Here is a 118,255-nt window from a genome sequence, read left to right on the forward strand (position 1 = left end):
CTCTCTTCCCCCCCGTCTCTCTCAGTTCAGTTCAGTTCAGTTCAGTTCAAATGCTTTATTGGCATGAAAGTTTACAGAGAACCATATTGCCAAAGCTTACATAGCAAAAAGGTACAGTTTTCCAACATTCTGTAGGTGTCAATCGATTTGACATTTGTTGGGTACATACAATATTACTTTTAAACAATATTAATTTTAAACAGTCTTTCTACTTCATTTGGTACGTTCAATATTAATTTTAAACAGTCTTAATTTTAAACAGTCCTCAGGTTGTGACATGTTGTTACATATTTGGCCCCAAGGTATGGTCTGTCTCCTTCTCCTAGGACTAATCTCAATTTTGACAGATCATCCAATTCCTTGAAATCTGGGGTTGTTTGGCTTAGCTTGTTGAATAATATGTTTCTTGATGTGTTGAATTTTTCGCATTTTAGGAGGAAATGCATCTCTGTTTCAACCTCGCCAGCCAGACATTGATCGCATATTCTATTCTCTCTAGGCTGCCAGGATTTCTTGTATCTGCCTTTTTCAATTTCCAGTTGGTGGTCGCTTAGCCTGTACCTGGTGAGGGTCTGTCTCTGTTTTGTGTCTCTGATGGTCGTGAGGTAGTCTGCCAGTTTATATTCTCTTTTTAGGGCCCGGTAACATTCTAATCTGCTTTGGCTTTCGGTTATTTTGTTCCAATGTTCCAGGTAGGTTTCTTTGCATTTTTTAATGATTTGGTTCACTCGGATTGGTGTTTGGACAGCTGTGTTGGTCTGGGGCTGGTCAGGGTCCGGCTGAGTAATTAGTTTCAGTAGCAGCTGACTCAGGGGACTCTTTTCTGGGTTTAGCTCTTGGGTCTGAAAGGCTTTGAAATGAAGGGTGTCTGGGGAGCTAGATTTGAGGTGATTTAGGAAGTTTAGTGCTCGTTTTTGGATGTTTATTATCAGTGGGTATCTGCCTAGTTCGGCTCTGCATGCATTTGTTGGCGTTTTTCTTTGGGTGCGAAGGATGCTTCGGCAGAATTCTGCATGTAGGGCTTCTATTGTGTGTTTTTCCCATTTAGTGTAGCTTTGGTGATTTAGCGGGCCCCATACTTCACTACCGTACAGTGCAATGGGCAGGATTATGCTGTCAAATATTTTGAGCCAGATTTTGATTGGGATTTGGATGTTGTAGAATTTTCTTTTTATTGCATATAGGGCTCTTCGGGCTTTTTCTTTTAGTGCATTCACTGCTATGCTGAAGCTCCCTGATGCTGTAATAGTTAGACCAAGGTAGGTGTAGCTCATAGTGTGTCCTATAGTGGTATCACTGAGGGTAAACTGGTATTTGTTTTCCTGACATCTGGGTCTTTTCTGAAAAATCATGATGTTGGTTTTCTTTAGATTTACTGTTAGAGCCCAATTTTGGCAGTATTTGTCGAGTAGGTCTAGTTGTTGCTGTAATCCCTGTTCTGTGGGAGACAGCAGAACCAGGTCGTCCGCATAGAACAGGGACTTCACTTCTCCATCCAGGAGACGGAGACCTGGTGACTCGCTTTGCTCCAGCATGTCTGCGAATTCATTTATGTATATGTTGAACAGGGTCGGGCTCAAATTGCAGCCCTGCCGGACGCCTCTTCTCTGGGTGAAGAAATCAGTGCGTTTGTCTCCAATTTTGACGCCCCAGTCTCTCTCTCTCCCCCCGTCTCTCTCTCTCTCCCCCCCAGTCTCTCTCTCTCTCTTTCCCCCCAGTCTCTCTCTCTCTCCCCCCGTCTCTCTCTCTCTCTCCCCCCCAGTCTCTCTCTCTCCCCCCCCAGTCTCTCTCTCTCCCCCCAGTCTCTCTCTCTCCCCCCAGTCTCTCTCTCTCCCCCCCAGTCTCTCTCTCTCCCCCCCAGTCTCTCTCCCCCTCTCTCTCTCCCCCCAGTCTCTCTCTCTCCCCCCAGTCTCTCTCTCTCCCGTCTCTCTCTCTCCCCCAGTCTCTCTCTCTCTCTCTCCCCCCGTCTCTCTCTCCCCCCGTCTCGCTCTCTCTCCCCCCCAGTCTCTCTCTCTCCCCCCCAGTCTCTCTCTCTCCCCCCCAGTCTCTCTCTCTCTCCCCCCAGTCTCTCTCTCCCCCCCCAGTCTCTCTCTCTCTCTCCCCCCCAGTCTCTCTCCCCCCCAGTCTCTCTCCCCCCCAGTCTCTCTCCCCCCCAGTCTCTCTCTCTCCCCCCCAGTCTCTCTCTCTCCCCCCCCGTCTCTCTCTCTCTCCCCCCCAGTCTCTCTCTCTCCCCCCCAGTCTCTCTCTCCCCCCCAGTCTCTCTCTCTCTCCCCCCCAGTCTCTCTCTCTCTCCCCCCCAGTCTCTCTCTCTCTCTCCCCCCCCGTCTCTCTCTCTCTCCCCCCCAGTCTCTCTCTCTCCCCCCAGTCTCTCTCTCTCCCCCCCCCGTCTCTCTCTCTCCCCCAGTCTCTCTCTCCCCCCGTCTCTCTCTCTCCCCCCCCCCCAGTCTCTCTCTCTCCCCCCCAGTCTCTCTCTCTCCCCCCAGTCTCTCTCTCTCCCCCCCAGTCTCTCTCTCTCCCCCGTCTCTCCCCCAGTCTCTCTCTCCCCCGTCTCTCTCTCTCTCCCCCCCCAGTCTCTCTCTCTCCCCCCAGTCTCTCTCTCTCCCCCCAGTCTCTCTCTCTCCCCCCAGTCTCTCTCTCTCCCCCCAGTCTCTCTCTCTCTCCCCCCCAGTCTCTCTCTCCCCCGTCTCTCCCCCAGTCTCTCTCTCCCCCCGTCTCTCTCTCTCTCCCCCCCCCAGTCTCTCTCTCTCCCCCCCAGTCTCTCTCTCTCTCCCCCCCAGTCTCTCTCTCTCCCCCCCAGTCTCTCTCCCCCCCAGTCTCTCTCTCTCTCCCCCCCCCAGTCTCTCTCTCTCCCCCCCCAGGTCTCTCTCTCTCCCCCCCCAGGTCTCTCTCTCTCCCCCCCCCAGTCTCACTCTCTCCCCCCCCCAGTCTCTCTCTCCCCCCCCCCAGTCTCTCTCTCTCCCCCCCCAGTCTCTCTCTCTCCCCCCCCCAGTCTCTCTCTCTCCCCCCCCCAGTCTCTCTCTCTCCCCCCCCAGTCTCTCTCTCTCCCCCCCCAGTCTCTCTCTCTCCCCCCCCAGTCTCTCTCTCTCCCCCCCCAGTCTCTCTCTCCCCCCCCCCAGTCTCTCTCTCTCCCCCCCCCAGTCTCTCTCTCTCCCCCCCCAGTCTCTCTCTCTCCCCCCCCAGTCTCTCTCTCTCCCCCCCCAGTCTCTCTCTCTCCCCCCCCAGTCTCTCTCTCTCTCCCCCCCAGTCTCTCTCTCTCTCCCCCCCCAGTCTCTCTCTCTCCCCCCCCAGTCTCTCTCTCTCTCCCCCCCCCAGTCTCTCTCTCCCCCCCAGTCTCTCTCTCTCCCCCCCAGTCTCTCTCTCTCTCTCTCTCTCTCCCCCCCCAGTCTCTCTCTCTCTCCCCCCCCAGTCTCTCTCTCTCCCCCCCCAGTCTCTCTTTCTCTCCCCCCCAGTCTCTCTCTCTCTCCCCCCCAGTCTCTCTCTCTCCCCCCCCAGGTCTCTCTCTCTCCCCCCCCAGGTCTCTCTCTCTCCCCCCCCCAGTCTCTCTCTCCCCCCCAGTCTCTCTCTCTCCCCCCCAGTCTCTCTCTCTCTCTCTCTCTCTCCCCCCCCAGTCTCTCTCTCTCTCCCCCCCCAGTCTCTCTCTCTCCCCCCCCAGTCTCTCTTTCTCTCCCCCCCAGTCTCTCTCTCTCTCCCCCCCAGTCTCTCTCTCTCCCCCCCCAGGTCTCTCTCTCTCCCCCCCCAGGTCTCTCTCTCTCCCCCCCCCAGTCTCACTCTCTCCCCCCCCCAGTCTCTCTCTCCCCCCCCCCAGTCTCTCTCTCTCCCCCCCCAGTCTCTCTCTCTCCCCCCCCCAGTCTCTCTCTCTCCCCCCCCCAGTCTCTCTCTCTCCCCCCCCCCCAGTCTCTCTCTCTCCCCCCCCAGTCTCTCTCTCTCCCCCCCCAGTCTCTCTCTCTCCCCCCCCAGTCTCTCTCTCCCCCCCCCCAGTCTCTCTCTCTCCCCCCCCCAGTCTCTCTCTCTCCCCCCCCAGTCTCTCTCTCTCCCCCCCCAGTCTCTCTCTCTCCCCCCCCAGTCTCTCTCTCTCTCCCCCCCAGTCTCTCTCTCTCTCCCCCCCCAGTCTCTCTCTCTCCCCCCCAGTCTCTCTCTCTCTCCCCCCCCCAGTCTCTCTCTCCCCCCCAGTCTCTCTCTCTCCCCCCCAGTCTCTCTCTCTCTCTCTCTCTCTCCCCCCCCAGTCTCTCTCTCTCTCCCCCCCCAGTCTCTCTCTCTCCCCCCCCAGTCTCTCTTTCTCTCCCCCCCAGTCTCTCTCTCTCTCCCCCCCAGTCTCTCTCTCTCTCTCTCTCTCTCTCTCTCCCCCCCAGTCTCTCTCTCTCTCCCCCCCCCCAGTCTCTCTCTCTCCCCCCCCAGTCTCTCTCTCTCCCCCCCCAGTCTCTCTCTCTCCCCCCCCGTCTCTCTCTCTCCCCCCCCGTCTCTCTCTCTCCCCCCCCCCAGTCTCTCTCTCTCCCCCCCCAGTCTCTCTCTCTCCCCCCCAGTCTCTCTCTCTCTCTCCCCCCCAGTCTCTCTCTCTCTCCCCCCCAGTCTCTCTCTCCCCCCCAGTCTCTCTCTCCCCCCCAGTCTCTCTCTCCCCCCCAGTCTCTCTCTCCCCCCAGTCTCTCTCTCCCCCCCCAGTCTCTCTCTCTCTCTCTCCCCCCCAGTCTCTCTCTCTCTCCCCCCCAGTCTCTCTCTCTCCCCCCCAGTCTCTCTCTCTCTCTCTCTCTCTCTCTCCCCCCCAGTCTCTCTCTCCCTCTCTCTCTCTCCCCCCGTCTCTCTCTCCCCCCCCAGTCTCTCTCTCTCCCCCCCCAGTCTCTCTCTATCCCCCCCCAGTCTCTCTCTCTCTCCCCCCCCCAGTCTCTCTCCCCCCCCAGTCTCTCTCTCTCTCCCCCCAGTCTCTCTCTCTCTCTCCCCCCAGTCTCTCTCTCTCTCTCCCCCCCCCAGTCTCTCTCTCTCTCTCTCCGCCCCCCCCAGTCTCTCTCTCTCTCTCTCTCCGCCCCCCCCAGTCTCTCTCTCTCTCTCTCTCCGCCCCCCCCCAGTCTCTCTCTCTCCCCCCCAGTCTCTCTTTACCCCAGTCTCGCTCTCTCTCTTCCAACAACATGCCCTCAAAAAACCCTCGGCACCACCGGGCACTTCAGCTAGTCTTTTATAATGGACTCTAGCATTTTCCCCACTACCAATGTCAGGCTTACCGGTCTATAATTCCTCATTTTTTCTCTGCCACCTTTTTTTAAATAGTGGGGTTACATTAGCTACCCTCCAATCCATGTGAACTGTTCCAGAGTCTATAGAATTTTGGAATATGACCAGCAATGCATCTACTACTTCTAGGGCCACTTCCTTAAGTACCCTAGGATGTAGATTATCAGGCCCTGGGGATTTATCGGCCTTCAATCCCGTCAATTTCCCCAACACCATTTCCCAACAAATACTGATTTCATTCCGTTCCTCCCTCTCATTAGACCCTATGTTCCCCGACATCTCTGGAATTTATTTGTGTCCTCCTTTGTGAAGACAGAACCAAAGTAAGTATTTAATTGGTCTGCCATGTCTTTTTTCCCCCCATTATTCATTCCCCTGATTCTGACTGCAAGGGACCTACACTTGACTTCACCAATCTTTTTCTCTTAACATATCTATAGAAGCTTTTACAGTCAGTTTTTATGTTCCCTGAAAGCTTACTCTCATACTCTATTTCCCCCCTCTTAATTAATCTCTTTGTCCTCCTTTGCTGAATCCGAAACTGCTCCCAATCTTCAGGTTTGCTGCTTTTTCTGACCAATTTATATGTCCTCTCTTTGGATCTTATGCTATCCCTAATTTCTCTTGTTAGCCAATGTTGAGTCACCTTTTTTGTTTTACTTTTATGCCAAACTGGGATGAACAAATTCTATAGTTCATCCATGCGATCTTTAAATGTTTGCCATTGCCTATCCACCGTCAACCCTTTGAGTGACATTCCCCAATCCATCCTACCCAACTCGCACCTCATATCATCGTAGTTTTCTTCATTTAAATTCAGTACCCAAGTCTCTGAATCAACTACTTCACTCTCCAGCTTAATGGAGAATTCTATCATATTATGATCGCTCTGACCCGTCAGAACTGCTTGTTCTTTAGTATCAGCCAGTGGCTCAGTTGGTGGCACTCTCGCCTCTGAGTCAGAAAGTTGTGGGTTCAAGTCCCACTCCAGAGACTCGAGCACAAAAATCTAGGCTGACACTCCAGTGCAGTGCTGAGGGAGTGCGGCACTGTCAGAGGTGCCGATTTTTGGAGTAGAGATTAAACCGAGGCCCCGTCTGCTCTCTCAGGTGGACATCAAAGATCCTATGGCACTATTTCAAAGAAGAAAAGCAAAGAGAGGGCATGAAAAAATATTGGCAAGGAAAACAAGCGGAGCCTATTAGGGACTATAAAGGTAACCTGTGCGTGGAAGTTGAAGACATGAATATGGTGTGATAAAGACCATACTTTGCAGTAATAATCTTTTTCTAAGTTGCTGAATTGGCAGTGGAGATAACATAGCCAGACATGTAACCAACAGAGGTCAGAGGTTTTACACACTGCTTGACATATACTTTTCCGATAATAAAGGCAGTACTTTAATGTAACGCGGCATAGGCAACCAATCAGTGAAGATGCATGCGGGCCACGGTCCAATTGGGTGGCAGGAATGAATTGTGCATGAGATGGCCATGTGTATTGTAATGTATAAAAATGTAGTGTTTGCTGTGGCAATTTGGAAAGGTCTGGCTAAGACAGAGCAGACTGTTTCCCCACCGGTGCAATAAAGACAACTTGACGATCGATCTAAAACCTTGTGTCGAGTGTTGGTTTAAAATACTCCACAACAATTGGCGTCACAAACAGGATTCGAACCTGTGCGGGGATAGACAGTACACATGGACCAGGGTCCCGCAGGGGTTCCACAACAGTCCAAATATATTCCACCGTGTACCGAGTCAAGCCTTAGACAGGTTAGACCTATCAAAGTACCAGAGCGCCCTACTCCAATATGTCGATGACATAATGATTGCATCAGAGGATGCCAAACGACACATGGGAGCATTACTAGCCACCCTCCAGACACTTCAGAAAGCTGGCTTTAAACTGAACCCCCCAAAAAAAGGCACAGGTTGGACTGTCCAAAGTAAAGTATCTGGGGCACGAAATGAGCCAGGGGTATAAGGCCCTCCCGCAGGAAGGAAAGGCAGCCATAAAAGACATGCCAAGGCCAGTGACCGTCCGGGGAGTGAGGAAAGTGTTGGGACTGTTTAACTACTGCAGGAATTTTATATCAGACTTTGCAGGGAAAGCAGAGCCGATTCAATGTTTAGTTAAAGGGGGAGACCCGCCACTGATAAGATAGAATGGGAATCGGAGCAGGACGAGGCTTATGCAAAATTAAAAGCAGCCCTGACGTCCGCACCCGCACTAGGATTGCCAAATATAGTCAAACCATTCCATATATATAATATATATAGACGGTAACTCCTATAATGCTGTAGTCACCCAAGAGTACGGGGGAGATATGAGGCCAATTGCCTATTACTCCACCCAACAAACCCCCGTGGCTAAAGGAATGGCGAGATGCGTGGCGGCCCTCGACTGCGCCGCATGGGCGGTGCGGATATGTGAGCCCGTCACTATGTCAGGACAGCTGATGCTACACACACAACACACAGTGTGGACCTGCTAAACACAGGCAAAGTGAAGGCTGTATCAGACAGAAGGAGGGCGGCTTGGGAAGCAGTGTTGATACCCAAGGACAGATCAGTCCAGATTATAAGGGAACATAGCATTCCCTCTGCGGGGTTGACTCTATCAGAGGGTGAGGCACACGTGTCAGTTAGTAATCGAAGAAGAGGTCAGAGGAACCGTATCAGAATCGCCCCTTGAAAATCCCGAAAACACCTTTTATGTAGACGGATCTCGCCGATACATAAATGGGGAGCCACACACGGTTGGGCAGTAGTATCTGAGAACGGAGAAACAGTCGCAAAGGGAGGGCTTGAAGGAGGAACCTCAGTGCAGGTAGCAGAACCAGTGGCTCTCACAGAAGCATTGAAATTGGCAAAGGGAAAACGAGTAAATATATACACAGATAGTGGGTATGCGTTTGGGTTAGTACATGATTATATGATAGCGTGGAATAGGAGAGGATATGTAACCTCCGGAGGAGGACAAATACAGCATGAGGAGGTAGTGAGAGACCTAGTAGAAGCGGTAAAAGGAGCAGAAGAGGTAGCAGTGATTAAAATAAAGGCACACCGCAAGATAGTGAGCGAGCAACAAAAAGGAAATATGCTAGCTGATCAGGCAGCAAGAGCAGCAGGTAGAATAACAGCAGAGGAAGTGAACATTAAAAGAATCCAAGAGGAGACCGAAATGGAGGAGCAGGAGCAGTGGACAAAAAGAGGCGCAGCCAAAGGTAGAGATGGAATATGGAAAAAGGATCACAGGGTGACCGGACTGACACCATATGAACTCAGGACTGGACGAGCAATGTGTCTGCTGGAAGGAGTAGCATCTGGTAGTGAGGGACTAGGACCCTTAAAAGATAAAGTGAGGAAATACATACAAACATTGGATAATCAATTGAAGGAGCTCAAACAAGAAGTTAAAGAACAACAAGACATCAGGGATAAAAATACACAAAAGCAGGGGTCCTCGGAACCCCTACCCAAGGTGGGCGAGCAGGTATTTGTTAAAATATTGCCAGAGAGATCGGGATTCTCACCTAGATGGACCGGACCATTTGAGGTTATCATGACCAGCGATACGTGCGCATGTATAGATATGAGGGGAAAGGGTAGATGGAAACATTGGACTCAACTAAAACGATAAAGCAATAACCCATCTGATCTTAAATCCCACAGGAACAATGGAATAAACACCGGAGATAAACTAACCTCTGGTGACGACCAGGCTTCTGCTTAATTTACAGGGAAACTTCACCATGAAGGTGGGATTACTGCTGGGACATGAAATATGCAAAAGGACATCCCACATTACACGACAAGTACATGATGAAGAAGCACCATGTTTTAATGGAACAATCACATTCGGAGTCTCATCCACGGCTCCCAATACACAGAAAGAGGAGACAAGCGAACCAAGGATGCTACAATGTCCAGATATGAAACCTGGACCCATGAATGGACTAGTATTATTTACCGAGGGAGAACAATTGTATGGTAACGTGAGACACAAAATTGTACCGGTGCTAATGAACTTAACCATGTTACAATGGCCAGGATATTGTGAAAGGTTTACTAAAACTAGAGAATTGTACACATATATGATAAAGAATGTAATTAACCAAGCTGCTGATCCGACAGGTGCGACTAATTTTAGGGGATATGCTGCATTCCACCAAAGGATTAAGAGGAGCTCAGGAACCGATATACTCACGGGAATAAACACGGGGACATCATTCATTAATGCCCTAGATATACAAGGAGTCCAGAGTCATGTGGAACGACTACAAAGGGTAATACAGCAGATTTTAGAGAAGGAAACTGGTTTGGTTCGACAAGGATCAGAGTTGGGAGGACACACAATAAGGAAATTACTTGAGGGAATCAAGGTTATAGAGGACCATGCCAGCATTATCAACAAACTAAACCACAGAGATGAGGAACAGGCAAAAGACATGGTAGGGAGAGGCTTGTGTCATGCCTATGGCCAATGGATCACCGGACAGTTAAAACATAATCTGGCACAAATACCGCGAGGCGAGGTACCAGACTGGATTAACAGCACACAGCTCTATGGCCTGAGCCAGAATCCAGGCCCTCTGAGTGCTTGTACCCTCAAAGGGATGACCAGAGTATATCCAGTGATACAAAAATGTAAAGCAGAAGTGACAGCAATGATAGGCATGGTACTCCTGATACCAGTGGTGGGACTAGACATGACTCCATACCCACAGTACCAGGTAACAAACATAGGCATAGTGAGGGGTGAGACATACCTCCAATACTTTCCAATTGATACCTATGCCAGCAGGAAGAATGGTACTATGAGAGGAGTCTCCCTAAATGGATGGCATGGGAAAGGCACGCTTACGATATGCCCACATCCGGTCGGAGAAGGCCGTAAGGATGAGTGCGGCTATAATAAGACAGAGGGGTGTGTGTTGGAATTATCACATGTTGATCACCATCACACCTACTCGGGATACAGAGGCGAAGGGGAGTATTGTATAGCCACCACAGAGACTGAGTACCAATATAGTAACCTTGTATGTGCAATCACAATGCCTAACTTCTGCTTTACGCCAAAGATCCCTGCGACAATTGGACACACCAGATTGGTGTATGTACATTCAAGGGAGGAGATAAAACTAAATGTGCCAGATAGTCTAAAGGATGAGTTGGTTAATTATGAAGATCCGGTCGGGGCCCCAATACACCGCCTGCAAGAGGATCTGCAAGAAATGAAAGAGGATTTAAGTAAGATGGTGAAACAATACATAGTGTTGCAAAGGAATCTTGGGGAATTAGAAAGGGACATAGAGGTAGAGCTACAGGAAGTCCCGTGGTATGAGAAGCTGTGGGATTGGGGAGTGAATGTCAACATACACCCATGGATCTGCATCATTTCTCATATATTAGTGATAGTACAGTTAGTCATGGCTATAGAATGAGGAATAGCAGCATGCACCACTTGTAAAAAGAAACGGACCAAACAAAGAGCTAAAGTGAGACGGAAAGAGTTGGAAAACACAAGTTTGCTCTAAACATGATGGGTATGCAGGGCCTCCCGAACCAGCGCCTGATCACCGCATGGGGCAGGAGGCACAGCGATGCTTATACATGTGGTTTAACTTGGGCAAGGGCCAAGTACCAAAAGGGGGGCTTGCAGTGGGGAAAGAGTTAAACTGACATCGCTGGCAGTTTCACTGAATGGTGTAATAAAGACAATAATCTAATGGGCTTTTTGCAGTAGTAAGCTTTTTCTAAGTGGATAACATAGTCAGATGTGGAAACCATAAGAGACCCAAGAGGATGTAAGTTCTGTTCTGGCAGGAAAGTAAAACAATGAAAGAGGCCGAGAGAGGCAGGAAAGGAGGACAATGAGTCAGAAGTACAATGTTGATGAGACCCATCTGGCATAAACAGAGGTCAGAGGTGCAACAACAGCTTGTGGGATAATGGCCGATAATAAAGGCGGTACTTTAATGTAACGCAGCACAGGCAACCAATCAGTGAAGATGCATGCGGGGCAAGGTCCAATCGGGTGGCAGGAATGAATTTTGACATGTGTATTGTAATGTATAAAAATGTAGTGTTTGCTGTACCAATTTGGAAAGTTCTGGCTAAGACAGAGCAGACTGTTTCCCCACCGGTGCAATAAAGACAACTTGACTATCGATCTAAAACCTTGTGTCGAGTGTTGGTTTAAAATACTCCACAACAGTGTAGTCACAGACAAATTATTCTAAAGAGCTTTTAAAAGCTACAAGATACGGGACTGAAGACGTTCCTCAAACGGAGGGGGAACAAATCCCAGGGACATGATGGTTTCCATCCGAGGGTTCTGAGGGAAGCCAGGGGAAGGAATAACGGAGGGACCCCGAGTATAAACTGGCTGGCGCCTTTCCCTACATTACAACAGCGACAGCAACTCAAAATCAATGAATTGGCCGTGAAGCGCTTTGGGCATCCTGGGGTCGTGAAGGGCGGTGAATAAATGCACCCTCGCCTCTGAGTCAGAGGTTGTGGGTTCAAGTCTCACTCCAGAGACTTGAGCCCAAAAATCCAGGCCGACACTCCAGTGCAGTGCTGAGGGACTGCTGTACGGTCGGAGGTGCCGTCTTTCAGATGAGACGTTAAACCGACCCCTCGTCTGCTCTCTCGGGTGGACGTAAATTATCCCACAGCACTATTTCGAAAAAGATTAGGGGAATTATCCCCGGTGTCCTGGTCAATATCTATCCCTCAAATCAACATCACAAAAAAAGAGATTATCTAGTCATCATCACATTGCATAGAAACATAGAAAAATAGGAGCAGGAGTAGGCCATTCGGCCCTTCGAGCCTGCTCCGCCATTCAGTATGATCATGGCTGATCCTCTATCTCAATACCATATTCCCGCTCTCTCCCCATACCCCTTGATGCCTTTTGTGTCTAGAAATCTATCTATCTCCTTCTTAAATATATTCAGTGACTTGGCCTCCACAGCCTGCTGTGGTAGAGAATTCCACAGGTTCACCACCTTCTGAGTGAAGACATTTCTTCTCATCTCAATCCTAAATGTCCTAAATATCCTGGGACTGTGACCCCTCGTTCTAGACCCCCAGCCAGGGGAAACATCCTCCAGTCTGTCTGCCCTGTCAGAATGTTATATGTTTCAATGAGATCCCCTCTCATTCTTCTAAACTCTAGTGAATACAGGCCAAGTCGACCCAATCTCTCCTCATACGACAGTCCTGCCATCCCAGGAATCAGTCTGGTGAACCTTCGCTGCACTCCCTCTATGGCAAGTACATCCTTTCTTAGGTAACGAGACCAAAACTGCACACAGTACTCCAGGTGTGGTCTCACCAAGGCCCTGTATAACTGCAGTAAGACATCCTTGCTCCTGTACTCAAATCCTCTTGTAATGAAGGCCAACATGCCATTTGCCTTCCTAACTGCTTGCTGCACCTGCATGTTTGCTTTCAGTGACTGGTGTACAAGGACACCCAGGTCCCTTTGTACATCAACATTTCCCAATCTATCACCATTTAAATAATACTCTGCCTTTCTGTTTTTTCTACTGAAGTGGATAACTTCACATTTATCCACGTTATACTGCATCTGCCATGTATTTGCCCACTCACTCAACTTGTCTAAATCGCCTTGAAGCCTCTTTGCATCCTCCTCACAACTCCCACCTAGTTTTGTCTCGTCAGCAAACTTGGAAATATTACATTTGGTTCTCTCATCCAAATCTTTAATCTATATTGTGAATAGCTGGGTCCCAAGCACTGATCCCTGCGGTATCCCACTAGTCACCGCCTGCCACCCCAAAAAAGACCCATTTATTCCTACTCTCTGTTTCCTGTCTGTTAACTATTTTTAATCCATGCCAGTATATTACCCCCAATCCCATGTGCTTTAATTTTGCACACTAACCTCTGATGTGGGACCTTATCAAAGGCCTTCTGAAAGTCCAAATACACCACATCCACTGGTTCTCCCTTATCTATTCTACCAGTTACATCCTCAAAAAACTCCAGTAGGTTTGTCAAACACAATTTCCCTTTCATAAATCCATGCTGACTTTGTCTAATCCCGCTGATATTTTCTAAGTGTCGTGTTATCACATCCTTTATAATAGACTCTAGCATTTTCCTACTACTGATGTTAGGCTAACCGGTCTGTAGTTCCCTGTTTTCTCTCTCCCTCCTTTTTTAAATAGCAGGGTTACATCTGCCACCCTCCAATCTGCAGGAACTGTTCCATAATCTATAGAAGTTTGGAATTGCCGTTTGTGGGAGCTTGCTGAGCACAAATTGGCTGCCGGTTTTCCTACATTACAACAGTGACTACACTTCATTGGCTGTAAAGCGCTTTGGGACGTCCGATGGTCGTGAAAGGCGCTATATAAATGCAAGTCTTTCTTTAAGTTCTTTGTTTCTCTTTTTCACTCCATTTTGACCCAGACTGTCTAGCAATGGTGGGGTTATCATAGAATCATAAAAATTTAGGGCACAGAAGGAAGCCATTCGGCCCATCGTGCCTGAGCCGGCCGAAAAACAGCTTTCCAGCCTAATCTCACTTTCCAGCTCTTGGTCCGTAGCCCTGCAGGTTACCGCACTTCATGTGCATATCCAAGTACTTTTCATCTGAGATGAGGGTTTCTGCCTCTACCACCCTTTCAGGCAGAAAGTTCCAGACCCCGACCACCCTCTGAGTGAAAAAAATTCTCCTCACCTCCCCTGTAATCCCTCTACCAATTACTTTAAATCAATGGCCCCTGGTTATTGACCTCGCTGCGAAGGAAAATAGGTCCCTCCTACCCACTCTCTCCAGGCCCCTCATAAGTTTATACACCAAAGAGCAGTTAGTAACAGAGATTGGAGAAGTTTGGGGCTTTTTTTTTTGCACTGAAGCAGCGAAGGATGAGGGTAGGCTTATGGAGGTCGTCATGACCATGAGGGTTATTGATCAAAGGCAAATGACAGATTCCTCTCCGGGCACCTCAAAGTCCGCATGCGCCGCTCTTGTTGAGGTTTACAACACGCATGCTCGGGGGCAGCGGAGTCCCAGGACCAGCTGCTAGTGGGCATGCTCAGGGGCAGAGTCCCAGGACCAGCTGCTAGTGGGCATGCTCAGGGGCAGAGTCCCAGGACCAGCTGCTAGTGGGCATGCACAGGGGCAGCAGAGTCCCAGGACCAGCTGCTAGTGGGCATGCACAGGGGCAGAGTCCCAGGACCAGCTGTTAGTGGGCATGCTCGGGGGCAGAGTCCCAGGACCGGCTGCTAGTGGGCATGCTCAGGGGCAGAGTCCCAGGACCAACTGCTAGTGGGCATGCTCAGGGGCAGAGTCCCAGGACCAGCTGCTAGTGCGCATGCTCAGGGGCAGCAGAGTCCCAGGACCAGCTTCTAGTGCGCATGCTCAGGGGCACAGTCACAGGACCAGGGGCTAGTGGGCATGCTCAGGGGCAGAGTCCCAGGACCAGCTGCTAGTGGGCATGCTCAGGGCAGAGTCCCAGGACCAGCTGCTAGTGCGCATGTTCAGGGGCAGAGTCCCAGGACCAGCTGCTAGTGCGCATGCTCAGGGGCAGAGGCCCAGGACCAGCTGCTAGTGCGCATGCTCGGGGGCGACATACTGCGTAAAAGGTCGTTAACAGTTGAAGAGTCGAAATTACCGGCAGAAACCGAGTTTTCTCAGCTGGACGGACGAGCTGAGAGAGACGGGGAAATAAATGACGGTAAACACAAACCTGGGAGTCCGAAGGTCCCGGCAACCGAACGGACCGCATTCAGCCTCGCAGAGCGGATCAGAATTCCTCAGCGACACATGACCCGAGCCGCAGTGACGCTTTCACCTCATGAACACGTGACCCCGGCCCACTGCCTGATTGACGTGAACTTCTGACCAATAGGGAGCGGGCCGGCGGCGGGCCCTCCAACCAACCGGGGAGCCCGAGGGGCGGGACTAGCTCCGGCTGATTGTCTGATCCGCAGCGCAGCGAGTTTCGCCAGTCCCTTGTTCATATGTATCCACGTCATATTGCATCGAGAGCAACCCAGCGCGCATGCGCGCGGGGCTTACATTGAGCATGCGCAGTACGATATTGGAGACCGACAGGCGGAGGAACTGTCGCGCGATTCCGCAGCGGGTAAGAATCAGAGCCGCACGGGAGTAATGGACCGATGGTTGGTTGCGGAGGCTTCATAAACAACTGGTGTGGGCCGCAAGCTCCGAATAATAACCTGAAGAACCCTTGTTTGCAGCTGCGGGGATTTCTTCCGCGAGCAGGCCCAGGTTAACGGTCGCCATCTTTGTAAAGGAGTGCGAAACGTTCCAGTGCGACGCCATTTTGAATCTGTGTAACCGAGCGCATGCGCGGCCATCTTTGTACAGGACAATAGAGTGGACGGGGGCTTCAGTGTCTACTTCCAACCGGTTCCCAGTGCCCGGGAGAGACAATCAATGTCTCAGTTATTGTATTCTCACTCTCCACACAGGGGATTTCTCACCGTCTCTCCTGAAGGCGCTGGTAAGTGGCAAGCATAGAGTTTACTTGTCATAGAATTGTAAGAGAAGAGCCCCAGAAGGTTGTGGGTTCAAGTCCCACTCCAGAGATTTGAGTGCAAAAATCTAGGCTGACTCTCCAATGCAGTACTGAGGGAGTGCTGCAGTGTCAGAGGTGCTGTTTTTTGAGATACGACGTTAAACCGAGGCCCCATCTGCTCTCTCAGGTGGGCGTAAAAGATCCCATGGCACTATTTTAAAGAAGAGCAGGGGAGTTATCCATGGTGTCCTGGTCAATATTTATCCCTCAATCAGCATCATTAAAAAAAAAACAGATTATCTGGTCATTATCACATTCCTGTTTGCGGGAGCTTGCTCTACACAAACTGGCTGCCCCCTGTCCTACACTGCAACAGTGACTACACTTCAAAAAGCACTTCATTGGCTGTAAATCGCTTTCAGACGTCCAAGGTCGTTAAAGGTGCTATAGAAATGCAAATCTTTCATTCTTTCACAGCTGCGCCCTCATGTACAGTCCCAGGGTTGGAATCCTCATGTACAGTCCCAGGGTTGGAATCCTCATGTACAGTCCCAGGGTTGGAATCCTCATGTACAGTCCCAGGGTTGGAATCCTCATGTACAGTCTCAGGGTTAGAATCCCCATGTACAGTCCCAGGGTTAGAATCCCCATGCGCAGTCCCAGGGTTAGAATCCCCATGTGCAGTCCCAGGGTTAGAATCCCCATGTACATTCCCAGTGTTAGAATCCCTATGTACAGTCCTGGGGTTAGAATCCCCATGTATAGTCCCAGGGTTAGAATCCCCATGTACATTCCCAGTGTCAGAATCCCCATGTACAGTCCCAGGGTTAGAATCCCCATGTACAGTCCCAGTGTCAGAATCCCCATGTACAGTCCCAGGGTTAGAATCCCCATGTACAGTCCCAGGGTTAGAATCCCCATGTACAGTCCCAGGGTTAGAATCCCCATGTACAGTCCCAGTGTCAGAATCCCCATGTGCAGTCCCAGGGTCAGAATCCCCATGTACAGTCCCAGGGTCAGAATCCCCATGTACAGTCCCAGGGTTAGAAACCCCATGTACAGTCCTAGAGTTGGATCCCCATGTACAGTCCCAGGGTTAGAATCCCCATGTACAGTCCCAGGGTTAGAATCCCCATGTACAGTCCCAGGGTTAGAATCCCCATGTACAGTCCCAGGGTTAGAATCCCCATGTACAGTCCCAGGGTTAGAATCCCCATGTACAGTCCCAGGGTTAGAATCCCCATGTACAGTCCCAGGGTTAGAATCCCCATGTACAGTCCCAGGGTTAGAATCCCCATGTACAGTCCCAGGGTTAGAATCCCCATGTACAGTCCCAGGGTTAGAATCCCCATGTACAGTCCCAGGGTTAGAATCCCCATGTACAGTCCCAGGGTTAGAATCCCCATGTACAGTCCCAGGGTTAGAATCCCCATGTACAGTCCCAGGGTTAGAATCCCCATGTACAGTCCCAGGGTTAGAATCCCCATGTACAGTCCCAGGATTGGAATCCCCATGTACAGTCCCAGGGATAGAATCCCCATGGACAGTCCCAGGGTTGGAATCCCCATGTACAGTCACAGGGTTGGAATCCCCATGTACAGTCCCAGGATTGGAATCCCCATGTACACTCCCAGGGTCGGAATCCCCATGTACAGTCCCAGGGTCAGAATCCCCATGTACAGTCCCAGGGTCAGAATCCCCATTTACAGTCCCAGGGTCAGAATCCCCATCTACAGTCCCAGGGTCGGAATCACCATGTACAGTCCCTGGGTTAGAATCCCCATGTACAGTTCCCAGGGTCAGAATCCCCATGTACAGTCCCAGGGTTAGAATCTCCATGTACAGTCCCAGGGTCAGAATCCCCATGTACAGTCCCAGTGTTAGAATCCCCATGTACAGTCCCAGGGTTAGAATCCCCATGTACAGTCCCCAGGGTTAGAATCCCCATGTACAGTCCCAGGGTTAGAGTCCCCATGTGCAGTCCCAGGGTTAGAATCCCCATGTACAGCCCCAGGGTTAGAATCCCCAAGTACAGTCCCAGGGTTAGAATCCCCATGTACAGTCCCAGGGTTAGAATCCCCATGTACAGTCCCAGGGTTAGAATCCCCATATACAGGCCCAGGTTTAGAATCCCCATGTACAGTCCCAGGGTTAGAATCCCCAAGTACAGTCCCAGGGTTAGAATCCCCATGTACAGTCCCAGGGTTAGAATCCCCATGTACAGTCCCAGGGTTAGAATCCCCATGTACAGTCCCAGGGTTAGAATCCTCATGTACAGTCCCAGGGTTAGAATCCCCATGTACAGTCCCAGGGTTAGAATCCCCATGTACAGTCCCAGGGTTAGAATCCCCATGTACAGCCCCAGGGTTGGAATCCCCATGTACAGTCCCAGGGTTAGAATCCCCATGTACAGCCCCAGGGTTGGAATCCCCATGTACAGTCCCAGGGTTTGAATCCCCATGTACAGTCTCAGGGTTAGAATCCCCATGTACAGTCCCAGGGTTAGAATCCCCATGTACAGTCCCAGGGTTAGAATCCCCATGTACAGCCCCAGGGTTGGAATCCCCATGTACAGTCCCAGGGTTTGAATCCCCATGTACAGTCCCAGGGTTAGAATCCCCATGTACAGTCCCAGGGTTAGAATCCCCATGTACAGTCCCAGGGTTAGAATCCCCATGTACAATCCCAGGGTTGGAATCCCCATGTACAGTCCCAGGGTTAGAATCCCCATGTACATTCCCAGGGTTAGAATCCCCATGTACAGTCCCAGGGTTAGAATCCCCATGTACATTCCCAGGGTTAGAATCCCCATGTACAGTCCCAGGATTAGAATCCCCATGTACAGTCCCAGGGTTAGAATCCCCATGTACAATCCCAGGGTTAGAATCCCCATGTACAGTCCCAGGGTTAGAATCCCCATGTACAGTCCCAGGGTTAGAATCCCCATGTACATTCCCAGGGTTAGAATCCCCATGTACAGTCCCAGGGTTAGAATGCTCATGTACATTCCCAGGGTTAGAATCCCCATGTACAGTCCCAGGGTTAGAATCCCCATGTACAATCCCAGGGTTAGAATCCCCATGTACATTCCCAGGGTTAGAATCCCCATGTACAGTCCCAGGGTTAGAATCCCCATGTACAGTCCCAGGGTTAGAATCCCCATGTACAGTCCCAGGGTTAGAATCCCCATGTACAGTCCCAGGGTTAGAATCCCCATGTACAGTCCCAGGGTTAGAATCCCCATGTACAGTCCCAGGGTTAGAATCCCCATGTGCAGTCCCAGGGTTAGAATCCCCATGTACAGTCCCAGGGTCAGAATCCCCATGTACAATCCCAGGGTTAGAATCCCCATGTGCAGTCCCAGGGTTAGAATCCCCATGTACAGTCCCAGGGTTAGAATCCCCATGTACAGTCCCAGGGTTAGAATCCCCATGTACAGTCCCAGGGTTAGAATCCCCATGTACAGGCCCAGGGTTAGAATCCCCATGTACAGTCCCAGGGTTAGAATCCCCATGTACAGTCCCAGGGTTAGAATCCCCATGTACAGTCAAAGGGTTAGAATCCCCATGTACAGTCCTAGGGTCAGAATCCCCATGTACAGTCCCAGGGTTAGAATCCCCACGTACAGTCCCAGGGTTAGAATCCCCATGTACAGTCCCAGGGTTAGAATCCCCATGTACATTCCCAGGGTTAGAATCCCCATGTACATTCCCAGGGTTAGAATCCCCATGTACAGTCCCAGGGTTAGAATCCCCATGTACAGTCCCAGGATTAGAATCCCCATGTACAGTCCCAGGGTTAGAATCCCCATGTACAGTCCCAGGGTTAGAATCCCCATGTACAATCCCAGGGTTAGAATCCCCATGTACAGTCCCAGGGTTAGAATCCCCGTGTACAGTCCCAGGGTTAGAATGCTCATGTACATTCCCAGGGTTAGAATCCCCATGTACAGTCCCAGGGTTAGAATCCCCATGTACAGTCCCAGGGTTAGAATGCTCATGTACAGTCCCAGGGTTAGAATCCCCATGTACAGTCCCAGGATTAGAATCCCCATGTACAGTCCCAGGGTTAGAATCCCCATGTACAGTCCCAGGGTTAGAATCCCCATGTACAATCCCAGGGTTAGAATCCCCATGTACAGTCCCAGGATTAGAATCCCCATGTACAGTCCCAGGGTTAGAATGCTCATGTACAATCCCAGGGTTAGAATCCCCATGTACAGTCCCAGGGTTAGAATGCTCATGTACATTCCCAGGGTTAGAATCCCCATGTACAGTCCCAGGGTTAGAATCCCCACGTACAGTCCCAGGGTTAGAATCCCCATGTACAGTCCCAGGGTTAGAATCCCCATATACAGTCCCAGGGTTAGAATCCCCATGTACAGTCCCAGGGTTAGAATCCCCATGTACAATCCCAGGGTTAGAATCCCCATGTACAGTCCCAGGGTTAGAATCCCCATTTACAGTCCCAGGGTTAGAATCCCCATGTACAGTCCCAGGGTTAGAATCCCCATGTACAGTCCCAGGGTTAGAATCCCCATGTACAGTCCCAGGGTTAGAATCCCCATGTACAGTCCCAGGGTTAGAATCCCCATGTACAGTCCCAGGGTTAGAATCCCCATGTACAGTCCTAGGGTCAGAATCCCCGTGTACAGTCCCAGGGTTAGAATCCCCATGTACAGTCCTAGGGTCAGAATCCCCATGTACAGTCCCAGGGTTAGAATCCCCATGTACATTCCCAGGGTTAGAATCCCCATGTACAGTCCTAGGGTCAGAATCCTCATGTACAGTCCCAGGGTTAGAATCCCCATGTACAGTCCTAGGGTCAGAATCCCCATGTACAGTCCCAGGGTTAGAATCCCCATGTACAGTCCTAGGGTCAGAATCCCCATGTACAGTCCCAGGGTTAGAATCCCCATGTACAGTCCTAGGGTCAGAATCCCCATGTACAGTCCCAGGGTTAGAATCCCCATGTACAGTCCTAGGGTCAGAATCCCCATGTACAGTCCCAGGGTTAGAATCCCCATGTACAGTCCTAGGGTCAGAATCCCCATGTACAGTCCCAGGGTTAGAATCCCCATGTACAGTCCCAGGGTCAGAATCCCCATGTACAGTCCCAGGGTTAGAATCCCCATGTACAGTCCCAGGGTCAGAATCCACATGTACAGTCCCAGGGTTAGAATCCCCATGTACAGTCCCAGGGTTAGAATCCCCATGTACAGTCCCAGGGTTAGAATCCCCGTGTACAGTCCCAGGGTTAGAATCCCCATGTACAGTCCCAGGGTTAGAATCCCCATGTACAGTCCCAGGGTTACAATCCCCATGTACAGTCCCAGGGTTAGAATCCCCATGTACAGTCCCAGGGTTACAATCCCCGTGTACAGTCCCAGGGTTACAATCCCCATGTACAGTCCCAGGGTTAGAATCCCCATGTACAGTCCCAGGGTTACAATCCCCGTGTACAGTCCCAGGGTTACAATCCCCGTGTACAGTCCCAGGGTTTGAATCCCCATGTACAGTCCCAGGGTTACAATCCCCGTGTACAGTCCCAGGGTTTGAATCCCCATGTACAGTCCCAGGACTGGAACCCGGCACCCGGAATTTCAGCCTCAGAGTTAAAAGTTTCATCGGTTGCAGGCTGGAGAGAGGAATAATTCAAACTGACAGAGCTGTGTGATTGGTTCAGTCTGTATATCACGGGCCCTTTTAAATTTGAGTGGTCAGGTATTCAAATTCCCGGTCACTAATCCTGGATATAAAAGTGGGGAGAACTGTGTTTAAATCAAAGCGTCTCCTTGGAGATTCTCTGAGTGAAGGACCTGGTCAGCTTGAAACAGCTGAAAAATCGGTAAAAAATGTCCAATTAGCAGTTTTTGACTAATATCGACTCCCACAGGGATGGGGAATTCTAGAATAAGGAAGGAACCTGTTAAGTCTGTGTGTTCTAGTTATGGTTAATAGGAATCACTGCACACAGACCACAAGAGTAAATTCAACAGGTCTTTACTAGTCGGAGGTCAGGCTGAACTAAAAGATACAAGACGCTATACAGGCTTATATACCCGAGTGGTCACTACCGGTATTACAGTACACAGGGGCTCTTAAAGGTACATACACTACAATTCCTCCCCTTTTAGATAATTAGCACATAACATTTTAAGTAATCATTAATTAACATGTTACAAGAACAATAATCTACACATTTGCTGCAGTTAATCAATTATAAGTCAGTCTCTCTGGAGGCTTCCTGACTCGGTCCGGATAACGCCTCGGTGGTATAGTAGTTTTCGGTGGTGTAGTAGGTTCTTTTGGCAAGGTCGATTCGGCTTGAATGCCAGTGTCGGGTTCATCTGGTTCCAGTATCACCGGATCGGAGGTAGATACTATGGGTATCTCTGCTTCATCATTAGGCGTATAGAGTTGTGGTGTAGGTCGTCCCTTTTCGGATGACTCTATGATCTGGTCAGCATGGCGCCTTATTATGCTTTCACCAATGTCCACGGTATACATCAGCGGTCCTAGTCATGTGCAAATAGTTCCAGGCTGCCATTTCTCGGTACGGTAGTCCCGGGCCAAAACTTGTTGACCTATCTGGAAGGTTCGAGTTGGCCTTTCATTCATGCCTTGAAATTGCCGGTTCTCTACGTCCCTTCTGATGTTTGGCTTGATCAAATCCAGCCGGCATCTTCGTCTTCTATTGAAAAACATCATGGCGGGAGTTTGGTTTGTAACCACATGTGTTGCATTCCTGTACGCAAACAAGAAGTTATCTACCTTATGTTGTAGATTTATGTCTTCATTACCCATGGCCTTTATGGCCTTCTTGAAGGTCTGGACAAACCTTCCAGCCAATCCATTGGTGGCGGGATGGTATGGGGCGGACGTGTAGTGCGTAACCCCATTGTTTTTTAAGAACTTCCTGAATTCTTCGGACACAAATTGCGGTCCATTATCAGAACAGATCTGTTCCGGCAGCCCATTCCTGGCAAATATGGTCCTTAATACTGTGATGTTTTTTTCCGTGGTGGTGGAGGACATCTTTATTACCTCCGGCCACTTGGAGTGTGCATCCACCGCTATTAGACACATTGAGTCCATAAATGGACCAGCAAAGTCGATGTGCACCCTTTGCCATGGAGATGAGGGCCACTCCCATGGATGTAGAGGGGCTTGTGGTGGGGCGTTTTGGACCTTCTGGCATCCTAGACAGCTCTTGGTCATTTCTTCGATGTCTCCATCGATACCTGGCCACCACACAAACGCTCTGGCTAGGTTCTTCATTTTCACTCCACCCAGATGCCCCTCGTGAAGCTCCTTTAGCACTTTATACTGGAGTTTGGGTGGAATCACCACTCTGGATCCACACATCAAGGTTCCTCGGCACACTGACAGCTGTTCTCTTCTTTGCGAGAATGCTGGCAACAGTGGTTCGCCATGTGCTGGCCATCCCTTCACCGTTAAATCGTAGACTCGTGAGAGAGTCAGGTCATTTCTCGTTTCCTTTTCAATGGTAGAATTTGTTACTGGTAGACATTCCACTATGGCTGAGTGGAACATCTCCACTGGGTCCACTGTAGGCGCCTCTCCTACCGTTGGCAACGGTAGGCGCGATAAACTGTCAGCATTCCCATGCTGTTTTGATCCTTTGTATTCTATGTCATATTGGTGTGCCCCTAGGAAAAGGGACCACCTCTAGCCTTTGCGCTGTCATAATGGGAACGCCCTTTTTAGGGTTGAATATGGATACCAACGGCTGGTGGTCTGTCAGCAGTGTAAACTTCTGGCCCTGCAGGTAATGATTAAACTTCTTTACTCCCCACACAAGGCTGAGAGCCTCCCTATCTATCTGAGCATAGTTGCGCTCAGCGGAGGTCAATGATCTGGATGCAAATGCGACTGGCCTTTCCAAGCCATTTGGCAACTTGTGTGAGAGTACTGCTCCAATACCATAAGGAGAAGCATCACAAGCTAAACGAATAGGTAGCGTTGGGTTGAAGTGAGCCAACGCTTCCTCTGAGGTGATCAATGCCTTGCTTTTGCGAAAGGCCTTCTTACAGTCCTCGCTCCACTTCCATGGTACTTCTTTCTGCAAAAGAGCATTCAGCGGGTGCAGCACCGTGGATAAATTTGGCAGAAACTTATGGTAATAGTTAATCAACCCTAGGAACGACCTCAACTGGGATACATTTTCCGGAGCGGGAGCCTTCACAACAGCTTCGATCTTGTCAGGTGACTTGTGCAGCCCCTCCTGGTCAATGACATGACCACAGTACGAGATCCGTTTCTGAAAGAACTCACATTTCTGGCGATTAACTTGAAGTCCATATTCCTTCAATCTGGTGAGCACCAGTTTCAAATTTGCAAGGTGTTCCTCATCGTCATCTCCTGTAATCAGGATATCATCCAAGTAACATTGAGTGCTTGGAATTCCCTGTAATACCTGCTCCATGGCCCTCTGCCAAATTGCTGGAGCCGAAGCCACTCCAAAAACCAGTCTATTATATCGATACAAGCCTCTGTGCGTGTTGATTGTGAGATACTGGCGCGACTCTTCCTCAACTTCCATCTGTAAGTACGCTTGCGCCAGGTCTATCTTGGTGAAGTGTTTCCCGCCAGACAATGAAGCAAAGATATCCTCAATCCGCAGAAGCGGATATTGCACCGTGTGAAGCACTGGATTAACTGTGATCTTGAAGTCTCCACAGATGCGGACCTTCCCCGGTTCCCCTGGCTTGTTACTCGATGAACGCTTCATGACGGGAACAATGGGCGTGGCCCACTCACTCCAGTCCACCTTCGACAGTACCCCTGCACGTTCTAGCCCTTCCAGCTCAGCTTCCACAGCAGGTCATATCGCATAAGGTACCGGTCTGGCTTTGAAAAATTTTGGGTTTGCATGTTCTGCAATCTTGATTTTTGCCGTAATTCCTCTCAGTGTTCCCAGTCCCTGTTGGAACACCTCTTTAGCCTCATCCAATATTCTGGACAATCGTTCAGGTTTGACATCTTTTTTTCCGGAATCTACCGTTATTGCTTTTAGGGAGTGCCAGTCCATATTTATTTTCCTGATCCACTCCCGTCCCAGAAGTGGTGGACCTCCCTCAGGTAGTACATATAAGTCCATTCCTTGGTGTTCTTTGCCCTTGTGTACCACCTTGACTTTTATCTTTCCGATGGGGTATACTCTTTGCCCCGTGTATGTCTGCAATACTATCTCCGTATCCCGTAGGGGAATATGTGTGAATAACCTTTTGTAATCTTGCTTATTCATGACCGTCAACGCCGAACCGGTGTCCAATTCTATCTTCACTTGGACTCCTGCTATCTGAAGTGCGACCCAGATAGTTTGTAGGTCAGCTTCCTTACTCACATTGTGAATTCTCAGACTACCCAGTTCCTTGCTGTTGGAGTCTGAATCCGAATTCTGTTCATCCGAACTCTTCTCAGCCACCTTATGTACCTTTCTGCACTTTTCCTGCGGTGACTTTTTGTTGCTGGTCTTCTTTCCTGACCGGCATACTTTAGCTATGTGACCAAGCTTGCCACATTTTCTACATTCCTGATTTTTAAACCAGCATTGGTTCTGATCGTGTGTTGTCTTTCCACAACGATAACATTTCGCTGTACCCAAAGCCATTTGATCTACACTGAGTACCGCTGCCTTCAGCTGCATTTCCGCAGTGCCTCTCGCTGCGGCTTCGTGCGATGCTGCAATAGTGACAGCCTTATCAAGTGTAAGATTATTCTCTTCAAGCAGCCGCTTTTGTGTTCCTTCTTTTGACAATCCACACACGAATTTGTCTCTCAGTGCCTCTGTCAGTCTTTCCCCAAACTGACAGTATTTCGCTAGCTTACGCAGTTCAATTAAATACTCCGCGTTGCTTTCCTCTTTCAGTTGCGTTCTCGCATAAAATTTAAATCGTTCCGCTAACATCAGCGGTGTGGGGTTCAAATGATTTCTCAGGACAGCAAGAATATTAGCGAAAGCCTGATCCGCCGGTTTAGCTGGTGATAGAAGATGCTTCAATAGCCCGTATGTCTTCGCACCCATTGAGTTTAGTAAGGTTAGTGCTTTATCTTCATCTGATATTTTATTTGCCTTACAATAAATCTCTATGCGTTCTACATACGTGGCCCAATCTTCAACATCGGGATCGAAATCATTGATGTTACCACGCTTAGGCATCCTCGCAATCTTCTTGAGAAACAAAAAGAAATTTTTATTTTATTTTTTTCAAAATGGCGGTTTCCCGCGCTTGTCTTCTTCCCCCGCCTATAAAAATGGCGGTTTCCCGCGTTTGCCTTTCTCCCCTGCTGGCTGTAATGGCGATTGCCGTATTGCTGCGTTCGCCCTCCCCAGCGGTTCTCAAACCGTGCCTCCCAGCCCCTCTTGCAGTCCGGTCCTTTCCCCCGGCTGCGGCTGAGTTCTCCGCGGTTTTTTTTTTATTTCGTGCCTCGCGGCCTCGGTAGCTGCCCGGCCTTTTTCCCCGGTCGCGGTCGAGCTCTCTCTCGGCGCTGTTGCGTCTCCCAGCCCGCTTGCAGCCCGGTCTTTTACACCGGCTGCGTTTGCATTCACCGCGGCTGCCGTGCCTTACGCTGCCCCAGTCTCAGCGCCTCTGGCCCCGACTTCTGTCCGGCTCTTTTCCCCGGCCGTGGTCGAGTTCTCCGCCCTTATATCCTCCGTTTTTCCCTCCCCTACTTCACAGCCAACGTGGCCGACTTGCTGCTCGTCGCTGATCGGCTTACCCACCACCATGATAGAAGGGATGATCACTGCCTGTTGCTGATGGAAGGCTTCGTGTCAGGATTCTTCCTTGCTCTTCAGACCCGAGTCTTTTCTCAGCAGGATGATTAGGGCGGATGCCTCTTCTCGACGCCCGTTAAACTGCCTTGGATATATCTCTGCCGCAGGGTAAGATCGTCTTCGTCGCCACTGTTAAGTCTGTGTGTTCTAGTTATGGTTAATAGGAATCACTGCACACAGACCACAAGAGTAAATTCAACAGGTCTTTACTAGTCGGAGGTCAGGCTGAACTAAAAGATACAAGACGCTATACAGGCTTATATACCCGAGTGGTCACTACCGGTATTACAGTACACGGGCTCTTAAAGGTACATGCACTACAGAACCAGTCGGGATTTGAAAGGCCTTTTCAAAGGATTCGAGGGACTCTTACATTTGGGATCTTTCTTTATTTTGTCCACTCGATGAGTTCGATAACAGGCTTCCTCCTGTGAATGTAGAGCTGGATTAGTGGGCTAGGACGTGTTTACTTGTTCATCTTTTGTTAAATACATTTGGTGAGTGAATTTAAATTTAAAACCAGGTTTGCAGGCGTGATGCTCTATTCACACATCGAAGGTGAGAGAGATGCTGTGGGACACATGCTAAGTCCAGTAGCTGAAAATGATTAACAGTCTGGGTTTTGTGTTCAGCGATCACCATGTACAGTCCCAGGGTTCGAATCCCCACGTGTGAAGGAACATTGTACAGAAACTAGAATTGTATGTTCTGAATTATTATCCTGTACTTACAGTGATGACTTTTGTAAACTCCTTTTACAGGGTATCAGAAGGGGAGGATTTGCAGACGTGAAACTCAAACCAAACATCACATCAAGATCTGACAGAGTCACTCCATTCATGTGGACCTGAATATCATCGGCCTTTGAATGTGGAAGGAGAAATGTTTGCCTGTTCGGTCTGTGGGAAAAGATTTCAAACATCAGTGTGACTGGAAAAGCACCGAGACACACACAGCCGAGTGAGAGTGTTCCAGTGCACTGACTGTGGAAAGAGCTTTACCCAGTTACACAGCCTGAAAAAACATCGCACCGTTCACAGCGGGGAGAAACCGTACACGTGTTCTGTGTGTGGACGAGGCTTCAACTGATCGTCCAACCTGGAGAGACACAAGGACACCCGCACCACGGAGAAACCGTGGAAATGTGGGGACTGTGGGAAGGGATTCAATTACCCATCAGATCTGGAAACTCATCGACGCAGTCACACTGGGGAGAGGCCATTCACCTGCTCAGAGTGTGGGAAGGGATTCACTAATTCATCCCACCTGCTGAGACACCAGCGGGTTCACACTGACGAGAGACCTTTTAAATGCTCCGACTGTGCGAACTGCTTTAAAAGCTCTGAGGAACTGATTCGACACCAGCGAGTTCACACTGACGAGAAACCATTCAGTTGCTCTCGCTGTGGGAAAAGGTTCACTCAGTCATCCAATCTCATTGTACACCAGCGAGTTCACACTGGGGAGAGGCCGTTCACCTGCTCCGTGTGTGGGAAGGGATTCACTCACTCATCCAGCCTGCTGAGACACCAACGAGTTCACACTGGGGAGAGGCCATTCATCTGCTCTGTGTGTGGGAAGGGATTCACTTACTCATTCAGCCTGCTGACACACCAGCGAGTTCACACTTGGGAGAGGCCATTCATCTGCTCTGTGTGTGGGAAGGGATTCACTTGTTCATCCACCCTGCTGACACACCAGCGAGTTCACACTGGGGAGAGGCCATTCATCTGCTATGTGTGTGGGAAGGGATTCTCCAGTTCATCCCACCTGCTGACACACCAGCGAGTTCACACTGGGGAGAGGCCATTCATCTGCTCTGTGTGTGGGAAGGGATTCACTCGGTCATCCAACCTGCTGACACACCAGCGAGTTCACAAGGGACTGCAGAAGTTAGATTCTGATGTTATTGCTGCTGTTAATCACATCCAGGACTGAAATCATCCTGACAGTTGAGGTTTATTTCTGCTGATAAACTCCAGCCCAGTTATAGGGTTAATATGGATATATAGCTGATTGACTTGTTGGGGCTGCAGTGTCCCTTTAAGAACCGCTGTCTGTGATCTTTCCCCTTAATTTAGGACTTTCATAAGAAATTATTTGACAAAATTATGGATTTTATTTTAACCCTAAATTGATCTTTGGTACAAAATCTACAATTTATTGTCTGAAAAGTTCCACTGAACAACATTTCCAATTAAAAACTGCTGATTAATCTTCGCTGACAATTCTTACTGACTTGCACATTACACACTGTGGCACCTCCATTATCCACCAGAAAGAAGGGGAATGGGAATTGGTGGAGAATCGAGAGTCCCCAAATGTTGCCCCTCCCGTCTGGTACAGCAATCTCCTCGGCACGGGAATGGAGACATAGAAGAATAGGAGCAGGAGTAGGCCATTCGGCCCTTCGAGCCTGCTCCGCCATTCAATGAGATCATGGCTGATCATCCAAATTCAGTACCCTGTCCCTGCCTTCTCCCCATATCCCTTGATCCCTTTAGCCTTAAGAAATATATCCAACTCTTTCTTGAATATATTTAATGAACTGGCCTCCACCGCCCTCTGTGGCAGAGAATTCCACAGGTTCACCACTCTCTGGGTGAAGAAATTCCTCCTCATTTCAGTCCTAAATGGCTTACCCCTTATCCTTAGACTATGACCCCTGGTTCTGGACTCCCCGGCCATCAGAAACATCCTTCCTGCATCTAGTCTGTCCAGGCCTGACAGAATTTGAAAGGTTTCGATGAGATCCCCTCTCAATCTTCTAAACTCCAGTGAGTATAAGCCCAATCGACACAATCTCTCCTCATACGTCATTCCTGCCATCCCAGGTATCAGCCTGGTGAATCTTCGCTGCACTCCCTCCATGGCAAGAACGTCCTTCCTCAGATAAGGCGACCAAAACTGCACACAATACTCAAGGTGCGGTCTCACCAAGGCCCTGTACAACTGCAGCAAGACATCCTTGTTCCTGTACTCGAACCCTCTTGCTACGAAGGCCAACATACCATTTGCCTTCTTAACCGCCTGCTGCACCTGCATGCTTACCTTCAGCGACTGGAGCACAAGAACACCCAGGTCTCTTTGCACTTCCCCTTCTCCCAATCTATTGCCATTCAAATAATTGCCTTCCTGTTTTTGCCACCAAAGTGGATAACCTCACATTTATCCACATTATAGTGCATTTGCCATGTTTCTGCCCAATCACCCAACCTGTCCAAATCGTGCTGGAGTTTCACGACATCCTCCTCACAGCATACCCTCCCACCCAGTTTTGTGTCGTCCGCAAATTTGGGGATGTTACATCCAATTCCCTCGTCCAGATCATTAATATATATTGTGAACAGCTGGGGTCCTAGGACCGATCCTTGTGGTACCCCACTAGTCACTGCCTGCCACTCGGAAAACGACCCGTTTATTCCAACTCTTTGCTTTCTGTCCGCCAACCAGTTCTCTATCCAAGTCAATACCTTGCCCCCAATCCCATGTGCCTTTAATTTTGCACGCTAATCTCTTATGCGGGACCTTATCAAAAGCCTTCTGAAAGTCCAAATACACCACATCCACTGGTTCTCCCTTATCTATTTTACCAGTTACATCCTCAAAAAATTCCAGTAGATTAGTCAAGCATGATTTACCTTTTGTAAATCCATGTTGACTTTGTCCGATCCGGTCACTGTTTTCCAAGTGCTCTGCTATTACATCTTTTATAATGGACTCTAGCATTTTCCCCACTACTGATGTCAGGCTTACCGGTCTATAATTCCCTGCTTTTTCTCGACCACCTTTTTTGAATAGTGGGGTAACATTAGCTACCCTCCAATCCATGGGTACTGTTCCAGAGTCTATCAAGTTCTGGAAGATGACCAGCAATGCATCTACTATTTCTAGGGCCACGTCCTTAAGTACCCTGGGATGTAGATTATCAGGTCCTGGGGATTTATCGGCCTTCAGTCCCATCAATTTTCCTAACACCATTTCCCTACAAATACTGATTTCTTTCAGTTCAACCCTTTCATCAGACCCTATGTTCCCCGGCATCTCTGGGAGGTTATTTGTGTCCTCCTTTGTGAAGACAGAACCAAAATATGTATTTAGTTGGTCTGCCATTTCTTTGTTCCCCATTATAAATTCCCCTGATTCTGACTGCAAGGGACCTACGCTTGACTTCACCAATCTTTTTCTATATAAAAGCTTTTACAGTCAGTTTTTATGTTCCCTGCAAGCTTACTCTCATTCTATTTTCCCTTTCTTAATTAATCCCTTTGTCCTCCTTTATTGAATCCTAAACTGCTCCCAATCCTCAGGATTATTGCTTTGTCTGGCCAATTTATATGTCCTCTCCTTGGATCTTATGCTATCCCTAATTTCCCTTGTTAGCCACGGTTGAGTCACCTTTTATGTTTTATTTTTATGCCAAACTGGGATGAACAAATTCTGTAGCTCATCCACTCAGTCTTTGAATGTTTGCCATTGCCTATCCGCCATCAACCATTTGAGTGCCATTCCCCAATCAATCCTACCCAACTCGCTCCTCAGACCATCGTAGTTTCCTTTATTTAAATTGAGGACCCTTGTCTCTGAGTCAACTACTTCATTCTCCATCTTAATGAAGAATTCGATCATATTATGATCGCTCCGACCCAAGGGGCCTCGTACAACAAGATTGCTAATTTATCCTTTCTCGAGACAAGTCCTATCCAAGAAACGGGCTGAGTTTAATCTTTCTGGGCCTGTGGGATTGGTTTATATCAGACGGGAGGAGATTGGTGTCAGTGACTGTGGGGTTGGTTTATATCAGACGGGGAGATTGGTGTCAGTGAGTGCGTCTAACCCGTACTGTACCTGGGAGTGTTTGATGGGACAGTGTAGAGGGAGCTTTACTCTGTATCTAACCTATGCTGTAACTGCCCTGGGAGTGTTTGATGGGACAGTGTAGAGGGAGCTTTATTCTGTATCTAACCCATGCTGAACCTGCCCTGGGAGTGTTAGATGGCACAGTGCAGAGGGAGCTTTGAGCTTTATTCTGTATCTAACCTGTGATGTTCCTGCCCTGGGAGTTTTTGATGGGACAGTGTCGAGGGAGCTTTACTCTTTATCTAACCCGTGCTCCACAGCCCTGGAAGTGTCAGATGAAACAGGGTAGAGGGAGCTTTAAGCTTTACTCTGTATCTAACCCGGGCTGTACCTGCCCTGGGAGTGTTTGATCGGACAGTGTAGAGGGAGCTTTACTCTGTATCTAACCCATGCTAACCTGCTGTGGGAGTGTTTGATGGGACATTGTAGAGGGAGCTTTACACTGTATCTAACCCGTGCTGTACCTGCCCTGGGAGTGTTTGATGGGACAGTGTAGAGGGTGCTGTGAGCTTCATTATGTATCTAACCTGGGCTGTACCTGCCCTGGGAGTGTCAGATGGCACAGTTTAGAGGGAGCTTTACTCTGTATATAGCCCGTGCTGTACCTGCCCTGGGAGTGTTTGATGGGACAGTGTAGAGGGAGCTTTACTTTGTATCTAACCCGTGCTGCACCTGCCCTGGGAGTGTTTGATGGGATAGTGTAGAAGGAGCTTTACTCTGTATCTAACCCGTGCTGTACCTGCCCTGGGAGTGTTAGATGGCACAGTGTAGAGGGAGCTTTGAGCTTTATTCTGTATCTAACCCGTGCTGTACCTGCCCTGGGAGTGTTTGATGGGACAGTGTAGAAGGAGCTTTACTCTGTAGCTAACCCGTGCTGTACCTGCCCTGGGAGTATTAGATGGCACAGTGTAGAGGGAGCTTTGAGCTTTATTCTGTATCTAACCCGTGCTGTACCTACCCTGGGAGTGTTTGATGGGACAGTGTAGAGGGAGTTTTACTCTGTATCTAACCCGTGCTTCACCTGCCCTGGGAATTTTTGATGGGACAGTGCAGAGGGAGCTTTACTCTGTATCTAACCCGTGCTGTACCTGCCCTGGGAGTGTTTGATGGGGCAGTGTAGAGGGAGCTTTACTCTGTATCTAACCCATGCTGTACCTGCCCTGGAAGTGTTTGATGGGACAGTGTAGAGGAAGCTTTGAGCTTTATTCTGCATATAACCCGGGCTGTACTTGCCCTGGGAATGTTTGATGGGACAGTGTAGAGGAAGCTTTACTCTGTATCTAACCAAAGCTGTACCTGCCCTGGGAGTGTTTGATAGGACAGTGTAGAGGGAGCTTTAGTCTGTATCTAACCCGTGCTGTACGTGCCCTGGGAGTGCTGATGGGACATTGTCGAGGGAGCTTTACTCTGTATCTAACCCGTGCTGTACCTTCCCTGGGAGTGTTTGATGGGACAGTGTAGAGGGAGCTTTAGTCTGTATCTAACCCGTGCTGTACCTGCCCTGGGAGTGTTTGATGGGACAGTGTAGAGGGAGCTTTACTCTGTATCTAACCCTTGCTGTAGCTGCCCTGGGAGTGTTTGATGGAACAGTGTAGAGGGAGCTTTATTCTGTATCTAACCCGTGCTGTACCTGCCCTGGAAGTGTTTGATGGGACAGTGTAGAGGAAGCTTTGAGCTTTATTCTGCATATAACCCGGGCTGTACTTGCCCTGGGAGTGTTTGATGGGACAGTGTAGAGGGAGCTTTACTCTGTATCTAACCCGTGCTGTAGCTGCCTTGGGAGTGTTTGATGGGACAGTGCAGAGGGAGATTTACTCTGTATCTAACCTGTGTTGTACCTGCCCCGGGAGTGATGGGACAGTGTAGCGGGAGCTTTACTCTCTATCTAACCCGTGCTGTACCTGCCCTGGGAGTGTTTGATGGGACACTGTAGAGGGAGCTTTACTCTGTATCTAACCCATTCTGTACCTACCCTGGGAGTGTTAGATGGCACAGTGTAAAGGGAGCTTTGAGCTTCATTCTGTATCTAACCCCTGCTGTACCTGCTATTATGGCCGTGTACAATTGAGACACGGATTGCAGGAGTTGGTTATAACAGGTCTTTACTGAATGGAGGCAACCTGGAACTACTATGCAAATGTTACTACACAGGCTTATATACAGGGGTGGTCACTACTAGTACTGCAGTATACAGGGGCTGCAGAATATAGTTCCTTCTGCAAAGTACATACACTACAATTCCTCCCCTTTTAGCTAAACATTACATAACATTCGATTAACAATGAAATAACATATTTACAATTACAGATGCTAGACACATTAGTTGAAGTTAAGCAATTATAAGTTCAGTCTTTGAGGAGGCTTCCTGATTCTGTCTGGATAACGCCTCTTTGGGGTATCAGGTTCTTCTGGCAAAGTTGAGTCGGGATCAATGTCGTTGTTTGGTTCGTCTGCTTCCAATACCACCGATTCTGCGGTAGATGCAATTGGTACTTCGGTTTCATCGCCAGGTGTATCAGATCGTGGTGTGGAGTTGACGTTTCCCAGTGACTCTAGAATCTGGTCAGCACGGCGTGTTACAATGCTCCCTCCAATGTCCACGGTATACATTAGAGGTCCTTGCCATGTACAGATCGCTTCTGGCTGCCATTTCTCTGTGCGGTAGTCCCGGGCCAAAACTGGTTGACCTATCTTAAAACTCCTGGTCGGCCTTTCATTCATATTCTGAAACGGCCTGTTCTCCACTTCTCTTCTGATGTTTGGCTTAACCAAATCCAAGCGGCATCATAGTGTTCGATTGAAGAACATCATGGCTGGAGTTTGGTTGGTAACCGCATGTGTCGCATTCCGGTAGGCAAACAAGAAGTTATCCACCTTGTGCTGTAGGGGTATATCTTCATTACACATTGCCTTGATAGCCTTCTTGAATGTTTGAACGAACCTCTCGGCCAATCCATTAGTGGCTGGACGATATGGGGCGGATGTGTAATGCTTAACACCGTTGTTCTTTAAGAACCTCCGGAACTCTTCAGACACAAACTGTGGTCCATTGTCGGAGCAAATCTGTTCAGGCAGCCCATTTCTGGCGAATATGGTTCGTAAGACTGATAGTTTTTTCTGTGGTGGTTGAGGACATTTTTATTACCTCTGGCCACTTTGTGCATCCACCGCAATTAAAAACATCGAGTCCATAAATGGACCAGCAAAATCAATGTGCACCCTTTGCCATGGAGATGAGGGCCACTCCCATGGATGTAGAGGGGCTTGTGGTGGGGTGTTTTGGACCTTCTGGCATCCTGTACAGCTCTTGGTCATCTCTTCGATTTCTCTATCGATTCCCGGCCACCACACAAACGCTCTGGCTAAGTTCTTCATTTTTACCCCTCCCAGATGACCCTCATGAAGCTCATTGAGCACTCTATCCTTCAATTTGGGTGGAATTACTGCTCGGGATCCACACATCAAGGTTCCTCTGCACACTGACAGCTGTTCTCTTCTCGGCGAGAATGCTGGCAGCAGTGGTTCGCCATGTGCTGGCCATCCCTTCACCATTAAATCATAGACCCAGGAGAGCGTTGGGTCATTTCATGTTTCCTTTTCTATGTTTGCATTCGTCACAGGGAGACATTCAACTATGGTCGAGTGGAATATCTCCACTGGATCCACTGCAAGTTCTTCTTCCACCGTCAGCAACGGTAGGCGCAACAATCCATCAGCATTCCCATGCTGTTTAGTTCCTTTGTACTCGATGTCATATTGGTGTGCCCCTAGGAAAAGGGACCACCTCTGTAGCCGTTGTGCTGTCATTATCGATACGCCCTTCTGAGGGTTGAAAATGGAGACAAGAGGTTGATGATCAGTAAGTAGAGTAAATTTCTGACCGTGCAGGTAGTGATTGAACTTCTTCACCCCCCACACCAGGCTGAGGGCCTCTCTGTCAATCTGGGCGTAGTTACGCTCGGCTGAAGTTAACGAGTGTGACGCAAAAGCTATCGGCCTCTCTGAACCATCAAGGAATTTATGTGACAGTACCGCCCCAATGCCGTAGGGAGACGCATCACACGCCAGTCTTATTGGTAATGATGGGTTGTAGTGAGCCAATACTTCTCTTGAAGTGATTAGGTCCTTACTCTTCTGAAAGGCCCGCTTACATTCATCGTTCCATTTCCATGCTACTCCCGTTTGTAGTAGGGCGTTCAGTGGGTGCAGAATTGTGGACAAATTCAGCATAAACTTATCGTAGTAATTCACCAATCCGAGGAATGACCTCAGTTGCGACACATTTTAAGGCGCTGGAGCCTTAACTACCGCTTCAATTTTGTCAGGGGACTTATGTAACCCCTCTTCATCAATCACGTGGCCACAATACGATATCTGCTTCTTAAAAGACTCGCATTTGGGGCGATTGGCCCGTAGCCCATGTTCACGTAGTCTAGTGAGCACCTGCTCTAGGTTGGCAAGGTGTTCACTGTCATCTTCACCTGTCACTAGGATGTCGTCCAAGTAACACTGAGTCCCCGGAATTCCTTGCAGGACTTGTTCCATCGCTCTTTGCCATATCGCCGGAGCTGATGCTACTCCGAATACCAGTCGATTATACTGATAATAAAGACCTTTGTGAGTGTTTATTGTGAGATACTTCCTAGAGGATTCTTCAACCTCCATCTGCAAATATGCTTGTGCTAGGTCAATTTTTGTAAAACGCTTCCCTCCAGATAGTGAGGCGAAGATATCTTCTATCCTTGGAAGAGGATATTGTACTGTGTGAAGGACTGGGTTCACCGTCACCTTGAAGTCCCCACAGATGCGAACCTTCCTTGGCTCCTCAGACTTATTGTTTAATGTTTTCTTCATGACAGGAATGATGGGTGTCGCCCACTCGCTCCAGTCTACCTTAGATAACACGCCTGCATTCTCCAGATTCTCCAGCTCTGCCTCGACGGCTGGGCGAATTGCATATGGTACCGGTCTTGCTTTGAAAAACTTGGGAATTGCATTCTCTTCTATTTTTATTGAGGCGGTTACGCCTTTAAGAGTTCCAAGTTCTTGTTGAAATACCTCTTTGGCGTTAGCTAAGATTGTTGACAATCGTCCAGGAGTGACGTCGTCATCCTTTTTACCAGCCACCGTCAGTGCCTGAATGGAGTGCCAGTCTAAACTTATCTTTCTGATCCATTCACATCCCAATAACGGTGGTCCACCATCTTGCAGTATGTACAGATACAATTTCTGTATTTCCTTGCCGTTGTATTCAACAGGCACCCTTATTTTCCCTCGGGGGTATACTTTTTGCCCCGTATACGTCTTCAAGACAATGGATGTCTCTTTCAAGGGTATGTGTGAGAATAACCGCTCGTAGTCTCGTCGATTCATGACGGTTAGAGCTGATCCTGTATCCAATTCCATTTTGACTTGGGACCCTGCTATCGTGAGGGTGACCCAAATGGTTCGGTGATCCTCTTTTGCGATTACGTTGTGAAGTTTGAGACAGCTTAGTCTCTTGTTCCCGGATTCACTATCGCTCATCTGGTCTTCGGAACTACTGTCCGTCATCTTTTGTACTTTCCTGTACTGTTCCTTAGTAGCCTTTTTGTTGTCGTTAGTCTTCTTCCCAGACCTGCAAACTCATGCAATGTGTCCCATCTTTCCGCATTGCCTGCATATTTTGTCCTTGGACCAGCAGCCCTTCTGGTCATGGGTTGTTCTGCCGCAGCGATAACATTTTTCAAATCGCCGTGTCATTTCGTGGGTGCCGTATTCCTGTGGCTTTTGCTGTATTTCTGCAGCTCCCCTTGCTGCTGTTTCGTATGATACTGCCACGCTGAAAGCCTTATCTAGCATCAGCTCTTTCTCTGAGAGTAACCTCTTCTGGGTTCCTTCACTCAGAAATCCACAGACAAATTTGTCCCATAAGGTATCTGCCAGTCCTGCTCCGAACTGGCAGTGCTTTGATAGCTTGCGTAGTTCCGTAAGGTAATCAGCATTGCTCTCATCTTTATGTAGCCAAGTGGGAAAATGCAGTGAATATTTAAGTCCACTAGATGGCGCGGTTCATTTTCCCCTTTAGAATTTGAAAAAAGGAGAAAAGGGTTATGGGAAGGGCCATGTGATGCCAAAGGAACCTCCCCTTTCTTCACAGCCTCCATTTTCTAGATCCAGCGTGAGGGGTGTGCTCTGAGGAGAGTTGGGGTGAATATGACTTTTGAAATGAACTTAGTCTGCGTAAAGTACAACTAAAACAGCATTTAGTGCAGCCAGACATAGTTTTAAAGTGATATTGTTTCCCAAATCACTCGATATCACGGGGATGCTTGTAGATTGTCCCACCATGTGCTGGTGTTAACCTTTGTTAAAATTGTTGTTGAGTCCTTGGGGCTACGTTTCGAACGAGTTTAATACTTTCTGTTTGCTTGTAAGAGGTAACAAGTGATAACGGGACATACGAATGTATGGTATGATATGTTTTGTTTTGTATAATGATTTGTGGTTTACCTCATGTTCTGTTTTACAGCAAGCCACTGCCGTATTTTGTCGACTGTGTTTTATGTATTTACAATTTCATCCTAAACCTAGACCCAAGTTATTAATACAGAATAAAAAAACCCAAAAACGAAAGTTCGTGTCCTGTGCTGCTCCATTTCGCCAGGCTACACATTTTGGTACCAGGAGTGGGGTCTGTTAGCTTGGAGTTTCTCAGGTTTGGGAAAGTTACATAAAATACGGCAGTGGGGGAAGAGCGGTGTGGTGCCAAGTGGACCTGGAGACGGACGGAGAGTGCTGCCTGGGGTTGCTAAGGAGGACCAGACCAGACAGACGGGATCCAGAGGGTGCCAGGACCAATCTGGGAGAGGACCCATCAAGGCACCGAGGAGGGACACCATTGGAGAAGAATCGTCACAGCGGCCATCCCATTCAGTGACTGTCAGGGACTTGTGAACTGAGTCAAAATGTTAGACCCTCCTGAGGAGGCGGGTGGAGCTCACAATTCGGATGGTGAGGACAATACCTCGAGTGTGGGTGAGGGCAACCAGATAGATGAACTCAAGTCACAGATTTCAGAGTTGAAAAAAAACCATGACCAAGCAATGGCAATTATTGCCACTCTAGGTAATGGGGCAACCAAGTCATATGTGTATGTACCCAGAGAGCGTCAGATCCAACCATTCAGTGGTGAGGTATCTAAAGATAGTCATTCAGTTGATGAGTTCATTGAAGAGGTTGAAAGTGTACTACGAGCTAGAGATCAGACTCCTGCAGAGCAGGTAGATTTCATTCGATCTTTGTTGAGGGGGGCAGCCCTACAGGAAATTAGGTTACGGTTGGGTGGAGAGTCTAAGCAGCCCAGTGACCTGTTCAGTTACCTAAGGGGGGCTTTCACCGAAAAACGCAGTGAGTCCCAGCTGTTAGAAACTTTCTATGGACGCAAGCAAGAAGAGGGTGAAGATTTCCAAGAATACTCACATGCACTCTCTCAGATTATTAGAACTTTGGTAAAGCAATCACCTGATGCTGTGCCGGACACAAAACGGGTTGTCAGAAACAGATTTGTTGATGGTGTTAGAGATCCCTCACTCCGGAGAGAGTTGCGCAAGTTTGTACGAGGCAACCCCCAGTCTACCCTGTTCGATGTACGTGAGGAAGCTGTCTTATGGTCCTTAGAAGACCAGCCCTGTAGCACTAAAGTTGCAAAGAGCAAGAATGTAGTGTGTGACAGTACGGGGAGGGATCTTCAGTGTTCTGCCATTGGGGTACCAGGCAGCCAGGCTGTCACTTTACAGGATGTTCTTAAAGTGGTGGCGGAACAGGGTAAAGTTATCGGGGAACTAACAGAGGCAGTACGGGGTCTTGCTCTACAGAAGGAAAACACGGGTAATGACAAGGTTGGGAAACCTAGAGCCAAGCCAAAGTTCACTGATGAAGGTCAGCCTATTTGCTTTAAGTGCAACGGGGCGGGGCACATTGCCAAACAGTGTCCTCAGAAGCACGAGGTAGCAAACACATCCACCAATGCTGGCTGGGGTGCAGGAAAACTAACTCCCTCGATTGCCATGAGCCGGGCAATGCGAGGAAAACCTGCAGGCTCTCAGAACAGTACTGGTATTCGTGACAGATTTCTTGACCGTGCAATAGGTAAATGTCCAGTAGTAGATCTCAAGATTGGGGGGGTTACTGCTAACTGTTTACTGGATACCGGGAGCCAAGTCAGCACTATTACTGAAGTTTTTTTCAGAGAGCACTTACTTGGGAGGGATGAGGATATGCTGCCTACAACCGGGTGGCTTAAGATCACTGCCGCCAATGGGTTGGACATTCCCTACTTGGGCTACCTTGAGTTAGACGTTGAAACTATGGGCATAACCTTACCCGAATGTGGTTTCCTGGTAGTCAAAGAGCATCAGCAGTCACAGCCTGCAGCACCAGGTCTTATTGGTATGAACATCATCAGCCGATGCAGGCAACTAGTTCATGCTGAGTTTGACACTACTCTAGGGGGAAAGTTGGATTCAGATTGGAGGGAAGCATTTCAGCAAGTACAACAGTGTAACATCACTCCAAAGTCATCTTCTGTCCGTGTAGCTGGTAGGGGTGCTGTCCATGTGCCTGCGTCTTCCATAGCTACAGTCTATGTAAAGGGACTTAAAACTCAGTCAGGTGGCAGCACTAAAATGCTGTTGGAGCCAGGTAACACACCATTGCCAGGTGGCCTGGTAGTTGTCCCCACTCTAGTTGAATCAAAGGGACATTTATTTCCAGTGCAGGTGGTAAATTTCTCTGAGGAGGATGTGTGGTTAAACCCCAGGACCAGGCTTGGTATTCCGACTCAGGCAGAGTGTGTAGACAAGGACTCCTGTGAGGTACGATTTCAACGCATCTCCGCTGACACAGAGGAAGTAACTGTTGGCAGACAAGAAGGACAGATGACAGACCAAGACATTCAGTTGCTTTTGGACAAACTACACATAGGTGGCACACAGGGCCAACAAGCAGAGTTAGGTGCACTTTTAGCCAGGTATTCGGAAGTATTTGCTTTTAAGGATGAGGACCTAGGCTACACTGATAAAGTTGAGCATGAGATTAACTTGGTAGATGACGCACCAGTTACAGAGCCATACCGTCGTATCCCACCTACACTGTACAAAGAGGTGAGGGACCACATCACTAAGCTTTTAAGAAAGCGTGTCATCCAGGAGAGCAATAGTTCATACGCTTCACCCATAGTGGTAGTTCGTAAGACTGATGGAGACATACGACTATGTGTTGACTTTAGGAAACTAAACTCAAAAACCAGACGTAACGCATTTCCTTTGCCCCGCATTGACGAGAGTTTTGATGCCCTTCATGGTGCAAAGTTCTTCTCGACCATTGATCTTGCAAGTGGGTACCACCAGGTTGCTGTTCGTGAAAGTGACAGGCCTAAGACTGCTTTTACAACTCCTTTTGGCCTTTTTGAGTACCTCAGAATGCCTTTTGGTGTCTGTAATGGACCTGCGACTTTCCAACGACTTATGCAAGCGACTATGAGCGACTTAGTGTTCCACATCCTATTAGTGTATTTAGATGACATCCTTGTGTTCTCTCAGACCTTCCCGGACCATTTAGAGAGGCTTGAGACAGCTCTAAGACGACTGAAAGAGACAGGTTTGAAAGTAAAGCTTGAAAAGTGTCACTTCCTGCAGCAGGAAGTCAGGTTCCTTGGGCATCAAATTTCAGGGGAGGGTATAGGGACAGATCCAGAGAAAATTGCCGCCGTAAAGAAGTGGCCGGTCCCCAGTACAGTCAAAGATCTGAGGTCATTTCTTGGTTTCTGTAGTTATTACAGGAGGTTCATTGAGGATTTTTCTAAACGAGCTGGCCCTCTCCATGACGTAGTCAATGCATGCCTTAGGCAAGACAGCCCAGCAAAAGCAAAACGGTTGTTTGAAGGTTCATGGACAGCGGCGTGCCAAGCTGCTTTCGAACAGCTGAAAGAAAAGCTGATCAGTGCTCCAGTGTTAGGTTACGCAGATTTCACTCAGCCTTTTATTGTAGAGATGGATGCCAGTAACCTAGGATTAGGTGCCATCCTCCACCAGCAGCAGGGAGATAGGAAGAGAGTGATAGCATATGCCAGTAGGAGGCTCCGTAATGCTGAAAGAAATGACAGAAACTACAGCAGTATGAAACTAGAGCTCCTCGCCCTCAAATGGGCTGTTTCAGAGAAATTTCGAGGTTACCTTCTAGGTTCCAAGTTCACTGTCATAACAGATAACAACCCCCTGTGTCACCTTTCTACAGCTAAGTTAGGTGCTGTTGAGCAAAGATGGGTGGCTCAGTTAGCTGTTTTTGACTTTGACGTCAAGTACCGCCCAGGCCGCTGTAATGCAGCAGCAGATGCCCTCTCTAGGCAGCCGTTAGCAGGGGAGCCCGAGTCAGACAGTGGGGATGCGGACTATGATGGTTGTGTGGCCATATGTAATGTCACTCACAAGGGAACAGCTCTAGGACCAGACTTAGGGACAGCAGGAGTCAAGTGCTGTAAAGTCAGACAGATCCGTGTTTCGGACGCAGAAGAAAGTACTGAGCGTAGTGAGTTGCAGGGTAACACACCAACACTTCCCGGTTACTCTAAAGAGGAACTACGTAAGTTTCAGGACACAGACCCCACCCTCAGCGTGTTTAGGAAGTTTTGGGGTGAGCAGCGAAGGCCAACTTACAAGGAGAGGTCGCAGTTATCCAAGCTAGTATTATCCACGTTAAAGCAGTGGCCCCGTATTTGTGAGCAAGATGGTTTGTTGTACCGTGTAATCGAGGATGTCCATGTTGGTGAGTGTCACCAGCTACTACTGCCCTCTTGTTTGAAAGAAGTCGTGCTTGAAGGTGTGCATGATCGTATGGGCCATCAGGGAATAGAGCACACACAGAACCTTTTGAGACAGAGATGTTTTTGGGTTGGGATGTATGGGGATGTGGAACAGTGGGTCAAGAAATGCGAGAGGTGTGTTTTGACAAAAATGCCCCACCCCAAGATACATGCCCCTATGAAATCATTTCTAGCCTCCCGGCCCCTTGAAGTAGTTGCTGTAGATTTCACCATGCTGGAACCGGCCTCCGATGGTCGTGAGAATGTGTTAGTGGTGACCGATGTTTTCACTAAATTCACACAAGCCTTCCCTACTCAGGACCAAAAGGCTGATACCACGGCAAAAGTCCTTCTCAAAGAGTGGTTCATGAAGTATGGGGTCCCAGAAAGATTGCATTCAGACAGAGGTCGAAATTTTGAGAGTGAAATCATTGCCGAGCTGTGTAAGCTTTATGGTGTAAAGAAAACCCGCACTACCCCACACCACCCAGAAGGAAATGCTCAATGTGAGAGATTCAACAGATCTTTACATGATCTTTTGCGTACACTTACTCCAGAAAAGAAGCGCCGCTGGCCTGAGCACTTATCTGAGTTGGTGTATGCCTACAATGTAACACCCCATGCTACGACTGGCTACTCACCGTACTATCTGCTTTTCGGGGTTCATCCACACCTTCCTGTAGATGCTTTATTAGGTCAGGAGCAAGTGTTAGACAAGAAACATGAGTGGTTGGTTGTCCACCAAGAGCGTTTGAAGGAGGCACATGCAAGGGCAAGAGAGTACACTGAAAAGAAATCAGCTCAAAGAATTGAACTGAACAAAGACAAAGTGTACTGTCCAACCATTGAGGTGGGTCAGTTGGTATACTTACGCCACATGCCTTTGGGTAGGAACAAAATTCAGGATGCTTGGGGTCCTACTGTGTACAGAGTGGTGGAGGTACAGGGTACTACACATGCAGTTGAGCCTGTAGAGGGCGGTCCTTTAAAAAGGGTCCATAGAGTTAATCTTAGGCCATGTGTTACCCCTGTCCCTGAGCCTAGGCGGACGAGAACCAAGTCCCCTGTCACCGTACCCCCTGTCACTCTTTTGACAGAATCGTTGCCAGAGCCCTCTGATACTGAGTTTGTTGTGGTAGAGGAAGTCACCTATCCAGAGTTAACTCAGGAGGAAAAAGTAAACAATGATCCTGTTGGTAACGCCCAAGATGTACAGGAATCAGAGGCTGTTTCTGAGCCAGAGCATTCAGATCCTTCTGAGTGTGGGACTGAGGTTGAGGTACCCATTCCGGCTCCTCGCAGAACTAAAAGAGCCAATGCTGGGGTAAACCCTAACCCATACCATTTGCCTCAGTCAGCCTGTAATGCAGTCTCACTCAGTCCTGAGGTGTTCTCTCATGTTTTATCGAGTCTGGGTACTGCATTTTTTCGAGAAGCTGGAAAAGAAGTGAAAAACGGGTGCTAAGTCACTGAGGACGTTGACTTTAAAGCAGGGGAGAATGTAGCCAAGTGGGAAAATGCAGTGAATATTTAAGTCCACTAGATGGCGCGGTTCATTTTCCCCTTTAGAATTTGAAAAAAGGAGAAAAGGGTTATGGGAAGGGCCATGTGATGCCAAAGGAACCTCCCCTTTCTTCACAGCCTCCATTTTCTAGATCCAGCGTGAGGGGTGTGCTCTGAGGAGAGTTGGGGTGAATATGACTTTTGAAATGAACTTAGTCTGCGTAAAGTACAACTAAAACAGCATTTAGTGCAGCCAGACATAGTTTTAAAGTGATATTGTTTCCCAAATCACTCGATATCACGGGGATGCTTGTAGATTGTCCCACCATGTGCTGGTGTTAACCTTTGTTAAAATTGTTGTTGAGTCCTTGGGGCTACGTTTCGAACGAGTTTAATACTTTCTGTTTGCTTGTAAGAGGTAACAAGTGATAACGGGACATACGAATGTATGGTATGATATGTTTTGTTTTGTATAATGATTTGTGGTTTACCTCATGTTCTGTTTTACAGCAAGCCACTGCCGTATTTTGTCGACTGTGTTTTATGTATTTACAATTTCATCCTAAACCTAGACCCAAGTTATTAATACAGAATAAAAAACCCCAAAAACGAAAGTTCGTGTCCTGTGCTGCTCCATTTCGCCAGGCTACACATTTATGCTGATTCCTCCTGTGGAATTTAAATCTTTCTGCTATCGGCAGCGGTGTAGGATTTAGGTGTTCCTGTAGGATAGCAACAATTTAGTTAAAACTCTTCGCCTTCAGTTTGGCTGGAGTAATCAGGTCCCTCAATAGGCCGTACGTTCTTGCGCCCATTAAGTTTAGCAGTACCGATGCCTTTTTCTCATCGGCTACTTCGTTTGCCTCACAATATACCTCGACTCTTTCCACATACTTGGTCCAGTCTTCTATTGCATTATCGAAGGCAGTGATATTGCCAGTCTTCGGCATCTTGGAAATCTAAGATGGCGCCTCCCGCGCTTTGCCTTCCCTGATTTAACAAAATGGCGCCTCCTGCGCTTTGCCTTCTTCCCCGCTGGATTAAGATGGCGCCTCCCACGCTTTCTGTCTTCTCCACTGTTGCTAGTGCTGTTGCTGGCATTTTATGCCTTGATGGCGACACCCTATGGTCTTCGCGCAGTTCCCCCCGCGCTGCTGCTAACGCCGCTCTCTGCGGTTCCCGTGGCAAACTGCAGCTCCTCGCGGCTTTCTGCGCATTTAATTTTTATTATTTCCCCGTCGTCGGAACAACCCTGCGGGACTCTTGCCTCCCTCTTCTCGGGTCTGTACGCTGCCTGGATTCGTAGCACCGGCCGCGCCCTGTGTGCTCCACCCTCTCTCTCTCTCTCCTCTTCCCGACAACGCTGCTCGGCCCTGTTGCAAAGCCACCTGCTCGAGCTCTAGACCGCCGCAGCCCAGGAAGGATCAGTGTACTACCTGCCACCAGCCCGATTAGCTGAAGCACCATCGACAGGATAACCAAGCCCCGCTCTCGACAGCCTCTCCTGCAAATCTTCAACTCCGCTGACTCAGAGGCGGATGCCCACGGTCGACGCCCGTTTCTTCTGATTCTTTCTTCCTTCTGGCCTCGACCTCTGATAACTTCGCTTCAGGGATGGATCCCCATGAGGTGGTGCAGACTGTAGGTAAGCTCGTATCTGCTCGTCGCCAGTATTATGTCCGTGTATAATTGAGACACGGACTGCAGGAGTTGGTTATAACAGGTCTTTACTGAATGGAGGCAACCTGGAACTGCTATGCAAATGTTACTACACAGGCTTATATACAGGGGTGGTCACTACTGGTACTGCAGTATACAGGGGCTGCAGAATATAGTTCCTTCTGCAAAGTACATACACTACACCTGCCCTGCGAGTGTTTGATGGGACTGGTAGAGGGAGCTTTACTCTGTATCTAACCCGTGCTGTACCTGCCGTGGGAGTGTTTGATGGGATAGTGCAGATGGAGCTTTACTCTTTATCTAACCCGTGCTTTACCTGCCCTGGAAGTGTTTGATGGGACAGTGCAGAGGGAGCTTTGAGCTTTATTCTGTATCCAGCCCGCGCTGCACCTGCCGTGAGAGTGTTTGATGGGACAGTGTAGAGGGAGCTTTACTCTGTATCTAACCGGTGCTGTACCTGCCCTGGGAGTGTTTGATGGGACAGTGTAGAGGGAGCTTTATTCTGTATCTAACCCGTGCTGTAACTGCCTTGGGAGTGTTTACTTGGACAGTGTAGAGGGAGCTTTACTCTGTATCTAACCCGTGCTGTAACTGCCCCGGGAGTGTTAGATGGCACAGCGTAGAGGGAGCTTTGATGTTTATTCTGTGTCTAACCCGTGCTGTACCTGCCCTTGGAGTGTTTGATGGGATAGTGTAGAGGGAGCTTTACTCTGTATCTAACCCGTGCTGTACCTGCCCTGGGAGTGTTTGATGGGACAGTGTAGAGGGAGCTTTACTCTGTATCTAACCCGTGCTGTACCTGCCCTGGGAGTGTTTGATGGGACTGTTTAGAGGGAGCTTTCAGCTTTATTCTGTATCTAACCTGTGCTTTACCTGCCCTGGGAGTGTTTGATGGGACAGTGTAGAGGGAGCTTTACTCTGTATCTAACCCGTGCTGTACCTGCCCTGGCAATGTTTGATGGGACAGTGTAGAGGGCGCTTTACTCTGTATCTAACCTGTGCTGTCGCTGCCCTGGGAGTGTTAGATGGCACATTGTAGAGGGAGCTTTTGAGCTTTATTCTGTATCTAACCCGTGCTGTACCTGCTCTTGGAGTGTTTGATGGGACAGTGTAGAGGGAGCTTTACTCTGTATCTTACCCGTGCTGTACTTGCCCTGGGAGTGTTTGATGGGAAAGTGTAGAGCAAGCTTTACTCTGTATCTAACCCGTGCTGCACCTGCCCTGGGAGTTTTTGATGGGACAGTGCAGAGGGAGCTTTACTCTGTACCTAACCCATGCTCTACCTGGCCTGGGAGTGTTAGATGGCACAGTGTAGAGGGAGCTTTGAGCTTTATTCTGCATCTAACCCGTGCTGTACCTGCCCTGGGAGTGTTTGATGGGGCAGTGTAGAGGGAGCTTCACTCTGCAGCTTACCAGTGCTGTACCTGCCCTGGGAGTGTTAGATGGCACAGTGCAGAGTGAGCTTTGAGCTTTATTCTGTATCTGACCTGTGCTGTACATGCCCTGGGAGTGTTTGATGGTACAGTGTAGCGGCAGCTTTACTCTGTATCTAACCCGTGCTGTAGCTGCCCTGGGAGTGTTAGATGGCACAGTGTAGAGGGAGCTTTGAGCTTCATTATGTATCTAACTTGTGCTGTACGTGCCCTGGGAGTGTTTGATGGGACATTGTCGAGGGAGCTTTACTCTGTATCTATTCCGTGCTGTACCTGCCCTGGGATTGTTAGATAGCACAGTGTAGAGGGAGCTTTGAGCTTTATTCTGTATCTAACCCGTGCTGTACCTGCCCTGGAAGTGTTTGGTGGGACAGTGTAGAGGGAGCTTTGTGCTTTATTCTGTATCTAACCGGGCTGTACCTGCCCTGGGAGTTTTTGATGGGACAGTGAAGAGGGAGATTTACTCTGTATCTAACCCGTGCTGTACCTGCCCTGGGAGTGTTTGATGGGACAGTGCAGCCGGAGCTTTGAGCTTTATTCTGTATCTAACCCATGCTGTACCTGCCCTGGGAGTGTTTGATGACACCGTGTAGAGGGAGCTTTGAGCTTCATTCTGTATCTAACCCGTGCTGTAACTGCCCTGGGAGTGTTTGATGGGACAGTGTAGAGGGAGCTTTACTCTGTATCTAACCCGTGATGTACCTGCCCTGGGAGTGTTTGATGGGACAGTTTCGAGGGAGCTTTACCCTGTATCTAACGCATGCTGTAGCTGCCCTGGGAGTGTTTGATGGGACAGTGTAGAGGGAGCTTTACTCTGTATCTAACCCATGCTGTACCTGCCCTCGGAGTGTTTGATGAGACAGTGTAGAGGGAGCTTTACTCTGTATCTAACCCATGCTGTACCTGCCCTGGGAGTGTTTGATGGGACAGTTTAGAGGGAGCTTTACTCTGTATCTAACCTGTGCTGTACCTGGCCTGGGAGTGTTTGATGGGACAGTGTAGAGGGAGCATCAATCTGTATCTTACCCATGCTGTAACTGTCCTGGGAGTGTTAGATTGCATAGCGTAGAGGGAGCTTTGAGCTTTATTCTGTATCTAACCTGTGTTGTACCTGCCCTGGGAGTTTTTGATGGGACAGTGTAGAGGGAGCTTTACTCTGTATCTAACACATGCTGTACTTGCCCTGGGAGTGTTTGATGAGACAGTGTAGAGGGAGCTTTACTCTGTATCTAACCCAAGCTGTACCTGCCCTGGGAGTGTTTGATGGGACAGTGTAGAGGGAGCTTTACTCTATCTCTAACCCGTGCTGTACCTGCCCTGGGAGTGTTAGATTGCACAGCGTAGAGGGAGCTTTGAACTTTATTCTGTATCTAACCTGTGCTGTACCTGCCCTTGGATTGTTTGATGGGACAGTGTAGGGGGAGGTTTACTCTGTACCTAACCAGTGCTGTACCTGCCCTGGGAGTGTTTGATGGGATATTGTAGAGGGAGCTTTCAGCTTTATTCTGTATCTAACCTGTGCTTTACCTGCCCTGGGAGTGTTTGATGGGACAGTGTAGAGGGAGCTTTACTCTGCATCTAACCTGTGCTGTACCTGCCCTGGCAATGTTTGATGGGACAGTGTAGAGGGAGCTTTACTCTGTATCTAACCTGTGCTGTCGCTGCCCTGGGAGTGTTAGATGGCACATTGTAGAGGGAGCTTGGAGCTTTGAGCTTTATTCTCTATCTAACCCGTGCTGTACCTGCTCTTGGAGTGTTTGATGGGACAGTGCAGAGGGAGCTTTACTCTGTATCTTACCCGTGCTGCACCTGCCCTGGGAGTGTTTGATGGGACAGTGTAGAGCAAGCTTTACTCTGTACCTAACCCGTGCTGTACCTGGCCTGGGAGTGTTAGATGGCACAGTGTAGAGGGAGCTTTGAGCTTTATTCTGCATCTAACCCTTGCTGTACCTGCCCTGGGAGTGTTTGATGGGGCAGTGTAGAGGGAGCTTTAGTCTGCAGCTAACCCGTGCTGTACCTGCCCTGGGAGTGTTAGATGGCACAGTGCAGAGTGAGCTTTGAGCTTTATTCTGTATCTGACCTGTGCTGTACATGCCCTGGGAGTGTTTGATGGTACAGTGTAGCGGCAGCTTTACTCTGTATCTAACCCGTGCTGTACCTGCCCTGGGAGTGTTAGATGGCACAGTGTAGAGGGAGCTTTGAGCTTCATTATGTATCTAACTCGTGCTGTACGTGCCCTGGGAGTGTTTGATGGGACATTGTCGAGGGAGCTTTACTCTGTATCTATTCCGTGCTGTACCTGCCCTGGGATTGTTAGATAGCACAGTGTAGAGGGAGCTTTGAGCTTTATTCTGTATCTAACCCGTGCTGTACCTGCCCTGGAAGTGTTTGCTGGGACAGTGTAGAGGGAGCTTTGTGCTTTATTCTGTATCTAACCGGGCTGTACCTGCCCTGGGAGTTTTTGATGGGACAGTGTAGAGGGAGATTTACTCTGTATCTAACCCGTGCTGTACCTGCCCTGGGAGTGTTAGATGGCACAGTGTAGAGGGAGCTTTGCTCTGTATCTAACCCGTGCTGTACCTGCCCTGGGAGTGTTTGATGGGACAGTGTAGCGGGAGCTTTGAGCTTTATTCTGTATCTAACCCATGCTGTACCTGCCCTGGGAGTGTTAGATGGGACAGTGTAGAGGGAGCTTTGAGCTTCATTCTGTATCTAACCCGTGATGTACCTGCCCTGGGAGTGTTTGATGGGACAGTGTAGAGGGAGCTTTACTCTGTATCTAACCCGTGATGTACCTGCCCTGGGAGTGTTTGATGGGACAGTGTAGAGGGAGCTTTATTCTGTATCTAACCCGTGCTGCACCACCCCTGGGAGTGTTTGATGGGACAGTGTAGAGGGAGCTTTACTCTGTATCTAACCCATGCTGTACCTGCCCTGGGAGTGTTTGATGGGACAGTGTAGAGGGAGCTTTACTCTGTATCTAACCTGTGCTGTAGCTGCCCTGGGAGTGTTAGATTGCATAGCGTAGAGGGAGCTTTGAGCTTTATTCTGTATCTAACCCGTGTTGTACCTGCCCTGGGAGTTTTTGATGGGACAGTGTAGAGGGAGCTTTACTCTGTATCTAACCCGTGCTGTACCTGGCCTGGGAGTGTTTGATGGGACAGTGTAGAGGGAGCATCAATCTGTATCTTACCCATGCTGTAACTGTCCTGGGAGTGTTTGATGGGACAGTGTAGAGGGAGCTTTGAGCTTTATTCTGTCTCTAACGCGTGCTGTACCTGCCGTGGGAGTGTTTGATGGGACAGTGTAGATTGAGCTTTACTCTGTATCTAACACATGCTGTACCTGCCCTGGGAGTGTTTGATGAGAAAGTGTAGAGGGAGCTTTACTCTGTATCTAACACATGCTGTACCTGCCCTGGGAGTGTTTGATGGGACAGTGTAGAGGGAGCTTTACTCTATCTCTAACCCGTGCTGTACCTGCCCTTGGAGTGTTAGATTGCACAGCGTAGAGGGAGCTTTGAACTTTATTCTGTATCTAACCTGTGCTGTACCTGCCCTTGGATTGTTTGATGGGACAGTGTAGGGGGAGGTTTACTCTGTATCTAACCAGTGCTGTACCTGCCCTGGGAGTGTTTGATGGGACATTGTAGCGGGAGCTTTGAGCTTTATTCTATATCTAACCCGGGCTGTACCTGCCTTGGGAGTGTTTGATGGGACAGTGTAGAGGGAGCTTTACTCTGTATCTAACCCGTGATGTACCTGCCCTGGGAGTGTTTGATGGGACAGTGTAGAGGGAGCTTTATTCTGTATCTAACCCGTGCTGCACCACCCCTGGGAGTGTTTGATGGAACAGTGTAGAGGGAGCTTTATTCTGTATCTAACACGTGCTGTAACTGCCTTGTGAGTGTTTACTTGGACAGTGTAGAGGGTGCTTTACTCTGTATCTAACCCGTGCTGTAGATGCCCTGGGTGTGTTTTATGGGACAGTGTAGAGGGAGCTTTGAGCTTTACTCGGTATCTAACCCGTGCTGTACCTGCCCTGGGAGTGTTTGATGGGACAGTGTAGAGGGAGCTTTACTCTGTCATCGGCGACCACTCGAATTCGAGTATGGTATGTCCTTCATCAGTCATCTACTTGTGGGTCTTCAGGTGGCTGTGGAGGCCAATCCGAGAGCCACAGACTCTACTACAGTGCGGGCATGTAAGACTGTTGGTAGTGACTGGAGTATGGGTCTTCTCAAGTTGTTGTTTCTCCGTACGGCGCTGGCGTTTATCCTCAGCGGCACGCTGGAGATTCTTTTCATGTAGTGCGGCACCGTTGTGGATGCATTTTCTCCAATTGTCTCTGTCCAGTGCGATTTCCTCCCAGTTATTAATTTCGATATGGAACTTTTTAAGGATTACTTTGATGTTATCTTTGTAACGCTTCTTTTGACCAGCAAGAGACCTCTGCCCTTCCTTCAACTGGGAGTACAGGACCTGTTTTGGGAGACGTGAGTCTGACATGCGAATGACATGTCCAATCCATCGGGGTTGATGCTGCATGATGAGCGTAGTGATGCTGTAGATATTGGCCTCTTCAAGTATACTCCAGTTGGTACGCTTGTCCTCCCAGCTGACCCTCAAGAGTTTGCGTAGAGAGCGTTGGTGGTATTGCTCTAAGGCTTTGAGATGTCTACTGTACGTAGTCCAGGTTTCAGCTCTATATAAACGGGTGGGAGGATGATGGCTTTGTATACAAGGATTTTAGTTTGGACTTGGAGGTCATGATTTTCAAAGACTCTCCTCCTCAGTTTAGAAAAGGCTGCACTTGCACAACTCAGGCGGTGATGGATTTCAGAATCAATGTCAGCTTTGGGGGATAAATGGCTACCAAGATATGGAAAGGTGTTGACATTTTCAAGGGTGTTATTATCAATCTTTATAGAGGGAGGAGTTGCAAGCTGATTAGGTGATGGCTGGTGGAGCGCCTGGGTTTTCTTTATATTCATGGTGAGGCCCAGAAGTTTGTAGGCTCTGGAAAAAGCATTCAAGCTGTTTTGTAGATCATGCTCGGAAAGAGCTGTGATGGCGTTATCATCTGCATTCTGTAACTCCATAATGGTAGTGATGGAGACTTTGCTCTTGGCCTTAAGCCTATTGAGATTGAAAAGTTGGCCATCAGTACGGTAAAGGATTTGAATTCCAGTGGGCAGATCATTGCCGATGAGATGGAGGATAACTGAAATGAACACTGCAAAAAGGGTTGGAGCAATGATGCAGCCCTGTTTTACTCCTGTCTGAACTGTAAAGGGCTCTGAAATAGAACCGCTGTTGCTGAGAACTGCTGCGTACATGTTGTCATGTAGCAGCCTCAGAACTAAGATGAATTTATCAGGGCAACCAAGCTTAGACAAGATATGCCATAAAGTCTGGCGGTGGACGGTGTCAAAAGCTTTAGTTAAGTCTATGAAAGCTATGAACAGTGGTTGCTTTTGCTCACGGCATTTCTCCTGTAATTGACGTGCTGTGAAGATCATATCAGCTGTTCCTCTGGATGGTCGGAAACCACACTGCGACTCCGGAAGCACCTCCTCAGATAACGGCAAAAGTCTGTTAGCAAGGACACGGTGTAGGATCCGCAAAATTGGACTTTATATTAATAAGGGTCAAATGGCAGAAGAGGCCGTGATTTTAAAGACTGTTTTAAAAGAAGCCCAGAAAAAGGGGCATACAAAATGGCCACCATACCATGTGACCAGCTTATTGGGACACTTTAAAATGGTTCCTGTGCAACCTCAGACAGATTTGTGGATTCAACCCACAGTAAGTTCTGGAAGCCGTTTCTGAGAGAACGAAACCAGACCCACAGGTATGCATATGGATTAGATGCAGATCTAGTCAAGATCGGCCTGGAGACAGAGGCCATCAAAATGTTGCCCCAGACAAAAGGGGACAATTTCATATTCATGAGAACAGCACCCAGGACTAGATAACGAGATCAGCAGGCCATTAAAAACAATGAAGGTAATTCCCGACCAGAGATGGGCCTGTTACCAGCCGTTTAAGGCATTTTAAAATATAATAACTACCCCACTGTGCTCGCAGCCCGCCAAAATTAAAACAAAGACTAACCTGATTTTGGGCGGGAAGTGAAGCCTCTGGAAGAAAGGCATATCTGGAAGACCTTTTCGGCAGTTGAAACACAGCTTGCAGGCTTGCAGTTGGCACACAGACACGCCGGGTTGGAGAGCTGGAAACATGCAGCTTGAATCCGGACACCCGGAAGAAGAAGGAGGCAATCGCAGGAGGAAGAAGAAAGCCAACATCGAGAAGGCCGTCTCGAAACCGGCGTTCCGCCCCGGGGAAGCACATCGGAGATCATCGACCATCCCCGGGCCGTTGCCGGCACGAGAGGCCATCAACCCAGCTTGGGAGAAGAGACAAAAAAATAAAGGTCCCAAGCGAAGAAACCTTCCAGCCACCCCGGCTCGGGAGAAGAGAGGAAAGGAACCTGAAGGAGCGATGGGAGCCAGCCCAAGGCTCCTCTAACCAGGGTCGAGCCGACGATCCTCGACCCCGCCGACATCCAGGCCCGCCGGTGTCCAGCCGCCCCCGACCCCCACCTCAGGAGAGAGGTGTGGCGCAGCTCGCAGGGGCTCCACGATCCACGTGGAGACGAAACGCCTGAAAGGACCAAACACAGACTCGATTTCAAAACCTTGCACTTCCTAGTGGGATTGGTGAGCATGTTTCTGGCCCTTCACAATCAGATCTAGATAGGTTTAATAAGGGGGTGGATTTAAGGGTACAATTAACATGAGTTGTTGTCCCTCGATGTTCCGTGTGTTTCCTTATTTCATGATAATCTTTGTAGAGTATAAGATGCCTGTAGTTGCTTTAGTCAGTACTGTGTCGTTATGATTTGTTTGTGTGTTTTTCCCTCCCATGTATTCCCTTATCTGCTTGCATTTGATTTGATATTTTTCCTTATGCAATAAAATTTCATTTTGTTTCATCAAACTTGGTCTACAAGAGTTTTCTCTACATTGTAGTTCCTGCACCTAAGACCAGAGTACAGAATCTAAGGGGCGAGTGGGTCGAACCACTCAAGGTTTACTGTGCAAGAGAGAGAGGCCTCTCTCTCTCGAGAGAAACCTCAGGGAAACCTCTCGAGGAAAACCCCTTACAACGGGCAAGCACTTTTCCTGTGGAAGAAAGAAGGGAGATACCTCGGTAGTTACCACACACCGACTTTCCCCCCTTTTTAAAGATAGTAACAATCAGTCCAAAGATGTGTGGGTTAGGTTGATTGGCTATGATAAATTGACCCTTAGTGTTAGGGGGATTAAATACGTGGGGTTACGGGGATAGGGTGGGATATGTGTTGGTGTAGGGGTTACGGGGATCGGGTGGGATATGTGTCAGTGCAGGCTCGATGGGCCGAAATGGCCTCTATCTGCACTGTGGGGTTTCTGTGATTCTGTGAAAGCGTCTCTGAGATCTTGTGGAATTTCTTCCTTCTGCCATATTTTTAGGAGGAAGGCATGTATGTGTGTCAGGAGCTCAGGGCCACCTTTTTAAAGGATTTCTGCTGGAATCCCATCTGAGCCGGCAGCTTTGTTGTTTTTCATGGACCTGATGGCATTCTGCACTTCTACAATGCTTGGGGGTGCCCCCATTTCCTCCCTTACTGGTCTCTGCGGTAATTCAATGATAGACTCCAGATCTGCGCTACTGTGTCGGTTGAGCAGTTCTTGAAAATGCTCCCTCCATCTTGTGTCAATTGCCTCCTTGTCCTTGAGCAGAGTTAAACCATCCTTAGAGCGTAAGGGGTTTAAGCCACGGTAGCTTGGTCCAAAAACTGCCTTGGTGACACTGAAGAAGCCTCTGGAGTCCCCAGTATCAGCCATACGTTGTATTTCTAGGGACTTTTGAGACCACCAGTTGTTCTTCATCTCCCTTATTCTCTGCTGGACATCTACCTTGACTCTGGCATGAGCCTCTCTTTTAGCCTTGCTGCTGATGTTGTTTTGCTAGGCGCAGAAAGCTTTCCTTTTCCTTTCTATGAGCTGTTCAATTTCTGAGTCGTTCTCATCAAACCAGTCCTGATGTTTTCTGGACTTGAAACCGAGTATGTTCTGGGAGGTGTTGAGGATAGTGGCTTTCAGCAGTTCCCAGTGTTCTCCAGTATCATGTGGGTATTCCTTTGGAAGACTTTGCCTGATGGAATCCTGAAAGCATTGCTGTATGGCAGTGTCCTCAAGACAATCAAAGTTTAATTTTGGCCGGAACTGCTTCTTCTGAGCACGTATTTTGGGCTTTAGTTTGAGGGACATAGTTGCTCGGATAAGGCGATGATCTGTCCAGCAGTCATCAGTGCTGAACATGGCCCTAGTGACCAGAACAACACGGCGATCCCTTGCCCGTACAATGACATAGTCAATGAGATGCCACAATTTTGAGCGGGGATGCCTCCAGGAGGTTTTGTACTTGTTTTTTTGTCGGAAGAAAGTGTTTGTGATTATGAGGTTGTGCTCAGCGCATTTAGTGAGGAGAAGTAGTCCGTTTGAGTTGGACTTTCCGATTGCTGAAGTCAAGCGTAGGTCCCTTGCAGTCAGAATCGGGGGAATTTATAATGGGGAGCAAAGAAATGGCAGACCAACTAAATACATATTTTGGTTCTGTCTTCACAAAGGAGGACACAAATAACCTCCCAGAAATACCGTGGAACATAGGGTCTGATGAAAGGGTGGAACTGAAAGAAATCGGTATTTGTAGGGAAATGGTGTTAGGAAAATTGATGGGACTGAAGGCCGATAAATCCCCAGGGCCTGATAATCTACATCCCAGGGTACTTAAGGAAGTGGCCCTAGAAATAGTAGATGCATTGCTGGTCATCTTCCAGAACTCGATAGACTCTGGAACAGTACCCATGGATTGGAGGGTAGCTAATGTTACCCCACTATTCAAAAAAGGTGGCAGAGAAAAAGCGGGGAATTATAGACCGGTAAGCCTGACATCGGTAGTGGGGAAAATGCTAGAGTCAATTATAAAAGATGTAATAGCAGAGCACTTGGAAAGCAGTGACAGGATCGGACAAAGTCAACATGGATTTACAAAAGGTAAATCATGCTTGACTAATCTACTGGAAATTTTTGAGGATGTAACTGGTAAAATAGATAAGGGAGAACCAGTGGATGTGGTGTATTTGGACTTTCAGAAGGCTTTTGATAAGGTCCCGCATAAGAGATTAGCGTGCAAAATTAAGGCACATGGGATTGGGGGCAAGGTATTGACTTGGATAGAGAACTGGTTGGCGGATAGAAAGCAAAGAGTTGGAATAAACGGGTCGTTTTCCGAGTGGCAGGCAGTGACTAGTGGGGTACCGCAAGGATCGGTCCTAGGACCCCAGCTGTTCACAATATATATTAATGATCTGGACGAGGGAATTGGATGTAATATCTCCAAATTTGCAGACAACACAAAGCTGGGTGGGAGGGTATGCTGTGAGGAGGATGTCATGAAACTCCAGTACGATTTGGACAGGTTGGGTGATTGGGCAGAAACATGGCAAATGCACTATAATGTGGATAAATGTGAGGTTATCCACTTTGGTGGCAAAAACAGGAAGGCAGATTATTATTTGAATGGCAATAGATTGGGAGAAGGGGACGTGCAAAGAGACCTGGGTATTCTTGTGCACCAGTCGCTGAAGGTAAGCATGCAGGTGCAGCAGGCGGTTAAGAAGGCAAATGGTATGTTGGCCTTCGTAGCAAGAGGGTTCGAGTACAAGAACAAGGATGTCTTGCTGCAGTTGTACAGGGCCTTAGTGAGACCGCACCTTGAGTATTGTGTGCAGTTTTGGTCACCTTACCTGAGGAAGGACGTTCTTGCCATGGAAGGAGTGCAGCGAAGATTCACCAGGCTGATACCTGGGATGGCAGGAATGACGTACGAGGAGAGATTGTGTCAATTGGGCTTATACTCACTGGAGTTTAGAAGATTGAGAGGGGATCTCATCGAAACCTATAAAATTCGGTCAGGTCTGGACAGACTAGATGCAGAAAGGATGTTTCTGATGGCCGGGGAGTCCAGAACCAGGGGTCATAGTCTAAGGATAAGGGGTAAGCCATTTAGGACTGAAATGAGGAGGAATTTCTTCACCCAGAGAGTGGTGAACCTGTGGAATTCTCTGCCACAGAGGGCGGTGGAGGCCAGTTCATTAAATATATTCAAGAAAGAGTTGGATATATTTCTTGAGGCTAAAGGGATCAAGGGATATGGGGAGAAGGCAGGGACCGGGTACTGAATTTGGATGATCAGCCATGATCTCATTGAATGGTGGAGCAGGCTCGAAGGGCCGAATGGTCTACTCCTGCTCCTATCTTCTATGTTTCTATGCCCTCTTTTCCTATGATGCCTTTCCCTAGTTGGTAATCCCGCCCGACCCTGGCATTGAAGTCCCCAAGAAGAATGACTTTATCGTCTTTTGGGATACCAGACAAGGTTTTATCCAGGTCAGCATAGAAGATCTCCTTTACTTCATCTAGCGAATCCAGGGTGGGAGCATAAGCACTCACAACTGTTGCCATCTGATTGTTGGATAGGGTTAGACGCATTTTCATGAGGCGTTCATTGATTCCCACAGGAAATTCAGAGAGTTGGCTAACAAGTTCATTTTTGATGGCAAATCCAACTCCATGGATCCGGGGGTTTTCCGTTGGCTTCCCTTTCCAGTAGAATGTGTAGCCCCCCTTCTCCTCCTTCAACTGACCTTCTTCTGCTAGTTGAGTTTCAGATAGGGCCGCTATATCAATGTTGCATCGTTTCAGCTCTCTGCATACGATGGCCGTCCTTCTCTCCGGTCGATCACTTGTTGCACTGTCTACTAGTGTCCGCACATTCCATGTTCCGAAGTTCAATTTTCTGTCTTTAGGACCGCATTTTTGGTGACCCCTCTGGATGCGGTATTCCAGGCAGGGTGTTATTGTGGTAGGCTATTTTTGGGGCACCTTTTCTAGCCCCCTCCCTGTTCAGGGTGAGCAGAGCGGATCCTAAATAGGGCTGCTCAGTCGTGGGTGTAGCTGCCGGGGGGCTCCCCTGCCTTGATCCAGGAGCCCGACGACTGAGTCAGACACCCACCGCCTAGTGTGCCAGCTTGTGATTAGGAGCTTCCAGACCTCACAATCCTGCCCCCATCACCACTTACTGATCGCCACAAGACTTTACGCTGGCATGTTGTAGAGGTAGATGTAGACCCCTCTGAAGGACGCCTGTGCGTGGTATCTTTTAGTGTGGGGTGGTTGGTGCACAGTCAGCCACCACACGATCCTTGACAGAAAAGGGGCCAGGGTCCAGTGGCAAGGAAAAACCAAGACGACTGGGGACCCCTCTCTGCTGCAGCCTTCTTCCGCCTTGGTGTGGAGATGCCGGAGTTGGACTGGGGTGGACAAATGTAAGAAGTCACACAACAGCAAGCTCCGAAAGCTTGTGATTTCAAATAAAACTGTTGGACTATAACCTGGTGTTGTGTGACTTCTTACATTCTTCCGCCTTCACAGCCGTTGTGGTGCATTCTCACAGCCCCTGAACCAAAGTGGCTCAGAGTTACCACCGTCATCCGCCTGTTCCACCGTTGAGGACTTGGTATGGATCGCACTTCGTCTGGAACCTCCCCCTTGACCTTGCCGCCTTGGGTGACCCTGCCAAGAGCTGTGCCCCCGACAGCATCGCTCTCGGGTTCATAGGTTCACGCAAGCCTCTCCACCACGACAAGGTGGCGATCCAGGGAGGATCTCTGGGTACAACTACACAAATCACTAAAAGTAGGATTTATTTCTACAGGGATAGAATTGAAAAGTAGAGAAGCTATGCTAAACTTGCATCAAACCTTCATCAGACCACACTTAGAGTATTGCATACAGTTCTGGTCGCAATATTATAAAAAAGATATAGAGGCACTGGAGAGGCTGCAGAGAAGATTTACAAGGATGATACCAGAAATGCGAGGGTATACAGATCAGGAAAGGTTAAATTCCTCCTCTATGCAGACGACCTGGTTCTGCTGTCGCCAACTAAGGAGGGTCTACAGCAGAACCTGGATCTGCTGGAGTCGTACTGCCAGACTTGGGCCCTGACAATAAATCCCCAAAAAACCAAAGTCCTTGTGTTCCAGCAAAGATCCAGACATCAGGGACCCAAAATAAATTTCACACTAGGAACAACCAAAATTGAACAAACCACTAACTACACATACTTGGGCTTAAAAATCAGTTCTACGGGAAATTTCAAACTGGCTGTGAATGAACTGAAAGAGAAAGCAAGAAGGGCTTTCTATGCCATTAAAAAATCAATCCAAATAGAAATCCCAATTAGCATTTGGCTCAAAATTTTCAAATCAGTAATTGAACCAATTGCACTCTATGGCAGTGAGGTGTGGGGACCGCTAACACAACAACAATTTGCAAAATGGGACAAACACCCAATTGAGATCCTACATGCAGAATTCTGTAAAAGTATCCTCCGGACTCAAAGGAAAACAGTAAACAATGCATGCAGGGCAGAACTAGGCCAATATCCATTAATAATCACTATCCAAAAAAGAGCCACCAAATTTTGGAAACACCTAGAAATGAGCAACCCCCAATGCTATCATTACAAAGCCCTGAAATGCCAAGAGAGGACCATAAAGAAGAATACCCTCAGTCAACTAGTCCTGGGACTCAGTGAAGTAACTACTAACACTACTAACAATAACCAGCCCCAGGACAGTGACAGCGTAACACAAAGAATTTGACCCAACACAATCGTCGCTAAGCAAAAGGAAAAATATCTGTCATATTGGGCAGAAACAACAAAAACCCAAAGCAAACTCAATTGCTACTTGGCCCTAAACAGACAATACAACATAGCTGATTACCTGACCATGGTAAAGGATAGCAAACTGAGAAAAACCTTGACAATGTACAGACTTAGTGAACATAGCCTGGCGATCGAAAAAGGTAGACACAGGCAGACCCGGCTACCAAGAGAGGACAGGATATGCTCTCACTGCAGTCAGGGAGTGGTGGAGACAGAGATGCACTTCCTCACAGCTTGTAGAAAATATCAGGGCATAAGGGAGAATTTCTACCCAAAATTCACAAAAATATGCCCGGAATTCAGAAATTTGAATGACAACCAAAAACTCCCATACCTACTAGGGGAAGAGAGAAATTGCGTAACACTAGCGGCACACTATGTTACAGCTTGCCATAAACAGAGGGACAACCACTAAATATAAGAAAAGAGTATATATAAATTATATGAAAGTATATTTATACACTCAGGGATATATCTGTTTATACACTGTATGGATAGATCTGTATTTTTGTGAACAAACATAAATGTTTTCCGATGCTTTGGCAACATAAGATGTAACTTGTCATGCCAATAATTCGATTTGAATTGAATTGAATTGAACAGGCAGGGTCTCTTCTCTTGAAGAGAAGGCTGAGGGGTGACCTAATAAAGGTCTTTAAAATTATGAAATGCTTTGATAGAGTGGATTCAGAGAGATCCCACAAGCACCAGTGAGACCCACAGCCTCCCCTGGCCCCGGGCCCTGAACAAGGGACTGGAGAAACTCGCTGCCCTGCGGATCAGACAATCAGCCGGCGCTAGTCCCGCCCCTCGGGCTCCCCGATTGGTTGGAGGACCCGCCGCCAGCTCACTCCTCCAGCCCCGCCCCGCTCGCTCCCTATTGGTCGGAAGCTCCCGTCAATCAGACCGCGGGCCCTGGTCACATGTCGCTGACGAAGTCTGAGCTGACTCGTTACGCGAGGCTGAATCCGCTCCGTTCACTTCCCGGGACCCTCGGACTCCCAGGTTTGTGTTTACCGTCATTTATTTCCCCGTCTCCGCTCGTCCGTTTACCTGAGAAAACTCGCTTTCCACCGGTAATTCCGATTCTTCAACCGTTTACGACCGTTACCCAGTGTGTCGCCCCCGAGCATGCGCACTAGCAGCTGGTCTTGGTACTCTGCTGCCCCCGAGCATGCGCACTAGCAGCTGGTCCTGGGACTCTGCTGCCCCTGAGCATGCGCACTAGCAGCTGGTCCTGGGACTCTGCCCCTGAGCATGCGCACTAGCAGCTGGTCCTGGGACTCTGCTGCCCCCCGAGCATGCCCACTAGCAGCTGGTCCTGGGACTCTGCTTCCCCTGAGCATGCGCACTAGCAGCTTGTCCTGGGACTCTGCCCCTGAGCATGCCCACAAGCAGCTGGTCCTGGGACTCTGCCCCTGAGCATGCCCACAAGCAGCTGGTCCTGGGACTCTGCCCCTGAGCATGCCCACTTGCAGCTGGTCCTGGGACTCGGCTGCCCCTGAGCATGCCCACTAGCAGCTGGTCCTGGGACTCTGCCCCTGAGCATGCCCACAAGCAGCTGGTCCTGGGACTCTGCCCCTGAGCATGCCCACTTGCAGCTGGTCCTGGGACTCGGCTGCCCCTGAGCATGCCCACTAGCAGCTGGTCCTGGGACTCTGCCCCTGAGCATGCCCACTTGCAGCTGGTCCTGGGACTCTGCTGCCCCTGAGCATGCCCACTAGCAGCTGGTCCTGGGACTCTGCCCCTGAGCATGCCCACTTGCAGCTGGTCCTGGGACTCGGCTGCCCCTGAGCATGCCCACTAGCAGCTGGTCCTGGGACATAAGAACGTAAGAAATAGGAGCAGGAGTAGGCCAATCGGCCCCTGGAGCCTACTCCACCATTCAATAAGATCATGGCTGATCTGATCCTAACCTCAAATCTACTATCACTCTACATCCCACCCGAACCCATGTGATCGCCTGGGAGAGGCGAAAAACCAGATAAAAAAAACCAATGGCCAATTTGGGAGAAAAAATCTGGGAAATTCCTCTCCGACCCATCTAGGCGATTGAAACTCGTCCAGGAGATCACTCTGTCCCTATATTTTCTACAGTACTTGCCTTCTGTAAAAGGTGATCTCCACCCCAGCCAGGAACGGTCCTGGGACTCTGCCCCCGAGCATGCCCACTAGCAGCTGGTCCTGGGTCTCTGCTACCCCTGAGCATGCGCATTCTAAACCCCAACAAGAGTGGCGCATGCGTACTTTGAGGTGCCTGGAGAAGAATCTGTCATTTGCCTTTGATCAATAACCCTCATGGCCTTGAGGACCTCCATCAGGCTGGCCCTCATCCTTCGCTGCTTCAGTGCAAAAAAAGCCCCAAACTTAGAAACATAGAAGATAGGAGCAGGAGTAGGCCATTCGGCCCCTTGAGCTTGCTCCGCCATTCAATGTGATCATGGCTGATCATCCAAATTCAGTACCCGGTCCCTGCTTTCTCCCCATACCCCTTGATCCCTTTAGCCATGAGAAATATATCCAACTCCTTCTTAAATATATTTAATGAATTGGCCTCTACTGCCTTCTGTGGTAGAGAATTCCACAGGTTCCCCACTCTCTGGGTGAAGAAATTCCTCCTCATTTCTGTCCTAAATGGCCTACCCCTTATCCTTAGACTGTGACCCCTGGTTCTGGACTCCCCGACCATCGGGAACATCTTCCTGCATCGAGTCTGTCCAGTCCTGTCAGAATTTTATAAGTTTCAATGACATCCCCTCTCATTCTTCTAAACTCCAGCGAGTATAAGCCCAATCGACCCAAAGATAGATTATGAAAGTAAACTAGCAAAAAATATAAAAACAGATAGCAAGAGTTTCTACAACTATATAAAAAGAAAAAGGGTGGCTAAAGTGAACGTTGGTCCCTTAGAGGATGAGACCAGGAAACTAGGGATGGGGTACATGGAGATGGCAAAGACGCTAAACAAATATTTTGTATCAGTCTTTACAGTAGAGGACACTAAAAATATCCCAACACTGGACAAACAGGGGGCATGGGGGGGGGGAGGAGCTAAACACGATTAAAATCACTAAGGAGATGGTACTCGGTAAAATAATGGGACTTTAGGCGGATAAATCCCCCGGACCTGATGGCCGACATCCTAGGTGTTGTATCTGTGTGTTAATGGAGACACGGAATGCAGGAGTTGGTTTAACAGGTGTTTACTGAACAAAGTCTGGAGGTGAACTAAAAGATACAAGGCGCTATACAGGCTTATATACCCGAGTGGTCACTACCGGTATTACAGTACACAGGGGCTCTTAAAGGTACATACACTACACTAGGGTCTTGAGTGAAGTGGCGGTAGGGATTGTGGATGCATTGGTGATTATTTTCCAAAACTCCCTGGACGCAGGAAAGGTCCCGGCAGATTGGAAAACTGCTAATGTAACACCCTTCTTTAAGAAGGGAAGTAGACAAAAAGCTGGAAACTATAGACCAGTTAGCCTACCATCTGTGGTTGGCAAAATGTTGGAGTTCATTATTAAGGAAACAGTAACAGAGCATTTGGATAAACATAATTTAATAGGACAGAGTCAGCATGGTTTTATGAGGGAGAAGTCATGTTTGACAAATTTGCTCGAATTCTTTGAGGACGTAACATACAGGGTGGATAAAGGGGAACCAGTGGATGTGGTGTATTTGGACTTCCAAAAGGCATTTGACAAGGTTCCACACAAAAGATGACTGATCAAGATAAAAAATCACGGGATTGGGGGTAATATACTGGCAGGTTGGGATAAATGGTTCATTCTCAGGATGGCAATCAGTAACTAGTGGTGTTCCGCAGGGGTCAGTGCTGGGACCCCAACTCTTTACAATCTATATTAACGATTTGGAGGAAGGGACCGAGTGCAACATATCCAAGTTTGCCGACGATACAAAGATGGGAGGGAAAGCAGTGAGTGAGGAGGACATAAAAAACCTGCAGAAGGACATAGACAGGCTAAGTGAGTGGGCAGAGATTTGGCAGATGCAATATAATGTTGGAAAGTGTGAGGTTATGCACTTTGGCAGAAAAAATCAAAGAGCAAGTTATTATCTAAATGGAGAGAAACTGCAAAGTGCTACAGTACAAAGGGATCTGGGGGTCCTGGTGCATGAAACACAAAAAGTTAGTATGCAGGTGCAGCAGGTGATCAGGAAGGCCAATGGAATCTTGGCTTTTATTGCAAGGGGGATGGAGTATAAAAACAGGGAAGTCTTGCTGCAGTTATACAGGGTATTGGTGAGGCCACACCTGGAATACTGCGTGCAGTTTTGGTTTCCATATTTAAGAAAAGATATACTTGCTCTCGAGGCGGTTCAGAGAAGGTTCACTCGGTTGATTCCGGAGATGAGGGGGTTGACGTATGAGGAAAGGTTGAGTAGGCTGGGACTCTACTCATTGGAATTCAGAAGAATGAGAGGCGATCTTATCGAAACATATAAGATTGTGAGGGGTCTTGATCAGGTGGATGTGGGGAGAATGTTTCCACTGATGGGTGAGACTAGAACTAGGGGGCATAATCTTAGAATAAGGGGCTGCCCTTTCAAAACTGAGATGAGGAGAAAATTCTTCACTCAGAGGATAGTAAATCTATGGAATTTGCTACCCCAGAGAGCTGTGGAAGCTGCAACATTAAATAAATTTAAAACAGAGATAGACAGTTTCCTAGCAGATAAGGCAATTAGGGGTTACGGGGAGAGGGCAGGGAAGTGGACGTGAGTCTAGATTCGGATCAGCCATGATCCTATTGAATGGCGGAGCAGGCCCGAGGGGCCGTATGACCTACTCCTGCTCCTACTTCTTATGTTCTTATGTTATGTTTATGTAATCTCTCCTCATACGTCATTCCTGCCATCCCAGGTATCAGCCTGGTGAATCTTCGCTGAACTCCTTCCATGGCAAGAACATCCTTCCTCAGATAAGGTGACCAAAACTGCACACAATACTCCAGATGTGGTCTCACCAAGGCCCTGTATAACTGCAGCAAGACATCCTTGTTCCTGTACTCAAACCCTCGCGCTACGAAGTCCAACATACCATTTGCCTTCTTAACCGCCTGCTGCACCTGCATGCTTACCTTCAGCGACTGGTGCACAAGGACACCCAGGTCTCGTTGCACTTCCCCTTCTCCCAATCTATTGCCATTCAGATAATCTGCCTTCCTGTTTTTGCCACCAAAGTGGATAACCTCACATTTATCCACGTTATATTGCATCTGCCATGCTTCTGCCCAATCACCTAACCTGTCCAAATCATCCTGGAGTTTCTCGACATCCTCCTCACAGCACACATGCCCACCCAGCTTTGTGTCGTCTGCAACTTTGGAGATATTACATCTAGTTCCCTTGTCTGGATCATTAATATATATTGTGAATAGCTGGGGTCCTAGGACCGATCCCTGCTATACCCCATTAGTCACTGCCTGCCACTCGGAAAAAGACCCGTTTATTCCAACTCTTTGCTTCCTGTCTACCAACCAGTTCTCTATCCAAGTCAGTACCTTGCCCCCAATCCCATGTGCCTTAACTTTACACGCTAATCTCTTATGCGGGACCTTATCGAAAGCCTTCTGAAAGTCCAAATATACCACATCCACTGGTTCTCACTAATCTATTTTACCAGTTACATCTTAAAAAATTCCAGTAGATTAGTCAAGCATGATTTACCTTTTGTAAATCCAACGTCTGTAAACCCTTTGTAAATCCAACTTCTCCAATCTCTGTTACTAACTGCTCTTTGGAGCAGAGGAGACTGAGGGAGACTTGATTGAGGTGTATAAAATTATGAGGGGCCTGGATAGAGTGGGTAGGAGGGACCTATTTTCCTTAGCAGCGAGGTCAATAACCAGGGGCCATAGATTTAAAGTAATTGGTAGAAGGATTACAGGGGAGTTGAGGAGAACTTTTTTCACTCGGAGGGTGGTCGGGGTCTGGAACTTTCCGCCTGAAAGGGTGGTAGAGGCAGAAACCCTCATCTCAGTTAAAAAGTACATGAAGTGCGGTAACCTGCAGGGCTACGGACCAAGAGCTGGAAAGTGAGATTAGGCTGGAAAGCTGTTTTTCGGCCGGCTCAGGCACGATGGGCCGAATGGCCTCCTTCTGTGCCCTAAATTTCTGTGATTCTATGATAACCCCTCCATTGCTAGACAGTCTGGGTCAAAATGGAGTGAAAAAGAGAAACAAAGAACTTAAAGAAAGAAAAGAAAGACTTGCATTTATATAGCACCTTTCACGACCATCGGACGTCCCAAAGCGCTTTACAGCCAATGAAGTGGAGTCACTGTTGTAATGTAGGAAAAGCGGCAGCCAATTTGCGCTCAGCAAGCTCCCACAAACAGCAATTCCAAAATTCTATAGATTATGGAACAGTTCCTGCAGATTGGAGGGTGGCAAATGTAACCCCACTATTAGCCTAACATCAGTAGTAGGGAAAATGCTAGACTCGATTATAAAGGATGTGATAACAGGACACTTAGAAAATATCAACGGGATTAGACAGAGTCAACCTGGATTTATGAAAGGGAAATCATGTTTGACAAACCTACTGGAGTTTTTTGAGGATGTAACTGGTAGAATAGATAAGGGAGAACCAGTGGATGTGGTGTATTTGGACTTTCAGAAGGCCTTTGATAAAGTCCCACATAAGAGGTTAGTGTGCAAAATGAAAGCTCATGGGATTGGGGGTAATATACTGGCATGGATTAAAAATTGGTTAACAGACAGGAAACAGAGAGTAGGAATAAATGGGTCTTTTTCAGGGTGACAGGTGGTGACTAGTGGGATACCGCAGGGATCAGGGCTTGGGCCCCAGCTATTCACAATATAGATCAATGATTTGGATGAGGGAACCAAATGTAATATTTCCATGTTTGCTGATGACACGAAACTGGGTGGGATTGTGAGTTGTGAGGAGGATGCAAAGAGGCTTCAAGGCGATTTAGACAAGTTGAGTGAGTGGGCAAATACATGACAGATGCAGTATAACATGGATAAATGTGAAGTTATCCACTTCGGTAGAAAAAACAGAAAGGCAGAGTATTATTTAAATAATGATAGATTGGGAAATGTTGATGTACAAAGGGACCTGGGTGTCCCTGTACACCAGTCACTGAAAACAAACATGCAGGTGCAGCAAGCAGTTAGGAAGGCAAATGGTATGTTGGCCTTCATTGCAAGAGGATTTGAGTACAGGAGCAAGGATGTCTTACTGCAGTTATACAGGGCCTTGGTGAGACCACACCTGGAGTACTGTGTGCAGTTTTGGTCTCCTTACCTAAGAAAGGATGTACTTGCCATAGAGGGAGTGCAGCGAAGGTTCACCAGACTGATTCCTGGGATGGCAGGACTGTCGTATGAGGAGAGATTGGGTCGACCAGGCCTGTATTCACTAGAGTTTAGAAGAATGAGAGAGAATCTCATTGAAACGTATAAAATTCTGACAGGGCAGACAGACTGGAGGATGTTTCCCCTGGCTGGGGGTCTAGAACGAGGGGTCACAGTCCCAGGATATTTAGGACATTTAGGACTGAGATGAGAAGAAATTTCTTCACTCAGAGGGCGGTGAACCTGTGGAATTCTCTACCACAGAAGGAGATAGATAGATTTCTAGACACAAATGGCATCAAGTGGTATGGGGAGAGAGCGGGAATATGGTATTGAGATAGAGGATCAGCCATGATCATATTGAATGGCAGAGCAGGCTCGAAGGGCCGAATGGCCAACTCCTGCTCCTATTTTTCTATGTTTCTATGCAATGTGATGATGACTAGATAATCTGTTTTTTTTAGTGATGTTGATTTGAGGGATAGATATTGGCCAGGACACCGGGGATAATTCCCCTAATCATCTTCGAAATAGTGCCGTGGGATCATTTACGTCCACCCAAGAGAACAGACGAGGCGTCGGTTTAACATCTCATCTGAAAGACGGCACCTCCAACAGTGCAGCACTCCCTCAGCACTGCACTGTAGTGTCAGCCTGGATTTTTGCTCTCAAGTCTCTGGAGTGGGACTGGAACCCACAACCTCTGACTCAGAGGCAAGAGTGCATTTATTCACCGCCCTTCACGACCCCAGGATGCCCAAAGCGCTTCACGGCCAATTCATTGATTTTGAATTGCTGTCGCTGTTGTAATGTAGGGAAAGGCGCCAGCCAATTTATATTGGGGACCCTCCGTTATTCCTTCCCCTGGCTTCCCTCAGAATCCTCGGATGGAAACCATCATGTCCCTGGGATTTGTCCCCCCTCCGTTTGAGGAACGTCTTCAGTCCCGTATCTTGTAGCTTTTAAAAGCTCTTTAGAATAATTTGTCCGTGACTACACTGTTGTGGAGTATTTTAAACCAACACTCGACACAAGGTTTTAGATCGATAGTCAAGTTGTCTTTATTGCACCGGTGGGGAAACAGTCTGCTCTGTCTTAGCCAGACCTTTCCAAATTGGTACAGCAAACACTACATTTTTACACATTACAATACACATGGCCATCTCATGCACAATTCATTCCTGCCACCCGATTGGATCCCGGCCCACATGCATCTTCACTGATTGGTTGCCTATGCCACGTTACATTAAGCACCGCCTTTATTATCTGAAAAGTATATGTCTGTTATCCCACAAGCTGTTGTTGCACCTCTGACCTTTGTTTATGCCAAATGTGTCTCATCAACATTGTATTTCTGACTCATTGTCCTCCTTTCCTGCCTCTCTAGGCCTCTTTACTTCCAACTCATTGTTTTACTTTCCTGCCAGAACAGAACTTACATCCTCTTAGGTCTCTTATGGTTTCTACATCCGACTATGTTATCAACTTAGAAAAAGCTTACTACTGCAAAAAGCCCATTAGATTATCGTCTTTATTACACCATTCAGTGAAACTGCCAGCGATGTCCGTTTAACTCCTTCCCCACTGCAATCCCCCCTTTTGGTACTTGGCCCTTGCCCAAGTTAAACCACATGTATAAGCATCGTTGTGCCTCCTGCCCCATGCGGTGATCAGGCGCTGGTTCGGGAGGCCCTGCATACCCATCATGTTTAGAGCAAACTTGTGTTTTCCGACTCGCTTTAGCTCTTTGTTTGGTCCGTTTCTTTTTACAAGCGGTGCATGCTGCTATTCCCCATTCTATAGCCATGACTAACTGTACTATCACTAATATATGAGAAATGATGCGGATCCATGGGTGTATGTTGACATTCACTCCCCAATCCCACAGCTTCTCATACCACAGGACTTCCTGTAGCTCTACCTCTATGTCCCTTTCTAATTCCCCAAGATCCCTTTGCAACACTATGTATTGTTTCACCATCTTACTTAAATCCTCTTTCATTTCTTGCAGATCCTCTTGCAGGCGGGGTATTGGGACCCCTGCCGGATCTTCCTAATTGACCAGCTCGTCCTTTAGACTATCTGGCACATTTAGTTTTATCTCCTCCCTTGAATGTACATACACCAATCTGGTGTGTCCAATTGTCACAGGGAACTTTGGCATAAAGCAAAAGTTAGGCATTGTGATTGCACATACAAGGTTACTATATTGGTACTCAGTCTCTGTGGTGGCTATACAATACTCCCCTTCGCCTCTATATCCCGAGTGGGTGTGATGGTGATCAACATGTGATAATTCCAACACACACCCCTCTGTCTTATTATAGCCGCACTCATCCTTAGGGCCTTCTCCTACCGGATGTGGGCATATCGTAAACATGCCTTTCCCGTGGCATCCATTTAGGGAGACTCCTCTCATAGTACCATTCTTTCTGATGGCATAGGTATCAATTGGATAGTATTGGAGGTATGTCTCACCCATCACTATGCCTATGTTTGTTACCTGGTACTGTGGGTATGGAGTCATGCCTAGTCCCACCACTGGTATCAGGAGTACCATGCCTACCATTGCTGTCACTTCTGCTTTACATTTTTGTATCACTGGATATACTCTGGTCATCCCTTTGAGGGTACAAGCACTGAGGGACTGGATTCTGGCTCAGGCCATAGAGCTGTGTGCTGTTAATCCAGTCTGGTACCTCACCTCACTGTATCTGTGCCAGATTATGTTTTAACTGTCCGGTGATCCATTGGCCATAGGCATGACACAAGCCTCTCCCTACCCCGTCTTTTGCCTGTTCCTCATCTCTATGGTTTAGTTTGTTGATAATGCTGGCATGGTCCTCTATAACCTTGATTCCCTCGAGTAATTTCCTTATCGTGTGTTCTTCCAACTCTGATCCTTGTCGAACCAAACCAGTTTCCTTCTCTAAAATCTGTTGTATTACCCTTTGTAGTCGTTCCACACTACTTTGGACTCCTTGTATATCTAGGGCATTAATGAATGATGTCCCCGCGTTTATTCCCGTGAGTATATCGGTTCCTAAGCTCCTCTTAATCCTTTGGTGGAATGCAGCATATCCCCTAAAATTAGTCGCCCCTGTCGCAACAGCAGCTTGGTTAATTACATTCTTCATCATATATCCATACAATTCTCTAGTTTTAGTAAACCTTTCACAATATCCTGGCCATTGTAACATGGTTAAGTTCATTAGCACCAGTACAATTTCATGTCTCACGTTACCATACAATTGTTCTCCCTCGGTAAATAATACTAGTCCATTCATGGGTCCAGGTTTCATATCTGGACATTGTAGCATCCTCGGTTCGCTTGTCTCTTCTTTCTGTGTATTGGGAGCCATGGATGAGACTCCGAATGTGATTGTTCCATTAAAACATGGTGCTTCTTCATCATGTACTTGTCGTGTAATGTGGGATGTCCCTTTGCTTATTTCGTGTCCCAGCAGTAATCCCACCTTCATGGTGAAGTTTCCCTGTAAATTAAGCAGAAGCCTGGTCGTCACCAGAGGTTAGTTTATCTCCGGTGTTTATTCCATTGTTCCTGTGGGATTTAAGATCAGATGGGTTATTGTTGTACCATTTTAATTGGGTCCAATGTTTCCATCTACCCTTTCCCCTCATCTATACATGTGCACGTATCACTGGTCATAACCTCAAATGGTCCGGTCCATCTAGGTGAGAATCCCGATCTCTGGCAATATTTTAACAAATACCCGCTCGCCCACTTTGGGTAGGGTCTCCGAGGCCACCTGCTTTTGTGTATTTTTATCTCTGATGTCTTGTTACATAAGAACATAAGAAGTAGGAGCAGGAGTAGGCCATACGGCCCCTCGGGCCTGCTCCGCCATTCAATAGGATCATGGCTGATCCGAATCTAGACTCACGTCCACTTCCCTGCCCTCTCCCCGTAACCCCTAATTCCCTTATCTGCTAGGAAACTCTATCTCCATTTTAAATTTATTTAATGTTGCAGCTTCCGCAGCTCTCTGGGGTAGCAAATTCCATAGATTTACTATCCTCTGAGTGAAGAAGTTTCTCCTCATCTCAGTTTTGAAAGGGCAGCCCCTTATTCTTAGATTATGCCCCCTAGTTCTAGTCTCACCCATCAGTGGAAACATCCTCCCCGCATCCACCCGATCAAGCCCCCTCACTATCTTAAATGTTTCGATAAGATCGCCTCTCATTCTTCTGAACTCCAATGAGTAGAGTCCCAACCTACTCAACCTTTCCTCATACGTCAACCCCCTCATCTCCGGAATCAACCGAGTGAACCTTCTCTGAACCGCCTCGAGAGCAAGTATATCTTTTCTTAAATATGGAAACCAAAACTGCACGCAGTATTCCAGGTATGGCCTCACCAATACCCTGTATAACTGCAGCAAGACTTCCCTGTTTTTATACTCCATCCCCCTTGCAATAAAAGCCAAGATTCCATTGGCCTTCCTGATCACCTGCTGCACCTGCATACTAACTTTTTGTGTTTCATGCACCAGGACCCCCAGATCCCTTTGTACTGTAGCACTTTGCAGTTTCTCTCCATTTAGATAATAACTTGCTCTTTGATTTTTTCTGCCAAAGTGCATAACCTCACACTTTCCAACATTATATTCCATCTGCCAAATCTCTGCCCACTCACTTAGCCTGTCTATGTCCTTTTGCAGGTTTTTTATGTCCTCCTCACTCACTGCTTTCCCTCCCATCTTTGTATCGTCGGCAAACTTGGATATGTTGCACTCGGTCCCTTCCTCCAAATCGTTAATATAGATTGTAAAGAGTTGGGGTCCCAGCACTGACCCCTGCGGAACACCACTAGTTAGATTGCCAGCCCGAGAACGAACCATTTATCCCAACTCTTTGTTTTCTGTTCGATAGCCAATCTTCCACCCATGCCAGTATATTACCGCCAATCCCGTGATTTTTTATCTTGATCAGTAATCTTTTGTGTGGAACTTTGTCAAATGCCTTTTGGAAGTCCAAATACACTACATCCACTGGTTCCCCTTTATCCACCCTGTATGTTACATCCTCAAAGAATTCGAGCAAATTTGTCAAACATGACTTCCCCTTTATAAAACCATGCTGACTCTGTCCTATTAAATTATGTTTATCCAAATGCTCTGTTACTGTTGTTCTTTAACTTCTTGTTTGAGCTCCTTCAATTGATTATCCAATGTTTGTATGTATTTCCTAATTTTAACTTTTAAGGGTCCTAGTCCCTCGCTACCAGATGCTACTCCTTCTGGCAGACACATTGCTTGTCCAGCCCTGTGTTCATATGGTGTCAGTCCGGTCACCCTGTGATCCTTTTTCCATATTCCATCTCTACCTTTGGCTGCGCCTCTCTTTGTCCACTGCTCCTGCTCCTCCATTTCGGTCTCCTCTTGGATTCTTTTAATGTTCACTTCCTCTGCTGTTATTCTACCTGCTGCTCTTGCTGCCTGATCAGCTAGCATATTTCCTTTTTGTTGCTCGCTCACTATCTTGCGGTGTGCCTTTATTTTAATCACTGCTACCTCTTCTGCTCCTTTTACCGCTTCTACTAGGTCTCTCACTACCTCCTCATGCTGTATTTGTCCTCCTCCGGAGGTTACATATCCTCTCCTATTCCACGCTATCATATAATCACGCACTACCCCAAACGCATACCCACTATCTGTGTATATATTTACTCGTTTTCCCTTTGCCAATTTCAATGCTTCCGTGAGAGCCACTGGTTCTGCTACCTGCGCTGAGGTTCCTCCTTCAAGCCCTCCCTTTGCGACTATTTCTCCGTTCTCGGATACTACTGCCCAACCATGTGCGGCTCCCCATTTATGTATCGGTGAGAACCGTCTACATAAAAGGTGTTTTCGGGATTTTCAAGGGGCGATTCTGATCCGGTTCCTCTGACCTCTTCTTCGATTACTAACTGACACGTGTGCCTCACCCTCTGATAGAGTCAACCCCGCAGAGGGAATGCTATGTTCCCTTATAATCTGGACTGATCTGTCCTTGGGTATCAATACTGCTTCCCAAGCTGCCCTCCTTCTGTCTGATACAGCCTTCATTTTGCCTGTGTTTAGCAGGTCCACACTGTGTGTTGCGTGTGTAATATCAGCTGTCCTGACATAGTGACGGGCTCGCATATCCGCACCGCCCATGTGGCGCAGTCGAGGGCCGCCACGCATCTCGCTATTCCTTTAGCCACGGGGGTTTGTTGGGTGGAGTAATAGGCAATTGGTCTCATATCTCCCCCGTACTCTTGGGTGACTGCAACGTTATAGAAGTTCCCGTCTATACGATGTATATATGAAATGGTTTGACTATATTTGGCAATCCTAGTGCGGGTGCAGATGTCAGGGCTGCTTTTAATTTTGCATAAGCCTCGTCCTGCTCCGATTCCCATTCTATCTTATCAGTGGCGGGTCTCCCCCTTTAACTAACCATTGAATCGGCTCTGCTTTCCCTGCAAAGTCTGATATAAAATTCCTGCAGTAGTTAAATAGTCCCAACACTTTCCTCACTCCCCGGACGGTCACTGGCCTTGGCATGTCTTTTATGGCTGCCTTTCCTTCCTGCGGGGGTGCCTTATACCCCTGGCTCATTTCGTGCCCCAGATACTTTACTTTGGACAGTCCAACCTGTGCCTTTTTTTGGGGGGTTCAATTTAAAGCCAGCTTTCTTAAGTGTCTGGAGGGTGGCTAGTAATGCTCCCATGTGTCCTTTGGCATCCTCTGATGCAATCATTATGTCATCAACATATTGGAGTAGGGCGCTCTGGTACTTTGATAGGTCTAACCTGTCTAAGGCTTGACTCAGTACACGGTGGAATATATTTGGACTGTTGTGGAACCCCTGCGGGACCCTGGTCCATGTGTACTGTCTATCCCCGCACAGGTTCGAATCCTGTTCGTGACGTCAATTGTTGTGGAGTATTTTAAACCAACACTCGACACAAGGTTTTAGATCGATCGTCACGTTGTCTTTATTGCACCGGTGGGGAAACAGTCTGCTCTGTCTTAGCCAGACCTTTCCAAATTGTTACAGCAAACACTACATTTTTATACATTACAATACACATGGCCATCTCATGCACAATTCATTCCTGCCACCCGATTGGACCGTGGCCCGCATGCATCTTCACTGATTGGTTGCCTATGCCACGTTGCATTAAAGTACCGCCTTTATTATCGGAAAAGTATATGTCAAGCAGTGTGTAAAACCTCTGACCTGTGTTTATGCCAGATGGGGGACTCATTGTCCTCCTTTTCTGCCTCTCTCGGCCTCTTTTACTTCCAACTCATTGTTTTACTTTCCTGCCAGAACAGAACTTACATCCTCTCGGCCTCTTATGGTTCCATGTCTGGCTATGTTATCTCCACTGCCAATTCAGCAACTTAGAAAAATCTTATTACTGCAAAGTATGGTCTTTATTACACCATTCAGTGAAACTGCCAGCGATGTCAGTTTAACTCTTTCCCCACTGCAACACTCCTTCTCCCTGATTGCAATGTCTGCATCGTCCCTCTCTTTTGTGAAAACAGGCGCAAAGTATTCATTAAGAACCATATTCATGTCTTCCACTTCCACACACAGGTTACCTTTATAGTCCCTAATAGGCTCCACTTGTTTTCTTTGCCAATATTTTTTCATGCCCTCTCTTTGCTTTTCTTCGAAATCGAGCCATAGGATCTTTGACATCCACCTGAGAGAGCAGACGGGGCCTCGGTTTAACGTCTGCTCCAAAAATCGGCACCTCCAACAGTGCCGCACTCCCTCAGCACTGCACTGGAGTGTCAGCCTAGATTTTTGTGCTCAAATCTCTGGGCTGGGACTTGAACCCACAACTTTCTGACTCAGAGGCGAGAGTGCTACCAACTGAGTCACAGCTGACGCTAAAGAACAAGCAGTTCTGACGAAAGGTCATCGACCTGAAACGTTAACTCTGTTTCTGTCTCCACAGATGCTGCCTGACCTGCTGAGTATTTCCAGCAGTTTCTGTTTTTATTACAGAAACGAGGGAGTGATTGCTGACAGGAAGAATGTTGGGTCGTCCTGCACATGCGCACCTCCCTGGCGGCTGAGGCGAAACACCGACTCGCCCCCACCTGAGCCGTGCACACGTACCAGATGTTGTGGCTCCGCACGCGCGCCCGATGTTCCAACCACGGGGTTTTGTGCGCTGAACATGCGCGTTGCGGACCGATCGGGATGGGCGATTGTGGAGCAGGAGGGAGAGCTCGGGGGCCATGAGCACATGCGCGGGACTCTGAGTCAACAGAGCGCTTTCTGGAGCGCGGGGGTGATGTGCCATCAATTACTCAAAAGACGGAGGTTAAGCGAGTAACAACCAGGCTTTTATTAACTAAAGAATGAAGGTCTTGTCTCGAGTGGTCGACCCGTCCAGAATACTAAGGGACTGGGAGGTAGTCACTTATATACCTGGAATAGTGGGAGGAGTCAGCCGAGGCATGTCCAGACCTGTACCTAGTGGAATACACATACAGACACAGACAGGTATAACAGTGGTTTACCACAGGGGGCTTGTGGGTATTACAGCCGCCATTACTGCTGATCCTTTCAACCAACCTGTGCAGCAGCTGGGGCCTGAAAATCAGCTTCACTGCCCCTAGGTTCGGAAAGGGGAATGTTGAACAACAGTTTGCCTCTGATCCTTTTCTGAACTCAATTTACAGGGTTATAGAAGTGGAGCAGTTACTGGCGGGAAGCTCAGACCAAACATCACTTCAAGATCTGACAGGGTCGCTCGATTTATCAGGACCTGAATATCATCAGCCTTTGCACATGGAAGGAGAAAGCAGCGATCGCAGCGATGATAAACCGCACACGTGTCCGGTGTGTGGACGTGGATTCAGCCGATCGCCTGACCTGGTGAGACATGTGCACCGTCACACCGGGGAGAAACCGGGTAAAGGTGGGGACGGCGGGAAGGGATTCAGTTCCCCATCTGCATTGGAAGTTCAACGGCGCAGTCACACCAGGGACAGTCCGTTCACCTGCTCCTTGTGTGGAAAGGGATTTGTTTGTTCATCCCACCTGCAAACACACCAGCTTGTTCACACTGATGAGAGACCATTTCAGTGTTCTAACTGTGGGAAGAGCTTTAAAAGCCCCGGGGATCTGAAGGGACACCAGCTTGTTCACACTGACGAGAGACCATTTCAGTGTTCTGACTGTGGGAAGAGCTTTAAAAGCGCCAAGGATCTGAAGCAACACTGGCTTGTTCACACTGATGAGAGGCCGTTTAACTGTTCTGACTGTGGGAAGGGATTCACTCAGTCATCCAACCTGCAGAAACACCAGCGCCTCCACACTGGAGAGAGACCATTCACCTGCTCCGAATGTGGGAAGGGATTCGCTCAGTCATCCAACCTGCAGAAACACCAGCGCCTCCACACTGGAGAGAGACCATTCACCTGCTCCGAATGTGGGAAGGGATTCGCTCAGTCATCCAACCTGCAGAAACACCAGCGCCTCCACACTGGAGAGAGACCATTCACCTGCTCCGAATGTGGGAAGGGATTCGCTCAGTCATCCCACCTGCAAACACACCAGCTTGTTCACACTGATGAGAGACCATTTCAGTGTTCTAACTGTGGGAAGAGCTTTAAAAGCCCCGGGGATCTGAAGGGACACCAGCTTGTTCACACTGACGAGAGACCATTTCAGTGTTCTGACTGTGGGAAGAGCTTTAAAAGCCCGCAGGATCTGAAGGGACACCAGCGCGTTCACACTGATGAGAGACCATTTCAGTGTTCTGAGTGTGGGAAGAGCTTTAAAAGCGCCAAGGATCTGAAGCAACACTGGCTTGTTCACACTGATGAGAGGCCGTTTAACTGTTCTGACTGTGGGAAGGGATTCACTCAGTCATCCAACCTGCAGAAACACCAGCGCCTCCACACTGGAGAGAGACCATTCACCTGCTCCGAATGTGGGAAGGGATTCGCTCAGTCATCCAACCTGCAGAAACACCAGCGCCTCCACACTGGAGAGAGACCATTCACCTGCTCCGAATGTGGGAAGGGATTTGCTCAGTCATCCAACCTGCAGAAACACCAGCGCCTCCACACTGGAGAGAGACCATTCACCTGCTCCGAATGTGGGAAGGGATTCACTGAATCATCCCACCTGCAGAGACACCAGCGAGTTCACACTGACGAGAGACCCTTTAAATGTTCTGACTGTGGAAACATCTTTAAAAGCTCCAGAGAGCTGAAGCGACACCAACACCTACACACTGGGGAGAGGCCGTTCGTCTGCTCAGAGTGTGGGAAAGGATTTGCTCGGTCCTCCAACCTGTTGGCACATCAGCGAGTTCACACTGGAGAGAACCCCTTTAAATGTTCTGACTGTGGGAAGAGCTTTAAAAGGTCCGAGGAGCTGAAGAGACACCGGCTCCTCCACACTGGGGAGAGGTCATTCACCTGCTCCGTGTGTGGGAAGGGATTCACTGTGTCATCCACCCTCCTGTCACACCAGCTTGTTCACACTGACGAGAGACCCTTTAAATGTTCTGACTGTGGGAAGAGCTTTAAAAGCTCTAAGAACCTTAAGAGACACCAGCGTGTTCACACTGATCATAGAATCTAACAGCACAGAAGGAGGTGATTCGGCCCATCGTGTCTGTGCCGGCTCTTTGAAAGAGCTGTCCAATTTAGTCCCACACCCCAGCTTTATCCCCAGAACTCTGCAAACTAGTCCTCTTCAAGGACATGTCCAATTACTGTTTGAAAGTTCCTGTGGAACCTGATTCCAGCATCCTTTCAGATGGTGCGTTCCAGATCTTAACAACCCTCTGTGTGAAAACAATTCTCCTCCTTTCCCTCTAGTTCTTTTAGCAACTATTTTAAATCTGTGACCTTTGGTTACCGACCCACTTGCCAGAGTGAACAGTTTCTCCCTACTTGCTCGATCAAAACCCCTCATCATTTTGAACACCTCTATTAGGTCTCTTAACCTTCTCTGCTCTAAGGGTAACAATCCCCGCTTCTCCAAACTCTCCACATAACTGAAGTCCCTCATCCCTGGTACCATCCTGGTCAACCTCCTCTGCACCCTCTCCAAGGCCTTGACATCCTTCCTAAAGTGTGATGCCCAGAACTGTACACAAGACTCCAGCTGAGGCCAAAACCCTACAGCTGTACAAAACCCTGGTTAGACCACACCTGGAGTACTGTGAGCAGTTCTGGGCACCACACCTTAGGAAGGATATATTGGCCTTGGAGGGAGTGCAGCGTAGGTTTACCAGAATGATACCCGGACTCCAAGGGTTAAGTTACGAGGAGAGATTATATAAATTAGGGTTGTATTCCCTCGAATTTAGAAGGTTAAGGTGTGATCTGATCGACGTTTTCAGGATATTAAGGGGAATAGATAGTATAGATAGAGAGAAACAATTTCTGCTGATTGGGGACTCTAGGATTGGGGGCATAGTCTAAAAATTAGAGCCAGACCTTTCAGGAGTGAAATTAGGAAACACTTCTACACACAAAGGGTGGTAGAAGTTTGGAACTCTCTTCTGCAAATGGCAATTGATGCGAGATCAATTGTTAATTTTAAATCTGAGATTGCTAGGTTTTTGTTACCCAAAGGTATTAAGGGATATGTGCCAAAGGCAGGTGTATGGAGTTAGGTCGCAGATCAGCCATGATCTCATTGAATGGCGGAACAGGCTCGAGGGGCTGAATGGCCTCCTCCTGTCCTATGTTCCTAACTAGTGATTTGTAAAGGTTTATTGTAACTTCCTTGTTTTTGTATTCAATGGCCTGTAAGATTTGCATAATTTGTGCATCTCCCCGAAGGTTATTAATAAAAGGGACCCTGCGTGGACACTTTAAATTAAAAAGGGTACCCAAGATGGCATCGGTGCCTCGTGGCAGAAAGCCTGCGGGATTCCAAAATGGATTCTGCAGCGCAGACAGCTTGGGAGAAATCGAAACTAAGGCTGCAGGCTTTCTGTGAAGAGAACTTTGTGTTTTGGGACCCAGACAGAACTGTGAATTATGTATTAGACCGAATTGGAGACAGATCTAAATTCAATGAGGCCTATAGTTAAGGCCATCAAACAGTCTGCATACATAATCGGAAACAGATTAAACACATCCATCGAGGCTGGACAAGCCCATCAAGGACTTTCAGGACAATACAAGTCAATTATCAGGCCGGTAGATGCAATTACCGGCCATCTAAAAACCGTCAGTATAGATTGCTACCATTAGTTTAACTAGCCCGCCAAAATCAAAACAAGGAACTAACCTGATTTGGCGCGCAGATAAGGGTTTTTGACGAAGGTATAATTGAAGGCCCCCGGGGAGCAATCGGTGAACCCCTGCTCTGCTCTGCTCTCCTGCTGCTCTGCTCCTGGTGCTGGTGCTGCCACTCTCCCGGCTCTTCGGCCCCTCGCCCTCGTGGCTACCGCTCTTCCCCTGTCCCGCGCTTACCCCCTGGCCTTTGCCCGTGCCCTTTCCCACTCTATCGGGACTCGCCCCAGCACCGGGTCGGGCGAACACGGGCAATTCAGGCCAGGCGAAGCGGGACGCGACGAAGGGAGGAGGGAAGACCACGGAAGACCAACTGAGGAAGACCAACTAAGGGTAGGCTTCGAATCATCGGGCCTTCAGCCTCAGCTGACCGACTATCTTCATGCAAACTCAAGCTGTCGACGAAGGACCATCCCTGCAAGGTAAAGTACCCAAGCAGAGACTTTAACTTTGGGGTACTCGAACCTGGACAACGCCCTTGCAGCGCCTGGAGCCCACGTGATGACGGCAGGCTCCAGAGAGCACCAAGAGCGAACCCAACCACTGTTTTGAGTCTAACGAACCCTTTTGATTGGTGAGCATGAATTCTGACCCCTCATAACTTAACCTAGTTAGGTATAGGGGGTGGGATGAGGATAAGGGGATTGTTAAGGTAGTTGTTTTCCCTCGGTGTGCCGTGTGTTCCCCATTTCCCTGTATAAGTATAGTATTATGACTTGTAAATTTTGCCTGTAGAAGTGTACACTAGTAATTTTCCCATAAGATTGTATCAAGTTTTCCTCTTCAATAAAATCTTGGTTTTGTTTGCATCCAACCACCTGTCTACTCGAGTCTTCTCTGTACCGCTGCCTGTACCTAAGTCCGGTGTCCAGAACCCAGGGGGCGAGTGATTCGAACCGCTCAAAGAAGGTAGTCAGAGGCAAAGCTGACTGACCAAACACGCCTGCGCAAAACCCCCTACAGGCCCTATTAACAAAGCCAAGTATCCCATACGCTTTCTGAACCGCCTCACCAACTTGCCGTGGCACTTTCAAAGATTTGTGAATATGGACCCCCAGGTCCCTCTGCTTTTGCACCCCCTCAAAATAGTCCCGTTTAGATTATACGGCCTCTCCCTGTTGTTTCTCCCAAAGTGCATCACCTCACACTTACCCTCATTTAATTTCATCTGCCTTGTGTCTGCTCATTTCACAGTCTGTCTCTGTCCTTCTGAAGTCTGCTACTACTATGCTCACTATTTACTATGTTGCCAAGTTTTGTATCATCCGTAAACTTCAAACTTGTACACCTATACCCAAGTCCAGGTCAGTTATATATAACAAGAAAAGCAGTGGTCCTAATCCCGACCCCTGGGGGAGCCCACTGCATACTTCCCTCCAGTCAGAAAAACATCCCTCAGCACTGCTCACTGCCTCCTCTCCCTTAGCCAATTATATACCCAAATTGCCATCAGCCCTTTAATTCCCTGTGCTTCTATTTTCCGAGTAAGTCTCTTGTGTGGTACTTTATCAAATGCCTTTAGAAAGTCCATATATACAACATCTGCTGCACTACCTTCATCAACCCTCTGTTACTTCATCAAAGAACTCAATCAGGTTAGTCAGACAGGATTTACCTTTAACAAATCCATGCTGGCTGCCCCTTATTAACCCATGCTTCTCCAAGTGAGAATTAATTTTGTCCTTGACAATGGTCTCTAGTCATTCACCCACCACTGACATTAGACTGATTGGCCTGTAGTTACCAGGTTTATCCCTCTCCCCTTTTTTAAACAGGGTGTAACATTTGCAATCCTCCAGTCCTCTGGCACCACTCCCATATATCTGAGGGAGATTGAAAGATTGTGGTCGGAGCTTCTGCTGTCTCCACCCTAGCTTCCCTCAGCAACCTCGGATGCATCCCATCTGGACCAGGTGACTTGTTAACTTTGAGTGATGACAACCTATTTAGCACCTCCTTTCTATCTATTTTTATCCAATTTCTCTACTCCCCCCTCCTCTACTGCGACATTAACTTCATCCTCTTCTTTTGTGAAGACAGATGCTAAGTACTCATTCAGTACCTCAGCCACGCCCTCTGCCTCCGTATGATGAGCTCCTATTTGGTCCCTAATCGGCCCCACCATTCCTTTAACTATCCTTTTACTTTTCATATGTTTATAGAAGATTTTTAGGTTCTCTTTTATGTTGCCCACTAATATTTTTTCATAATGTCTCTTTGCCCTTCTTATATCCTGTTTCAATTTCCCCCGCACTCTCTGTATTCTGCCTGGTTTTGACTGTATTGTGTACCTGACATTTGTTGTAAACCTCCTTTTTCTGTTTTATTCTATCCTCGATGTCCTTTGTCATCGGGAGCTCCAGCTTTGGATGCCCCATCTTTCCTCCTTATGGGAATATGTTTGGTTTGTACCCGAACTATCTCAGCCTTGAAGGCCTGCCATTGGTCATTCACTGTTCTCCTGGACAATCTTTGTTTCCAGTCCACCTGTGCTCAATCCCTTCTCAAATCACTGAAACTGGCTCTCTTCCAGCTGGGTATTTTCAGCATTGATTTTTCTTTGTCCTTTTCCATAACTACTTTAAATCTAATGATATTGTGATCACTGTTGGGAGAAGGGGAAGTGCAAAGAGACCTGGGTGTTCTTGTGCACCAGTCGCTGAAGGTAAGCATGCAGGTGCAGCAGGCGGTTAAGAAGGCAAATGGTATGTTGGCCTTTGTAGCAAGAGGGCTCGAGTACAGGAACAAGGATGTCTTGCTGCAGTTGTACAGGGCCTTGGTGAGACCGCACCTTGAGTATTGTGTGCAGTTTTGGTCGCCTTATCTGAGGAAGGACGTGCTTGCCATGGAAGGAGTGCAGCGAAGATTCACCAGGCTGATACCTGGGATGGCAGGAATGACGTATGAGGAGAGATTGTCGATTGGGCTTATACTCACTGGAGTTTAGAAGATTGAGAGGGGATCTCATCGAAACCTATAAAATTCTGTCAGGCCTGGACAGACTAGATGCAGGAAGGATGTTTCCGATGGCCGGGGAGCCCAGAACCAGGGGTCATAGTCTAAGGATAAGGGGTAAGCCATTTAGGACTGAAATGAGGAGGAATTTCTTCAGCCAGAGAGTGGTGAACCTGTGGAATTCTCTGCCACAGAGGGCGGTGGAGGCCAGTTCATTAAATATATTCAAGAAGGAGTTGGATATATTTCTTAAGGCTGAAGGGATCAAGGGATATGGGGAGAAGGCAGGGACAGGGTGCTGAATTTAGATGATCAGCCATGATCTCATTGAATGGCGGAGCAGGCTTGAAGGGCCGAATGGCCTACTCCTGCTCCTATCTTCTATGTATCTATGTTAACCAGATCCCTCCTGCCCCAGAACCGATGAGAGACCCTTTAAATGTTCTGACTGTGCAAAGAGGTTTCAGAGGTCATCCAACCTGCTGAGTCACCAGAGAGTTCACACAGATCTTCAAAGAAAGGAAGATGTTTTAGAAAGGCTGGCAACACTAAAGGTTCGCAGCCATTTCAGAGTAATGACCCTTTAATTACAATCTCACGGAACAAGGAGAATCGCTGTCCCTTTAACTACCACAAATCCCTGTGTGGAGGGGAGGGGAGATACAGTCTGTCCCAGTAACTGTCGCAGAACAGAATTAACGACCCTGTCCCATAAGGGTTTGACCCTCCCCCACTCCCTGCTTTTCCTCAAGTGTCTCATCCTTAAAATTCTCATCCTTATTTTCAAATCCCTCCGTGGCCTCGCCCCTCCCTATCGCTGTAATCTCTTCCAGCCCCACAACTCCTCCGAGATATCTGCACTCCTCTAATTCCGGCCTCTTGAGCATCCCCGATTTTAATCGCTCCACCATTGGCGGCCGTGCCTTCAGCTGCCTGGGCCCTAAGCTCTGGAATTCCTTCCCTAAACCTCTCCATCTCTCTACCTCTCCTTCTTTAAGATGCTCCTTAAAACCGACCTCTTTGACCAAGCTTTTCGTCATCTGCCCGAATATCTCCTTATGTGGCTCGGTGTCAAATTTTGTTTTCTAACGATCCTGTGAAGAGCCTTGGGATGTTTTACTACATTAAAGGCGCTTTATAAATACAAGTGGTTGTTGTTGTTTCCTGAAACTAATAATAAATTCCCCAGAGGGAAAAAAACTTGTACTTTTACTCCCAAATATTAAAAAGTTTGTTCTGCAGAAGCACGAGGTTTATCTGCTTTTATTAATGAATTAAAAAAGTCTCTCTTAAAATCTGAGCCAGTGTGTTGTGAGACAAAGAGCCTTGTGTCCAATAAGGGGAATAAAGGCCCACAGCCTCCCCTGGCCCCGGGCCCTGAACAAGAAACTCGCTGCCCTGCGGATCAGACAATCAGCCGGCGCTAGTCCCGCCCCTCGGGCTCCCCGATTGGTTGGAGGACCCACTGCCTGCTCGCTCCTCCAGCCCCACCCCGCTCGCTCCCTATTGGTCGGAAGCTCCCGTCAATCCGGCCGTGGGCCCGGGTCACGTGTCCCTCACCGACTTTACAATGAAAGGTGTGGCGATGCCGGTGTTGGACTGGGATGGACAAATGCAAGAAGTCACACAACACCAGGTTATAGTCCAACAGCTTTATTTGAAATCACAAGCTTTTGGAGCGCTGCTCCTTAGTCAGGTGAAGTGGAGAGATGCATATAGACACAGCATATATAGTCAGGGAATACTGGCAGATGATTACAGGTAATCTTTCTAACTGCCCTTTATCACACCTCGGCAGAGAGATAATCACAGCAATCAAAGGTGTGAATGGTGTCCAAACAGGTCAATCAGGAAAACATTACATCAAAGAACATCTTTGATGTAATGTTTTCCTGACTGACACGGCTTGTGGGTGTCATAGACTGAACTGTAGTGTCTCACTTTTCACTCATCTGAAATTCCTTTGAAGCACCCCTTTACAGAACTACTTTGCATAAGATTTGAAATCTGTTATTTTCTGTATCATTTAACATCTTTTGGATCCAATTTTTTTTAAAAACTCCACACATACTGCATGTGACAGCCTTTGAAATGTTCTGATCTTTGTAATTGTCATTGCTGATGTTGATGGTCTCTTTGATTTAATCTCTTGTTACTAACATTCCTTGCACTATTTCTTTAATCGAGATAATTGTTTCAAATACTTCCTTTATCAGGCCTTTAGCTTCTCCATTGATCCCTGTCAATAATCCTTGGTCGGGGCTGGGGTTAAGGTCTAGGTTTAGGGGTTATGGTTGGGGCTCGTGGTTATTGGTTAGGATTGGGGTTAGTAGTTGGGGCTAGTGGTTATTGGTTAGGATTGGGGTTAGTGGTTGGGGCTAGTGGTTATTGGTTAGGATTGGGGCTAGTGGTTGGGGTTAGTGGTTATTGGTTAGGATTGGGGTTAGTGGTTGGGGCTAGTGGTTATTGGTTAGGATTGGAGTTAGTGGTTGGGGCTAGTGGTTATTGGTTAGGATTGGGGTTAGTGGTTGGGGCCAGTGATTATTGGCCAGGATTGGAGTTAGTGGTTGGGGCTCGTGGTTATTGGTTAGGATTGGGGTTAGTGGTTATTGGTTAGGATTGGCGTTAGTGGTTGGGGCTCGTGGTTATTGGTCAGGATTGGGGTTAGTGGTTGGGGCTCGTGGTTATTGGTCAGGGTTGGGGTTAGTGGTTGGGGCTAGTGGTTATTGGTCAGGATTGGGGTTAGTCGATAGGATATTAGGCTTAGGAAATAGTGATTAAGGTTAGAAACCACTATTGACAATGCCAGTGTCACGAGATGCGTCCTTTCTCATTTCATGTTTTTGAACCTCACGCAGACGAGTCACACAGCAGCCTCATGAATTGTTCATTCAAGGAACCTTCTTTCTGGCCTGAGCCTGATTTCCTCCCTTCTTTCACATCTCTACAATTCTCACAGAAATAGACATCAGGGACATTAGACTTTGTGATTTTGGACAAGAAGGTATTGTGCAGATTACATCCAGTCATCAGCCTGCCTGAAAAGGGCTTCTGACAATAACCTGTCACCAGGCCCCACCAATCACCATCTGATTCCACCATCATATCTTCCTCCATTACCCGCCTTTCACCCTCACTACAGCTGGTTTCACCACCATGAACATTCCCCACACTGAGGCTCTCTGATTCCCATTTATAGTCTCAGTGTAAATGATCCCTGGATTTGGTGTCTCAGTGTAAGTGGTCCCTGGATTTGGTGTCTCAGTGTAAGTGGTCCCTGGATTTGGTGTCTCAGTGTAAGTGGTCCCTGGATTTGGTGTCTCAGTGTAAGTGGTCCCTGGATTTGGTGTCTGTGTAAGTGGTCCCTGGATTTGGTGTCTCAGTGTAAGTGGTCCCTGGATTTGGTGTCTCAGTGTAAATGGTCCCTGGATTTGGTGTCTCAGTGTAAGTGATCCCTGGATTTGGTGTCTCAGTGTAAGTGATCCCTGGATTTGGTGTCTCAGTGTAAGTGGTCACAGACAATAACTTGCGTTTATGTAGTGCCTTTAACATAGTAAGAAGTCACACAACACCAGGTTATAGTCCAACAGCTTTATTTGAAGTCACAAGCTTTCGGAGCGCTGCTCCTTCGTCAGGTGAAGTGGAGAGATGCATAAAGACACAGCTTATATAGTCAGAGAATCATGTCAAATGTTTACAGGTAATCTTTCTAACTGCCATTTATCACACCTCAGCAGAGAGATAATCACAGCAAGCAAAGGTGTGAATGGTGTCCAAACAGGTCAGTCAGGAAAACATTACATCAAAGAACAATGAGGTGGGGTCACAAGGGGTCAAATATTGCAGATGCTGGGGTCTGTGTGAAAAACAAAAAAACAGACAAAAAACATTTTTTTTGCTGGAAATCACAGCAGGTCCGGCCGCATCTGTGTAGAGAGAACAAGCCAACGACGACTCGAGTCTGGATGACCCTATGTCAGGTGGGGTTACATGTAGCATGACATGAACCCAAGATCCCGGTTCAGGCCGTCCTCATGGGTGCAGAACTTGGCTATCAGTTTCTGCTCGACGATTTTGTGTTGTCTTGTGTCTCGAAGGCCACCTTGGAGAATGCTTACCCGAAGATCGGAGGCTGAATGTCCTTGACTGCTGAAGTGTTCCCTGACTAGGAGGGAACACTCCTGCCTGGCGATTGTTGCGCAGTGTCCGTTCATCCGTTGTCGCAATGTCTGCATGGTCTCGCCGATGTACCATGATCCGGGGCATCCTTTCCTGCAACGTATGAGGTAGACAACGTTGGCCAAGTCACATGAGTATGTACCATGTACCTGGTGGGTGGTGTCATCACGTGTGATGATGGTATCTGTGTTGATGACCTGGCATGTCTTGCAGAGGTTGCTGTGGCAGGGTTGTGTGGTGTCGTGGTCGCTGTTCTCCTGAAAGCTGGGTAATTTGCTGCGAACGATAGTCTGTTTGAGGTTAGGCGGCTGTTTGAAGGCGAGTAGTGGAGGCGTGGGGATGGCCTTAGCGAGGTGCTCGTCATCATCGATGACATGTTGAAGGCTGCGAAGAACATGGCGTAGTTTTTCTGCTCTGGGGAAGTACTGGACGACGAAGGGTACTCTGTTGGTTGTGTCCCATGTTTGTCTTCTGAGGAGGTCTATACGATTTTTCGCTGTGGCCCGTCGGAACTGTCGATCGACAAGTCGAGCATCATATCCCGTTCTTACGAGGGCGTCTTTCAGCGTCTGTAGGTGTCCATCGCGTTCCTCCTCATCTGAGCAGATCCTGTTTATTCACAGGGCTTGTCCATAGGGGATGGCTTCTTTAACATGGTTAGGGTGGAAGCTGGAGAAGTGGAGCATCGTGAGGTTGTCCGTGGGCTTGCGGTAGAGTGAAGTGCTGAGGTGTCCGTCTTTGATGGAGATTCGTGTGTCCAAGAATGAAACCGATTCTGAGGAGTAGTCCATGGTGAGTTTAATGGTGGGATGGAACTTGTTGATGTTATCGTGTAGTCTTTTCAGTGATTCTTCGCCATGGGTCCATAGGAAGAAAATGTCGTCGATGTATCTGGTGTATAGCATTGTTTGGAGGTCCTGTGCAGCGAAGAAGTCTTGCTCGAACTTGTGCATGAAGATGTTGGCGTATTGGGGTGCGAATTTGGTCCCCATGGCTGTTCCGTGTGTTTGGGTAAAGAACTGGTTATCGAAGGTGAAGACATTGTCATCAAGGATGAAGCGGATGAGTTGTAGGATGGCGTCTGGAGATTGGCTGTTGTTGGTGTTGAGTACTGAGGCTGTCGCAGCGATGCCGTCATCGTGGGGGATACTGGTGTAGAGTGCTGAGACGTCCATCGTGGCGAGGAGTGTTCCTGGTTCAACTGGTCCGTGGGTGCTGAGTTTCTGTAAGAAGTCTGTAGTGTCGCGACAGAAGCTGGGGGTTCCCTGTACAATGGGTTTCAGGATGCCCTCAACGTATCCAGAGAGGTTCTCACACAGGGTTCCGTTGCCTGATACAATAGGACGTCTGGGTGTGTTGGCTTTGTGTATCTTTGGGAGGCAGTAGAAGTCTCCCACACGGGGAGTACGTGGGATGAGAGCGCGTAGGATGCTTTGAAGGTCTGGATCGAAGGTCTTGATCCGCCTGTTGAGTTGGCGGGTGTGTTCTTTGGTCGGATCTGCGGGTAACTGTCTGTAGTGTTCCTGGTTGTCCAGTTGTCGGTATGTTTCTTTGCAATAGTCTGTTCTGTTCTGTATGACGATGGCTCCTCCTTTGTCTGCTGGTTTGATGACGATGTTGCGGTTGGTCTTGAGAGCGTGGATGGCATTGCGTTGTGCTCGGGTGACATTCTGGACTGTCTTGTGAGTGCGGCTGACGGATCTGGCGTTGATGCATCTCCTGACAGCTTGAGCATACATGTCAAGCTTAGGGCAGCAACCCTCCGGAGGGGTCCAATTTGACTCTTTCTTCTTCGGTTGCTGCACTGCGGATCCCTCTGTCTGCTGTTCCGGATCATTGATTGTCTCATTTAAATTTGTAAATAAAGGAAACTACGATGGTCTGAGGAGCGAGTTGGGTAGGATTGATTGGGGAATGGCACTCAAAGGGTTGACGGTGGATAGGCAATGGCAAACATTCAAAGACCGAATGGATGAACTACAGAATTTGTTCATCCCAGTTTGGCATAAAAATAAAACAAAAAAGGTGACCCAACCGTGGCTAACAAGGGAAATTAGGGATAGTATAAGGTCCAAGGAGAGGGCATATAAATTGGCCAGAAAAAGCAATAATCCTGAGGATTGGGAGCAGTTTAGGATTCAACAAAGGAGGACAAAGGGATTAATTAGGAAAGGGAAAATAGAATATGAGAGTAAGCTTTCAGGGAACATAAAAACTGACTGTAAAAGCTTTTATAGATATGTGAAGAGAAAAAGATTGGTGAAGTCAAGCGTAGGTCCCTTGCAGTCAGAATTGGGGGAATTTATAATGGGGAACAAAGAAATGGCAGACCAACTAAATACATATTTTGGTTCTGTCTTCACAAAGGAGGACACAAATAACCTCCCAGAGATGCCGGGGAACATAGGGTCTGATGAAAGGGTGGAACTGAAAGAAATCAGTATTTGTAGGGAAATAGTGTTAGGAAAATTGATGGGACTGAAGGCCGATAAATCCCCAGGGCCTGATAATCTACATCCCAGGGTACTTAAGGAAGTGGCCCTAGAAATAGTAGATGCATTGCTGGTCATCTTCCAGAACTCGATAGACTCTGGAACGGTACCCATGGATTGGCGGGTAGCTAATGTTACCCCACTATTCAAAAAAGGTGGTAGAGAAAAGGCGGGGAATTATAGACCGGTAAGCTTGACATCGGTAGTGGGGAAAATGCTGGAGTCCATTATAAAAGATGTAATAGCAGAGCACTTGGAAAGCAGTGACTGGATCGGACAAAGTAAACATGGATTTACAAAAGGTAAATCATGCTTGACTAATCTACTGGAATTGTTTGAGGATGTAACTGGTAAAATAGATAAGGGAGAACCAGTGGATGTGGTGTATTTGGACTTTCAGAAGGCTTTCGATAAGGTCCCGCATAAGAGATTAGCGTGCAAAATTAAGGCACATGGGATTGGGGGCAAGGCATTGACTTGGATAGAGAACTGGTTGGCGGACAGAAAGCAAAGAGTTGGGATAAACGGGTCATTTTCCGAGTGGCAGGCAGTGACTAGTGGGGTACCGCAGGGATCGGTCCTAGGACCCCAGCTGTTCACAATATATATTAATGATCTGGACGAGGGAATTGGATGTAATATCTCCAAATTTGCAGATGACACAAAGCTGGGTGGGACAGTATGCTGTGAGGAGGATGTCGTGAAACTCCAGTACGATTTGGACAGGTTGGGTGATTGGGCAGTGTAATGTATGTACCTTTAAAAGAGGAACTATCTTTTACAGCCCCTGTATACTGCAGTACCAGTAGTGACCACACCTGTATATAACACCGTGTAGTAATTTGTACAGTTAGTTCCAGCATACCCTCTGTTCAGTAAACACCTGTTATTACCGTTCTCCTGCAGTCCGTGTGTTATTTATACGCGGACACTACAGTGGCGACGAGCAGGTTCGAACTCACCTGCAGTACTGCATCACCTCACGGGGATCCATCCCTGAAAAGAAGCTTCTTCGAGGTCGAAGCCAGAGCAACGGGCGTCGACCGTGGGGAACCGCCCAGTGATCCATCGGAGTTCAGAGAATCGCAGGGGAGGCTGTGGAGAGCTGGGCTTGGCTCTCCAGTCAAGGTGTTCCAGCAAATCGGGCTGGCAGCAGGTAGTGCGCTAACCCTTCCCGGACTGCGGCGGGCTAGAGCTCGATCGAGCGGCTCTGCAAGGGGGCCGAGCAGCGTCGTCGGGAAGAAAAAGAGAGAGAGAGGGTGGAGCGCACAGGGAGCGGCCGGTGCTCAAGAGCTGGGCAGCGTTAAAGAAAAGAAAAAAGGGGGAAGGAAAAGAGACACGCAGTGGACAGCGTCGAAGAAGAATAAAACTAAGAAAATTAATTAACAAAAGAGAGACGCGCAGAAAGCCGCGAGGCGCCGCCATTACTATTTAGAACGCTAGGAGCAGCGTTGTCAGCAGCGGGGGAAGAAGGAAAAGCGTGGGAGGTGCCATTTTAATCCATTGGGGAAGAAGGAAAAGCGCGGGAGGCGCCATTTTAAACCACCCAAGATGCCGAAGAGTTGCAGCATCACTGCTTTCGACAACGAAATAGAAGACTGGACCACGTATGTGGAAAGAATTGAAGTGTACTGCAAGGCAAATGAGGTGGTCGATGAAAAGAAGGCGTCGGTATTATTGAATTTGGTGGGCGCGAGAACGTACGGCCTATTGCGGAATTTAATTACCCCAGCTAAACCAATGGAGAAAAGCTTTGAAGAGATTGTCAATATCTTACAGGAACATCTAAACCCTACACCGCTGCTGATAGCAGAAAGATTCAAGTTCCATAAAAGAAACCAGCACAAAGACGAAAGTAATGCTGACTATCTTACGGAACTACGCAAGTTATCGAAACACTGCCAGTTCGGAGCAGGACTGGCAGATACCTTAAGGGATAAGTTTGTCTGCGGGCTCCAGAGTGAAGGGACCCAGAAACAACTACTTTCGGAAAAGGACCTTAAGCTAGAAAAGGCTTTCAGCATTGCAGTATCCTACGAAGCAGCAGCACGGGGAGCTGCGGAAATACAACAGAAACCGCAAGAATATAGCATCAATGAAATGGCATATGGAGCAGAAAAGTACTATCGCTACGGCAGAACAACCCATGACCAGAAGGATTGCTGGTTTAAAGACAAAGTATGCAGGCAATGTGGAAAAGTGGGACACAGCACGAGTCTGCAGGTCGGGAAAGAAAACCAACACTAAAAGAACTACTAAGGAAAAGCACAAGAAAGTACAAAAGATGACGGACAGTAATTCAGAAGATCAGAAGAGTGATAATGACTCCGGGAGCAGGAGACTAAGTTGTCTAAAGTTACACAACGTGATCGCAAAGGAGGATCACCGAACCATTTGGGCCACCCTCATGATAGCAGGGTCCCAAGTAAAGATGGAATTGGACACAGGATCAGCCCTAACAGTCATGAATCGACGAGACTACGAGCGGCTATTCTCACACATACCCTTGAAGGACACGTCCATTGTCTTGAAGACATATATGGGGCAAAAAGTCTACCCCAGAGGAAAAATAAGGGTGCCCGTTAAATACAACGGCAAGGAAACACAGAAACTGTATCTATATATACTACAAGATGGAGGACCACCATTATTGGGACGTGAATGGATCCGAAAAATACAATTGGATTGGCATTCCATTCAGGCGCTAACTGTGGCTGACAAAAAGGATGACGACGTCACACCTGGATGACTGTCAAAAATTCTAACTGACGCGAAAGAAGTGTTCCAGCAAGGACTTGGGACTTGTAATGAAATCTGTTTGTCTTGATACTGTATTCGTTTTGCACTCATGTATATTACCCTCCCCCACTGTGTATAGTTTCACTTCCTCTTTCCCGACTAACCTGGGAGGTTCCAGGTCTTGGCTCTTGGCTCCGCCCCTGACTTCTCTTACATAAAGATCCCAGGATCTGTATGACTCATTCCTGTGAACCAGTCGGCGTGTTGAGATGTTAGCTCTGATCTTAGTGATTAAAAGCCAACTTGTTTAAGTCTATAACTTCTAGTTTTGTGGTTATTGAAGGCCCATCAATTTTAATCACTAAAGAATACTAGGATGGATCGACTCCTAAAACCAGAGCGTCTGGACTGGATCCACATTCTGCTGAAGCATCAAATCAATTTGGACACTGGCTCAAATACTTCGAACTCTTCGCGGGGGCCTCATCTGCTAGCGAGGTAGATAAACTGAGTCTACTGATGTTAAGTCTGTGGGTTGTATTATAAATAATCACAGACTCCACTGTTAACAAAATAAAACACGTCTTTACTATTCAGAGGCTCGGGCGATTCTGCCCTAGTTAACGTATCACAACCCTTATATACTGGTGTGGTCACTATCGGTATTGCAGTATACATGAGCCAATAGATAGTGCCACCCTAAAGTAGTGCTCTTAAAGGCGAACGGTTACATTCTATAGTTCCCTTAAAGGTAAACGGTTACATACACAACACTCCTCCCTTCCTAGCTTATTACTTACAGAATCCCGTTAAACATACAATCTTCAACTTTATATAAACAGTTTGCAGATATACTCTCGATGGAGTCAACGTCATATAACAATTTACAGATATACTCTCAATGGAGTCAACGTCATATAACAGTTTACAAACATACTCTCAGTGGAATCAGTTTACAGGTTCAGTCTCTGTGGGAACAGTTCATAAATTCAGTCTCTGGTATTAATTCGTTCCAGACAGCATCCTCCATAGCCTTTTTTTTTTTTAACAGCTTGTACTTTCGTCCTGTTGAACCAGCAGTGCGGACTTATACAACCCACTGGCTGTCTTGATAATGTCCCTGGATTTTTTTTTACAAATTTAGCACCTTTCGTAGTGTTCGGACTGAGGTAGTAGAAGTAATAATATTTTAAACAGTTATTATTTTCTGCTTCTTCTTTTTCTTTTCTGCCTTTTTGAAACTCTCCGAGCTCTTTTCCCGGCTGCCATCTGTAGCGCCACCAACTCTCTATGTTCCTTAGACCTTAAGTGCTTCCTCAGGATTTCAGCACTTTGGGAGTTCCCATCACAATTTGGGCAGACCACATCCTCATAACATTCGGTGTCACTCAACAGGTCAAAACCCTTCTTCAAGCAATCATATTCATCCTGCTCTTCCTCGGATGTCTGCCCTTCCTTCCCTCCTGGCCTCATTTGTGCGTTCAATCCTTTCCCTTCCTTCAGGGATTTCGTTATCAGGCTATTTAATCCTTCTACTGAAGTAGCTGTTTCCCCATTCTCCTGTTCCCCTGGACGTAATTCAGCGTACTCCTCCATTTCATCCATCATTTTCTCCAATGCTTTCATCTTCTCTTCCTCTTGTACTTTGGCTTCCAGTGCTTGGAGAAGTTGCGCCTCGATGCTCTCTAGCTCATGTTCAGGGCCCATTCCCAGTTGAAACTGTTCTTCAAGTCGGTCAACCTCGGTAATTGCCGCCTCATATTTGTCTTGGGCTTCCTTCCATATTTTTATGAGTTCTGCCATGTCTTTCACCTCTACATCCTCATCTATGTATGGAACTTCTACCGATGAGTCTGTCTTGGCCCTGAGCTCCTCAAGAATTTCCTGCAGCCTTTGGACTTCTTGCTCATGTTCAACCTTTAGTTGCTCATATACTTCCAACGAAACTAGCTTTTCGGAGGTTGCTGAGTTAACCCCCTCCAGAATTGTAGTCTGGGCCTGTTCATACTGTTTTTTCAACTTCTCGCACTCTGCTTGTAAGGAGTCGTAGAGAAGAACTGGAATAAAATCCTGGCTTCCTGAAGATTCCTCTTCATTTGTTTCTTTCGCAATTTCCTGTTGGAGTTCAGCCAAGGCTGCTATGCTATCTGCCTCTCGAAGTCTCACTGCCATCAACTCTTCTTTATTCTTGCAGTCCATCTCAGCCATTTCCCGTTTACTTTCATTTAACTGAGTGAGTAGTCCCTTATTTTGGGCTGAGAGATATTGCACCTTCTCATGTAGACCCTTGCACTCCTTCTCTGCTTGACATAGCTGATTACCGCTGATTTGGTTCTGCGTTTCAAGTTCCAACATCCTTTGCTTAGCTTCTTTCAGTTTCGCCCCTATAAGCTCCTCTTGCAACATGGCCACATTATTCTCATCAGGTAAAGAAGCGTTTCTCTTTTCCATGTCCAAGATTTGTTTCTGCATCTCCTTAAGAGCACCCTGTGATTCAACTTCTCTTAACTTTGCCTGCACTAGCTCCGTCTCTAATTGCAGAACAAAATCCTCAGTGCAGCGTGATTTGCCCTTCTGCTGTATCTTTAGATCATGCAAATATTCTAACCCCTGAACATCATCAGGGAGATGTGATCGGTAATTGGTCACGATGGCTCTATGGTCACTCTCTGCTTGAGCCAGTAGGTTCTGTTGTCTTCCCAGACTCTCCCATTCGGTGTCATAGAACTTTTTCATTGTTTTCATCTCTTGTACGAGGCGGTAACTTAATTGTTCTAATTGTTGTTGTACTTTGAAATAGCGTTGAGTTCGAGCCCGGTGTTCCTCCGTAATGCATATGTCTGTAGCTTGAACAGACTCAGAATTCTCTGTCTTTATGCACGCCATCGATTTTCCAACCTTAGTCTGTGAGTTAATGTTAACCTTGTTTTTCATACATAAGCTGGACTTATCGTCTTCCGGCTCAGAGTCTGAGCTGCTTGTCTGCACCGAGTCCTCACTCGTCATTGTTTGTCGGTAGTGCCATTCCATGTCTATTTTCTTGATCCACTCCCGTCCTAGAAGTGGTGGTCCTCCCTCAGGTAGTACGTACAAATTCATTCTTGGGTGTACTTTACCCCTATCTCTCACCTTGACTCTTATTTTCCCCATGGGGTATACGCGATGCCCCGTGTATGTCTGTAATACGAACTTGGTATTTCTTAAGGGTATGTGAGAGAATAGTCGGTGGTAGTCCTTTTGGTTGATGACTGATACAGCTGATCCCGTGTCCAGCTCCATTCGTACTTGGACTCCAGCTATTTTTAGTGTGACCCAGATCGTCTGTAGATCAGTTACTTTACCCACATTGTGGATTCTCAGACCATCCAACTCCTGGCTGTTTGGGTCTGAGTCTGAATTTTGTTCGTCTGAACTCTTTTCAGCCACCTGATGCACCTTGTTGTACTTTTCTTGTGGTGGTGGCTTCCTTTGTTTGTTGGTCTTCTTTCTGGACCTGCATACCTTCGCGATGTGACCCAGTTTGCCACATTTCCTGCACTCTTGATTCTTAAACCAGCACTGATTCTGGTCGTGCGTTGTCTTTCCACAACGGTAGCATTTGGAAATGCTTGCAGTCATTTGGTCCACCCCGAGTGCCGCCGCCTTTAGCTGCATTTCCGCCGTTCCTTTCACTGCGGCTTCGTGCGATGAAGCTATGAGGACAGCCCTGTCCAGTGTGAGGTCGTTTTCCTCCAGGAGTCGCTTCTGCGTTCCTTCTTTGGCCAAGCCGCATACGAACTTGTCCCGCAGCGCCTCTGTCAAATTCCCTCCAAACTGGCAGTATTTCGCTAGCTTACGCAGTTCGACTAAGTATTCCGCATTGCTTTCATCTTGCCTCTGGGTTCTGGCATAAAATTTAAATCGTTCAGCCAGCATCAACGGTGTGGGGTTCAAGTGATCCTTCAGCACTGCTACGATCTCTTCGAAGGTCTGGTCCACTGGTTTAACTGGTGCTATTAGATGTTTCAAAAGCCCGTATGTTTTTGCTCCCATCGAATTTAACAAAGTTATTGCCTTGTCGTCATCCTCAATGTCGTTGGCTACGCAATATATTTCTATGCGTTCCACATACGTGGCCCAGTCTTCTATTTCAGCATTAAAGTCATTAATATTTCCTCGCTTAGGCATCTTCTTCTCTTTTCGAGTACAGTACAAGTATTACTTTACTTATTATTAATTTTCTTCTCTCTTCATGAGAACACACCAGCCTTTCTGAAAAATCTTATTACTTTCCTGAAATTCTTAATAATTTCCAAGATGGCGGTTTCCCGCTTCTTCCTTCTTCTTCAGCGGTTTCCCCGCGAAAAATGGCGGCTTTCCCGCGCTTCTCGCTCTCCCCACCCACTTCGATGGCGGTTTTCCCGCGCTTCTCGGCGCTCTCCGCCCACTTCAATGGCGGTTATCACCCGTTCCCCGACGCTGACTTTCAGCCCGAGTGCGGCTCTTATCAGCGGATGCGATCGATGGCCCGGCTGCGCCTCGCACTTGAAAGCGGGCCCCGGCCTCTGGCTCACCCGCTCGCGCGGATCTTGCTCGCTCCCTCCCGGGCTCTGGCTTACCCACTCGCGCGTTTCACCGCGGCTCTTATCAGGGATTGCGATCGCCCTTATCTCCCGATCGGTGGCACTGTCTTTGCAGCCAATGCTGCGGCTTACCCACGAGGTTATGGAGGCTTCAGGGTCCTAATGCCTGTCGCTTCCAGCCTGTCGGTTCCAGACTGGTGAGGATTGAAACCTCTCTTCAACGTCCTGTCTTCGGACGAAGCCGCCGTGGAACAACTGCCGCAGGGTTCGAATCCTGACTCGTCGCCAATGTTCAGTCTGTGGGTTGTATTATAAATAATCACAGACTCCACTGTTAACAAAATAAAACACGTCTTTACTATTCAGAGGCTCGGGCGATTCTGCCCTAGTTAACGTATCACAACCCTTATATACTGGTGTGGTCACTATCGGTATTACAGTATACATGAGCCAATAGATAGTGCCACCCTAAAGTAGTGCTCCTAAAGGCGAACGGTTACATTCTATAGTTCCCTTAAAGGTAAACGGTTACATACACAACAACTGACTACTCGCGTAAGTCATCGGATTTATTCGTTCATCCGGGACGCCACCTCTTACACGGAGGCCATCACTATCCTGAAGGCCCAATACCAGAGGCCGGTAAATGAAGCGTACGCCAGACATCTGCTGGCTACACGCAGGCAGCGACCAGAGGAATCAATGGACGATTTCTTACAGGGCCTAAAGGACCTGGTCCAGGACTGTAACTGCAAGGCCGTGATGGCCAACGCGTACTCTGACGAATTGGTCCGCGATTCCTTCATCACGGGCCTCAAATCGAATTATATCCGGCAGAGACTGCTGGAGAAGGAGGTCCTGGACTTAAAAAAGGCAGTGGCCACTGCGCGATCGCTGGACGTGGCCCAGAAAAACTCTGACTCTTATTCTTCTGGCCATGCGGCCCTCACCGCCTCGTGTGCGCCGAGGGGGCCGCCATCTTGGAATCAGCCATCTTCCCCATCCAGGTCTCGGACCAGCTCTACGCCGCCGGAGTCCCCACACAGAAGTTCACCCAGGAGTCCTACTACAGCGGCAATGTCTCGAGGCCCGAAATGCTACTTCTGCGGCCAGGCCAAGCACCCCAGACAACGATGCCCAGCGAAGGACACTACATGCTTCAAATGTAAGAAAAAGGGGCATTTTAGCAAAGTCTGCAGGGGGAATCCGATTTCCAACCCCGTCACCGCCTCGTGCGTGCCGTGCGGGCCACCATCTTGGGATCCGCCATCTTTTCCCGACTCAACGGCCGCCCAGGGCCCAACAGTGGCTTCGATCACGGTGGATCAATCCAGGCCACACCCATTGACAAAATCCATGATGGACATACAGGTAAACGGGAATTTGACGAAATGTTTAATTGACTGTGGGAGTACCGAGAGTTTTATCCACCCTAGCCTGGTACGGCGGCACTCATTAACGGTAACCCCTACACGGAGCAGAATTGCTATGGCTGCTAAGCCCCACACTTCGGACATTTTGGGCTACTGTGTGGTAATACTGACTGTAAAAGGCACGGACTACAAGGATTTTAAACTCCTCGTGATGCCAGAACTCTGTGTTAATGTAATCTTGGGCCTGGACTTCCAGTGCCACCACGAAAGTGTCACGCTAGCATATGGCGGGTCCCAGCCGCCACTCACAGTCTGTGGCCTATCAACCTTAAAAATCAGCCCACCCTCTTTATTCGCTAATCTCGCTCCGAACTGTAGGCACATAGCGACCAAAAGTAGATGGTATAGTCTGGAAGACAGACACTTTATCAAGGCGGAAGTGGACAGACTCCTGCGGGAAGGCATTATTGAATGCAGTACCAGCCCGTGGCATGCCCAAGTAGTCATAGTTAAAAATAGCGAAAAGAAACGGATGGTGATTGACTACAGCCAGCCAGACTGTTAATATTTATATCCAGCTGGATGCCTACCCTTTACCCCGCGTATCAGAAATGGTCAACCAGATTGCGCAATACCGAGTCTTCTCGACTATCGACCTCAAATCCGCGTATCACCAGCTCCCCATTAGAACGGAGGACCGCCCATACACCGCCTTCGAGGTGAACAGGCGCCTCTACCATTTTCTCAGAGTGCCCTTCGGGGTAACAAATGGGGTCTCGGTCTTCCAACGTGAGATGGACTGCATGGTTGACGAGAATAAACTACAAGCTACCTACCCCTATCTGGACAATGTCACTATCTGCAGCAAGACCACGATCTAAACCTTGCGAGATTTTTAAAAACTGCCCTAAAGCTGAATCTAACCTACAACAAAGACAAATGTGTCTTCAACACAACCCGTCTCTGTATCCTCAGCTGTGTGGTGGAAGGTGGGGTAATTGGACCGGACCCTGACCGATTACGCCCCCTAAAGGAACTGCCCCTGCCACACAATCCCAAAGCTTTAAAAAGGTGCCTGGGATTTTTTCGTATTATGCCCAATGGGTGCCCAATTACCCTGATAAGGCCCGACCCCTCATTAAATCGATGTCCTTCCCACTATCAGCTGAAGCTCAGGAGGTTTTCACCAGTATTAAACAGGACATTGAAAGGGCTGCAGTGTGTGCAGTGGACGAATGCATTCCCTTTCAAGTCGAAAGCGATGCGTCAGACTTTGCCTCAGCTGCGACCCTCAATCAGGCTGGGAGACCTGTGGCCTTCTTCTCCCGAACCCTTCAGGGACCTGAAATCAGGCACTCTTCTGTCGAGAAGGAGGTACAGGCTATAGTGGAGGCAGTGCGGCACTGGAGACACTACCTAGCCGGCAAACGTTTCACCCTGCTCAGCGGTCGGTGGCTTTCATGTTTAATAACAAACAAAGGGGGAAAATCAAGAATGACAAAATACTCAGGTGGAGGATCGAACTATCCACGTTCGACTATGATATTATGTACAGGCCGGGAGCCCTTAATGAACCCCCAGACACCCTATCGCGGGGAATGTGTGCCAGCATTCATACGGACAAATTACAGGGTCTCCACAATGACCTCTGTCACCCAGGGGTCACCCGACTATACCATTTTATAAAGTCCCGCAATCTGCCCCACTCCATTGAGGAGGTCAGGGCAATGACCAGAGCCTGCCGCATCTGTGCGGAATGCAAGCCTCGTTTCTACAGGCCTGACCGTGCACATCTTATCAAAGCCACACGGCCATTCGAGCGCCTAAGTCTGGACTTCAAGGGACCCCTTCCCTCTGCCGACTGTAACGTATACTTCCTCAATATCGTTGATGAATATTCCCGCTTCCCCTTCGCCATTCCCTGCCCAGACATGACCAGTGCCACGGTCATCAAGTGTCTCTGTAATCTATTCTGCATGTTTGGCATGCCGAACTACATACACAGCGATAGGGGGACGTCATTCATGAGTGACGAGCTGCGCCAGTTCTTGCTCTCAAAGGGGATAGCCACTAGCAGAACCACTAGCTACAACCCCCGGGGTAATGGGCAAGTGGAAAGGGAGAATGCTACTGTTTGGAAGGCTGTCACGTTAGCCTTAAAGTCAAAAGGCCTTCCGACCTCCCGCTGGCAGGAAGTCCTCCCAGACGTGCGCCACTCCATAAGGTCTCTGTTATGTACTGCCACTAACGCTACCCCTCACGAAAAGATGTTCGTTTTCCCCCGGAAATCCACCTCGGGCATATCTCTACCTGCGTGGCTGATGTCTCCGGGGACAGTACTATTGCGGAAGCACGTGAGAGGCCATAAAATGGACCCCCTTGTGGAAAAGGTACAGCTCCTCCATGCAAACCCTCAGTACGCCTATATCGAGTACTCTGACGGGCGAGAGGACACTGTTTCCATAAAAGACCTCGCTCCCTCGGGGAGCAGAGAGAACGATGGGAGACTACCCGATGAAGACCTACACTACAAAGAGACAGGACGCCCAGAGGTATCAATACCCAACTTTAACCTGGAGGACACTGCAGATAACCTGGAAGACACTGCGGAGGCCCGGACAGCAGAGGAACCTGAATCCACTCCCCTAGAGGCACCCCAACCGGCTTTGTGCCGATCACTGAGAACTGCAAAACCTCCTGACAGACTCACTTATACCAACTTTTAAGAAACATCACCCCGATGGACTAAATCTATAGAAGGGGTGAATGTAATGAAATCTGTTTGTCTTGATCCTGTATTCGTTTTGCACTCATGAATATTTCTCTCCCCCACTGTGTATAGTTTCACTTCCTCTTTCCCGACTAACCTGGGAGGTTCCAGGTCTTGGCTCTTGGCTCCGCCCCTGACTTCTCTTACATAAAGATCCCAGGATCTGTATGACTCATTCCTGTGAACCAGTCGGCATGTTGAGATGTTAGCTCTGATCTTAGTGATTAAAAGCCAACTTGTTTAAGTCTATAGCTTCTAGTTTCGTGGTTATTGAAGGCCCATCAGGACTCTAAAAGGCATAACGGCAACGATAAAAATTGAAGATAACGCAAACCCAAAATTTTTTAAGGCCAGACCGGTACTGTATGCGATCCGCCCAGCCATTGAAGCAGAGCTGGAGAGTCTGGAGTGTTCGGGTGTGCTGTCCAAGGTGGACTGGAGCGAGTGGGCCACACCCATCGTTCCTGTAATGAAGAAATCATTGAGCAGCACGCCTGGGGAGCCGAAGAAGGTTCGCAACTGTGGGAACTTTAAGGTAACTGTGAACCCAGTCCTTCACACAGTACAATATCCACTTCCACGGATAGAAGATATTTTCGCCTCACTATCTGGAGGGAAACGCTTTACGAAGATTGATCTGGCCCAAGCGTATCTACAAATGGAGGTAGAAGAAGCATCTAGAAAATACCTCACGATAAACACTCACAAAGGTCTTTACCAGTACAACCGACTGGTATTCGGGGTAGCATCAGCTCCGGCTATTTGGCAGAGGGCGATGGAACAAGTCCTGCAAGGGATCCCGGGGACCCAGTGTTATTTGGACGACATCCTGGTTATGGGCGAAAATGACAGTGAACACCTTGCCAGCCTGGAGCAGGTGCTCACTAGATTACAAGAATATGGGCTACGAGCCAACCACCCCAAATGCGAGTTTTTCAGGAAACAAATCTCGTATTGTGGCCACGTGATTGATGAAGAGGGGTTACATAAGTCCCCAGACAAGATTGAGGCAGTAGTCAAGGCTCCAGCACCGGAAAATGTGTTGCAACTGAGGTCGTTCCTCGGGTTGGTGAACTACTACCATAAGTTCTTGCCAAATTTGTCTACAATTCTGCCCCCACTGAATGCCCTGCTGCAAACTGGAGTAGCATGGAAATGGAGTGATGAGTGTAAGCGTGCCTTTCAGAAATGTAAATGCCTAATCACTTCAAAAGAAGTATTGGCCCACTACAATCCAACACTACCGATTCGGTTGGCATGTGATGTGTCTCCCTACGGCATTGGAGCGGTGCTGTCGCACAAATTCCTTGACGGTTCAGAGAGGCCAATAGCCTTTGCGTCACGCTCGTTAACCTCAGCCGAGCGTAACTATGCCCAGATTGACAGGGAGGCCCTCAGCCTGGTGTGGGGGGTGAAGAAGTTCAATCACTATCTGCACGGGCAGAAATTCACCTTACTGACTGATCACCAGCCTCTTGTCTCCATTTTTAACCCAAAGAAGGGCGTTCCGGTGATGACGGCGCAATGGCTGCAAAGATGGTCCCTTTTTCTAGGGGCACATCAATACAAAGTAAAGTATAAGGGCACGAAACAGCATGGAAACGCTGATGGGCTGTCGCGCCTACCGTTGCCTACGGTAGAGGAAGCACCTGCAGTGGACCCTGTTGAGATATTCCATGCGACCATAGTCGAATGTCTACCTGTTACAAACTCAAGTATAGAGAAGGAAACCCGAAATGACCCGACACTCTCTCTGGTTTATGATTTGACGGTGAAGGGATGGCCAGCACATGGCGACTCACTGTTGCCAGCATTCTCGCCAAGGAGAGAACAGCTGTCAGTGTGCCGGGGGACCTTGATGGGTGGAATTACCACTCGGGATCCACACAAGTTGAGAGATAGAGTGCTCAATGAGCTTCATGAGGGTCATCTGGGAGGGGTAAAAATGAAGAGCCTAGCCAGGGCATTTGTGTGGTGGCCGGGAATCGATAAAGAAATTGAGGAAATGACCAAGAGCTGCACAGGATGCCAGAAAGTCCAAAACGCTCCACCACAGGCCCCGCTACACCCATGGGAGTGGCCCTCATCTCCATGGCAACGGGTACACATTGATTTTGCTGGTCCATTTATGGACTCAATGTTTTTAATCGCCGTGGATGCACATTCGAAATGGCCAGAGGTCATCAAAATGTCCTCCACCACCACGGAGAAAACTATTGCAGTCCTACGGACCATCTTCGCCAGGAATGGCTTGCCAGAACAGATTTGCTCCGACAATGGACCACAGTTTGTTTCCGAGGATTTCCGGAGGTTTTTGAGGAATAATGGGGTAAAGCATTACACATCCGCCCCATATCATCCAGCCACAAATGGATTAGCTGAGAGGTTTGTTCAAACCTTTAAAAAAGCAATAAAGGCGATGTATAATGACAACATACCACTGCAACACAAGGTGGATAATTTCTTCTTTGCTTACCGGAATGCGGCACATGCAGTCACCAACTAAGCTTCAGCCATGATGTTCTTTAACCGAAGGTTCAGCTGTCACCTGGATTTGCTCAAACCAAACATAAGACGAGATGTTGAGAATAAGCAAATCCAGCACATCAATGAGAAGCCAACCAGGAGCTTCAAGATAGGGCAACCAGTCTTGGCCCACGACTACCAAACAAAAATGGCAGCCAGGAACGATATGCACACGGCAGGGACCACTAATGTACACAGTGGACGTTGGAGAGAGCATCGTGAGACGCCATGCTGACCAGATTCTAGAGTCACAGGAACAAGTCAAACCCATGCCACGATCATACGCACCTGGTGATGAACCCGAAGTACAGATTGCGTCTACCTCAGAATCAGTGGTATTGGAAGCTGACGAACCAACCAATGACAATGAGCCAGAATCGACTCCGCCGCAAGAACAGGATACTCGAGAAAGGCGCTATCCAGACAGGAGCAGGAAGCCTCCTCAAAGACTGAATTTATAAATGATTACTTTCAGCTGATGTATATAGTACAAAGAAAATTGTAATTGTAATTAGTTATTATTTAATTGTTAAATGAATGTTATGTACTGTTTATCTAAAAGGGGAGGAATTGTAATGTATGTACCTTTAAAAGAGGAACTATCTTTTACAGCCCCTGTATACTGCAGTACCAGTAGTGACCACACCTGTATATAACACCGTGTAGTAATTTGTACAGTTAGTTCCAGCATACCCCCTGTTCAGTAAACACCTGTTATTACCGTTCTCCTGCAGTCCGTGTGTTATTTATACGCAGACACTACAGGCAGAAACATGGCAAATGCACTATAATGTGGATAAATGTGAGGTTATCCACTTTGGTGGCAAAAACAGGAAGGCAGATTATTATTTGAATGGCAATAGATTGGGAGAAGGGGAAGTGCAAAGAGACCTGGGTGTCCTTGTGCACCAGTCGCTGAAGGTAAGTATGCAGGTGCAGCAGGCGGTTAAGAAGGCAAATGGTATGTTGGCCTTCGTAGCAAGAGGGTTCGAGTACAGGAACAAGGATGTCTTGCTGCAGTTGTACAGGGCCTTGGTGAGACCACACCTTGAGTATTGTGTGCAGTTTTGGTCGCCTTACCTGAGGAAGGACGTTCTTGCCATGGAAGGAGTGCAGCGAAGATTCACCAGGCTGATACCTGGGATGGCAGGAATGACGTATGATGAGCGATTATGTCGATTGGGCTTATACTCACTGGAGTTTAGAAGATTGAGAGGGGATCTCGAAATCTATAAAATTCTGTCAGGCCTGGACAGACTAGATGCAGGAAGGATGTTTCTGATGGCCGGGGAGTCCAGAACCAGGGGTCATCGTCTAAGGATAAGGGGTAAGCCATTTAGGACTGAAATGAGGAGGAATTTCTTCACCCAGAGAGTGGCGAACCTGTGGAATTCTCTGCCACAGAGGGCGGTGGAGGCCAGTTCATTAAATATATTCAAGAAAAAGTTGGATATATTTCTTAAGGCTAAAGGGATCAAGGGATATGGGGAGAAGGCAGGGACAGGGTACTGAATTTGGATGATCAGCCATGATCTCATTGAATGGCGGAGCAGGCTCGAAGGGCCGAATGGCCTACTCCTGCTCCTATCTTCTATGTTTCTATGTTTCATTGGGTTCGCTGCTGACATCTTGGGATTTGTGGAAGAATTCCCGGAGCCTCATTCTCCTGATGAATTCCTCTGTGTCTGCCGCGAGACCGATGGGGTCCATTTTGGTGGTGGGGCAGAAATTGAGCCCTCGGCTGAGAACTTCAATTTCGTCTGGTTGAAGGGTGTGGTCGGACAGGTTGATGATGGACTTCCCTGTGGTTTCAACCGTGGCACCGGGGGAGGCTTGGTTGCTGCTGCTGGTGATGCCGAGTTTCTCAAGCTTCCTGTTCTTGGTGTGTATGTAGGCAGCGTAGTTCCTTTGCCTCGTCTGTTTGGTGGTGTCTCGTAGCTGGTCTGCTGTGTCCCGAGCACAGACTGAGAACATGGACTCCATCTTGGTTTCAAGGTTGCGGCGTCTGCTGTAGAGCTGGTGTACGAGATGGTTGAGTGTGCGAGAGGTACGACGGCAGAGTCTCTCAGCATAGTCTGTGTTGTAGGTTGACTTGAGTGGGTTTGTGATCTGTAGTCCTTTCGGGATCTTGTCTGCTTTCTTGCATCTCTGTAGAAACTTGATGTCTGTGTCGATATGCGCGATCTTCTTGGAGATCCTCTCCACTTTGAGCCGGCAGTTTGTGGTGTCGATAGTAGCCATGGTGTGGAGATGCCAGAGTTGGACTGGGGTGGACAAATGTAAGAAGTCACACAACACTAGGTTATAGTCCAACAGCTTTATTTGAAGTCACAAGCTTTCGGAGTGCTGCTTCTTCGTCAGGTGAAGTGGAGAGATGCATAAAGTAAACATAGTAAACATCCCATGTTGCTTCACAGGAACATTTTCAAACAAAATTTGACAGCGAGTCATATAAGGAGATATTAGGGCAGGTAACCAAAATCTTGGTCAAAGAGGTAGGTTTTAAGGAGTATCTTAAAGGAGGAAAGAGTGGTGGAGAGGTGGCAAGGTTTCGGAATGAAATTCCAGAGCTTGGCAACATAGGAACAGGAGTAGGCCATTCAGCCCCTCGAGCCTGCCCACCATTCAATGAGATCTTACTCCATATACCCGCCTTTACTCCATAGTCCTTAATACCTTTGGTTAACACAAATCTATCAATCCCAGATTTAAAATTAACAATTGACCGAGCATCAACTGCTGTTTGTGGAAGAGAGTTCCAAACTTCTAACACCTTTTGTGTGTAGAAGTATTTCCTAACTTCACTCCTGAAAGGTCTGGCTCTAATTTTTACATTCTGCCCCCTAGTCCTAGACTCCCCAACCAGCAGAAATAGTTTCTCTCTATCAGTTCCCCTTAATATCTTGAAAACTTCAATCAAATCACCCCTTAACCTTCTAAATTCCAGGAAATACAACCCTAATTTGTTTAATCTCTCCTTGTAATTTAACCCCTGGAATCCAGGTATCAGTCTGGTAAACCTACGCTGCACTCCTCCCAAGGCCAACATATCCTTCCCAAGGTGTGGTGCCCAGAACTGCTCTCAGTACCCCAGGTGTGGTCTAACCAGGGCTTTGTATAGCTGTAGTGTAACTTCTACCCACTTGTATTCTAGTCCTCGAGATATAAAGGCCAGCATCCCATTAGCCTTTTTGATTATTTCCTGTACCTGTCCATGACATTTTAATGATCTATATACCTGGACCCCCGAGTCTCGTTGGACCTCCACTGTTTCTAGCTTTTCACCATTTAGAAAGTACTCTGTTTTATCCTTTTTAGGTCCAAAGTGGATGACCTCACATTTGCCTACATTGAAATCCATTTGCCACAGTTTTGCCCATTCACTTAATGTATTAATATCTCTCTAATTTTATGCTTCCATCTACACTGCCTACAATGCCACCTATCTTTGTGTCATCGGCAACTTGCATATGTGACTTTCTATCCCATCATCTAAGTCATGAATAAATACGGTGAATAGTTGAGGCCCCAACACAGATCCTTGCTGGACAGCGTTAGTCACATCCTGCCAATTAGAGTCCCTGCCCATTATCCCCACTCTCTGTCTCCCGCTACTCAGCCAATTCCATGGGCTTCAACTTTAGCTAACAGACTCTTATAAGTGACTTTATTAAATGCCTTCTGGAAGTCCATATAAATAACATCCATAGACATTCCCCTGTCCACTACTTCAGTCACCTCTTCAAAATATTCAATCAGGTTCAGCAGGCAGGACCGACCTTTCACAAATCCATGCCGGCTCTCTCTAATCTGCTGAAAATTTTCAAGGTGTTCAGTCACCCTATCCTTAATTATAGACTCTAGTAATTTCCCCACAACAGATGTTAGGCTAACTGGTCTCTAATTCCCCGGTTTCCCTCTCTCACCATTCTGAAATAGCGGTGTGACATGCGCAATTTTCAAATCTGATGAACTGGTTACCAAATCGAGAGAACTTTGGAAGATTATAGTTTGGGCATCTGCAATGTTCTCACCTACTTCCTTTAAAACCCTGGCTTGGAAACCATCTGGTCCTGGCAGTTTGTTACTCTTTAGTGCCATTATTTTCTTCATTACTGTTATTTTGGTGAATCCCCGTCCCTGATTCAATATTAGTTTCCTTGGGATATCCAGCATGCTATCCTCTTCCACTCTGTCAACACTGACGCTAAATAATTATTCAACATGTCCGCCTTTTTATTATCATTTACAATATCACCATTGTCAGTTTTCAAGGGGCCCACATTGCGCCGGACCACCATTTTTTTCCTTAGATAATTGTAATAAAAATTGTGTTGATTTTGATAATCCTTACAAGTTACTTTTCATACTCCCTTTTTGTAGCTCTTACTGTCTGTTTTGTCACCCTTTGTTGTTCTTTGTATTTCTCCCAATCACCAGGATTTGTGCTATTTATTGCATTTCTGTGTACTTTTTCTTTTAGTTTTATGTTATCCCTTCTCTCTTTAGTCGTCCATGGCCGGGTTTTTTTGGCCAGTAGAGCTCTTGCCCCTCAGGGGGTATAAGCTGCTTCTGTATCACCGTAAATTCTTTTTTGAACATCTCCCACTGATCATCTGTTGTTTTACCCAGTAACACTTTTTCCCAGTTTACTGTGGACAGTCTCTGTCTCATCCTGTTGAAGTTGCCCTGAACTAACACTAGAATCTTAGTAGCTGTTTCGAATTTCTCCCTTTCAAACATAATGTGGAACTCGATCATGTTATGATCGCTGTTAGATAAATGTTCACGCATAGTTAGGCTGTTCACTAAATCTGGTACATTCCTAAATCTAATATGGCCTGCTCCCTTGTTGGTTCTAGGATATATTGTTGCAGAAAATTATCCTGAACACACGTGAGAAATTGACCCGAGAAGACGATAGAGACCAAAGTGCCGTTTGCCCTCTGTGTGGCCCTGAAGGACTGTGTCCAGGCTGGAGTTCTGTTCCGCCGTACGATCCTCCCCCAGATTGTCCTTTCTGAGCTCCAGCCAGGTGATGCTAAACACTCAGGTGGGAAAGAGAAAAATCTACAACAACATGTTTAAAACAAAGCTGATCTGTTCAACATATAGCCAGAATATTAAACTCCAGCCCAGTTACAGGAGTTATTGACATCAGCAGAAACAAACTCCAACTGTCAGAATGAACATGGTTCAGACCTGGATGTGACTAACAGCAGCAATAACAGCAGAATCCAACCCCTGCAGTCAGTTGTGAACTCGCTGGTGTGCCAGCAGGTTGGATGACTGAGTGAATCCCTTCCCACACAAGGTGCAGGTGAACAGCCTCTCCCCAGTGTGACTGCTTCGATGAGCTTCCAGCTGGTATGGGTAATTGAATCCCTTCTCACAGTCCCCACATTTCCACAGTTTCACCGTGGTGCGGGTGTCCTTGTGTCTCTCCAGGTTGGATGATCAGTTGAAGCCTCGTCCACACACAGAACACGTGTACGGTTTCTCCCCGCTGTGAACAGTGTGATGTTTTTTCAGGCTGTGAAACTGGTTAAAACATTTCTCATTCTATGTTCAAAGGCCAGTGTTATTCAGGTCCTGTGAACTGAGTGACTGTCAGATCTTGAAGTGATTTTTGGTTTGAGTTTCCTGTCTGCAAATCCTCCCCTTCCAACAGCCTGTAAAAGGAGTTTATAAAAGGCAGCATTGTAAGTACAGGATAGAAATTCAGAACAGACAATTTTAGTTTCTGTGGAACATTGTTTGTTCTTACTCCTAAAGCTGTAAATCCCGGTCCCACACACTCTCCCTCCTCCCTCTCCTGAAAACAAACCCCATAGTATTTTCCTCCAATCCCAGTTTTTTCACTCACCTGACTCTGTCACAAAACCATGGCTTCAGAAGAGAGATTGAAGAAACTGTTTAATAGAAGGTGTGGTGGTGAAATGTTGGGCGGGTGCTCAGCATCTCACACATTGTGTAAGATTAACATTCCACATGTCTGAACCTTTCATTCCATCCCTGATTTGGGAATCTCTTGAGCTGGCACTTCTTGTCCCATTATACCGAGTTGGTGCAACAGGAGAGCCAGGGATCAGGGGGATATTGGACAGGAAGCACACAGCACGGACATTACACTGCAGGTGGGATATGTGAGAGTGTTACAGTGAGGGCTTCGGGCACTTTATTAAACACACACACAGCAGAAGCACATTAATCTGATGGGAGATCACTGACACACGAGCAGCCAGCGGTGTGGAGCCTCCTGAGAGCCCGGCCCCTTTCCAGCCAGTATTTACAGGAGCTGGGACACAGAGTCTCAATAAAATCACTGATATATTTGTTCACACAAACCAACCCCCAAAAAATGCTGAATGATTTCTCCCTGACCAGTCTCCATTTCTCCTCCATTTACAGACGCTCCCTGACCAGTCTCCATTTCTCATCCATTTACAGACACTCCCTGATCAGTCACCATTTCTCCTCTATTTACAGACGCTCCCTGGCCAGTCACCATTTCTCCTCCATTTACAGACACTCCCTGACCAGTCACCATTTCTCCTCCATTTACAGACGCTCCCTGACCAGTCTCCATTTCTCCTCCATTTACAGACGCTCCCTGACCAGTCACCATTTCTCCTCCATTGACAGAAACTCCCTGACCAGTCACCATTTCTCCTCCATTTACAGACGCTCGCTAACCAATCACCATTTCTCCTTCATTTACAGACACTCCCTAACCAATCATCATTTCTCCTTCATTTACAGATGCTCCCTGACCAGTCACCATTTCTCCTCCATTTACAGACACTCCCTAACCAATCATCATTTCTCCTTCATTTACAGACGCTCCCTGACCAGTCACCATTTCTCCTCCATTTACAGACGCTCCCTGACCAGTCATCATTTCTACTTCATTTACAGAAGCTCCCTGGCCAGTCACCATTTCTCCTTCATTTACAGACGCTCCCTGACCAGTCACCATTTCTCCTCCATTTACAGACGCTCCCTGACCAGTCACCATTTCTCCTCCATTTACAGACGCTCCCTGACCAGTCACCATTTCTACTTCATTTACAGAAGCTCCCTGACCAGTCACCATTTCTCCTCCATTTACACACGCTCCCTGACCAGTCCCCATTTCTCCTTCATTTACAGACGCTCCCTGGCCAGTCACCATTTCTCCTCCATTTACAGACGCTCCCTGACCAGTCAGCATTTCTCCTCCATTTACAGATGCTCCCTGACTCACTTCCTGTCTGTCCCGGAGTTTGGCGCTTTGTTGAGATTCGGGCCGGAGTGAAACGTGAACCCGCGGGTGGGGGCGGATAATGTTCACTGCTCTTATAATCGGGCCTGGGGCCGCACTCGGGGTGTGTGAAGCCCGCGTCCCCCCCGGGGTTTATTTTTTCATTTTAACATTCAAGTACAACAGTACTTATATAACTCATCAATTACATAGTAAATCCATTACATTCATTGACCACAATAAAAAGGATAAAGCCTCAAAACAGCTTCATGGTCAACAATATAAATACAATAATAAATTTTTACAGGTAAATCAATAATGTTTACAGTACAAACTGCCACTATTTAATAAACCAAGAAAAGAAAGAACCCGTATACGCCAGTCCCACTGGCATCGCTCAAACATTGTCATTCATTCCTCCGTTCGTTCGTTCGCTCAAGTGTAAATTCCATTGTGCATGTCTGCGTGCGTGCGTGTCATTTGTCTACCTGCATGCATGCGAGCGTTCGTTCATCCATCCAGACAGGCCTCACGCTTACCCAGTAGGATGCCCACTTTCATCCTGGGGAGCGAGGGCCCTTCATTCGGTCGAACGTAAGTCCCATTGTGTATGCGTGTGTGCGTGCGTATTATTTGTGTCCGCATGCGTGCGTTCACTAGAGCGTTCGTTCGTCCGTACATTGAGGAAGGCTTTAACACTAAATAACACCACAATATACAAAGTCCCATAACCATATCAGAAATCAATTAAAACTTCAAGTGAACTACTTTTAACCAGAACCCGAAACTTCTTCAACAAAACAAGTAAATACCAGTTCTACGCCAGTCCTATTGGCACTCTAATAACTCCTCGTTTTCACTTGATGTCACCCAACCATATAATGTCATGATCCTTGTCCAGAGTCTTCAACCTTTCCACAGAAAAGAAGCCGACCACTTTCTCAAATCCCGTAAAAGAAGAAAACGACTACTCAAATTTCCTTCTTCTTGCTGTTATCACTCACAGGACCCAGCCATCAAGACATTCATTATTCCTTGCTGATATTACTTTGTTTTGCCTTTTATCTTCCTTTTATCTTCCTTTTTTCCTTTTTCACTTTTATCCCGTTCTCTTTTCCCATCTTATGGCCGCTCAAGCGCCATACTATAGATGGGAACAGTCTGTCTTTCCTCCACCAAAATGGCGGCGCACAAACCGGCCCCCGTCACCGACAAAGCCTCACAGCTGCCACCAGATGGAGCACAGACGGGGCCGCTGGAACTCATTCGGGCCGGAGACCGTTCTTCAACTTTAGAAACCATGCAGCATGCTCGCCCACAGCATCTCCCGACTCCGCTTCTGTCGACCAGCCGCTCTGCCCTAGGCCCCCCGCCTGGGGTCCTCCGTGCTGGGCCTCCCGCCCAGGACACTCTCCTCTGGGTCTCCCACCCTGGGCCTTCTGCACTGGGCCCTCCGCACTGGCATTCCCCGTGAGCAGCCGGGGTGTGGAGCAGCCCGTTCACACAGCACCGAGCCGAGCTGAGCTGCTGAGAATCTCGCAGCCTCCCCCGGGATTCATGAACCCACTCCCTGAGCTCGGGGTGTGAGTGGCTCACGTCCCCCCGGGGTTCATGAACCCGCTCCCTGAGCTCGGGGTGTGAGCGTCCCGCGTCCCGCCGGGGCATCATGAACCCGCTCCCTGAGCTCGGGGTGTGAGCGGCCCGCGTCACCCCAGGGTTCATGAACCCACTCCCTGAGCTCTCTCACCTGATGTGTCAGCGGCTGCTGCCAAGGTCCGCACATGCTCAGCTCACACTGCCCGGCTGATTGACGGGAGCTCCGGGCCAATAGGAAGAGCGGGGCGGGGCTGGAGGACCGAGCGGGCAGCGGGTCCTCCAACCAATCAGAGTGGGTGAGGGGAGGGGCTTGACCTTTAAACCTGAACAACAGATGGTGAGCTGAGCGTGCGCGGACCTTGGCAGCAGCCGCTGACACATCAGGTGAGAGAGCTCAGGGAGCGGGTTCATGAACCCCGGGGGGACGCGGGCCGCTCACACCCCGAGCTCAGGGAGCGGGTTCATGAACCCTGGGGGGACGCGGGCCGCTCACACTCCGAGCTCAGGGAGCGGGTTCATGAACCCTGGGGGGACGCGGGCCGCTCACACCCCGAGCTCAGGGAGCTGGTTCATGAACCCCGGGGGGACACGGGCCGCTCAAACCCCGAGCTCAGGGAGCGGGTTCATGAACCCCGGGGGGGACGCGGGCCGCTCACACCCTGGGCTCAGGGAGCGGGTTCATGAACCCCGGGGGGACGCGGGCCACTCAAACCCCGAGCTCAGGGAGCGGGTTCATGAACCCCGGGGGGACGCGGGACGCTCACACCCCGAGCTCAGGGAGCGGGTTCATGAACCCCGGGAGGACGCGGGCTGCTCACACCCCGAGCTCAGGGAGCGAGTTCATGAACCCCGGGGGAGGCTGCGAGATTCTCAGCAGCTCAGCTCTGCTCGGTGCTGTGTGAACGGGCTGCTCCACACCCCGGCTGCTCACGGGGAATGCCAGCGTGGAGGGCCCAGTGCAGAAGGCCCGGGGTGGAAGACCCAGAGGAGAGTGTCCTAGGCAGGAGGCCCAGCACGGAGGACCCCAGACGGGGGGCCTAGGGCGGAGCGGCTGGTCGACAGAAGCGGAGTCGGGAGATGCTGTGGACGAGCATGCTGCACGGTTTCTAAAGGTGAAGAACAGTCTCCGGCCCCAATGAGTTCCAGCGGCCCCGCCTGTGCTCCATTTGGTGGCAGCTGTGAGGCTTTGTTTCGGTGATGGGATCGGGTTTGTGTGCCGCCATTTGGTGGAGGAAAGACAGATTGTTCCTATCTATAGTACGGTGCTTGAACAGCCATAGGATGGGAAAAGAGAACGGGATAAAAGTGAAAAAGGAAAATAAAAGACAAAACAAAGTAATATCAGCAAGGAATAACGAATGTCTTGATGGCTGGATCCTGTGAGTGATAACAGCAAGAAGAAGGGAATTTTTGCAGTCGTTTTCTTCTTTTACGGGATTTGAGAAAGTGGTCGGCTTCTTTTCTGTGGAACGGTTGAAGACTGTGGATAAGGATTATGACATTATATGGTTGGATAACATCAAGTGAAGACGAAGAGTTATTAGAGTGCCAATAGGACTGGCATTGAACTGCTTTTACTTGTTTTTGAAGAAGTTTCGGGTTCTGGTTAAAAGTAGTTTACTTGAAGTCTTAAGTGATTTTTTTGATATGGTTGTGGGATTTTCTATGTTGTGGTGTTATTTAGTGTTAAAGCCTTCCTTAATCGAACGAACGAACGCTCTAGTGAACGCACGCATGCGGATACAAATACATGCACGCACGCACGCATACACAATGGAACTTACGTTCGACTGAATGAAGGGCCCACTCTCCAGGATGGGGTTCACTTGGTGAGCGTGAGGCCTGCTGGACGGATGAACGAACGCACGCATGCACACAGGTAGACAAATGATACGCACGCTTACACAATGGAACTTACGTTCGACCGAATTAAGGGCCCTCGCTCCCCAGGTGAAAATCGGCTTGGTGAGCGTGAGGCCTGCCGGACAGATGAACGAACACGTAGGCATGCACGCAGATAGAAATGGCACACATGGACGCAGTCAAGCACATGGAACTTACGCTTGAGCGAACGAACGGACGAATGGAGGAATGAATGACTGAATGATTGAACAATGCCAGTTGGACTGGCGTGTACGGATTCTTGGTTTATTAAATAGTTGCAGTTTGTATTGTAAACATTATTGATTTACCTGTAAAATTTATTGTTGTATTTATATTGTTGACCATAATTGGTCAATGAATGTAATGGATTTACTATGTAACTGTTGAGTTGTATAAGTACTGTTGTCCTTTTTAAAAAAAAATTACATTGAAGTACAACAGGTCATATAAAGCAAAAATGAAGAGTTACTAGATTGCCAGTAGGACTGGTATGTATTGTTTTTTACTATGGGTACCTGTATTGTTGACATTGGTTTTGTCTGGAAAAATTTATTATTGTATTTGTACAGTTAATCCTAAAGCTGTTTTTTCTAAGTTCTAAAACACTCAACATTATCCGCTTCACAAACACCCGGGGTGGGCCTCAGGCCCCGAACAAGAGCCTCCGGGCCGGGTGTTTGCCCCAAGCGGGGCGGCAGCTGCGGGGCTTTCTCCCGGTGACAGGCCCGGGTTAATGGCCGCCATCTTGAGAGGCTCAGGGGGCAGCAGGGCGCATGCGCGGCCCCCTTGGCCAGGAACCAGGAGGAGAGAATCTTGTCCATTTCTATCCTGGACTCACAGTGATGGCTTTTGTAAACTCCTTTTACAGGCTGTGAGAAGGGCAGCATTTACACACAGCAAACACAAACCAAACATCACATCAAGATCTGACAGAGTCACTCCATTCAGCAGGACCCGAATATCATCGGCCTTTGAATGTGGAAGGAGAAATGTTTGTCTGTTCTGTCTGTGGGAAAAGATTTCAAACATCAGTGTGACTGGAAAAGCACCGAGACACACACACCCGAGTGAGAGTGTTCCAGTGCACTGACTGTGGAAAGAGCTTTAACCAGTTACACAGCCTGAAAAAACATCGCACCATTCACAGCAGGGAGAAACCATACACGTGTTCTGTGTGTGGATGAGGCTTTAACCGATCGTCCAAACTGGAGAGACACAAGGACACCCGCACCATGGCGAAACCATGGAAATGTGGGGACTGTGGGAAGGGATTCAATTACCCATATGAGCTGAAAAATCATGAACGCAGTCACATTGGGGAGAAGCCATTCACCTGCTCCGCATGTGGGAAGGGATTCACTGACTCGTCCATTCTGCAGACACATCAGCGAGTTCACACTGATGAGAAACCATTCAGCTGCACTCACTGTGGGAAGAGGTTCAAGCAGTCAGCCAACCTCATTCTACACCAGCGAATTCACACTGGGGAGAGGCCGTTCACTTGCTTAGTGTGTGGGAAGGGATTCATTCACTTATCCCACCTGCTGACACACCAGCGAGTTCACACTGGGGTGAGGCCCTTCACCTGCTTAGTGTGTGAGAAGGGATTTAATCGATCATCCAACCTGCTGACACACCAGCGAATTCACACTGGGGAGAGGCCCTTCACTTGCTTAGTGTGTGAGAAGGGATTTCATCGATCATCCAACCTGCTGACACACCAGCAAATTCACACTGGGGAGAGGCCCTTCACTTGCTTAGTGTGTGGGAAGGGATTCATTCACTTATCCCACCTGCTGAGACACCAGCAAGTTCACACTGGGGAGAGGCCGTTCACCTGCTCGGTGTGTGGGAAGGGATTCATTCACTTATCCCACCTGCTGACACGCCAGCGAGTTCACACTGGGCAGAGGCCGTTCACCTGCTCCGAGTGTGAGAAGGGATTCAATCGATCATCAAACCTGCTGAGACACCAGCAAGTTCACACTGGGGAGAGGCCGTTCACCTGCTCTGTGTGTGAGAAGGGATTTAATCGATCATCCAACCTGCTGAAACACCAGCGAGTTCACAAGTGACTGCAGGGGTTGGATTCTGCTGTTATTGCTGCTGTTAATCACATCCAGGACTGAACCATGATCATTCTGACTCTTGGGGTTTGTTTCTGATTCTTGCCTTTATTAGCCGAAGCATAGAATACAAGAGCAGAGAGATTATGCTCGAACTGTACAACACACTAGTTAGGCCACAGCTCTAGCGTACTGCGTGAAGTTCTGGTCACCACATTACAGGAACAATGTGGTTGCACCAGAGAGGGTACAGAGGAGATTTATGAGGATGTTGCCAGGACTGGAGAATTTTAGCTGCGAGGAAAGATTGGATCGGCTGGGGCTGTTTTCTTTGTTACAGTTGAGACTGAGGGGAGACTTTATTGAGGTGTATAAAAATATGAGAGGCCTAGAATAAGGACATAAGACATAGGAGCAGGAGTAGGTTATTTGGCCCCTCAAGAGAGTGGACAGGAAGGACCTATTTCCCTTAGCAGAGGGGTCAACAACAAGGGGGCATAGATTTAAAGTAATTGGTTGGAGGTTTAGAGGGGATTTGAGGGGAAATGTCATAGAGTCATAGAGTCATAGAGTTTTACAGCACAGAAAGAGGCCCTTCGGCCCATCGTGTCTGCGCCGTCCATCAATCCCTGTCCAGTCTAATCCCATTTTCCAGCATTTGGTCCATAGCCTTGTATGCAATGGCATTTCAAGTGCTCATCCAAATGCTTCTTGAATGTTGTGAGGGTTCCTGCCTCTACCACCCTTTCAGGCAGTGAGTTCCAGATTCCAACCACCCTCTGGGTGAAAAAGTTCCTCCTCAAATCCCCTCTAAATCTCCTGCCCCTTACCCTGAATCTATGCCCCCTTGTTATTGACCCCCCTACTAAGGGGAAAGTTCCTCTTTATCTACCCTATCGATGCCCCTCATCATTTTGTACACCTCAATCAGGTCCCCCCTCAGCCTTCTTTGCTCCAATGAAAACAACCCCAGCCTGTTTAGCCTTTCTTCATAGCTGAGGCGCTCCATCCCAGGTAACATCCTGGTGAATCTTCTCTGCACCCTCTCCAAAGCAATCACATCCTTCCTATAGTGAGGCGACCAGAACTGCACACAATACTCCAGCTGTGGCCTTACCAGCGTTTTGTACAGCTCCATCATAACCTCCCTGCTCTTATATTCTATGCCTCGGCTAATGAAGGCAAGTATCCCATATGCCTTTTTAACCACCTTATCTACCTGTTCCGCTGCCTTCAGGGATCTATGTACATGTACACCAAGGTCCCTCTGACCCTCTGTACTTCCTAGGGTCCTACCACTCATTGTGTATTCCCTTGCCTTATTTGTCCATCCAAAATGCATCACCTCGCACTTTTCAGGGTTAAATTCCATTTGCCACTTTTCCGCCCATCTGACCAACCCATTTATATCGTCCTGTAGCCTGAGGCTTTCCTCCTCGCAATTTACCACCCCACCAATTTTCGTGTCATCTGCGAACTTACTGATCATACCTTTTACATTCTCATCCAAATCATTTATGTAGCTCACAAACAGCAAGGGACCCAGCACCGATCCCTGAGGTACCCCACTGGACACAGGCTTCCAGTCACAAAAGCATCCTTCGACCATCACCCTCTGCCTCCTGCCACTCAGCCAGTTTAGAATCCAACGCGCCAAGGCACCCTGGATCCCATGGGCTCTTACCTTCTTGACCAGTCTCCTATGCGGGACTTTGTCAAAAGCTTTACTGAAGTCCATGTAAACCACATCCACAGCATTTCCCTCATCCACACACCTAGTCACCCCCTCGAAAAATTCAATCAGATTGGTCAGACATGATTTACCCTTGACAAAGCCATGCTGACTATCCCCGATTAATCCTTGCCTCTCCAAGTGGTGACTAATTTTGTCCCTCAGAATTTTTTCCAATAATTTCCCTACCACAGATGTTAGGCTCACTGGCCTGTAATTCCCTGCTTTATCCCTGCTACCCTTCTTGAATAATGGTACTACGTTAGCTGTTCTCCAGTCCTCTGGTACATCCCCTGTGGCCAGAGAGGTTCTGAAAATTTGTGTCAGAGCCCCTGCAATCTCCTCCTTTGCCTCACACAACAGCCTGGGATACATCTCGTCCGGGCCTGGGGATTTATCCACTTTTTGGCCTGCTAAAACCGCTAGTACCTCCTCCCTCTCGATGCTAATATGTTCAAGTATGTCACAGTCCCCTTGCCCGATTTCTATGTCTACATCGTCTTTCTCCATAGTGAACACAGATGCAAAAAATTCATTTAAAACCCCACCTACATCATCTGGCTCTACACACAGATTGCCACTTTGGTCCCGAATGGGCCCAACCCTTTCCCTGGTTATCCTCTTGCCCTTAATCTGTCCCGATGTCTGTCTGTCTGTCTGTCCCGATGTCTGTCTGTCTGTCTGTCCGCCTGGTCTCTATACATTTGGAAGTTACAGAGCGTACCGACGCGCGCGTCGCCTCAAAAGAAAGCTTGCGATTCCGGACCTGTCATAGGCGTATTTACATTT

At 48.1% G+C, this 118,255-nt stretch overlaps 1 protein-coding gene, 1 long non-coding RNA gene and 1 pseudogene across 3 annotated transcripts in view; 2 read left to right on the forward strand and 1 right to left on the reverse strand.

Moving 5' to 3' along the window:
* Positions 1-9,050: 9,050 nt before the first annotated feature.
* Positions 9,051-15,211, reverse strand: LOC147118943 (uncharacterized). Its single transcript, XR_015077970.1, has 2 exons — positions 14,957-15,211; positions 9,051-10,450 (listed from the first exon to the last, which is right to left on the reverse strand). It is a non-coding gene; the product is annotated as an uncharacterized LOC147118943 (long non-coding RNA).
* Positions 15,212-15,295: 84 nt separating this feature from the next.
* LOC147118944 (uncharacterized) lies at positions 15,296-77,679 on the forward strand (annotated as a pseudogene).
* Positions 77,680-114,900: 37,221 nt separating this feature from the next.
* LOC147118945 (uncharacterized) overlaps positions 114,901-118,255 on the forward strand; it is a 25,052-nt gene continuing 21,697 nt past the window's right edge. The window contains exons 1-2 of one of the 2 annotated variants that reach the window (XM_085984676.1): positions 114,901-115,051; positions 115,220-115,680. In XM_085984676.1, the coding sequence (XP_085840802.1) occupies positions 114,901-115,051; positions 115,220-115,680 (612 nt within the window). Of the gene's footprint in view, positions 115,161-115,219; positions 115,744-118,255 lie in introns of those variants that run through there. The other variant, XM_085984678.1, reaches the window with a different exon arrangement.

Source organism: Somniosus microcephalus, chromosome 4 (genome assembly GCF_052327205.1).
Source record: "Somniosus microcephalus isolate GS21.2 chromosome 4, FLI_Smic_1.0, whole genome shotgun sequence".
NCBI classification, from domain to species: domain Eukaryota; kingdom Metazoa; phylum Chordata; class Chondrichthyes; order Squaliformes; family Somniosidae; genus Somniosus; species Somniosus microcephalus.